Source organism: Opisthocomus hoazin, chromosome 2, assembly GCF_030867145.1.
Source record: "Opisthocomus hoazin isolate bOpiHoa1 chromosome 2, bOpiHoa1.hap1, whole genome shotgun sequence".
In the NCBI taxonomy this organism is placed as follows: Eukaryota; Metazoa; Chordata; class Aves; order Opisthocomiformes; family Opisthocomidae; genus Opisthocomus; species Opisthocomus hoazin.
The window spans coordinates 115,835,495-115,957,390 of record NC_134415.1 but is presented as its reverse complement, the minus strand read 5'-3'; the positions used below and the strand labels follow the sequence as shown (position 1 = coordinate 115,957,390).

At 43.0% G+C, this 121,896-nt stretch overlaps 1 long non-coding RNA gene across 2 annotated transcripts; it reads right to left on the bottom strand.

Moving 5' to 3' along the window:
• Window positions 1-650: 650 nt before the first annotated feature.
• On the bottom strand, window positions 651-107,997 carry LOC142358817 (uncharacterized). 2 transcript variants are annotated; one of them, XR_012761877.1, is made up of 5 exons: window positions 107,908-107,997; window positions 104,450-104,574; window positions 52,151-52,249; window positions 17,902-17,965; window positions 651-2,191 (listed from the first exon to the last, which is right to left on the bottom strand). It is a non-coding gene; the product is annotated as an uncharacterized LOC142358817 (long non-coding RNA). The 2 variants fall into 2 exon arrangements; XR_012761880.1 differs by lacking the exon at window positions 651-2,191 and adding an exon at window positions 17,068-17,270.
• Window positions 107,998-121,896: the final 13,899 nt, after the last annotated feature.

The window sequence follows — 121,896 nt, the reverse complement described above, 5'->3', positions numbered from 1 at the left end:
TATAGCTAGATGATTCACAAATGGAAAAAATAAATATAAAGCATAAATTATGCATTATAGTCATTTGTTCAGCTACAGTAATAATGTTTTTGTGGGCAGGGATAATTACTCTTACAACATGTACAAAAGAAAAAAATAGTACCCTGACAAAAACATGCCCAGGTCATTAATATATATTCAGATTATGACATTACTAGCCATTTTATGGAAACCTGGAAAACTTCTTATTCAGTAACATAATTCTTTTAGGAGTTAGTAATGCAATTTTTTTGCACTCAGAAGATATGTGGGATCTCTTTAAAAGCAACCCCAACATTACAAACCCTCCTGCAATCCCATCACAGGGCTGTGCATGCATAGCTCTCCTGCATTCCGTACTGTCTCACTAAACCATGGTCCTTTGCTGTTGCAGCAGACAGAACATCCCTATTAACACATTTTTCTTCTGTAGCAAGATGTTTTATTTTGTTCAGGGAAAATGAGAATAAAACCAAGATTCATTAATGAAAACACAGTGAGGAAATTTCAAAAACCGCTTCTGGGCATTTTTTTTCTTGGTTTTATTGTTGTTTTGAAAGAAAAAATGAAAGATGTCAAAGAAAATATTTGATAATAATGGGAAAATATTTATTTCTGCCACTAGTCTTTCTGTAGGCAAAACCCAGTAGTTTCCCTCATGTGTTGTCCGTAATATGCCCTGGGCTGGAGCTGGGTGAAAGAACGGCTCCCCGGCGTGCACCGGAGTGCTTCTGGTGGGGCCGGCGTCAGGCGTTTCCATCAGCGCAACGGTGGCAGAGCGGGACCCGGAGCGGGACCCATCACGGCACGGTGCAGCCCCCGTCCAGACGGCGATGCTGCCTTCCCCGGCAGCTCCTGTTCCACTCGGCATCACCCGTCTCAGCTCATGGTCACACAGTCAGCTTGTTCCTCAGTGTTTCCAGTTGCCAGAGTTGAGAAGAAAACATTTCCCTTCCATTGTAATGGGATAGTGGGCTTTTGCCAGTGTGTCCAAAGTGAGTAAGCATGTTAGGAGAGCAGACTGGCAATAAGTGAAGCCCTAAAATTTTGCAGCAAGGAATTAAATGCCATAACTGCCGTTACGCTGAGATCCCATTTGCTACGTCTGCTTATTAGCTCCTATCTGAGAAGGTAAATGGTGCCAGGATGAACGCTCTGTACGAAACTGGAACAGGATAGCCCTGTGTTTGGAGAGAAGGAGAGCCAGTTTTGGAGCACGAGAGTACAATAGCACAGCATGGCCTGGCCATGTCAGCGACATCATGCTCTCTGTGCTTCAAAACAGGGGCTGCATTGAAATGGAAGCTGAACCAAAACAGCCTGCTGGAAGTAACTCCTGGAGACTGCTCTGTGCCAGCCCCTGAACCCTTCCTAGGAATTACTTGGGGTGGAGGTAGGTGGCCTGGCCAAAACTGCACCTGGGACCCTCCTACCAAGGTGACCTTCCTACCTAACAACATTCCATTTACTAACCTGGCTGTGGCTGGTTTTGGCAGAGGAAGAGAAAAATAGCTGACAAAGGAGACAGTTGGTAGGGCTAAAGATGCATGAGAAGGCAGCAGTAGAGAAGAGGCAGAGGCTGCAGAAACTACATGAAAGGAACACAGTGAGAGGTTTTGCAAGGGGCTCTAGAGACAGTACAGGCTGCTGTTGATAAATGTGATGGATATCGAGGGAAACAGGAGATTTGTCATGCAGATGTCCTTGCGATCCAGAGGCAAATTTTTTTGGACTAGATATCAGCCAGTATTCCTTCCCTTTCACTTCCATCTCTGCCTCTTCCAGTTACACCAGTGATTTAACTCAATTGCAAACAATGTATGATGGATTAAATCCTAACACCAGTGTGGCACTGAGAGCTCTTTGCTGACCTTCAGATGAGAGGCTGCTGTGAAAAACTAACCTCCCTCTGAACCACCCAGGTTATGTCCGTACCAGTACACTAAAGAAGACACAATGTGGGGCAGCACTGGCACATGGCTGTCCATGATGTGGGATTGCTGGCACGTCCCTGGCACGGCCAGGTGAGCAGGGTCCGTCCCTCTAGGCAGGATGGGTGCTGGGGGTAGCAGAGTAGCTCTACGGGTGCAAGCCAAGCCATGCCATTCACTCTCTGAAGTAGACAATGTTCTGGGCACGGAATGGGTTATTCACTAATGTGCATGTAGCATACCTGGGAAAAAAAAAAATAAATTCATATTTTTGTGTATCACAACAACAATAGAAAGGCTAACTCTGTTTACAGAATGATTCATTTGCTGCCCATGAAAGCCGTGCTACAAAAAGCTAGTTGAAATACAGCATAAAACTGAGACTTGTTCTCTTTGGTCATTCTGTATTGCTTTTACCTGGGTGAAAAGAGTCCTTAAAAATCTATCTTCCCCCCCCCTTTTTTTCCCTTAGTTTCTTGTAATTAATAAAAATTCCCATAGAAATGCCATTCGTTGGAGATGGTATCTCAGTCAAATCCCTCCCTTGGGAAAAAAGCCCACAACAACCCACAAACAGAAAAACTTCACGGTATTTCTTCGAAAACTATTGTATACACACAAGTTGTTGTGTCCTGCTTTGTGCACTTATTCTTTTCCAAGAGGAGATACCATTTTCCATATATGGTTTTCTTCTTAAAAGAAGCTATAAATATTGACTGATCCTTCTTGTGACCTGAAAAATGTAGTAAAGTGTTTTTATTTTTCCCAGCAGCTCAGTGTTCACGATTTTCACAACGCTTATGATACTATTACCTTACAAAGGCTTTTTTATTCCGAGCACTTTGATCAGAAAAGCTACATCTTTATACATAAAGTTGCAAGAACTTTATGTGCGTCTGATGCTATTTCGCAAGTGGAACACATTATAAGATTACGTATTATATGATTATCCATTAAAAATGCAGTGCAATTCACTGTACTTAAAGGAACATTAATATCAAACAAAAACTGATTATTATAATCAAATTTGGTATCCATTTCACAAGGAAGAATTTCATGACCAAGAATTAATTATAAGCAGGAGATGAGAACATGCAGATAAACACAGATGTGACTGGGATACAATACTTGCAGCAGCTTGTCGCCTAGGCATGATAGTGGAAATTTGTATCCCAGCCCTAATCTCTTGGACTTCAATCCACATGTAGAATAAAAATTAGACAGGGCAACAGAACTTGAAATTAAGGATATCTTCCAGCTGGGAATTAAAGGGATGCTTCTGTACATGTGTGGCGATTACTCTTTTCCAGACAATATTGATGGGCTCATCAACACGGTGATGTAACTTCAACACCCTCAATGGGGATGAAATAGGGATGCTACACTGACCTGCTGCCCACTGGCATGCAGGGACATGTATAAAGTTCTACAGAAGAAGCACAAACATATTAGGTAATATACAGATTATCAGCAATGCACTGAGATCCTTTCTAGATCAGAATGCAAACTTACTCAATTAACACCTAAGGCATGCACTGAAACCTGTTGCTACACATGGAGAAGTGTTGGTCCACTTTGGTTGGTCATCTGTCATTTGATTTTTGCTGATTCATGACTGAGAACCCAAGCACCCTGCCTTCACATAAGCCAAATAACAGTGATCAGGAAACTATAATTTTTAGCTTCGCCTGGTAGTGGAATAAATACTTTGTGAACATGGGGAAGGGAAGGGACTACAGCTGGGGTGAAACAAATGTTTTCCACATTTTTCTTTTCTTCTTGGTGTTTATTGTGTGTAGGAGGAAAACACTCCCCAGTAAGCTGGAATGATCCTGACATAAATCACGAGACCATTTTTTCATGTAATTTGTTACAGCCAGTTCTCATTAGGACAATGTTAATTAGTTGACAAGGTCTAATGATCTGCATTTGTTTCTTTCATAGCTTACAAATTGCCACCTTGTGAGACTCTCACTTTAGAAATTGCGTCAGCTCAGTTCCTGGTGAATTTTTACCCTGCTGAGAATTGACCCACTGGAAGGTGTCCCCAGACCGGAGCCTAGGGAGGTGCTCTCCTAGGCTGTACCTACAGGAATGGCTGCTTGGGCAGGTCTTTGCACACAGGCCCTGTTACATCAAGGAGAAAGTACGCAAGGCAGCTATAGTGTCACTTAACTGTGAAAAAGGATGCCAGTGATACCTGTTGATATCACCTGGTATTGCCCTTGAGGACGCAGTGCTTATGGGTTCAGCTGGAGTCTGCTGGAAGCGTTCATCTGCCTGTTTCTTAGACTGTCATCTCAATTCTGTTTTACGAAATATAATTAATAAGCACTCCTTGTTTCCCTTCTGTGCAACTGGCTTTCTAGACTCCTGGTGTAGCTGCCCTCAGTCATGCCTTTTTCAGGCTGGAGAGTCCACGTCTATTTAATCTCTTTTATGAAGCTGTTTTGTACTTCTCATTCTGTTCCCTAGAACAGTCGCTCTCTGCCCACAGCGAAAGGTGGAGCACAGACCAATACATGCCCTCCTTTAGGCATTTGTGTAGCTGCGCGTCAGGACTGCTATTATTTCAGTCAGCCCCATCTATACAGAGGTGGGCTCGGTGGCACTCCCTGAGCACCTGGGGTGGGACACTGCAGCCACCAGCCCAAGAAGTCACTTCAACACAATGAAGTCTTCCTTCTGTGCTCCCCCTCCACTATAGAAAGCTTGATTCTAAATTTCAGCACAGAAAAGACAAAGAAAAAATTGTGAACTACTCCATATACAGTCAGAGCGGGACAATAGTCACATTTTTTAACCACCAGAAAGCTAACAGTTTGTGGCTGATCCAGTTAATCCATGTTGATCCATTACATATCTGTTAGGAGGGGTTTTAGCAGTGATGTCAGTCAATGCAGGATAGAATGTCATTACTATTTTAGCTACTTATGAAGCATCCAGATACTCAAATTACCAAGCTTAAAGTATCAAGAAGAGAATGAGAAGAAACAAATGGCAGATCCTGAGCTGGTATGAACTCTCTTGTCTCTACTCAACTGATCTCAGGGGACCCTTAAGCTAGGTGTGAGGTGGTCTGTATGGCCTCTGCTCCAAAAAGTTTCCAGCTCTGCTATGCATACCATATATCTTGCACAAAGACTGTAGTTTAAAGTGTAAGCAGGAGCAAAGGTTAAAGCCTCTGAGCATACTCTTTCTTTGCTGATGGCTCATCCACCACACAAGTTCCAGGTGTGTCTGTTTACTAGAAATATAGAAAAAACCTTGTGGGGAAAGGCCTTCCAGAAGAACAGAAGACTGTGACATATATAGTCCAGAATAATGAAGACTGGAAGAGGATAAATGTGTAAAGTAGGTGGCTATCATGAGCGCTAGAGGAGATTTCATAGAGTACTTTAAGTCATACCTCTCGACCCTGGTGCTGCAGAGTTAAAACATCTTTTTCTCTGGTTTAGATCATCCAACGCAGTAGTTTGTATTCTGATCTCTCTTCTTCTGGATGCTGTGCAAGCATCCAGAAGAAGCCCTGCCTCGCCCGCCCGCTGGAGCACTGGGGTGGGCTGGGCTGCCTTGCGCCATGGAGAAGAAAGCCAAGTTCATTTGCAGACAGTCCAGCAGACGCTACCTGTTTCTGTTGCCATGGATACAACAAAGAAATAACTTTATTCAGGATTAGCTATTTTTACTGTAATTACACAACAGACAATTATTAGACTATTCTTCCCTCCTGCTCACCCATAGTTTATTTATGTGAGGCTTCAGATGCCAGTACTGAGACCCCAAGTGTTCAATCGCTTGTGACCTGGGGCTGCTGCTCTGCCGGGGGCTGTGAGCGCTGATGGCATCGGGGGTCTGACGGCTCTGCTCAGTGGAGCAGGCAGCGGGCAGGAGCCCACCCAGCAGCACCACGCAGCTCTGCTGGAGCCCGGCGCCGCGGGACACTTGCAGTGGCCATGCTCTGTGAGCAAGGATTAGTATCAATAAATACATTTTTTGCTGCAGAATTAAGTGCACTGCGGAGTTAGCAGAGATTATGGTCAGATCTGCTTTGAATCACTCTCCAGGAGGGAGGTTGGGATTGCCCCCGAGTCGTGGGGCACTGGCTCCCAGAGGGGCAGGACATTTCACTGCCCACCGCCTGGTCAGGCATGGTGTGAGCACCCAGCTGCGGTTTGTGTCATCGATGGGTGGTTAAGCCTCTCCACAAGTGCCAGAGCTCCCCAGCTCTTGGCTCGTACGAAGCCATTGGAGCTGCAAAGGGTCCTCTTCTGAAATGTTGTTCGGGGGTGCTGCTGTGTGCAATGCTGCAGGGCTTCCTAAATCTTTCTCCAGCCACCATGGTACGTGGCTGAAGTATATCAGATCAGTGGTAGCTGATGAAAACAAGGACTTAACCCTGATTTTTGTAGTACTGTGATGCTGTGGGGTCCCCGGTCTAAGATATCTATGAGAAAAATCCTACAGAATTTAACAGAAAGTAAAATATCTATAGATTTCTGTAGATTTTTATTAACCCTGTAAGATTCAGCTATAGAATGTACAGAACAGCAAAGGAATCATTAAAAGTTAATGCATTTTTGCTTGCTTCTGTTAGGCTTTAGAAATGTTTTGCTTGGCTACTGCCTTTGTTTTTCCAGCAGTTGTGTAGCTGGTGGGTACAGCAGCTTGTGCCCATCTCTTCCTGCAGCACACAGAGGGTCAGGATCGCCAACAGTTCTGTGCGAAGGCAGGTCTATGAAAGCAGAGTGGAGGGGAAAACCTGTCAGGAAGCTGGCATGAGGAAGCGGGACTTTGCCAGTGTTGATGGACAGGCAAGTGAACGTACTGCATGATAACCAAATGCCAGAGAGATGCTCCGGCAGGGGAGTGGAGGAGCTTGCAGGCACCCAGGAGCTGGAGTTGTATCCAGCCCAGCTGTGGAAAAATGCATCAGGAAAATGAAGCCCAAACACTCCAAGCCTCATGATCTGCCCAGAGGAATCCAGCCTGGGTTAATCCATATGCCATCCTGTACCAAATGTAAGAGGGAAGAGTGTGATCATGCAAACCACAAGCAAATATCCTCTCACAGCTTGTGTCTCCTGTGACCCAGGTAGCTCTGTGCTGGACTCCACATCTACCTTAAAATTCATAAAGAGAAAAAAATCCTCAAAAAAGGACCGTAAGAAAAACCCCTTTAAAAAAAGAGCCTGGAACCCCCCCCCTCACTGGACATGCGGAAGTTTTATCATTGCACCTACCGCTGCTGCAGTTTGGAAGTGATGAGTTTATCAACCCCCGCAGCACAGATTAGTTTTGGCCATTTTTTAGCCATTAGTTATGCTGATATTTAATATAGAGAGGATGTTGACCAAGGATTTGAGAAACATGGATTAAATTACTGAGTTTGCGCTGGCCTCCGCGGGGCTGCGTCTGACGGTTTCTGCACCCTGTGCCACCCCACCTCCTCTCGGCGGCACAACCGGGGCCTGTCCGCAGCCCCTCAAATTACCTTTCCTTTCACCTCTGTGTTGTAGTTGGTCATGGTTCAGGGAGAAGACTGTATACTAAGCATGTCTGGTGTCACAAAAGGACATTTGAACCAAATAAAATTTTGGAGAACTGAGCACCTTATTTGATGCTTTTTACCAATGAAATTATTGGTCTAAATAATTTTTCAATTTGCCGAAAGTGATTTACCTTAATTTACCTAAACTTTCAGCCATCTTAAGATGTTCCAGGACTGCATTTTTCATAGCTGATGAGAAATAATAAATGTAAAAAGAAAATGGGATGAATGATTCAACGCAGAGCATTAGAAGCACCTCCAATTTCTGAGAAATAGGTCTTTAGAAATGAAATAAAGAAGAATGAAAGAAAAAACAGGTAATTCTCCTGTATGAGAGCCCTGCTCCAGCTGTTGCTAACTTGTAGGGAAAATTTCAGAGACTTCGTAATTACTCAGTAGTTTTACAGAGAAATACCACTAAAAATATGATAACTGTTGTATTGAAAATATTTTTCAGGTTGGTACTTGGAAATTCTTGGCTGTATATGAAGAAACAATGAAAGAAATAGGAAGGTGATTTAAAGAATAATAGAGGCATGTGCTAAATCATTACCTTCACCCACTGAGCTGTGTGAACCGTATCAGGTTATGGGAAACACAGAATAAGGTCTGTTGCCTTTACTCTGACTTCTTCATTGCCGTCAAATAGACCCACGTCTTTAATTTCATTGTTTAATATTAAAACCTATCTCCATGTCAGTAAGCATGACCTGCTCTTCTGATTTGCTGAGGACCAGTTCACTAAGCAGAACAGAGATGGAGATCCAGCTACATTTAGCTGGTTAAGTTTAGGCATCTCGTGTTTGGCATTTAGCTTTCATTTGGTCAGAATTATCTCACAGGGTGTGCTGTCTTGCTCTACTGAGGCACATGCCAGCATTCACCTTACTTCCATTAACACATCACTCTTAATCAAAGCCGGTGTTCAGACCTCTCTGCATCTTGTCAACTTGCCAATCGTTAATGTTCTATGTAGGAGTATATTTTTGCCCTACTTAGTATGCCAGTTAATTTTGCATGGGTCCTGCGAGACGCTAGTAGGACACATCCCTGCTTTCTGTCTGCTTGCTCAAATCTTCAGGACTGCAGTCCATTCGCACTCCTCTGCGAGACCAAGCACTGGTGGAAGTCTTAGCTTTAAGACAAAAGCAGACTTTTCATGACATTAACACTAGGATTGAGAAAGTAAGTAGTTAATGAAAGACCAGGCTTGACTGTGCCCTTAATCCAATTAAAATTATGTCTAAAATGCTATTGTTATTTTGGCTGAAGTGATTAAGCAGTGCTTGGACTCTTGCATTACGACAATCAATAAATAAATAATGATTAGGATGTGACAGAAAGATCTTAGGTTTATAAACAGTTAAGGCCTACAATCGATTAAGACCTATAAACCCAATTATCTCCAGGACCAGATTTCTTAATTTTCAAAAGACCAGTCCCATGGTTTAAGTTTCTTATCACTTCGTAGCAATGGATGTTAGTTGAACAACAGGAAGATTTTAATTAAAGTCAGAAGCTTATACATGAAGAGATTAAAATAAAGAAGGAAAAATGGGCTGTTTCATGTATTTTATTAGTTTGAAGGATTCTCTTGAAGCATTTCATCCCTTTTTCCTCGGGTCACTGTGTTTCCAGATTTTTCTAAATTGTTTCTTGATTTCTAGTTTTGGAAGCCAATCAGTTTTTTTTGGATACTCTTTTGATTTATATTTGTCAATACACAAAGCCACAGACCCATTGCTGACAACATTTTCCTAAGTTGGAAGTACATTTTAGTAACTGAACTCTACATACCCAATGGCAAAGAAGTTTGTGCAAATTCAGTTTTACTTGACAAGTATAACAAGATTATAACTATATGGAAATTACTTTAATGCACAGAGATTTGGTGGTTTTAGGCAGAAAGCTAATCTGGAGGAAATCTTGTTGGAGTTCAGTGGTGATAAAAAAATTATGTTGTAAAGCACAAGAACATCCATTTGCAGTTTCCCATATGAATTTAACCCTTCAAAGCTTTGGAATTTGCTCTATAGAAATTAGAAGGATTAAGCCTTTTAATACTATTAATTCAGCAAGGATTTCCTTTCATTCTCTGTTCCATGTAGCTCTGTCCCTACCTTGAAGATGCCATAGTACTTTGAGCTTTCAGGTCTTCAGATTTAGCTCTTCAGGTGTATGTCAGAGAGACTACCTTTCTCTCCCTTCATCTCATCTCCCAAAATTTATCATCAGCACCCCTTGCTTAATGGTCAGACTCACTTTTCATGTCAATTGAAGGACATTCCCATGGTTAGGGGTCTGTGGCAGTGCAGTTAGATCTTGGGCTGTGGAAGAGCCGTTGCAGGAAAACTCACTGTCTGTGTTAAGGTGCAGTTACCCCAGTCTAGAGCAGATCTAAGTGATATATGATCCAAATAGAGTGCCAGCTGTTGGCTTGGGTTGGTCTGGGTTTCTTCTAATTTTTCCTTCTCACAGAGTTGATTTTGGTCGCATTTATCCATATAAAAATAGTTACTACCATTGTTTGTCATCAGCAGTTGCTAAAAAAAAAAGTAAGTTCTTTTGCAGAAGACTGCAGATGGGAATGTAAGGTGTGGGAAGAAGATGTGGAGAACTAGAAGAGAACAAGGACAGAGTTGGGAAATGTGAGATAAAGAGTTTGGGAGGGCGAGAGGATGTCAGGACAGTGAGTAGCTGGGAAAAACTGCATGGAGTAAGGCCAGGGAAGAAGAAAATGTGAAACTGGAGGGACGCTTAGCAGGAACAGGAAGAAATACTGTGAGAAGAGAAGACAGTCTCGTGGATGCATTAAGAAGCAGACGTGATTTCCTTTGCATAAAGGAAAATATGTAGATGTGACTCACTGAAGGCACATTTGCAGGTAAATGTGACTCAGATCTGCAATCAAGTGAGTTGATTTTCCCCATGCTAAAGTTCTGCCAGCTGCAGCATCCAAGCATCCTTGACTTTGTCTATAAAGTATTTGAAAGGCATTTCTGAGGCTAGCTGCATTTACCTGCATTGTATCAGGCCAGCAATGTGCAGTGCCTAAGATCTCCATGTGGGCTCAGCCTGCCCTTGTGATCACGTTATGTGAGGCTGTTGGGTGGCTCATGATGTTGGGTGCCCACAGCCTGATTAGTGTTTTGTTCTGCAGCAGGTGGGATTCACAGCAATCCGGATTTGGCTCAGTTTGGAAGTACAGGTCAGTGGAGACCATGCTAGGCTTCACAACTCTCTCAGGGATGGCCAGGTCACATACAGCATAGACAAGGATCCTTCCTTTCCCTTTGCTGACCAGGAGAACACATGATGTCACTGCGTTTCCTCATGTCATACACCAGGCTGAAGGACTGAATTTCATAACATTTTTTGCATTCTTCTGTTATGGAGCCTTATTCTGGAATTTTGCAAGATTCCTTACCCTGGGACATTTCCCTACCATGCAAAGTAAAATGGAGTTCAACCCAGATTTCCTCACTGGGGCAACTGAAATAATTTTAGCCTTGGTTTCACCTGAAATCACTGTAGAAAAAGAATCACCTTCTAACAGTGCTTGAATCCTCTGTTATGGATAGTTAGGACTGGTAGGATACTCCCAGGTTGGACTTTGGGGATGATCTACGTCTGCTGAGGTTATGTAGAGAGAGGTGAGAAAGGCTGACCTCAAACTGGCTGCCTAATACAGACGAGATGCCCAACTACATGGTTAAAATTTGGTGAGATAAAGCTCAGTGCATAATACGCATACACATTTCTTTATGAATTAATTAGAAAGTTTATTTCGGTTTGTGGTAGGAACTGTATTAGGAAAAGATGTGGTTTAGTTCCCTATTGTGGCATCAGAAACAGATAGTCTAACTTATTAATGGAAATTGGTCTTACATTTAAATTTGCGAAAGATTAGATTGGGCCTTTTCCAGAGGTACAGTCGTTTCTTTAAATCTGCTTGGTACTTCTGAATTATCATTTTTGAAGATCAGCCACCTTCCGCCTTCACAATTTCTTTTCTTCCTGAAGGTATAACATGTATTAAATAAACCACATCATTTAGGGAAATATCTCTATATTATTCATATCAGATTGTTTGTGAATAGTAAGTAATTTTTCTACAAAAAGATTAATTGCTTATGGACCAGACTTTTGTAAGAACTTGCATTTCTTTATTCTTATTAGGAGTTCTATAAATAAGAAATGCTTCTTTGTATTGTTATCTGTTGTAGCAAACATGGGCCTCTTCTGAAAGCATTTTTTCCCACTAAGTATTAATTTAACAGACATTCCTCTCTTTTTGTTTTCAGCACCTTTTTTAAGATTTATGAAGGCAAACAACTGGTCCTTTTAGGCTTACTTAATAGTCAGTGGAGAAGAACAGGCACTTTCATGATGAAATTCAATTGCCCTGTTGTGGACATTTAGTTGAAATGAGATAAATCACACCCTGCCAGTGACTGTTTCTCTCCAAGGGAGTGTGTGCTACCAGATCATAGACATTTGGTTATGAGTCCACCCTTGTTTTGAAGATGTGTTACATTCACATACATATATCTATATATATGCTATGTGTGTGTATATACCGGCATATACCATATATATATGTTTTCTCTTAGTTTGAATATATACTGGAATTTTAGTCTTACTACTCCTGAAGTGTAATTTCTTGGTCATCTCCCAGACTTTTGCTTCCTTTTTCTACACAACAATATAGTGAAATCCTTTCTTTTCTTGGTGAGATGAAAAGCTCTCTTTTCATATGTCTTTGTGGAGGACCAGAAGTCACCCCAGGGCAGGGGGAGTGGAAAGTAGAGCAGGGAAGCTGCACAGTTGTGAAGCTGTGACCAGCACTGACTAGTGCCAGAGTTTGAGGGCTTTACTCAAGGCTTCCTATGGGCAGAGGGGAGACGAAAGTCCCTCAGGCTCAGAAAAACCAACAGCAGAATCAAGCACTTGGATTTTTTTCTTAAATGTACAAAGGACCTTCCATCCGAAAAGATGCCAGTATGTTTCTGAGCTGGTATGTCCTACCAAGAGTGCATGCTTGAAGTGAGATTTCAAATCAGTTTTGTCTTCTATCCTTAGCTTCTTAAGCAAGATTTGAAGTACTCAGCTGATGCTAGCTGCTTCTGAATTACTTTCAGACTCTTATGACTGGTACTGGATTTGGGCTATTCGCTGTTTATAAGTCGACAAATACTTGGTTCACTTTTTTGGGGGGATGTATGTTGTGTCTGTAGGTAAAGGGCAGGTGTCCAAGGGCACAGCATCTCCTCTCTGCTCAGGCTAGTTCATTCAGAGATGTAAGGAGAAGGGAAGCCAGAGTAGGTATTTGTTTTCATTATGGAGAAATCCATTACCCAGGCAATTAAATTAAATGCCTTGGCATGCTAATGAATCTTTTTTTCCCCTTCATTTTTTAAGATATTCTTCCTCTTTTTTCTCAGGTGTCCAAATGTGCAAATAATTAGTCTCCTCTGCTGAGGTTCATTAACCATTACTGGGCCGTAAATTGAGATTCAAGACCATGACTTCCTCAAGTCGGAGCAGGCTGAGTCATTAAAAAACGACTGAGTACACAATGTGGTGGGATGTAGCTTTCTGATCCTGTCACAGATAAGGACTCTTTTATAGCACTCATTAATGGCTCATGTTTATCTTTGATATCTGGAGGGTCTGTGGCTGTTTTGGTTACTGTTCCAAATATTATCAGTTGTGAGTGCTTACCTTCTGCTTGTTTAGCATCTTACTGAAATATCCTATATTCCTGGAAAGGAGACAAGCCTGGAGGACTGGAGTCTCTTCTCCATTGTTAAAAGCAGCTAATCCAGAAAGCCTCTGGTGGTGATCTTTCACTGCATCAGAAGCAGAAACTCTGCAACGAGTTCAACCTTTCCAGACAAGCACAAAACCAGGAAAAAGGTCTGCCGCATGCATGTCCCTAGATGCTTTTGCAGCACCCAAGCAGTCACTCGCTGGTGCTGTCTGCTTTTGCATTGAAATTAGTGGTTGTCCTCAGCAATAAATTTACAGATCCACCAAGCTTCGTGCACTGTACATGAGATTATCTGGCCGCCCCCACTCACCTTCTCTGTCATATTTCCATCTCACGTACTATGAGTGATGTCTTGCAACATCTCACTCTCTGTACCTATTTGCCACACACATCAGATCAGCATGTGTGTGATCTCCTATCGCTTCTATCCAGCACGTGACATTGTAGGGCCAGAGAGGCAATGCGGTAGCAAAGCCTGGAAGGAGTCTGTCTGGAAAAGCACCCTGAAGTTATGGAAAAGTAAATTTATACTTTTAAGCTCATTTACACAAATCAGGTTCTTCAGAGAAGGAAATTGCTATTGTAGAAATTTTCTTTGGCTTTTGTAAATAATGTGTTGTTGTCTAAAACACCCTTTTTTCTTTTTTTATTAGACTCTATGTGCTTTACACCTCTGTTTCCCTACCATCTGGAACACCAAGCCCCTGTTCACCTTCCCTTTGCTTATAAGCAGCCAGGTAATCAAAAAGAGGCGATAAAACCACAGAGAAATGGAAACTGTCCAGAAGAGAGAAAACCATAGGTTAGCGAAGGGAGCTGAAGAGACCAGGGAAAAGGAAAGTTGGAGGTAATCTTCTATATCCCCCTACTAAGTCCTTGAATCCTTAGTTCCTCATCTGTTTGGGGTAAGAGATGTAAAGTTGGTAACCTCATCAAACCCGACTGCTAGCAAGAAGTAACAGGGACAAGCAGACATCTCTCTGTGCCTTTAAGCCTCTAGGGTGAAAGGATGCATGGACGATCAGATGAAAAAAAACGTTAAATTTCTAAAAATGCCTTCCAGTAACTCTTGAGCCTCTCAGCTAACAAGAACAAGAGAAGGGACCTGAAAGGAGATTGAAACTGCTTCTGAAGAAACCATTATGGAAATGGAAATGCTCAGTGACTCCTCAGATATCACGCAGAATAACAGCTACTCCTTCTGACACCACCACAGCCATCCCAGCCCATTCATGCCACATATTTTCTGCCCTGCCCAGGCATCCTTTTACCTTGGGAGTTGGAAGTCTTAGTATGACACTGTGTTAAGGTATGAAGGCAGAAGCCCTTTGCACAGAAGCCTGAGGAACACAGAAACTTTGACTCAAGGAGCTGGTCTGACACCTGCGGAAAAATTTGGAGGAGTAAGAGCAAGCAAAATTTGGGGGAAAAATTCCTTCTTAGAAGTGGTCAGTGAGCTGTGAGTTAGACAGGGAACATCCTCCAAAGCCACACACCTCGCTTGTCCAGCTGCTTGTGCTCATCGCTGCGCTGAGGATGAGACATGAGTTCAGTTTTCCCCTGTGCTCCCGGCTCCTTTGAGCTGCAGGGACTGGGAGGAAAGAAAAGCGTTCAGCCTGTCCTGCAAAATGAGCCGCGTGGCAAAAGCAGATGTTTTGAAGGGGCTGTTCTGATGTCACTCAATTCCTCCCATGAAGTCACTGCTTAATGCTTGTTGCTATAACAACCTGTGAAGTCTTTTTTGCTATTACTCATGCAACACAAATGCCTACAGGTGTGTCACTGTTGTGAAGTTCACCTTTAAAATGTTCATTTAAAAATATCTCTCCTATGCAATACCTCACTGGGACAAAGCACACAGCTTTACAGGAATATTATTTCTGAAGAAAAGCCAGCTCCAACTCATCCTGTGCTGTCTGAAGAAAAAAACAAGTAAACTAGAGGAAAGAGCATTCTTTGAGTGAACCAGCATTTTAGCTGAATATTTTTCTCTTGTATATTCAGTATTTCCAAAAGCTTTTTCACGAGCTCATTTTAACCTCTTAGTTTCTGTTTTCAACAGTCTCATTCTGTGCAGAGGAGTTCAAACAAAGCACCTTTGACTATTGTGGTCAAGCCTGCAGCTTTCTATATCTGTGTTTTTTTCAGGAACAGTGACAAAAAAAACAAGTGCCCTAAAGAACAGTGTTTATCATTTTTTCTGGGTGCTATTAAGCTCATATGAAATACCTGTCTCTTTGCCTATGGTAAAGACTAGTAGGAAAGATTCTGGTACAACAGGTCATATTATGGAAGGGAAATCCCTTTCAGCGGTGTTTGAAATACCAGTGCTCATTCTGGACTAACAATTAACACCATGGAAGAAATGAATGACAGTAAGCCAGACAGATTTAACCATCTTCTTGGAAATACTTTCAAACATACCGGGGTGTAAACAAGCTCAGTGAAATATTTACGGTCCTGTGTTTGTCTCTTACTGTGGTGGAATAGACAGTTTGAGGGGACCCCATGACCATGATCAACCTCAGCATTTGGCACTCACATCCTGCTCCTTTCCCAGTCACATGCTCTGACAGCAAACACTGCATAGATTGGTAACAAAAACCTAAAAGAAATGATGCCAACAAGCAGGAGTAAGTCACTCGAAAATACCCCTCTCTCTCCATTGGCTGCAGGAGAACCCTATGGTGACAAGTCTCTGGTTTTGGGGCCAGCTGGAAGGGTGCAAAGCTAGACAGGATTGTCCTGGCCTTGGTGGTTTCTATCTGTGGTGTGGGAGCAGCTACGGCTGTCCTGCATTTGGGGCGTTATCCTTTAATGGTTGCAATATATATTGCCTGAGTGTCAGAAGTCTGAAGGATGAGCACTATAAAGTAACCACTTTCATGAAATATGCACAAGCTTTCAGATACAGTATTTTTTAAGGAATCATTTATTATTTTGGCTTAAATCTTTCTCTTTTTCTTTTCTTTTTTCCCAAAATTTAAAATATACAGTTTTCAAAGCTTTCGGAGATCAAGCTGATTTTATTTTACTTCACTTTTCTCTAAAGAGGAGTGATGAAGTGCTGGTAAAGTGGCATCAGTTTGTCCCAGTGAAGCTCTGTACGTATGTGAAATTCACTTGTATTGCACTGGGACTCCACTCTCCGCTAGCATCTGTGGCTGTGCAGATGACCTCTTGTTTTGGTTTGGCCTGGATAAATGCCAGGTGCCCACCAAAACCGCTCTATCACTCCCCTTCCTCAACTGGACAGGGGAGAGGAAATATGATGAAAGGCTCAAGGGTCGAGATAAGGACAGGGAGAGATCTCTCACCAGTGACTGTCACGGATAAAACAGACTGAACATGGGGAGAAAAGGGAGTTAAACTCATCACCAATCAAATCAGAGTAGGATAGTGAGAAATAAATCCAGATCTTCAAACACCGTCCCCCCACCCCTCCCTTCTTCCCGGGCTCAGCTTCACTCCCGTTTCTCTCCCTCCTCCCCCTGAGAGCGGCACAGGGTGTCGGGGAATGGGGGTTGTGGTCAGTTCATCACACGTTGTCTCTGCCGCTCCTTGTCCCTCAGGGGGAGGACTCCTCACACTCTTCCCCAGCTCCAGCATGAAGTCCCTCTCACAGGAGACAGTTGTCCACAAACTTCTCCAACTTGAGTCCTTCCCACGGGCTGCAGCTCTTCATGAACTGCCCCAGCGTGGGTCCTTCCCACGGGGTGCAGTCCTTCAGGAACAGGCTGCTCCAGCGTGGGTCCCCACGGGGTCACAAGCCCTGACAGCAAACCTGCTCCGGCGTGTGCTCCTCTCTCCATGGGTCTGCAGGTCCTGGCAGGAGCCTGCTCCAGTGCGAGCTCCCCACGGGGTCACAGCTTCCTTCAGGCATCCACCTGCTCCAGCATGGGGTCCCTTTCACAGGCTACAGGTGGAGATCTGCTCCACCGTGGACCTCCATGGGCTGCAGGGGCACAGCCTGCCTCAGCATGGTCTTCATCATGAGCTGCAAGGGAAGGTTCTCTGCTCTGGCATTTTGGGCACCTCCTCCCCCCTCCTTCTTCACTGACCTTGGTGTCTGCAGAGTTGTTTCTCTCACAATAGTCTCACTCCTCTCTCTCAACTGCCGTCTCACCGCAGTTTTTTGCTTCCCTGTGTTATCCCTTTCTTCCCTATGTTATCCCAGAGTCACTACCACTGTCGCTGGTTGGCTTGGCCTTGGCCAGCGGCGGGTCCGTCTTGAGAGCTGACTGGCACTGGCTTTATCAGACATGGGGGAAGTTTCTGGCAGCTTCTCACAGAAGCCACCCCTGTAGCCCCCCGCTACTAAAACCTTGCCACGCAATCCCATAACACTGCTCTGGTGACAGCCATACCTGGCAGGGGACAACTGACCCACAGGCAGCCCCTGTGTCCCAGCGCAGAGCACAGGGGTCTGCCTGGAGCTTTTTATGGGGTGATGTTCAGGTGAACACTGCCTCCAGCATCATTTGCTATTATGTCTCCAGCAACAGATTTGGCTCATGTCTTAACAAATATAAGTGTGCTGAACTCTCCACACAGGTTCTGGGAAGCATCATAAACAATGGAATTTATAACCTAGCTCTTCTGTCTCTCAGAAAAAAAAGTTTTCTCACCTCTGGATTTCATGGAAGCAGCTTTTGAAGTGGTACCCAAATTTCTGTTGTGTGAGGTTCATGCCTGGAAAAGAAATAAAAGTAAGGAGAAGAGGTACTTAAAGACAAGTCTTGTTTCAGAGGGGTAAAACTTCCATTAATGGCTTCATTCTTCCAGTTTTCAGTCAGACAATCTTACTTTACAGTTTAAAGATGGTGCTCCAATCAGGGACTTAGAAACTACGAATCCTTTCTTTTTTTTGTTACAGACAGATATTTCAGAAAAAGGGCCATGAAATCAGTCTAGAGAAACATATTCAACAAATGGAAATATCAAACAAATGCACAAAATATTCTCTTGTCTCAATTACAGAGTTCAGCTTGCGTCCCCATGCAGTTGTAGTCATGTAACACTAGTTTAGCTACAGGATTCATGAGTCAGTGTTTCTACTGTCAGGTTGCTAAATGTGGGCTGACAGCATTTAGCTTGGCCAGTAAAATTTCACAACATCCGGAATAAATGGTTGCTGAAATTTTCTCAGTCCTAGTTCAAGATCAGGGAAAGAAGCTGTGGGACTGCTGGTATTGCCTGATTGCCACTTCTGAGATAGTGACTTTTTAAATTCTTGCTTCCATGTCACTGTCACTTGAGTACACTGTTCTTGCTCTCCTCCATTTCTCTTCAGTTACATGATCTGACCTCAGTATTTCGAAACTATTGTTTTTAGCACTGTAACTTGCTTGGGAACCAGGGAGGATGGTGAGATTTGAATGGCAAGGGAGGAGAAGCAAAGTGTTCGTACTCAAGAACCCAAAGCAATACACATCAGTGATCTGAGCACAAAAATGATTGTCTGAGCTGGGCAAATCTGGGCGCACATTTTAGCCAAATACTTCCCCGCAGGTTGTACATCCCGCCCCAAAACTGGCCCCTACACCTCTGGCTTTCATTGACTCACTGAGTAGTCAGGGATTTGCAGTACTTCTTTGCTACTATGTTAGGAGGCAGCAGGAGGCTGCAAAATGCTGCAGTGGTCCCATTGCATCTTTGAAGCATTTTGCATCATTCTGGACTTGAGAGCTCACAGAGATATTAGGAGACTTCATGAACAGGGATTTTATTAAGTTAGGAGAGAGGAGGAAGGAGAGTGGATCCCAGCTGATGGCACAGCCCTGGCTATGTTGGCTTTGTGGGGTGGGCGGCAGGGGGGCTACAGAGAAATCAGGAGCCTTGCTTCACTGCCAGAGGGACATATGACAGGGAGGAAAGGAGCTGGTAAATGAGGATGCTGAGAAACTTCAAGGATAATGTCAGCCTCTGTTGTGGAGCTGATACAGGCTTACTACATTTTCAGTACACTTCAGTTCTAAAAATGAGGCAGATCTGTGTGGCATGAACCTGGAGCATTTAGAAGGGTGATGGTCAACCTCGTTCTGTGGTCCAAAGTGTATTCCCTGTTTTGGTGCATGAGAAGACTGTCAGAAGAGCCCTTAATTTGCAGGTGAATGTTAAAAGCTGTCTGTAGGGAAGGAGTGTCTGGGGAACAGTGTCCCTGGGTGATGGCTCTGTGTGCACCAAGCAGGCACATGTCCAGGGGCTGGCTGCAGCAGCCAGGCTTCTTGCTTAGGGCATCTCACTGGCTTTCTATGAATTACCAGGCAGCTTCTCCTTCTACAACAGATATCAAATTCTGCCCGAATCAGCTATGCATTACCTGAAACTCTAGTAAATTCAGCACTATCTTTGGGGCTTATTTCCATGACGTTTGGGTACCAGTACCTCTGTGAAACCTGAACTTCATGGTTTGGGAACACCCTCCACAAACACTCTTTTCTTTTCTGCTTGTAGGTCAGTCCTCACCAAGAAACACTGAAAGGAGCATGATGCCTCATCTCCAAGTATGTCCTTGTTAGACTATGAGCATATTACTGCTTTCTCTCTGAGTTCCCTTCCATGTATTTACAAGCATTGCTCCTCATTTGACGAATTTCTCAATTTGCTGTTCTCAGATTGTCAAAACAGGTTGTGACTCTCACAAATATATTGCAAGTAATTGCCAGATATTTTTTATGTGCTGTATTTGAGCTGCATCTTAATCATAGAAGATCATTGTGAAATTGTGATTAAACTTTATTTCGTAGTTTTAAAAAAGCCCTGCTTGGACTGGAAGCAGAAATCATGTGGTAGGTTATAGTTTACATTAACTTTCCCATTCCCATTCATATTAACAAGTACACTCAATAGTCTGTAATATTGAAATCATGAAAGCATAGAAACATTTAAGTTAGAAAACACCTTTAAGATCATCAAGTGCATCCATAAACCTAACCCTGCCAACTCCAGCACTAAGCCATGTCCTTAAGTGCCACATCTACCCGTCTTTTAAATAGCTCCAGGGATGGTGACTCAACAACTTCGCTGGGCAGCCTGTTCCAGTGCTTGACAGCCTTTTCAGTGTAGAAATTTTACCTAATGTCCAACGTGAACCTCCCCAACTGCAACTTATAAAATATTAAAAAATATAATAATTTTTATGATAATCTACCCGTCTTTTAAATAGCTCCAGGGATGGTGACTCAACAACTTCACTGGGCAGCCTGTTCCAGTGCTTGACAGCCTTTTCAGTGTAGAAATTTTACCTAATGTCCAACGTGAACCTCCCCAACTGCAACTTATAAAATATTAAAAAATATAATAATTTTTATGATAATCTGTGTCATATTGCTACAATGTGCTATCAGGTGACTTAGAACGTTAACAGGCCTCTAACGTGTATTATTTCTCCTGGACAGTGTGTGTTATGCATGAATATTTCATCAAAAAAGGGTGTCATGGTTAAACACACAAACATGCATTTGATGATTTGTTTTGGGATTTGCTGCATGGTAAAACTGTGATAAAAAGTAATCAGATTTGTATTGCTTGCTATGAAAGACATATTGATAGTTCTGATTTTACCTACAAAGGATGTTTCTTTCACAGTAAATGTCATGTACCCAGGAATAAATGCATGATAACAACTCTTGAAAACCAGAGGCAAAATTTGACGCTCCCAAGTCAGTAAGGATTCAGCCATGGATGTCACCAAGAGGAAGCACAGACTATAGGTTAGCGTGCTGCTAGGGATTTTGGAGGCAAAACTGAGAAGTGCTGGTACTTCAAGTAGAGAACCAGATCCAGCTCCTCATGTGCACACAACTACTTGGTTTCTTCCAGGTGGGGTGACTCTGACAGCCTAAAAGGACTTGATGCTGTTTTACATAATCTGTTTGAAATTAATCTCTCACACACAGAATCACACAGAATGTTCGGGGTTGGAAGGGACCTCTGCGGGTTGTCTAGTCCAACCCCCCTGCCGAAGCAGGGTCACCTGCAGCAGGCTGCACAGGACCGCGTCCAGGCGGGTCTTGAATATCTCCAGAGAAGGAGAATCCACAGTCTCCCTGGGCAACCTGTTCCAGTGCTCCGTCATCCTCAGAGGGAAGAAGTTCTTCCTCATATTCAGATGGAACTTCCTATGCCTCAGTTTGTGCCCATTGCCCCTTGTCCTGTCGCTGGGTACCGCTGAAAAGAGTCTGGCCCCATCCTCCTGACACCCACCCTTCAGATATTTATAAATGTTTATTAGGTCCCCTCGCAGCCTTCTCTTCTTGAGGCTGAATAGGCTCAGCTCCCTCAGCCTTTCCTCATAGAACAGATGTTCCAGTCCCCTCACCATCCTTGTAGCCCTCTGCTGGACTCTCTCTAGTAGCTCTTCATCTTTCCTGAACTGGGGAGCCCAGAACTGGACAGAGTACTCCCGATGGGGCCTCACTAGGGCAGTGTAGAGGGGAAGGAGAACCTCCCTCGACCTGCTGGCCACACTCCTCCTAATGCATCCCAGGATGCCATTGGGCTGCTTGGCAGCCAGGGCACGCTGCTGGCTCATGGTTAACCTGTCATCCACCAGAACACCCAGGTGCCTCTCCGCAGAGCTTCTCTGCAGCAGGTCCACCCTGAACCTGTACTGGTGCATGGGGTTGTTTCTCCTCAGGTGCAGGATCCTGCACTTGCCCTTGTTGAACCTCATCAGGTTCCTCTCTGCCCAACTTTCCAGCCTGTCGAGGTCTCACTGAATGGCAGCACAGCCTGCTAGTGTATCCACCACTCCTCCCAGTTTTGTGTCATCAGCAAACTTGCTGAGGGTACATTCTAACTCTTCATCCAGGTCATTGATGAAGAAGTTGAACAAGACTGGCACAAGTCTTGGACAAGATGGGCACAAACTGAGGCACAGGAAGTTCCGTCTGAACATGAGGAAGAACTTCTTCCCTCTGAGGGTGACGGAGCCCTGGAACAGGCTGCCCAGGGAGGTTGTGGAGTCTCCTTCTCTGGAGATATTCAAGACCCGCCTGGACAAGATCCTGTGCAGCCTACTGTAGGTGACCCTGCTTCAGCAGGGGGGTTGGACTAGATGACCCACAGAGGTCCCTTCCAACCCCTACTATTCTGTGATTCTGTGATTCTATGAAGACTGGGCCGAGTACTGACCCCTGGGGGACACCACTATTTACCAGCCTCCAACTAGACTCAGTGCCACTGATGACAACCTTCTGAGTTCTGCCATTCAGCCAGTTCTCAATCTGCTTCACCGACCACTCATCCAGCCCACACTTCCTGAACTTCCCTAGGTGGATGTTATGGGAGACAGTGTCGAAAGCCTTGCTGAAGTCGAGGTAGACAACATCCACAGCTCTCCCCTCATCTACCCAGCCAGTCACACCATTGTAGAAAGCTATCAGATTGGTCAGGCATGACTTTGCCTTGGTGAATCCATGCTGACTACTCCTGATAACTTTCTTTTCCTCTGCTTGCTTGATGATGACCTCCAGGATGAGCTGCTCCATTACCTTTCCTTGGGTGGAGGTGAGGCTGACCGGCCTGTAGTTCCCTGGGTCCTCCTTCTTGCCCTTTTTGAAGATTGGAGTGGCAATGGCCTTTCTCCAGTCCTCAGGCACCTCTCTTGTCCTCCAGGACCTTTCAAAGATGATGGAGAGTGGCTCAGCAATGACATCCGCCAGCTCCCTCAGCACTCGTGGGTGCATTCCATTGGGGCCCATGGATTTGTGGACGTCCAGATCACTTAAGCGATCCCTCACACAGTCCTCCTCGACCAAGGGAAAGTCATCCTCTCTGTAGGCTCTCTAAACTTTCTCGTCTTCAGATCAAAACATTGACAAATTTCCCAACCCACAAATGTTTCTTCTTCATCGCCAATTAACTTTCTTTGGCCCATGATACCGTGTTGTTAGTGTTCACTAAATACTCTACCAAATGGAGTTGTCCCAGAGGCAGGCAGCCTGTGGAGATGCTGCCCAGTGCCTAACTGGTACGAGAAAAGTTCCCTTTTGCAGGAACCTGCCTTTTGGTGGGCTGGTACCATTTCAAGCCATTGACTACACTCAGAAAGTATCCAAATGGCTGTGCTCTGACTAGTCTTGAGTTACGTGTACACAGTCATTGTGAAAGAATTTTTGCAGTGGTTGGAGGGTATCTGTAGAATACAGACACTTTTGCCCACTGATCACTAGCTCTATCATAAGTCCTTCTTTTCTATAGATCCCTACATTGTACATTAGAATATAGTAGCTTTCTACAGTTTTTTTTAGAAAACATATTTTAATAATTATGCTTCTCCTTGAGAATTTAAAGTAACTTGAAAATCTCTAAACTGGGATCCTAGGCATTTTTTTCAAGAGATAGCGTTCAATTCCCAGGGCTGCTACAACTATTCCTCCTTCCACAGTCTGTATAATGTCTTTCTCTTCTCTAAAGGAAAGGTGTTCCTGTTTTCCTCCTACACAGCAAGGTTCATTTTTCCACAATGTGTGATCACCCTGGCTGATGAATTTTCTCTAGCCCTTTAGACATATTAACCCACAGATACATTCCTCTCTGTGCTGGTGGCCAATGTTACTAGCCTCTAAGGCAATCCTTGCTCACTGATGAAAAACCACTCTAATCCCTGAATTTTGAGGGGAATTAAAGGTAATCAAAGAATGTGTCTGGCAAGCACATAACATACTGCTGGTGTGGTCAATCAAATTATCAAATTCCTCTAAGAGTAATCAACTGTCTTTAACAGATACAAGAAATCTTGTTGTATTATGAGAAAGGGTAACAATCCCAATTAACACAACTGTAAACAAAGTCACTAAAGAAAAGTAAAAAAACATAGTATGTTTTTGCTTCATGTTATGAATGTTTCATATGGTTGGGAACAACTAACAACCTTCACTCTCTTAGGCTTGATGTCCCTGGTGAGTTGTTAAAGTTACCCATCTGTGCTTCTGTTTTGCTGGAGCTGCTCTGCCTTGCCAAGCTCACCTCCTGGTCCTTCTCCAGTGGAAGTCAGTCTTATGAAGGGAGACAGGAGAGCCCTTTTCAGCTGGTCGTCTTATACACTTGCCCATGCCTGAGAGTTTTTGAATCAGGTTTCTTCCTTTCTCCTCGGTTCCTTGCACTGGAGTTTTCTCATCTCTTTCTATAAAGCCTTAATGATTTGAGGCAAGAGCCTATTGGGTGCTATGAATTAAGCATTCTGGGTTTTTCTGGAGGTGGATATATCACAACAGATGCAAGACTTCTTTCAAACTATCTAAATTATGCACTGAAAGCAGTATTCACTATATAAAATATTCATTATACATGGATCTTGCCAAGCTCATATTTTCTACTTTATTATACCCTCTTCTTAGAGATAGCATGTGACATAGCAACAATTTAAAATTTGACACTTAGACCACTTTCTAAGTTACTCTTTCCCTCTCTGTTTCTTTCCTTTATATCCAAAGGAACAGACAAGAAACATTGAAATAGGTAGACTAAGATAATCAGTTTCTAGGGAAGACTCCAGTAACTACTAAGCCCTGAAGCCTTCAGACAAAGCTAAATCACAGAAATATAGTTCACACAGTTCAAAAAGCCCATCAGCCCTTTCTTTCTAAGAATCCTTAAGGTACATCTCTCAAGAAATACAAGATCATTTGTCTGACATCATCTTTGCATCTCCATTGAAAGCATGACAATACTAAACAAGTTCTCAGGTGTCATAAATGCTATGACATTTGGACAGGAAGTTGCCTTTCGGTGTTATGAAGGAGAGTGCTAAAAATACTATTTAGCTTCTTTTAATATTCCCTTCTTTCTCTTTTCTTCCTGCTTTTCCTTTGTAATCTGTACAATTGGCATCTGGATTGCTTCCAGAGTGTGAAAACTAAGTAAATGGATGACCTGAGTTTATCAGTGAAAGAAATGTTTTACCACAAGGTTTGGATTTCCAGAAGAAGAAATTATCTGTTGCATCCAAAAGTAAATATTCACTAAGGAGCTGCCTTGCACAGTGCTTTCTTCTGGATTTGGGAGAGATTCACTTGCTGTGAATCATAGGATCATTCAGGTTGGAAAAGACCTCAGGAGGTCTCTAGTCCAGCCTCCTGCTTAACGCAAAATCAGCTACAACATCAGACAAGATTGATCAGGGTTTTAGTCAGTCAGGACTTTCTGAGAGTTTCCTTTTTCATGTTACATAGTGGTGTTGTTCTTCTCAAATATTGTATTCTAGCTGTTTGGAATAGAACAACCTGTAGTCCTAGTTTGTTATAGACTCCCTTTGCAGCATAAATGTCAGCTTGCACAAGTGCTCTGGGCATTGCTGGCGGTTCAGGGTGGCAGCCTGAAAGTTCAAACAGAACACCTCAGTTAAAGTTAAGTGATTACCATTGTAATAGTCAAAGGATGCAGGGAAGTAATGATTGTAAGTACAGTTAACACCTATATTTAACACCTTATTAGACCAAATAAAACAGCTGAATAAAGGGATCAAAGTTTTTAGTTGAGTCTCTTTGTCATCTTCACTTGAGAAGCACGAAAGAAAAAAACTTTTAAAACAGCATACTTAATATTTTGTTAATAGAAGAGCGTGGACTAAAGGAGCAAGGAGAGCATAATTTCCCTTGGCAGTGGAAAAGTGCTTTGAAATCCTACATCGAAGATACTGGAGAATGTAGGTTCCCTGCAGGATTTCTCAAACATCTTCGGTGTTTTAATCTCCTTTAACTCTGAGTAGCCCCACTGATTCTTCTGTAGAAAGATGAATACTAAAACACAGTGAAGTCAACAAGACATTGGGAAACCTTAGAGGGCTGGAAACAGTGAAGTGATGCCAGAGAAGAAATGGAATTCGATGATCTGTTTCCAATTTTGTATTTAATTTATTTAGAGTTTAATAAATCAAGGCTGTGTCAATCGGGAGAAAGAACATGAAATGACATCAAATTATACACAGTCAGGTCAAACTTATATATAAATACAAGAAGCTTCAAGTTGCAGTAACCCTACTCTTTTGCAGAATATGCAGATCTACTGCCTTCAAGTTGAAAACAAAGGTAAAACTATGAGAAGGATGAAAATTTTTAGTACTGAAGGTGGCCATTGTAAGCTGCTAGCAGAGAACACAAAGTTCTTCACACTCTTCAGTCTTTGATTTAGAAGAACATCCCTCTTGCATGTATGTTATAGAGCAACCACAAGCTTGAGTGTATGAAGAAATTATTAGATGGAGTTCTGTTTTCATCTAGGACCGTTCTAGCCTAGTAACTATCACAGGGGACTATGACAATGATAATTGTCCTGTGAAAGACTCATTCAAGCTTAATATCCACTCAATCAACACTGAAGTATACCTGTTGTGAAAATGCCAGCATAACCCATTACTACTGAGTGTATTGACAGGGAGGTCTCGCCTTAGGGGCAGTGAGGGCTGGCTGTTCCATGGGGACAGACAAGCATGATCCATTGCAAACACTGCCCTGGCCCACAGGCACACTTCCACAGGAGCTGATAATGGGGTCCAGCAGCCCCTGACATGGCAAACAATCAACCAGGGCCAGGATCCGTCCAAGGGTGTCATGAATCCTAATTTAGGATCCCTTAAAGAACCACTGTCAAAAGGTATTTACAAAAGTGGTTTTAATATGATGTTGTAAAAGTGCAACTTATCAAAGTTCAATAGCAAGGTTCACTCATGTTAATTACTACATGGAGGAAACATACAAAGGAAAATTGAGTTACACTTGAGTTAGATTGATTCACAGAGAGACCAGAGACAGCAAGGGTAAGGAAGACCCTCCCATTGAGTCACGAGGTTCAGAATGGATCCCCTTGCTTTCTAAACTCCTTCTCAGAGACGAGTCTAGGTGCGGCTGGATCCAGACTTAGCCCCAGACTTGATCAACTGTTTAAGTCTAAAGGTTTATATATGAATGTTTCATTAGCATCAATCCAGCATGCAATCAAAGATACCAAGGCAAAACCAAAGTTATCATACTACAGGGTTATGTGCAATACTGGTCACTTACCAAAGATCTGCTGTTGGTGAAGGATCTCTCCGCCTCCAGGAGCAACCTTGAGGGGTGTTGCAGCTCAAGGGGAGATCACTACCATGCAGCCACGTTGCCTGGCAGGGAGAGCTCAAAGAAGGCTCACTTAGGCTGTCATATTTACAGAATAAAGTGGTTGGCTTGTAGTCAAATTACATGCGCTGGGAAAGGTATACATAAGACTCCTTGTACCCACAAATTTTCTGTTCCTTGATAAATGAGTCTTGGAAAAGCCACCCGCTATTCAGGAATTAATCGTGTGATCACGTTCCAAGCTCATGTGCATTGATGCTCACTGTGTCACTCTGCTCCTTTGCGGGTTTTCAGAGAACAGATTGAAACTAGAGGAGCTCTTGGCCTGGCTACAGCTCAGGCCCTTGCCTTCTCCAGAGCCTGCACCAAACCACTACCAGTCTGGTCAAGGGGTCAAGCGCATCCGTCACGAAGGGCTCCAGCCAGAAGCAGAAGGAAACTGGGCCAGAGATGGGGCTGGGAAGAGGCTGCAATATGGTTCAAAAGCCCATCCATACAGGTAAACCTACAACATCACTGAGGCAGGGGTCGACAGCTGAAATGGGGATAATTAGGTGTCAAGTGCAATAGGAATTTTTTGCAGTTGAGCAAGGAGGACAAACACATCTTTATATCACAACAGTTAAGTGTTCGTTTTTGTCGGGTGTTCTTCCAATATCAAACAGCCCTTGTAAATAAACTACTGATATTGGGCTTTCATCATAAGGTCATTGCTTAATCCTATGTAGGCAGTGACAAATGACAAGCTGTTTCTGACTCAACCATTTCTGTCGCACTCTCTCATTATATGCATTTGGAATAAAACTGCTCTGTACCCTGCTGAGTAACCTTTACAAGGCATGCTGCGTGTTGGGTAGGGTTCAAGGAAAGGCAGAGCAATTCCGACTTTGCATGAACAGAAGCCAACTTATAACTGGATTGAATTTCCACAGTAAAGCTAATAATTTTGTTACTAAAATGCAAATAATTACTATTATAATTGTTTTCCAGCATCCGCAGGTGTGCTGGCTGCCTCTCAGCCTAAGTGAAAGGACCAGGACTCCTGATTTTAAAAGCTCACAATGTTCCTGCTTCTGCAAAGTTCACTGAAAGCCAGTGGGAATAATTTCCATAGGTGCATAAGACTCCTTATGAAAGGTCACAAACTTTATGTTCACTCCAGTGTCTGGGAAAATGTATTAAAGGTTAGAATTAAGTTACCAGGTGAAGAACATACTTGGTCTCTGTGAATGAGTTGGAATTTAATGCAGCCCTCCTGTGTCCCATATGAGCATGAAATGATCGTACTGGTTCAGAGCAAATCTCCACCTAGCCCAAAAGTGCCTGTAAGCAGATACCTAGGGAAGCATAAAAGCAGGAGAAGTCTGTGTGATATTTCTTCCTGCTACCTTATCCCACCTCCACCAGTTTAAGCTCAAAGGATTTCTCCTGCCTGACATGTGTTGTCTGTTGGAATTCCCAATTTTCCACTTGAAACCATTGTTTTCCTGATATTTCCTTTCATTTTCTTTGCTTTTTTGACTTCTACCAAACACTGAGCTGATGGTTTTAGGGAAGTAGCTGCCTTTTCCCAAGGCCTCGCTCCTGACAGTTGTGCTTGGCTCAGAAGCCAGAGTTTTATGTGTGAATCATTTGCCATCATGTACATCTTTTTACATTTATCTACATTATACTTCATCTGGTATCTTACCACCTTGTCACTCATTTTAATGAGTTTTTTCCTAATGCTGCTCTGTCTGCCTTTGACCTTACTAGTTTGAGCAGCTCTACATCAGCAGCAAACCCTTCCACTGCTCTGACCTGACTGGCTTTATGAATATGTGATGGAGTTTGTCTGGAGGGCTTCGGGGCTGGAAGCTTCTTAGGTGTGCTGCTTTTGTCATTCATTCAGGCTCTTCCTGCACACAGGGCTATCTTTTCCTTCAAGCATTGTCTGCTTAAAACATTTGTGAATTTTAAAAACAGAAATTTCTTTTAAATATTTTTTGGCTCTACTTTTCCCCAAACGGATTGGTATCTTGGCTTCTCTATGTTTATTTATAAATATGACATTCACTTTGCCCAGAAGGCAAATGGTATTACCTTCAGAAACTGAATGGTTTTTTGTGTCTTGAGCATGTGTACATATCTCTGTGTTCTCAAATATGTGTGTATGGAAATATTAAAATTAATATTTAATGTGAATGCATTTGACTCTAGTCTCAGAAGACAGCAGTCTTTTAATAATTGCTGTGCTTTCAAATGTGGCTAGTATCAGAAATGTAAAAGAGGATCTAAACTGTCAGCTCAACATTTTGCCTTCCCCATCATACTTTGTTGATTTTCACTTCATGGATGGAAGAGTGACTACAGGGATTAAACATGCCAAAGACAGAGGTTTCCCTTCATGAAGCTGCAGCATAATGGACAAATAAAGCATTAAATTGCTTCTGTTGTATTATCTACAGTTTTATTTTTTGGAAATGTGAGCAGATTAAGGCTCAAATTAACTTATCATTTATCAGTGCATGATTAGATTCAAAACAAGAGTCCATCCTGCTTCAAAATGCACCAATCCATGTATTCCACTTTGTGACCACTGCTCAGCTGCAGGCAGAAAGAAATTTTTCTCTAGGCAGATAAAAACCAAAACAAATTATCTTTCTTAAAAGCTCAATATATCCTAAAGCCTGGCGAACATTACTGATCTCCTTATGCTCAGCAATGTTTCTTGAGAAGGGACATAGATGCCATTATGTCTTTTTTTCAGTGGGAGGCTTAAGTTATTTCAACAAAGATAAAACAAGTTTGGATTAATAAACTGCAGTCACACTAATAAATATTAAGTCTGTTGTCATGAGTTAATTATGTCTTATGAAACAATTCTTATCCACAGAAGTTTCATGCAAAGACTATAAACTTTATTGTATTAATAAATTCGTTTTTACTCACGACCTCATGGAGTTGAAAATATTCCTTCTTAGACCTTCTGAACTAAGATTTGACTGCACTAGCAGCCATGATGCCTAGCTTGCAAATGGTCTCCTAATGTCTCTGACATCTGAAATCAGTGACTGCTACCATGTTCTGGCTAACTCTAATTTAGTAGTTTTAAAGCACATGTAAGTTAAAATCTTGGAAGCCATCACACTGATGTCCTGCTTCTTCAGACAACAAGCAAAAGGTGTTTCAAAATGAACAGGGCAGTGGTCCAGTGTAAAGATTGGAAACATATTAGCTGAAGACCAGGATTCAAATGTGAGCATCATCAACCACTATGCCTTTACTGTCTCCGTTCTACACCTGCCTGTGGTGAGAGCACCCCCAGTGTAGCCAGGGGAGTGGGTTTGGGGAAAACCAGCAGCAATGTGTCCTTCAATATCTGCTACATCATCGGCAGATGATGCTACATCTTTTGACATCCCATGTCAGCATTGCCAATAACAAGAAGTTGGTGTGAAGCTTCTCTCATGTGAGTTGTATTAGACTCGGAGATGACATAACTGGTAAATATTCAAGTACAAAACTCTATGAAAAGACCAAAGACAGTTCTGCATGCTAGACCAAATTCTTCCATGGCAGTCAGTGAGTTCAAGGGAAGCGTATGAATGAGAAGTTATAGTTGAAGAAAGATTGAATGTGGTAAGAGAAAACAAATTTAGACTATATAACGTAAATTATATGATATAACATACATAAAGATGATGTAACATAAGGTAGGATTAAGCATGGATTTCTCCTGCATTCACAGCTATAAATTATGCATGATTAGGTTATCAGAAAATTATCATATTTCTACCTTCTTGCTGGTTAATATGGGTCATCCTCTAGCGCTTTGGGCTGATATGGTATTTTGCCTTTTTGGGTAATTCTCCAGCTTCTGGATGGAAGTGGCAGCTTCAGGCATGGACAACGTGTTAGTGCTGTCTCTCAGGAGGGGAACGGGGAAGCTGGTGGGCAGCAGCCTGGCCGGATGAAAGCACATGCCTTGTATTTCGGCATGTCTCCAGAGCAGGCAGAAAGGACACCGGGGAAGAAAATGAGCAGGCAAAGGTAGAAGTGGTCATAAATTCAAACTGAACAGCCTCTAGGTACTCCACTCATCCCTATTTGGAAATGCCACTGAATCCTTCTCATTTCTGCACTGAGCCTCCAGAGCCAGAGAGTCTGCCCTGGGGAGTGTCTGAAACCACTGTTGTGATTTAAAATGGCTTTCTGAGACTGAAAAAGAAGACTAATAACCCCTCAGTTACAGTGCTCAAGCATTCCCTGCAGAAACAGGAGACCCCAGCTGGCCCAGGTGCTATTTGGGGTTGGCAGATCTCTCACAGACGACTCGTGCTTTCTTCCTGAAAGGTTGTTTTCTGAAGGAACAAGGTGAGGGAGCTTTTATGGGTGACACAGGCTTGGTTTGCAGTGCTGCTTAGGGGAAACTCTCCTCCCCACTCCCGCTGCTCCTAGCTCCGCAGGCAGCAGAAGGAGGGTGAGCATCCTCTGCGGGGCTGAAGGAATGGCTTCAGGAAGGTGGAGCCAACTGCAGGTGAAACCTCGGCTGGGGTGGGGAGGTCCAGCTGCACTGGACCATGCGTGCAGCCCAGGTTGCTCCAGGGGTCCAACCCATTCCACAGGCTGGACTTGCTGATTTCTAGGTGTTAGCAGGGAAGTTGGAAGGATTCAGTGGCATTTCTGGATTGAGGCGACTTCAGAGTATCTAAAGACTCTTCAGTCTATAGTGTGAAACACTGCAGTTTGCTCTGATTTCCTTTCCTTTCTGGCTGGAGTTAGTAATTTCCTGATGTCCCCCTTATGGTGCCAGCGCCCAATATAATCCAGAAAATAATTAAATGCCTCAGAAGTCCTTCAGTTCCCTCTTGTGTTAGCTTATCCTTCTGTAGGCTGGCTGTTTAAAAAAATCCCTTTTTTTGTGTTTCGTTAATAAATATTAGAGCAAAAACTTGCATTGGCCCATTTCAGATCTTTCCAGCTGGAAGCACCGTAGTTTTGCAAGGAGGCAGCAAAAATGGCAAGCAGAAACCTTGGACGTGGACCAGAGAGTGAACTCAAATTGATAAAAACAGCTAAAGGTAATTGCCAATTTACATTAGAAAATGATTATTCTCTTGGAAGGTACTTTACCCACAAACGCTGTAAGTACCTTCTGTCTAATGTGAGTGAGAAAAATCAAAGACTAAACATTTTTTTGGCTCTGTTATATTTCAACTTTGTGCACGGTCACTGCAATGCTGTGGTCAGTTTCTCCCATTCCTTCATTCAAATGTTTTTACATATGATACAGAGAAATCAAATCTAAACAGCTGGGGAGCTGCTCAGTATTATTTGATGCTTGCAGGCTTGCCCAGGGGTCCCACTTGGAGCTTCAGGCTCCTGTGACGCTAATTGTCATACGTGCATGCAAACAGTGATAAATTATTTTCTGCCCTGAGGAGCTTAGAGCTTGCTAAAAGCCAAATGAGAGCCTGTCTCCTAGTCGTGCATTTCCACATTACTGATCTCTCCAGTGTCTCATGCTGGGGAGAGGTTCCCACAAGCGGCTCTTGCCCCCCGGTCCCCCCGCGGCTACGCGCCGTGTCGCCCGTTTGCAGGGCTGCAGCCCAGCATCTCCGCTGTGGTCTGCCCGCCAGCGGTCGGTGGGATAAGGTGCAATGTGAGGTGCAGGAACGCTGCAGAGCCCTGCGGAGATCAGCAGGGTGCTGCCTGACGGAGACCTGCCCTCGAAGGAGGATGGGGTTGGAGGTGCGGCTCCGCAGGGCCAGCCCCTCCGTCAGGCTGCTGCCCACGCTGCCGTGGCGTGATCTGATGCAGAGGGCTGCTCGCACGGGAAGAGGAACGAATGGAGAGATGTCTGTGCAAGACTGTAGGATAGCAGATATCTTAAAAGATACAAAAGCCCACAAAGGTTGTTGGACCTTGAGGACAAAATGCTCTATGTGAAAGCACGTTTGTTTGTTTTAAAAAGTTACTGGGGCTGAATTGATACTTTAGGGACTGGACGTTACAATCACATGTGGATTATTGCTGCCTATCCTTACTTGCTTCATTAATGGTTACAAACTCCTTTGAAATCCCCAGATGACTCCTGAGGAATAAACAAGCAGATGTTATTCTGTATTGCAAAAACCTCCAGATTCTAAGACATCAGGTGTTTGCTACCAATCTGTGGCTGAGCCTGAGGCGAAGCTACCCAGGGCAGTCTGCCGACTGTCGGGGTGGACCTGCAGCCTGGCAGATCATTTTTTTGGTTTAGTTCAACCTATTTCCATTTTCTTGGCCAATTTCTATTTCAGTTGGCTCAGTCTTATGTCTGGGCTTGCAAGAGCCAGGGAGGGGGGTTGCCTATACTTGCCTCAACTATACTTGAAGGAAGATCTTTCCAGCTTTAGAGGAGAAGGAGTACTTGAGGCCATTGCATTAATGGATTTCAAAAGCAGGTTTAGGGGGAACTGGCAAAAAAGGAGGAACAGCATCCAGGAAATAGGTGTGATAAACTGGTTTCTGGAGGTGAAAATTCTCCCTTCTTCATTTCTGGCTGTCAGGGAGCAGCAAGGGCAGTCTGCTCTGCAGGGAAGGGGAGCCAGGAGCCCAGGGCAATGCAGGGCTGGCAGGGCAGCAGCCTCACCGACCATAGCAGGTAAGCAGGTGGAGTCAGATGAGAGTCCAGTGAGTACCCAGCAAGTCCTCAGCAGTAGGGCAGGTCCCAGTCAAGCCAGGGACCCAAGTTTGTAGGTCCAGATTAGGGAAGTGTGAGACTGGATGCAAACATACCTGTGATGGAGGAGTTGTCTAACTGTTAAGCACAAAGCGCAAGACCTTCAGCTTAAAAGAAGTGCACAAAGGTGGGGAGAGCATCTGCAGACACTTCCTCCAGCTCTTTCATTCAAGGCCACTGGCTGCCCTCTCTCATGTCACCCTGAGGCCAGGCAGCCAAACCCCTGGGAGGGCCCTCATGTTAACAGCCCAAATCCAAATGACTGTCCTTGACCTAGGGTTTTGCCAAGGGTCAGCAGAAATGCCTAAGTTCTGTCTCACAGCTGCCAAAGCTTGGTGGTAAACCCAGGCACCACAGATTTGGTGGTGAAAGCTGAAAGGGAGACAGATGATGGTAACCACCTCAAAAGCTCCTATAGCTTCTTATTGTTTCAATCACACAATTCAAATGCATGACTTCATTGTGTAAAATACACACCATTTAAGTGTGTTGACCAAATTTTTCCTTGGTGCAAAATATTGCTTCTCCCTGCATTCACTGGAATCACAATAGGTTGTGGAGATCTAGTTTATATACTGGTTGCAGGCTCTGCTGCAGCTACAGACAGACTTAACAGTATGAAGGTTGATCTGTAAAAAATGAAGAGATATCATCCCTGTGAAAAAAACAGCACTTCCAGAAAATATACTTAAGCAAAACTTGCTTGATCTGTACATATACAAAGAATAAATTAGTAAATAAAATGAGATGTCAGGAATGTCAACAAAAGGTTTTACCCCAAGTGATTTCATGACATTTTGTATTGACTAAATGGTGCCCTCTGGGGCTCTAATTCTAAAATATAATATAGATGCTCTCTGAAGTAAGGCATTTTTAGAAATCTGGATGGAGAGAAAATGCAGAGCTCTACAGACTACAGCACAGCTTTTGCCCCAGTCAGCCCAGCACCACTGATCTTGACATTTACTGTACTGCTTTTATCTGAAAGAAAAAGCGTCTTGTGGCAACGGCAAATAGGTCTAGTGAAATGCAGAAGATAACGCTTCTAAGGTGCAGAATTAATGCTTTGATGTGTACTTTTTAAACCATTATTTTGGACATATCTCTGCTTTCAGATTGAGAGTCCAGGTGTCTCTTTTGATTATGACAATCCTCTCTGCAATCTGTATATCCTTCTAGGCAGCTTTCACACACTATTTATGGAGTGCATACATTACTCGGGACCTCATCAGTAGTAAAGAATCCAACTACGTGAGCTGAAAATGTGAGAGTTTTTCCATTTCATTTGCAATGAGGCTGAGACACTCCTGCACTGTAAAGGGCATGAGTGAAACCTGACCATTGCTGAAGGCAATTAAAACTCAGTTTGAGGGAGAAACATCAAGAAGAGTGTGGCCAGCAGGACGAGGGAGGTTCTCCTTCCCCTCTACACTGCCCTGGTGAGGCCTCATCTGGAGTACTGTGTCCAGTTCTGGGCTCCCCAGTTCAAGAAGGATGAAGAGCTACTGGAGAGAGTCCAGCGGAGGGCTACAAGGATGGTGAGGGGACTGGAACATCTCTCCTACGAGGAGGGGCTGAGGGAGATGGGCTTGTTCAGCCTGAAGAAGAGAAGGCTGAGAGGGGACCTTATAAATGCCTACAAATATCTGAAGGGTGGGTGTCAGGAGGATGGGGCCAAGCTCTTTTCAGTGGTGCCCAGTGACAGGACAAGGGGCAATGGGCACAAACTGAAGCATAGGAAGTTCCGTCTGAACATGAGGAAGAACTTCTTCCCTCTGAGGGTGACGGAGCACTGGAACAGGCTGCCCAGGGAGGTTGTGGAGTCTCCTTCTCTGGAGATATTCAAGACCCGCCTGGACAAGATCCTGTGCAGCCTGCTGTAGGTGACCCTGCTTCGGCAGGGGGGTTGGACTTGATGACCCACAGAGGTCCCTTCCAACCCCTACTATTCTGTGATTCTGTGATTCTGTGATTCTGAGAAGCATGGCTGCTCTGCGTGAGGACCCAGGACCTCATTGCGGTGCAGCGGGAAGGTACAGGGCTGGCAGGCACAGAGCACCAGGCTGGGGTGTGAAAGTCTGGAGTAAGAAACTATGGCTTTTCCCTTGACCATTCTGGTTTCATCATTGCTCTCAGGACAACGGAGGGAAGAGAAAAAAAGTCATGAAGAGATAAGCCTGAAGACAAGACTTCTTGGTTGTACATACACCTTTCTCACATATACATTCCATGCAGAAGGCAGTGAAAGAAATTTTGTTGAATTATAAACGGAGACTGGAAATACCTTTACTCGAGTCAGAGGAGGGAGCAGCCCTACCCAGAGCCCTTGGAGAAGGTTGTCTGTGGGAGGAAAATGTCCCACTGGGGATGGATGCTCAAGCAGGCACGTGTCTGAAGTGGTGCTGTTTTCTGCACGAGTAACTAATCCCTGAGGGTCTTTCAAAATCATTGCTGGCTCAACTTCTCTCTCCAAATGCACAGTCATCCCCATCGCAGGGAAACTGCTGAAGAAAACACCCAGAAAAGGTACAATTAAGGATTCCCTTCTAAAAAGTTATTTAACGTCTTCTGGAGCCTCTCAGACACTCCTGGTTGTTCTTCCCCTATCAGGGTCTCTTTATTTCAGATAACCTCGGTGGTTTAACTGAGAAGACAGATCAACAGACCAGTGTGGTATAAAAGCCCCTTTACCATTTATTGTCATGGGAACTTTGGCATCGATAGGTAGCTGCAGGGCTTCTCGCAACACCAGCATCACACATTTATGCAGCAGCTCCAGTGCACCTCCAGGAGTTCTAGGATGTCTTCCTTGTAGGTGCTGCATGTGCTGCCAGTGGTGGCTGAGCCACCAGTGCTCCTGTGAGCAGCTGGCACACCAGCAGGGATGGATGCTCTCTTCCAGCCCTTCCCAAGCAGGTGGCCAGGACTTCAGCTAAGCATCCGGTGTGCAAGAAAGGATGGGAGTTCAGGGATGAGGACTGTGGACACTGGCAGTTATAGGCGTGTCCTCTGCATAAAATTCTCCTCTTTTGACAACTTCTTTCTAGTCTGTATGTGGCGTGTAGATCTGGAAGTTTCATGGACTTCAGCTCCACCTATTTTTCATGCCAAATCGCCACATCCTTTCTAATTTTATGTCCTTAATGGGACAAGCAGCTTGAGTTATGTCTTACCTGTGATGCCACACCCCACATTTCTGAGAAGCTTCTGTGAACTGTACAGGTTTACTTTGCCACTACACAGGGATATATAACTCTCACAGTTGGTATTAGCAGTGTGTAGGACTTCAACAGTTCTTTTTTCCTTCTACTCGTTTCTGTCCGCTTTTCCTTTTTTGTTTCCTTTGTGAGTGAGCTTTATTGTTCCCCTTTGTGCTTTGCAGCTGTACAAATAGAATAATTTGTCAGTGAAAAGGTGATGAAACCGTTAAACATTGTTACTATCTTTAATGGAACTATGAAGATAAAACTATACAAGCCTTATTATCTGGTATTGTGTTCACAGAATATAGAAGTGTGATGGTGGTGGACTATGGTTATTTCATGGAAAGGTTTCAGTGGAAATATTAATGGATTGAACAGTATAATAAAAAAAAAAGATGGAAATTTCATCACGTTAAAAATGAATATTTCATTTTTTTTTTAAGAGAAACTCATTTCTCTGAGCATGATTCTGGAAACATTTTAATTAAGCCTAGCAAGTTTTAACACCTGCCCTTTGCTGCACCCCTTTCAGACAACGCAAGGACGATTGTAATTACTGACAACTTTTGAGTCTAAAAGATCAAAAATGTGACATTTCTTATGGCAAAGACCATGAAATAAGATAATTTGGAGGAATATCTATATGTGTTCCTCTCGAGATGTAATTCTAGGAATTCTGCTGTTTTCTTTCAGGTAAATCTCCTTCTGGGAATGAATGGAGTGACTCTTGGGGAACGTATTATATGCCTGAAATTTGTGACTCTACATTGGCTCTGTATCATGCTCATTTCAACCTATCAGCCAGTGAGGGACCTTAAAATATTCCAGCAAATGATTACATGAAAAAACATTTTTCAATTTTCCTTTTTTCCTACCTCCTGACTCTTCTGGGATTTTAAAGATAGAGATTTATGATTACATTTTGAAATTAAATTTGTAAGCTTTAAACAAATTCTGGTTCTCACTTCCCCCTTCCCCAAATGTAACTGTTTATCCACAAGAGTGGGTTCCACTACTTGGCTGGGTAAGTCCCCGGCTAGTCTTGCTATGACCCTTTTTGTCACATGTAGTCATCAAAGATCTTCTGCAGAGGTAAGAGCAGTCTTTCCATTCTTCCTGTTGGAATATACATGATCTTTCTTCTAGGTGTGTGAACTCATCCGAGTGCTGGCTATGCCCCAGATGAAACTCCAGACAAGTTGCTGTGAATTATGATGCCTATATTCAAACATGTGATGGGTTACCAACTGAAAAGACTGCACTGATTTATGTAGGAACTCTTAAATACTTGGCTTTCTAATAGAGCCTCCTTTCCAATTACAGCGAGTACACTTCTGTCTTGTATTTACAGGTCTCAGAAATGTCAAAACAGTTGTGTCATACCTATAGATTTTGGATTACATCTGTCAAGGAACGTGCAAGTCCATCTACAATCTCAATGCAATGTCTCTAATTTTTCTGCTGTAGTATTTTCTTCCTGTGATGCAATTACTGCTGAAATGGCATTGTGGCATTTTTTGAATGCATGCTTTATAAACTGCTATGGTGTCTGTGCCATCACTGGCAACAATAAAATAAAAGTTGTGTTTGGAATTAAGTGATGACTCAGAGCACAACAATGATTTTCAATTTGCTAACTAATGACTTGCTCAGTTACAAAACTTTATCTGAAACTCACCTTCTACATCTGAGATACTTTTGTGCTCCCTAGATGAAACTAAAATTTTAAATGGTGTTTTTCAATTATAAAGCAATAAATATCTGTTATGAAAACAGCAGCATAGATTCAGTGAAGTGCCAAGTGTCATCCTACTTGGCTTTACAGAGGATGTTTGGGGCAGATTCTCTGCTTTGTGCTCGCACATGGTCTGTGAATAGCAACGGGAGTCATCTATCACAGTATTGGAAGAGGAACCCCTGTAATATAATTAATAAACAAGTGCTGTATTGAACTCAGAATAGCATTCACCAATGAAGGATTAAGAAGCAAGGTCAGAGAAAGAAAGAACACCAAGACTGAGAGGGGCATAGACAAAAATGTATCTTTTATGTTCTGCTAGGCAGAATTTGGGGATAATAACCTGATTTTGTGTGATAGCGAATACCTACTGTTATTTTCTCTCTGAGACTTGATTGTAAGCATGAATGGGAAGATTTATTTTAAGGGCTTTTGATTGATTGGGCTGGGGGTGGGAGGAGGTGCAACCTGTTTTAGAGAGTGAGAAACAAAATTGATACAGTTATTAATAAGCATTTGTGGTTGCATAAGCACAGAACAGTAGCTGCTGGCATGAAGACCCCTCTGCGCAAGGTGCCGTACAAACGTACAGGGACTGACAGCCCCTGCTTTGAAGAACTGACCTCAGAAATGAGGTGTCTGCTCCTTCCATTTCTCTACCCTGAGCCTGACTTTCCAGCTGGGTGCTGTCAGAGGTGTCTAACCCTGCTGTGCCCTGTTTACAGGACCCTGCATTAAGGACTCATACAGCTGTAAGGTCTCCAGTGGCAGGACATGGCCACACCGTGTGCGGGAGCCCTGTCAGAGCAGGGATTGTGCTTTTGTGTTGCTTGCCCCAGATTAGTTTCAGGATAACCGGTTGCGGTGTCTTGGCTTTGGGCTTTGGCCGTTGAGGTTGATCTGTGCAAGACAAGTGAGAGATGCTCCCTCCTGCTGCACAGGTCATTCCAGCACGTGGAGGGCCAGCATACTCTAACAGACCCTCCACACCACCTTTTGCAGAGGACAGTGTGGTCTGGTCCCTTGGGAGGGGTTGTGCAGAGCAGAGGACTTCTGCTCCTGGCCTTGGCACTACAGTTCCTGCAGCCTGGCTGAGTCTAAAGCACATCAACAGCTGAGAATGCTTTTTAAGGTTGAGCTCCTGGGAATCTGCTGGAAAATAGAGACTCCAAAATGAGCTTTTTAACCTTTTCACACACTATTTTTTAGCCTTACATCTATGACAATAAATCCTAGGGACACAAGTACGTTATGATGTACAAACTCAGGCTCTTAGCTCCGATAAGTCTATTCTTCCACTGCAGTGCAGTGCTGTGAAGTCAGAATATATTTCTTATTCTCAAAGCAATGCTCTTCTGTGCTGAAGCACCTCCTGCTTCCCAGCACTCTCTCTTCCTCCCTTGCTTTTGTTTTCAATTGACTGTCTTTTGACAGTCAGAAACAAATTGATGCCATTTAAGTAAAAAACCCCACAAAAACATCCTTCTGCCCTCCCACGATCCATAGCTGGTTGAGGCGAGATTCTTGCCACCTACAAAGAGCACTTTCTATTTTTCCTGAGACTTTGTGATAAAACACACTCTGAAGTTGTGCTCTAGTATTTTTTTCTTTTTTTTCAGCTTAACATGTCTTGAGGAGACTAAACAAAAGAGTATCCAGAAGTGAAATATCCAGTGTCAGTCACAGATAGAAGAACATCATTTGTCTCCAGTTAATCCCCTTAATCCTTCACAGGTTTATTCCTGCAGGTAGATTTTTCTCATTTTCATTTAGGATGCTGAAACAGAAGTTGATATTATCTTTGCATGTGAAACCTCGAGCCAGTACCTTTCTTTATCTCAGTCACAGTGAACTTCTAAGTTAAAAATATGAAAAAGTGTAAAACAATGAATGAGAAACAGCGCTGATGCTGTTGGGCAGGACTGAGGTGCTCTGCGGCTCATCCCTGTGCCTGGCTGAGAGTGTGGCTGTACTGGGCTTAATGGGAGGAGGCAGGGTGGTGTGAGCACGGCCATGGGCGCTGTGGGTGGACAGGGCGGCAGCCACCACTTCTTCCCCCAAAGGCTGGCAGCTGATACCTGTTCTGAATTCAGAGAGGAGGAGGGCTTGAAGATGAATTTTTCTTCAGGCCCTTCTGTAGGTAATGATGGTGTTTCGTTTCCTCATCTTGTCTTCTCTTTTTGCAGTCACTTTTGTCTTTTTCTGATTTCTCTTTCACTACTATTTCTGTATCTGATAGCTGTTTTCCAACTATTCTTGCTTTATCCTTTCTAATTTTGCTTCCTGCCATCCATCTCAAGATTTCCTCTAACTCCCTCTGTCTTTTTTACATCAATCTTTCTGCATTCCCTCCTTTAGTTTCTTCGTTATTCACTTTCCCAGATTCTATTCCCTCTGTGTCTTGCTCTATTCCTCCTTACTGAAGGCTGGGCATGGTGCTTCTGGCATGCATGATTGCTACGACAGCTCTGCACGGCCTCCACCTCCATCGGTTCCCTTTGCTGTCTTCTCATTTCTTCCAGTGAATGGCAGCTCGTACAGAGGAGGGACTGTATAGTTTATAGTTTATTTACTCTTCAAACTAAGCTTAGACTCTAAAAGCCAAGAAAGGAAGAAATAAGTTGAGCTGCACAATAGGAGCTGCGGAACTTCCCTGAATTAAATGCTCATGTTTCTGACAATGCCCTAAATCAGATTTGTAAGAAAAAATACAGGAGTAGGAGAAGCACATGTTATATTTCCTCCAAGAATTTCTAGCCTCCATCCTGCATTGTCAGAAACTTTTTGAGCCTGCATTGCCTTTAACTATTTCTCCTCAATGAATAGTATATGCCAGTTACTGTAAGGCTGAGAAGAACATGTTCTCTCCTAAACAAATCCCTGCACAGCTTAGCTCAGGCATTATGTTTTCTTGCACCTTTCTACAGCAGCTCACGGAGAGTGGCAAGGGCAGAGATCAATGCTCTCAGCCATTTCCCAGCTGGGGAGGGAGAACACGGTTTGAATCGCTTGCATGATCCTTCTACTTCCGTAAAGTTAATGTAAGCCTTCCAGTGCTAAATGTGGAAGGTAAATTGTTGCTACCTCTAATCTGTGATACTGCTTCGCTTGCCATTGCTAGAATTGGATAACCTTTACTTTTAACAACACAATTGTGAATGATTAGCCAGTCCCCACCTTTTAAATCACAACATGGCAGTGTGCCGGGATGCAGAAATTAGGCACTAGGCCCCTAATGCCTCTCATTTGCTTTCTGGCATCAATTTAGAGTCAATCTTTGCTGACATTTTATCAGGGGTTAGCAGAAAAATGTTAGAATCCAGGTTTTAAGTGGTTCCTTCTAAACATGTTTTTTTTCACTAAACTTTTTATTTGCTAAAGAGAAATACAGATTTATTCACCTCAAGACTATGCATGAATTTAATGAATTGTTTTGGGTTGAAAAGTATTTTTAAGCAATTAGATTGTCAATACTGGACCCTTGTGCTTCTGACCTTGGTTCTACCCATGTGTTTTCCCCTGTACTCATTAGAAAAAGAATAACTAGTCACCCAAAACGTACCAGATGTGGGTTCATTTTTTTCTCTTTGAATTGTCTTTCTCTCAAATACAGCTTCTGATCCAGTCGGTGAATCAGAGATATTGGTTTATAGGTGACTGAGTGCATCCCTGAATCCTACCTTTCCCTGGATGAAGCATTTAGATCATCTGCATGGCCCCACACTCCAAAGCCTGGATGTATTAGTTAGACCAGTTTGCTTGCTGGACACTTTGTCCTCTGTGGTTGTCGGTGCAGCCTTCACAAACAGACCACCATTCAGCCTAACACACATGAAGACTTTGTCCTGGATAATCCTAATGGATCTTTTTTCCAGAGTCTCGCTCCTCTGATGGTGGGATGATGGATGTGTTTGGTGCCGCCAAACTGCATACATGACCCACGTACTCCCAACGTAGTTTTTGTCAGCTCTGCCCTGTTCATTCTCCAGCTATGCTCGAGCAGTAAATATCTTGTTCCAGCCTTCATCATGCTTGGCTAAATAAGTCAGTCTGCTACGTTTCATCTATAAAAAAAAAAGCTCTTTAGCCGAGTGGTCTCAATTATCCTTTGTTCATCTCTTGGAATACACATGACTGGACTACTACATGATCTTCAGGATAAGGTACCGTTTCATTGCAGGAATCATTTTGTGTTGTTTGACACAAAAAAAACCTCCTAGCTTTTATTTCACTTTGAAAAAATTTTTGCTGTTGTTTTCTGTTTTCTTTTCTTTTCTTTTTTTTTTTTTTTTAAATTGAGTAGGCCTCTTCAGAAACTGCTTGTGTTTTATTTTGGCACCTGAATTGATAAAATAGTTATCCTGCAAGGTGCTTTCAGTTGTTGTTTGCTTGGTCAGTGCATTCACAAGTATTTTTAAAACCTTGAAGTGTTTCTGCTTTCTGCTGATCTAGCCTTCCCAGGGTGCTAAAATGCCAGTTAGGCCAGAATCCATGACCTATAAATCTAAATGGGAGAGACACCTCAATACCCATGAAGACCTAGGCCCTTGTCATGACTCCAGTTTTATCTCCTTGGAGTGTGTCTAAACGCAGTCAGCCCCGCAAACCCTCCTTATATTGGGCTAGCAGATGCCATTTGAAGTCTCACTCTAAAAACTGTTCTGTTGCAGCTTGCGAAAGCAGAAATAGGGAGGAAGAGCTCTGTCCTCTCGCACACTGGATTCAAAAGCTCTTTGGCTTTCATGCATTAGCAGCTGTTGCAGCTGTCAAAAGCACGGTTCCGAGAGCTATCCCCACCACTGTGGACGTAGTAGGGGATAATGCAGCTGAGCAGGAAACACCAGGAGGACAAGAGATCTTCAGACATGTTCTTTCAAAGCTCCAGAATTCATTACGCTTTTGGTCACAGTGTTTCTGCCACTGCAGGTGCTTGCAGATTTACACACAGGAATGCTTCCCCTTTCATGCTCTTCTCTCTCTCTCTGCGAGAGCCAGTAATGTGAATGCAAACAATCATTTTCATGGACACTGAAAAACAAGTAATTATGGAATAAAAGACCTTCTGCTTCTGCTGGCAATGGTTGAACTGACAGGAACATTAATTATGCTCGAATTCACAGTATTATAATAATCAGGAAGTGAGAAAATCATCAGGGCATGAAAAAAATGGTCTTGCATTTTTATGATATTGTGAAATTGTTCTGGACATGGGCCAAATCCACTTCTCAGTGATGCTGATGTAAACTAACAGAAACAGTGTTTACTTGCAGTGAAAACTTAACCTGCACGAGAGTGACAGGAAGCCAAGTTTGTCACACACCCCAGTGGGAAGGTAATTTTGACCAGCTGTCTAATTGCATGTAAAGCAATTGGACAAATTGTCCTCCGTATCTTTGAAATTTGAATTCAGCTGAACTGTAGTCTTAGCTTACCACTGAGAGAGGCCGCACAATGCCATAGAGAGATGCAGTCCCTGAATATCTTTGAACTGCAGGGGCTGAAGTCCGTAACCAAGCGCCATGACCTGAGTCTCCTTCGGTAGGAACAAAGGGAACTCAGCAATGCAACTAGGAATACAGCATGAAACTCAAATACAGTCAGGCAGCCAGTAACTATATCAAAGTGAGTTAGAGAGATGCTGATCAGAGAGTTCTGTCTAGGAAGCATACTTCAAACAGCTATTCATTTTTTTCTGATCTGCATATCTCTAGTTGCTTTCTAAATCATCGCGGCTTCTAAAAAAAAAATTGACACTTCTTTTTGAAGTGTGAATTGAAATTCACAGGGCAACATTTTCATCAGTGAGTGGTCTGCAAAGTTTGCAATTGTATCTGTCACGGTGTTTTCACTGGGTGGCTTTTAAAAGTGCAGATAATTGACCTCTGAATTGAAAAGCAAAAAGAAAAATGAAACGTGGTGGGATGGTCAGAGCTGGGGTCAGCTCCTGGGTGACATGAGCAAGCCACTTCAATCTGGTACAAGTACAGGAGTTTTTGTGGCTGGCAAGTACATGAGGTCAATTGATAAGAAATTATGAATTATTATAAAGTACGTTTATAAAAGTTTTGTTAAGTGACATGACCTGTGGAAGGCTAACCTATTTAAAATGTTCCTTACAGTATTACTGAATTAGAGCTATACCTTGCACTCCTGAACTTGTCGGCCAAATGTCTCATGGAATCACTTTGGAATTACTAAAAAGCTAGTTGTTTCAGCAATTGACTGATGCTGGAAAAATGTAAATTTTCAATATATCCAATGCTTTTTATTAATAGACATAATTTTAATCAGAACTGTTCCTAATTTCCTAGTTCACAAACTGAGATCCTGAAGTCAGCTGGAGAAATGCAAGTTACTTCTGTAAGAAAAAGACCAGATCTTTAAGATAAACTGTGAAAAATCTCGTCTCATTAATTTAAAGCACATTTTTTCTACTCATTTTTTTCCTGGTCTTACATTTTTTGCTTTCTTTGGGATCATAATTGGACTGAAAATGAAACTAATTGGAACTGTTTGTGCAAGGTGCTGGGAGTGCCTAGCTGACAGATCCACACATTTATTTATGAATGAAAACAAAGGAACAGAATATGTTTTTGACTTCAAAAGGTTAACAGTCTTTAAATATTAAATGTTTTCTCTATACAATGATATTGCCTCTGTTTTCAAACGGTTTTCTGAAAATTCCCTTTCAAACGCTCTGTATTCTATAAGAACTGGATAATGCGAGCTTATAGTAACAAAGCTGTTGATTCTGGCTGGGTGAAACATTTTAAGAAGGTTTCTAAAAATGGTTTTATCAAATGACCTTTGAAGAAGAGACAAAGATAAACTAGATGATATAAACAACCAAAAGAGCGAACTGAAGATGACAAAGAAAGCAAAAAAATCACTTGTCTGTCTTGTTAGTGTCTTTGCTGAAATATTTAAATGATCTGTCAATAACAAAATTTTATTTTTATTTTTTTTCCCCAGATGTGCATTTGAGCAGAATAATGCAGAAGTACTGAATGGTATAGAACTTAGCCTGTGCTTAGTTACCAGACAAGATGAAAGGACATCACTCTTTATGCTTTCCAAATGCCTTCTCTTTCTTGCATTATTTATTATCTGGAATAACCCTTTTAAAACCCTGAATGAGCCAGTGTTTCAATCACACACCAGCCTGTCTGTCGAAAGGTCATTCTCTCTAAAGGTCAGCCAGCTCTTCCTTTTGTATTTGTATTGAATTCGGTGATTTATCTGGTGTGTTTCCCAACAGATCTATCATTAGACAACTGGGTTGAAAAAAAAGGCAGTGAGCTGAAGAGAAGCTGAATAAGTGGTGGATGGGGGTACAGGATGATCTGGAAAAGAAGTGCAATTTTCTCAGCTCTAGGACATAGAAGTTATTTATTTTAGGACTCCACTGCTGCAGTTTCTGCATACCTTGGGTCACTAAATCCCAAGAGTACTATGTCAAACAGTAAGGTGCTGCGTCCTCCAGCTTGTATATGGTTAATGAAGCATAGACAAAGAGACCCCCTAAACCCACTAAAATCTGACAAATCTTAAGGAGGGAGTTGTCTTAGAAGACTTCTCCATCTGAGATTGTCATCTTTGGCTCCCCTTGCAGTCAATGAAAGGACAGGCACTTTGGGGGCATGGAGTCCTTATGTCTGTGTTTAAGATGAGAGGAACTGGATCTCAGATGCATCCTGTTCTAAAAACAACCATAAAAGGAAGGTAGGTGACTCACTGAGATGCAGATGTTTGCACTGGAGATCTCAGAGGGGTCTGCATCATGTCACAAGTGAGCTGTCTGGACACAGGAAGGTCCTATCACCCTGGGTTACCAAATTCTGACTCACACCCTGCCTGAAGGACTGTCCTTCGTTTCCTAACAGGCAAACAAGCAAAAAAGCCCCCAAGGAAGGGTGGGAATTTGTGCTTCAGAGTCAATGCAGCACTATGGCTTTGAAAGACAACTGCAATTCTGAGCGTCCAGAGTACAGAGATCTGGCATTTGCCGAGTGCTCAGAAATGCTGAAGGTACAGTGAAAAGTGAGCTGCATAATTCTATTACCCACACTGGGGATATGACTAAGGCTCACTTTTCTGAGAAACACCAAAATGACAGACAGTATTGAGTCACTTTAAAACATAGGTGCATGAATTAAGATCCTGTCCATTTAGGTACATGAATTCTGCTCAGCTCTTGGCATCTGATGGAGAATCCTTCCAAAAGTAAGTGAGGAAAGTCACTTTATAACTAACAGGGAAAAGTATAAGTGCCTTTGAGGACTTCCAGAGGGAAATCCAATCTGCTGAAATGAAGGCATCTAAATTAGTTGTCTGGCTCCCAACCTGCGTAAATAGCTGTTATATCCCTTTATTGCAGTAATATATCAAGCAGACAGTAAAAGGCAATGACACTGGCCCAGTTCAGTTGTCTCCACATATACATATAGTGCAACTATACTATAGACACTGTAGGGTGTTCTATCTAGACGTCAGCTGCTGCTAGAGAAGAGCATGGTTCTCCCATAGATCGAACCTCTTATCTGTACTATCACATAGACATCTCCAGTACCCTCTCCGATGGCACCGCATACCTGTGTGTGGCAATTGAATCATGCCCTAAGAAAGATTCATCTTGACTAAACTGAGATTTCTGCACAGTAGAGGTCTACATCATCACTAGTTATGCTCAACTGTCTTCATAGTCCCTGAGAGAAACTGGCACTTTGAGAGTGCAATTCATCAACCTATTTCAGAAATCTACATAAGGGTGCAATAAATTGCACTCTACAAGGGTCCTTTCTGTTCACTGAAAATAAAGGGAGTCTGAAGTTACCAGCTCAAATGTATATAATTTAAGTAAATGAATCATATGCTAAGTTACTGATTCAGTAGCAAATCAATAATATAAAAACAACTGGCTTTCTTATCATTAATACCCTGGATCAATCTGTTGACATTTTTCTCTTTAAGGAAACTTTATACTGAAAAATCAATAAAATATGAGTGTGGTTTAAATAATCCCATGCCATTCTGGAGTCATTTTGCCCTACTTAGCGATAAGAAAATAGTTACAAATATGTTCCCATACTCCCACTTATTCCTTTTATGTGCAACCGAAATTTATTATTCTATTTTTTTCTCCCTTTTATCTTTCAGCATATATTTTCTTTACAAGTATTAGAAATTCTAGGGTGGTGGGAGGGAATGAATATAGATGGCTGATGTGGAAGTTTTACACGATTTCTCTTTGTTTGCCATTCCAAAGACTTTTTTTTTGGTTGGTTTTAATAATTTGTACTAAATGATTTTAAATCTCTTTTGATTTTAATTTGTGAGAAGTGTCTTGTTGAATATTTATCATTCCCCACCAAATATATGATTACAATGCAGTTTTGTCCTCAGTCCTAAACAAATCATCCCATGAGTTTTTAAGATAAAGTCTAAAGGATTGTGAAATTACATTTAAACTGAAGAAGAAATATTAGTTTGCAGCTAAGTTTAACGTCACAGCCGCAGATTAGGTCAAAGGAGAGTTCCCATCTGACTCCTTTGACAGAGCACACAAGGGTACTTGTGCAGTCCTTCACTGTCAGAGGTCACAGGCTGCAGTCAATGAGTTCAGCTAATTAAAGATTGCTCTGGGTCTGTATGGCTCTTGTGTTGTCTCTATTATTCTTTAGCAGGTTTACTTGTCCTGCTCAGAAAACACACTTTAGCTACACAAAAATTTTCCTGATGTATTAGGATGAGAAGTCTTGATATGTACCCAGTTCAACCTCAAAATAGTTTGCTTTTTTCCCCTCCCACTATCCCTATAGGAAGGTTGTTCCACAGTCTTACTGCTTTAAGGAATAAGAAGTCTTTTCTGATATCTACCATTATTTTATGAAAAGACAGTTGAAGCCAGGTGTTGGATGCTCTGGTACCTGCTGAATGAAATTAGTATCCTGTCAGTTATGGTTTTGTCCATATTGCCCGTGCTAATCTCAGTCAGCAGCTGTTGCTGTCCCAAGAAGACTGTTTCAAGTCTGACACTCTGTATCAGTGCTTCTCCAAAGTAAAACAAAAACATCCTGATTTGCAAGAATTTTCTTTTGTAAACGCATTTGTTGTGTATGAAATGAAATTTCAAAACATTGCAATTTCTTTTTAAGTGGAAGCCCCAAGCTCTGTTCAGCGCTGTTCAACAGCTCAATAGCTATTATGAGGCAGACCAAGACTGAGCCAGAGAATTTGCTTTGACCATGTCCATGCTGTGTGTAAACACAGGTCTTTATGTGCCCAGAGTTAGAAATCTAGCAGTTTTCATGCATATTAAAGAACGATTCTCTTAAAGAGACAATGTCACAGATTAATGAATTGTTCCCACAAACCATCTGTTCTTCTCCTATGCTGAAAAAACCCCTCTGAATCCAATTCCATTGTTTTGATTAAAGGTTTCTTTGCAAATTATTGTTTCTGAACTTCAAGAAACAGAGAATGCCCTAGTGAAACTCTGGATTGGAAGAGAAATTCTTCCCCGTAAATTGTTAACAAATGGATGTTAGTTATCTGTGGGTTGTTGACAGTTTTAGAACCCAAACCTTTGTATTTTTGCTGTAAAAGAGTGAATCTTCTGTTTATATCCTTCCTGACAGAGTTCAAGAGAAAGGGAGTGAGAAAATCCCAGGCTACAGGATCTGCCACTTGTGAGAAGTTTCAGCACTACTTACAAAAAGATGCTTCTCTGATTTAGGAAAGGAACATGTTTTAAAAAGACATGGTTTTTGTGCCATACTTCACATGCTGTCTCAAAAAGCCTATCTAATTTTCTCATCTGGGAAATGCTCTGTGCAAGCCTCAAAGTTCACAAATGCAGGACCTAAGCCTTCCCTGCTCTTCCGACTGAAACCCAGCCTGAGCCAGGCAACAAATGTGGGAACCTTATTTCCTTAGTACCTGTCTTCTGTAGCCCTGACTTTTAAACACCTCAAAACCAAGATTCTTCGTACATATAATACATACAATACTCCTTGATTTTCCTCTGAGTTGGGCCCCAGAAGCAGTGCATCTTAAGGGACTGAGGTTGGCTTGCAGAGGAGAACCTCTAAGCCAACAGAGTACTTGCTATGGCAGACAAATTTCTGTACCTCTTACAGATTTAGCTTTCCTCCCTGCTCCCCCTTCATGTCTTCCATGAGTGAAGACACAGGTAAGAAGGACAGGTCGCCTCCTCAGCAGCATCCTTATATTATTCCTTTATCAAGTGCATAGTAGAAACTGGACATACCACAGGAGAAGGTGCAAGAGAAATACAGCAAGCTCCTGACTGTCTTGCACCTTGGCCTGTCTGATTAGGTCTACACAGCGGGTTATTGCAGAGCCTGCTCATGAGGTACCAAGACCTGTGAAGGACAGACATAATTTCATTCCTAAACTGTGTTACAACTGCTTATAACTACTCCTCTCCAAAAACGAGCTGAAACAGATGATATCCGCTGAGCCCATTATGTGAAAAGTTTGTTCATCTGCTAGTGCATAGATGAGTACATCAAATTACTATGATTGCTTGTGTTGATCTGAATTAGAACAAAGCGTTTCAGAATCATCAAAATAAAATGACTTGTGAATGAAGAAGAGGGAAGTTTCCCCTACAGTTACGAGATGGATGCATTCAATGCAGTAGACTGTATTTTCCACCCCCCCGTAATGACGAAAAAATTTGCCTGGATCCAGTTCTCAGGGATTCCCTGGGATTCTCAGTGGCCCAAATCACAAGGGAATACATCCCTGTTGAGAACAAGGAAGATTCAGAGTTATCAAATGGATGAGGGTTTCCGTATATTTGTAGATATCAAGATTACTTATCACACTCTATGGGCTTTCATTAGGGTCACAAAAGCAGCAAGATCGTAGACTTCCTGTAGGAAACACCTATCTGCCCAATACCATAACCACTCTCAGAGGACTACGGGATCTGTCGGGTGTACACAAGTTAACAGTGTCAAGAACATGACAGAATCTCCTTCAACGTCCTGTTTCCTTTCAGGCTTTCTTCTCTGGCTAATGTGCTTTTCAGGAAATGTGAACTCCATCATGTCTTTGGAGTGCTAACAAGTATGGTGTTACTCCTTTCCTAATGTCTGTTGCTGGAAGAACTGCCTCCATAACACTGTCTTTCAGCTTCTCTTTGAGGCTGGGTCATGGATCTATCTTAAAATGTACATTAACCTGGAATTATTTCTAATCATATGAAACTTAGTGATGGTAGAGCTTCTTACCCTTTTTATCCTTCCACAGCACCAAGGAGACCCACTAAAGGTCACCTCAGCAAGTGGCCACCTCGGGTGCTATGACCTCACAGCTCTTTCCCAGGTTGACCTTCAAAATCAAAAGAAGAAAACCTACAGTTTACCCAAGAAAAAGCATCAAGTTTGTAGTAAATATTTTGATTTCCAGGCCACAGAGAGCTTCTCTCTCACAAGACAGGTAAAATCCTACCATGGATCTGTCCTGAAACCTCCAAGCTCAACAGCTCCAGCAGTTGCATTCTTGGGAAAGAGGGTTACTGTAGAGGAAGTCTGACAGACTTCATGTACAACTTCATCTAGACTATGGACAATAGATTAAAAAGCTATACCATACTGGCCTCAACAAGACTTTCTTCCCCTGTGAAACCAGTAGGAACAGTTAGTCCAGCTGTGCAATGGAGGGCTCCTGTCTGCGCTGTCAGTTACTGATCATGGACACCACTACTCTGGATAACATCTGAACACATTTGGGCCCCTGAAGTCATGGGGCTCAGGATCATTTACTCAGCATGCAAAGCCTGTCTGTAGCCCAAGGGTCCTAACTGCAGGCGTGCACTTCATGCACTGAATAGAAGCAAAATTTGTATTGGGTGAGGAGTCGTGTTGTGCAGGTCCCCTGAGATGCACAAGTTTTTAAAAATGGCCACACAAATTAAACCAAGAGAGACTGGAAAACAGTCACTTTTCTTGTATAGTTAATGACATTCCTTCCAGCTTCCAAAAATATATTACTGGTTATGTACTTTGCTGTCAATAGCCTAGTTCCGTATTTTTTGTCTCCATGCTAGATCATGAAGCTGTTCATCCTTAGCTCTTTCTACATCATCCATATCCTTAGCTCTTTCTACATCACCCAAGGTACATAAAGAAAACAACATACCAGGCTGTCCCCTTGACAAAGCTGTCTTCTGAGTCCTGGTGAACACAGATTAGGATAATCTCCACTGAAGTCAGCAGTGACATATCAGCAAAACCAGCGCTGTGAAGACAAATTGAGAGGAGAGCAAAACAGTAGGGGCTGAACCAAAAGAAACTGTGAACATTGCTGAGAGCTTAATACCAACATTTCATAAACATCTCCTTTTTGGAAAAGGCTGGATTGCAGAGCTGGGGAAAGTAAGGCTGGGACAAAACCTCTGGCAGCATCTGTGCTAATAAGACAGACAAGACTGTGCTGCTAAGGCAGATGAGGAGTCTGTTCTCCAGCAATGACAGCCAGTGGCACAAAACTCCTTGTCTCCATAAAAATAAACTCCATCCTGTCCCAAATGTGACCTTGTCCATACTGCATAGAGGGATAAGTTTGTCCCATATTATCCACAAGTGTTCTCTAGGAGTGCACTCTGGGCACTGGAATAAACTATTCTAGCATGACTGATATCAGTTAAACTATGTGGATAATCTTTTAGATGTGCAGGTTCTTAGACCTTTGTTCCAGCACTATCTAGTTTACAAGCCCAGCTGCAACTTCATAAAGTCCCCAGGTCGACCCCCTGCCCTAGGACAAGATCAGCTCTACCACCCATGATATTTCTGAAAAACTGCTGTTTAACCTTTTATTTAAAAAAAGGTTGTACTGGCAACTCTACACCTGCTCTAGGCAACCAGGTCCAATGCTTCATAGACACATCAATAGAGATTTTTTCCTATGATCCCATCTAAGTCTCCCACTCCCTTGGTTTATGCTCGTTATTACTCATCCTGTCCGCTGAAAGTGCAGAGCCAAATATAGACAATTTGCAGCACATACATGATTCTGGCCCATCACTTGCTTACATTTAAGTGTGGCAATATGATGAAGTAATTCAAATATCATCATGAACATACATTCTCTTACATGCCAAGGGAAAGGAGCAAGTACTACATCATTTAATAAAGTCTAGTTCAAAATATCTTAATTTAAACAATTCATCTTAAGATAAATAAACTGTGAATGAAAACTCTCCGCAGCTCCACCTAGAAAAAAAGATCCAGCACTAGAGTGCAGGAATGGTCTTTACTTCTGTGAAGCTCAAATGTTTCTTTTTGCAACTTTGCTCATTTATAAAGTGCCTGTTGCTATAGCAGTTAAATGCTAGTAGTAAACATGGATAAACAGAAATTCTTGTTATCAAAACTGTATTGTAGTAGTTAATAGCTCATTTTATTCCTGTTTCCCAACTAAAGAGACATGCCATGATCTGATACATGTGAAAGCATTGGCCATTGGGAGTACAAAGGCTGTATGTAGGGACATTTTCATTTTATTTCTGTCATTTGCCTGAACTGATATATATAATCATGTGGAAGTTTCCACTGCCATTTAACACTTTAACAGAACAAATATCTGTAAGAATGTTTTGGAAATTTGTTATCTGGATATATAAAGCACTCAGCTCTTGGGGTGAAGGACTATGTACACTATTTGTACAGGATGACTACAGTCATGGCCTAATTTGGAAGTGGCGTGTTAAGAAATACAAGAGCATACACCAATGATCTAGAAGGCCTTCAGACTAGCATGAGCTTAGGCAAGCAAAATGTCGCAGAAATGTGTCCCATATCCAAAGCCCTCACGATGCCAGTTCTCTGAAACTGTACCCAGTCAGCGCAGTGGGCAGAAGCCGTTGCGGGCAGAGTATCCTTCGCCCTCCACCCTTGTGTGCGTTGAGCTCTGAGCTCCTTCGCAGGGCCACCTCTTTTTGCCAGACCCAGATGTGCCTCGCTGCAGTGGTGGGAGCACAACCCTGCATAGAAATTACTTTCGAGATGAGTTGCTCATCAGCACAGACAGCTTTGGAAAGAAAAACAAACAGCATTTTGCAACAAGAAGTGGTAATGAACATATCATTAAGGCATTCAGGGTACTATACGTCTGACTGACCTCTTCGTTTGACTATTTTGTTCCTCAAAATGACATTTGGGACACATTTGTCCAAAGCAAAGGCCTTGAGACCTCCTATGGCAGCTTTTTCAGGAAGCTGGTATCAGCTTCCAACAAAATCAATGTGAAAAAATGTCCAGTTTGTTCAGATACTGGATGCATAGCTGGAATTGAGCACAGGGTTGAAAGGTTATGCAGGCAAGGAGAGGAGCGTAGCAAGGCAGCAAACCCGGGAGGGGCCAGGGGATAGGACCAAGTGCCTGACGTCATTTTCCCTGTAAAATAGGTGGTATGAAGATTTCTGTCTTTTTCTGACTGTGATGGAAATGTAAGGTTGCTTACACAGCTGTGAGGTACCAGCTCGTGCCAGTCAGTCACCACACTCCTTCACAGGATATTTCTACCAACGCATTGGCTCACACAAGGCTTCCCTTCACCCTACAGTGTGACACAGGGCTCACAGTGCCGGCACCCAAGGACACAGGAGGCTGGTTGAAGCAAAGTCTGAACTCCAAGCCTGCACTCTCAGCTGTGCCTCACAGCCCAGGAGAAGAGCATCCTGTGAAGCACCCTGCTGCTGGGGTTAAAAGCCCATCTGTGAGTAGCAAAGGGCTTGCAGCTGGGCACGAAGTAGGTCTGTAGTGACAACACCCAGATGTGCTCATCAGGGGCATAACAAGGCAACTAATGGGTCTCCTGCTGAGCCTGGTGGCACAGCTATGCCCAAAAGGGATTTAGCTGCCCAACAGCGTAGCTGCAACCTTCTTGGGGGACTTTGCAGAGGAAACGCAGTTTCAAACAACTAAATGGAGAACCCGGTCTGAGAAGCAGACAGGGATGGGTAAGTCTGATGAGTTTTTAATCCTTATATACACAAAACAGCAAACTTCATTTATTCTTTTTGCCAGCTCTGTAATGACCCCAAATTCCTTTAGTAAGTCTTTGGTATATGGAGTTGCATTTCAAGAAGTGAAATGCCTGCTGATGGGGAGCACCAGTTTGTGCAGTGCTGGAGAAGGACAGTGGTGACAGCAGTGCCAAACATCTCTGCTGCAAGAGGGAAACAACCAGTGGGAGAAACAAAAAATACTCGAAGACCACAGAATGTATGAGGTGTATTTTCTGCTAGTTTTGTAGGTCATAGCAGACTTGCCATTACAGGAAAATACCCAAGCGTTTTCTCATCCTCAGAAAGATGTTATCAATGGTATTTACTGGAATAATCTGCTCCAAAATGCCTTTCATTGTGAGAAGTTCAGTTCCTCAGCTGGAGGCTACATCTGTAAATGAAACACAATTCCAGTGCAGCCCTGATCTCTCAAAGTCGTCACAGAGTCATGGCAGTACTTGGGCTTGCCGCAGGGGTCAGCCCCACCAGGTGGTTTGGATGGCTGTGCTGGTGAGAAGACTTTGCTTTGTGTCAGCTGGCCTGAGGACCAACGCATTTTGTGTCCAAGTCGAGCTGTAGCTGGAGAGGAGCTCCCAGAATGGAGCTGCCCTTCTCTGTGATTAGGGCTACAAGGATGATGAGGGGGCTGGAACATCTCCCCTACGAGGAGGGGCTGAGGGAGCTGGGCTTGTTCAGCCTGAAGAAGAGAAGGCTGAGAGGGGACCTAATAAATGCTTATAAATATCTGAAGGGTGGGTGTCAGGAGGATGGGGCCAACCTCTTTTCAGTGGTGCCCAGTGACAGGACAAGGGGCAATGAGCACAAACTGAGGCACAGGAAGTTCCGTCTGAACATGAGGAAGAACTTCTTCCCTCTGAGAGTGACGGAGCACTGGAACAGGCTGCCCAGGGAGGTTGTGGATTCTCCTTCTCTGGAGATATTCAAGACCTGCCTGGGTGCAGTCCTGTGCAGCCTGCTGTAGGTGACCCTGCTTTGGCAGGAGGGTTGGACTAGATGACCCACAGAGGTCCTTTCCAACCCCTACTATTCTCTGATTCTGTGATTCTGTGATGGAGACTTGAGTCCATCTCCCCTCACCCTTGGTCACCGCCTGACCTGGGCTCCTCTGTGCTGCCTCTTTGGGTGCGTTCACCTCCCGTCTATGGCATGGTGAGGCTTTACTGTGCCGGGGGATACCAGACAGCACACAGCCTGCAGAGTTTCCTGCCTTGCAACATCATGTGCTATCACCTCTAAGAAAATATTACTTTTACTGCATTCTCTTATCTGCAAAGAAGACTAAGGTCCTTGCTAAGTGACAAAAAACCTCTCACTTCCCTCTGCTGTGTAAAGCTTAAAATGTCGAGCTGGCATGGTACCCATGCTGGGGCACAGGGAGGGTCCCGGTTCGGCTGTCCCTCGCTGAGCAGAGATGTCCCATGCTGCTGCTCTTCTACAGCATCTGCTCCTTTCCCAGGGCTGGGGGCTGTGTCCCACTCACTCCCCTTCCCACAGCAGCTCTCTTCTGCCACCGCTGTCCTGAGAGCAATCCTGAGGCTTCTTCCCTCCCTGGCTGGCATGCACAGAGAGCACTGTCAAACTGCCCAGCCTCACTGTTCTCTGCCTGGCATTTTCCAAGCTAGAAAACCCATGGTGCTGAACCAAATCAAATGCTGCAGAGGGCTTCCAAAGCCGGACGCCAGCTTGGAGTACCCACAGGTAGCTCAAAGACACCCAACATCAACCTTTAGTGTCTGTATCCAAGCTTGTAAGCCCTAGGAGTTAGCAAAGTAGTCTGGATGTCACCACAGAAGAGCAGAGCAAGGAGCTTAAAGAGCAGGCTGTGATCTGTGGAGTTTTGCAAATCCTGGGAGTTTTACAAGGCCACAGGTTGTGTCCCTTAAGACCGAGCTCTAAAGGGGCATTTCAGCCTGTAAATCACAGATGCTGTTTCTGTGTCAGTATTTTTTAAATGTTTGAGAAAATGGGCAACATCTTCCTGGAGGAGTTCATTTCAAAGCGTTTAGGGAAAAAAACAAGTTCAAACTAAGAGTAGATAAGATTAAGGTGCCAGTTTCTGGAAAGGAAAGAACAGCAAGAAAGAGCAATGCTAGAGGAAAGGATGCAACACGTCATTAGAAAATCCACAGTGCTGGAAAACCCTTCTTTTCAGTGATTAATCAGAGGTATAACTTCAGTCTTTACTTTTAATTGGATGCTTGCCCCTTTTTTTTTTGCCTCATTTAAACACCTTCAAAGAAGTCTGAAGGGTTTTGAATAGTGTAGGTTTGCCCTCTTTTCTCCTTTCTTTCCCTTTGTGCACATCCCCCTTTTCGGTTTAGGTGCTAGGAACGTGAACCCTGATTGTTCCTGGGGCTGCCTGAGGTACTTTATAATGGTTATTGCAAATTACACACCCGGGGAGCTGAGGATGCTGAATTCATAGCACAGGTTTCTTTTGCTCTTCATTAATTACTAATAACCAAGCAGGCAAACCCAAAGGTTGAAGTTGATTAGGACCTTGTTTTCCCTCCTATTTTTAGTGATTTTGTATGTGCCAGTCATGAAAATACTTTCACTCGCACTTCTGATGTGAAAAGCAAGTAGGAGATATTTTGGACAAGTCTTTGGGCTGTCTTTGTTCAATTAGAAAGGTGAACATAGGCACCCCCCCAGACCCAAGCCACTTTCCCTTCCTTTTGCAACCCACAGTATTTGCTGTTCAGCTAAAGCGCAAAGGATGTGATCTTTTAACCATTGTAGGTAAGAAGGGTAAATTAAATCAGGGTGAGATTTGGTTATAATATTTTCCTCTGAGCTTTGAAATGATAAATGTCCTGATCATTTAGCCTACGTTAAAGTGGTAAAGCAAGTCCTTCAGCTGCATTCACGAGGAGTTTATGTAGATCAACAGAGGGGTAAATAACTACACAAGAGAGAACAATGGTGAGATCCATCAGCGTGAGAAGGGAGTGTTGTACTACTTCCAGAGGTTTTGCTCTCCATCTCCAGTGGCTGTCTGGCTGCTCTGGTATTTACATCAGCTAATTTCTATTCTCATTTGATGCTAATGTCATTCATCTTGATGTTTTCTGGGGATGAAATTTTTTGGGGAAGAGCTACAATATTTGTGAGAGATCCTGTGCTGACAGTGTAGGAAATCTTAAATTTTTACTCAAAAAACATGGAAGTGCTGCAGGACAGTGTTGGCCTCTGTCTGTTACTGTGGAGTGAACAGCATAGGAAAGATGGACATTCAGTCCTTGCGCTTGGGAATTGGACATTCAGTCCGGTTCACTTCTCAAGCTGCTAACTCTGAAAAACAGGTCAGTGAGTAAGATGGCTGGTTTTAAATTCCATGGGAAGATTACAGAGCAGATCTTCCTGGAAGTTATTCCGAAGCACCTGAAGGACAAGAAGGCTTTGGGGAGCAGCCAGTATGGAGCTCCCAAAGGCAAGCTGTACTCAACCAGGCTGATCTCCTTCTGGCATGATGTGGATGCTTCAGTGGATGAGGGACAGCAGTGAATGTTGTTTACCTTGACTTTAGGAAGGCCTTTGACATGGTCGCCCACAGTATCCTTGTAGCCAAATTGGTGGCATAAGGGGTGGATTAGTGGATGATGAGGTTGGCAGAAAATAGTCTGGACCACCTGGACTTGTGATCAGCAGGATAAAATCTACCTGAAGTATCCCTCAGGGGCCAGTGTTGGGCTTGAGACCATCCAACATCAGTATTAATGATCTGGAGGATGGAACAAGTCTGAGCATGATCAAAGTTGGTTAGTGGTTGATATACTGGAGGGTTTTGCTCACATTCAGCAAGACCTGGACAGGCTGGAGAAATGAGCTGGCAGAAACTTTCCAAAGTTCAGCAATGGCAAACACGGAGTTAAGCACCAGGGTTCAAGTATATTATCATTCTGTGATTATGAGTGAAAGACATATTAAAAATAAGTTTTAAAACATTTTCCAAAGCAAAAGCCTTTCTCTGAAAGATGTAAATTGCAGCAAGAGGACATCAATTATCTTGCCTGAAATTTTTGTCAGCTCTTCATGCATCTGGTTAATTGTAAGACTTGTTTGTTTTGTTTTGTTGTTAATCGGCTTGTTCTCTGGAAAAAAAAAGTAGAATGGCCAGTCTGGATTAACTGGGGTGCATGAAGGGTTTAGAAAGGTCATTAGAGAGTTATAGGCCCTGGGTGACCAGGGCCTGATGGTTTTTTTTAACAGGGCACATGACCTCTTCGTCAGACTAGACAACTTTTCTTCCCTGACTTAGAGATCCCACCACCAAAGCTGAGGAGAGTAATCCACTTTCAGGCCATAATCTTGAAAGTACATCATGTCTTTCATGGACATACAGGGAAAATCGCATGTCCTGAAAAAAAAAGAATTCAGATGATTTCCTCAAATTTTCCTAGGGTAACTGTGACAGCCATAACATTTCAGCATTTCTTTTTTAGAACTACTGGTTACAGCATATCCTTTTGGTCATCTGATGCAATTGTGGCTGTGTGATTATAGAAGAACCTTCAAATTGTCCAACATTTATCAGAAAACAATTTAGGCAGAGGTATCTGGCCTCAAAGCAGGGCCAACTTCTAAATCATGTCAGGTTCCTCCAGGCCTTTTTAACTCAACTTTTGAAAAATCTCTGCATTTGACACAGCTGGCCTTGGTTATAGTTTCAAAATATGAAGTCAGGACTGGGTTGGCAAAATCTAGTCACTGTTGACTGTGCAGAAATAGAGAACCGCAATGGTGCTCCAAGAACTGAACTTGCAAATGCAACTATTTTATATAAATTTCATTGTACTTCAAATATAAGAGAGAGTTCTGGGCATTTTTTTTAGGAATTCATATAACTTCTGCCTTTTGTGTGTTTTATATCCTGTTGAAAGAGTGCTTTTCACCACATGCCTGTGAATTTCATTATTTGAAGCCTATTAATAATTTATTTGTTCTTTCCTAATATAGTTATATGAAACTAGCTTGATTTCCTTTTTGGATAATTTTCCATACTTTACTGTTATTATTGCTGATGTAGTACCTACCATTTGCACTGGCACACTGCCCCTAACTTCTTGCAAGCAAAGAAGTACAAGGAATAAGCTGGTAAAGCGTTTACAACGTCCTGTCTTTCCAAGTGGCTGACAGGCTGCAACACTTCGAAGCAGCAGTTCCCAGCTAGACTCAGAACAAGTAGGTGTTTGCACTGGTAAATCCAGTTGTATTGTGTAGTTATAGTCCAGCATGTCATATAACTTTTTTTTGTGAAGGTGCAAGGCTTTTTGTTGTACACCTACAAGTTGCTGGAAGGGAAGATGGTCACTGCACGTGAGAGGTATTAGAGATAGTCCACAGTGAAGAGAAATGGAAAACTTATTTCAATCACAGAGCACCACATAAAGATGAGCAAATGCAGGACTGTGCTGGTAATCCACACAGTGCAGTCATGTGCAGCGACGCCAGCTCAGCCCCTTGGTTTGGGTTATTTGTCCAAGTGCTACTTCCAGTTCTGGACCTTTTTGGTCTTGCTAACTCTGATGTAGACACGGCCAGACCATCCTCATGGCATGAGATCAAGTACTTTTAATTTCTCTCTAAATGGAATAAAGTTCCCTACACACACATGTGTAACTATGCATACACCTATTACATGGTTTAAGAATACATGTAAGTACCTTGAAATGATTTTTTTTGAGAAAACTGCACTGGTGTTAGGGGTATCGGTGGCTCCCCAGATAGCTCTGGTGCTGTCAGGTGCTGGTCAGTGAGCTGCAGGCACCTGCAGGCAGTGGATCCAGCTGCCCAGGGCAGATTTATATATTCTGCCTCAGAGCAAGTCATAGCTGTCAGCCTGAGACATCACTGCAGAGCTATCACTAATGCCACAGAAGGTGTCCAGCTGATCTGGAACAAATGGCAGCTCCCAGACTGCTTCAGGGTGTGAGTAAGATACAGGATAACAGAAACAGAGGCACTTGTGTACCTCACCTTACCTGGAAGTGTTTGAATTACACCACAAAACCCTCTCAAGCCTCCTTGCAGTGTAATTAGCACACTATAGATTCAGCCAAGACAAGGAGAGGCAGTACTGCATTTATCTCTTGTGAGGTATCAGACGGAGGCCAGTCACCTCAGGAAAGAAAAGTTCCACCTTACTCTTTGCTTTGACTGTAGCAGCCAGTGTCAAAACTGATTTTTGCTCACGTACAAGCTATCACAGGCAAAAGCTTTGATAACAAAGCTCATTGATAATTTGTCAGGAAAGCACTTTGGAGCTGCTGTCTTGCTACATTTCAGCACAAGTATTGACAAGGCTGCTGAAGCAAGAAAACAACAATAAAATCATTATTCTTCTCTATAGGGCTTTCTCAGTCAATTTCTGGAACCCCTTGCTTACACGGGTCACCTCAGATATGATTTTCCATATTCAGGCTAAGGATATTGTAACCAGGCACCTTGCTGCACAGGTCCCAGGCAGCTGGATGTCCCTGTAACTCCCGCTCTCTCCGGAGCCAGCTGCGGCTGATGGTTATTGCATTTCTCACTGATTTGGTTATCTGCTTCCATGATTAATTCTTTCTTTCACTTCTGGGTGGATGACAGACTCCAGTCTACCCTTGAGAGTAAGATAAGCAGTTGCTTCGTGGCCTGGATAATACATCTTAGCTGGATGGCAGCAAAACCATAACCAGGCACAAAGTGTGCAGCGCTTTGGCAGCTCTAAGTAATGCAGAACACATTTCCTCACCTGTACAGCTATGGGGAGACCACCAGACCTTTCCTCCCTCACCTGAACTAGCTCCTCCCAGAAGTTTAAGGCAAGCTCACAATTTTCAGCCCCTACAGATGAAGGGCTTCTTGGCTCGAGGCTCAGGATACACAGAAGGCTGCTTACAGGCTCCTGCAGGTGTGTAGATGGCTGTTATCAGCACTGCTTCTCTGGCACACCACTTTTTACAATAACAAGGAAGTTTGTAAGAGAAGAATTCACCAAAAAATCCCTCTGAGACCACTGAAGAAACTCCCTAAGGTCCAGAGGTCCATCACAGACCTTGTTGCCTTCAAATCTAATGGAAAAGTTCCATTTTTCAGCTGCCTTTTCTGCCTCAGATACATCATAAATTTGTGTATTTTTAAAAAGTGTTTATAAACCACATAAAACACTCTTTCAAAATAAGTCACTCCACATCGTCCACTTTTCCCCCCAAAAGCTAAACCCTGTATATGAGAAAGGTAGTCATGCTGGTTAATGCACTATGGGAAAACCTTTAGGTAACACAGTGGTGACTGTGATTGGAATTTGCTATAGAATGAAACGTAAACCTCTTGTAACCAAATACTTAATGTGCACTGAAAATACTGTATATAATGCTTTGAATATTCAGGTAATTTCATAAACATAAGATTTTAAGAAGCACATTTTTCTCTGACAGAAGTTTCCTTACTTGGTCATCCATATATACAAGAGCACATGGGTACATTGTATGTATGTTTATTTTTATATCCAAAATGACTCACAAAACAGATCATTTGCAAGTACATAAATACTTTTTTTCTAAATGTTTCTATGCCTTTCTTACCAAGAGGCTTACCCTTCCCTCTGATTTCTTGTAGAGGGGAAAGGCAATCCCCATCTTCCTCCTGCTGCTTTGTTCCCTTTCATAAAATCAAAGATATCAAATGCTGCCACATAGAAGTAGACTAACTGTATTTTGGACCTCCAGAAGATAATCTTAGAAATACAGACATGCAAATATGTGTAGTTCTTACAGATTTGACTCACTAACCAGCTCACTCCAAAACTTATTTTTCAATAATCTTGTTAGCAGTGTTGCACAAAGGTGGGAGGTGGAGGGCACAAGCTCTGGATGGCAGACTAATGCAGGTGAAACCATTGGTAAATTTGTCCTGAAAAATCCATATTACTGGAGAGGCAGTTTGGTTGAGATGAATATTCGTTACCTGGAAAAGAGTTAGCTTCACCTTGTACTCTTTCTGTATTTGCTTTTTTATTTTATTATGTGAGTTCCTACACCAGTGTTTTTGCAGAGCTTAAAAAAAGTTTGGAACAGTGCTTTAAGAAGTTTTATATCCTGAGAAACAATCCTGAGCTATAACACATTAGAAAATACTGTCAACTGCCTCTGAGCACTGAGCTGGATGGGCTTCAGCAAGCAGTACAGAGAAAGCCTGTCCCAGCCTCTGATCCTCAGCAGGGAAGCCTCACAGAGAAGACAACTATTCTCCGCTATTCTGTGGCTCTTCTAATGCTGTCTATCATGTATCTTGTGAATAAGTCATTTTTTCAGTCTAAACTCATTGCTTGAAAAAAGCCATCAAGTATCCCAGGAGGAGAAAGATATCAGATTTCCTCTTGTTGCTTCTAACTTTCTTCAGGAGTGGATCAAAAATTCCTCACGGAAGGTCCCGCTGAGTGGCCAGAGAAGAGACTGGTTGGTTTACCCCAACAGACTGTCTTGGGTTACCCCAAGTTTGCTCCTGAGGGGTGCTGAGCACCTGCAGATGAAAATGAAACTATGGGTTCTTAATTTCAGTGCTTGTCCTTTTATTTACCAGCAACCTGGTGCTTCAAACCTATCTAGAGTAGCTGGAGAGGGAGAGCTGCGCTGCGGTGTCTGCAGGGAACGCCCTTCCCCTGGAAGGCAGGAGTGGAAGGGGAGGCAGATGCTCCAGGCTGCTGCCTGCTTACAGCCCCTGTCTGCAGAGGGGCAGGATCAGCTGACGCAGGTGATGGTGCATCGCATTTCTCCACTGCCAGCAAGGTCAGTAAGTTTGGTGCTTGCTATATGAATGCCTCAGACAAGCGCTGTAAGTAAATATATCTTAAAAAAACTGCATCTGTCCTATGAGGAAAGGCTGAGGGGTCTGCACTTGTTTAGCCTTAAGAAGAGAAGGCTGAGAGGAGACCTTAGAAATGCTTATAAATATCTTAAGGGTGGGTGTCAGGAGGACGGGGCCGGACTCATTTCAGTGGTGCCCAGCGACAGGACAAGGGGCAATGGGCACAAACTGAGGCACAGGAAGTTCCATCTGAACATGAGGAAGAACTTCTTCCCTCTGAGAGTGACGGAGCACTGGAACAGGCTGCCCAGGGAGGTTGTGGATTCTCCTTCTCTGGAGATATTCAAGACCCTCCTGGACACGGTCCTGTGCAGCCTGCTGTAGGTGAGCCTGCTTCGGCAGGAGGGTTGGACTAGATGACCCACAGAGGCCCCTTCCAACCCCTACCGTTCTGTGATTCCTTTCTCTCTGTCTGGATGCTGCAACCTTTAATCTTCCTCTTGTTTCACTCCTTCATGAGTTGTAGAAGTTAACAACGTCCCCCAGGGTGGACGTGCAGCTGAGATGGGATTCCCTCCAGCCCCTCTGAAACCTTAACTGCTGAGTAGGTAAACTGAGATTCATGTATGAGTTAGAGCAATAAGAGGCTGATGAAACCTCTCTTCTGGGACGTAGGGAATCCTAGATCCTGGTCCTTGTCCCATCAAATGGCTTCTGTATATGATCATCGTGTTGGTGTATGCCCATAGGAGAGGGTCTTCTAGCATTCTAAGCTGAGGGTGCGTAAAACCAGGCTCTGTCTGAGCAACTGGCTCTGTGATATTGGCACACATGATGGGAGAGGCTCAAAGCTGGTGTCCCTCCTCCACCCTATGCACTGTGTTGGCAGACAAGATCAGTCCATGTGACCTTCCCTGTGCTGGAAGAGAGCTGAATCCTGAGTGCTCCTCATCCCCACTTCTGCTCCTCGCTGAAAAGCAGATGATGTCCCCAGCTTCTCTGGCTCTGGTGTTTGAGTGCAAACAGCTCTAATGTATGGTGGGTCATCTGCAGCACATGAAACACCCCACAGTCTAAGCATGACTGTGGCACTGGCCACTGGGGAACCTGGGGTTGAAACACTTCATTTGTGAGTCCCAAATGGACGGGGCATGGGCAGCTGCTGAGCTGGTGGGATCAACCCAGGCAGTGCTGTGAGGGCTCCAGCACACTTCAAGGTCCCACCACCTTCCACTGTGTCAGAAGCTCCTCCAGGTTCCAAGGGCTGGGGAAAGGAGGAGGCTATGTGGATGTTGGCAGCAATAGTGCACCTCTTTGGTTGTTGCAAGAAGAAAAATCTTGCTGCTTCTGAGGTACTTTGTGGTTCCCAACTCAGTGGCTCACAGTACTGACACAAGGAAAGCCAAGAGTGCAGCTGTTTCTTTGTGCAAATGGAAATACAGTTACTAAACCCTTCTGTTTCTAAATACACTGCCTTTCCCCCATGACGCTGCCATTGCTGGTTCACTCTCTGCATCCTACATAGTACCACCTAGCAGACGCTATGTGTCCTGGAGATAAATATAGTCCTTGAGAGTTTTAAGCAGCTGGAGATTCAAAATAGATGATGGGTTAAAAAGGCTGAATGTATCCAGCTTTTTTTTTTTTAAACTTCCAGATCAGTTAGCTGGGCAAAATCCGCTGCTACTATGAGTTGCTGGCTTATGCAGTGCAGAATATATTCCGCTACAAACTGTCAAAGTGATTCTTCAGGAAACCTCAAGGAAACAGCTGTATTCAATGGTTATTTATTAGTTCTGTGAAGTGAAACAATGAAGTGCATAGAAACTCGGAATAAAAACCTGAAACTCAACTGTGTCTTCAATTTTATCATTATTATTATTAACCTTAAATTAATTGGTGTGGAAGCAAACAAATTGTGTAAACCTTCTTCTGGGCTGATTTACCAGTGGGGGTGTTCACAACTGTACAATTGCACATAAATCCAAGAAGAACTAGAAAGGCAGGCTGGCCCCAGGCTGAGAGCTGGTTTATAGGCACTTTTGAGTTTTAATGACTGTTGTTATTGCAGCGTTTAAACGGTTTATGAGATAAATGGCTGAGATAAAATCCAGATATCACTGTTTCTTAGAGCTGTGGGTGTACTTATATACCTGGATAGCAACTTCTTACAGATCGTTTGTGGAAGGTGCTTGTTCTTCAAAACTCAGGGTATCAGATCCTCTGTCTCTGACCCCATTCACCCGACAAGGGGCAACAGCAGTTTGGTGCCCTGAATAAAACACTACTCCTACTTCATGCCCTCTCTCTCATGCCAGCTGACTTCTGAAAGAGCTTCTGAAAGGTACCATGGAGAACATAATTCATCAAACTTTTCCTCCCTCTGTACCCCCTGTAATAAAAGGAAAATGTTGCAATGGAAACTTTTTGTGATGTTTCTTTTGGAAGAAATGGTATAATGAGTAACAGGAGTTTGCCTCTTGCAATCTCTGTCTAAGATCAGTGCTATCTTTGAAGCTTGGCTTGGAGAGATGCCAAAGCACTGAAAGAGGCAACTGCTGTTGTGCTGTCTGCTTTCAAATCTGTGAGGTACAAACAGGATAAAAATCCTTTTATGACTTTTATCAATGACTTTTCTTCAAGAGAAAAACCAAGTCCAAGGTCTATGAATCTTATAGGATTTTGCATGATGGAATTTGCCCAGGGGTGATATCTGAGACAAGAATGACTAGAACGGGGGCTAAGAGCTAGGTGCAGATAAGTGCTATTTAATTAAACTACACTCTGACCCCTGCCTGGGTCTTTGTTCTTTATTCTGCTCACTTGTGAGACTGATCCTTGCTATTGGTTTGGTCACACCAGCTACCTCCCTCCAATAGATCTCCCAGTCATGGTTTCCAAAATAAGAGATATTTTCCAAGTACCAGGCAAATGGAGAGAATGAGAAGACTTGGACTATGAGCCTATGAAAGCTGTCGTTCAGAATTTTTTCCTGGTGCTGGGGACCTGGTGCAGGACTAGGGGTTCATCTTTCCTATGGGAAGATGTATATCAAAGAGACTTTTATGTCGGTCATAGTGGGTTTTTTCAGGCTTCCACTTCTAGCTGTCCAGCTGGGCATCAGACAAAACAGTTGCTAAGGAACCATTTAAGAGGGACAACTCTTGTTTGAGGAAAACGAAATGACAGCAAAGGGTGTGTCTGAGAATCAGCCTGATGCAGGGCTAGTTAGTGAGGCAGATGTTGGTTGAAAGAGGAGGTGTAAAGCAGCCATGAAAAAGATGCTCTAAAAGTCCAGAGGTACTCTTCTCCTAAGCGTACAGCAGCAAAGCAGGGTAATATTGCAGGGTGATGGCAATTTCTGCGCAATGGACAGAGCGTTCCTTGCACTAATGTGCACTTAATGGGAAAATATCTTCCATCAACCTAAAAGATGGATAGGTGATTTTGAAGAAGAAAGAAAGAAGAAGATTAATAGTGATATAGCAAAGCTATAAAAGGTTATTGAACGGTGCAAAGTTACAGTCTTTGGTTTGTGTCACTGAAAACTGCTCTCTGAGGGATTTTCTCAAGCAATGCACAGGAACATGAATGCTGATGAGAGCAGCTGAGGGCAGAGAATGATGCTTTCAAAAGTAGCTATTTTACTTTGATGAGACACATACCTGTAAGTGGCTTGGACACTTCCAGAAATAGTGTCTGCTTTAATGCAGACATGCTAACTCACGGTACTCAGGATGAGCAAATACCCTGCAGTGTTTAAAATGTGATTCATCTGGGCATCTGTTCTGCTCTGCCACTTGAGAGGGTATCCTCTTCCCTAAAGTACTTTTGCAGCATGCCCAGAAGGTCAGCAGCTCGGGATGGATTTGGACTGGTTGTGGTAGGAATGATTTTTCAATTATCATTAATTTTTCCAACTTCTTCCAAAACACTGTGCTAGAAGCCCCATTTAGCTGTTACAAAATGAGCATAGTTTCTCCAGTAGCTGCTGCTGTAACAGTATTACGTCTCCTATGGCGTCCTGTACTGTACTAAAAAGCTGTTAGTTAAAGATGGAAATGGTTCATGTTCTCTGGATCTGAAGCTGCAGCTGATAAGGATCAAGAGGCTGTGGTGATGAAACTAAATAGGCCAGTTATTCAAAGGCAGCATTCCTGAAATAAAGTGTGCAAATGCTTTCATGTGTAACTGATGCATTTCAAATGTCACTTGCGCAGGGAAGGAGTGTTAGTGTCGGACCCAAAATCTTGTCAGGAGGATGATGGGGACGGAGCTCTTCAAAGAGTGCCGCTGACCTAGAATGGGTGGGATATAAAACTCTTACAAACTCTTTTCTTACTTTTCTTTTCTTTGAGTAAGATTTTGTTCAGATAATAGGTGAACAATAAGAGCCAACACAAACAGTTTCTGGCTACAACAAATGATCTGCTTCTGGTGGGTTATCAACATTGCAAATTACCCACGGAAAATTCAGACTGCAAGTAAAATTAGTGAGTATACAACAACTGTTTCTGAAGTTGTTCCAAATAACCATCATTCCTGTGTAGTTTCTTTCAGCCCAGGTTTTAAAACGTTTTGCACACATCAATCACTTCCACCTACCATGTGGCAGGACAAGCGAAGAGATGATGGTGCAAGGAAAAGTGAGAACAGTATGAGATGGTCCATGTGACTGTTAGAAGACACCCTGGCCAGGCTGAGGTCTGCCCCTAATGCTTTGTGGCCTTCAGTGAAACGATGCCAACTTCCAATTATTTTCAGCTGGATTCCTCAAATGATATCGACCTCAATGGCACTTTATAAATGAATGAGACAAGTGCAGGAAACAGGGAGTTCAAAAGAGATGTAATAAAGAACAGTTTTTCTGTTGGAAAATCTATCAGCTCTAGGCCCGCTTACAGACAGCTACTTAGCAAATGTTTAAATGCTTCACCTAGATGGGAACCATAGGTCTGAGTAGCCCTAATTACTCTTCATTGCCCCCACTCCTGATCATATATTTACTTTTTAAAAGTCATTTATCTGCTCAAGTGTCTTCTCATTCCTAAAATCCCCCATCTGTTAGTGAGTGAAGGGAGAGAAAGGAATATCCCTTTTTAGAAAGCAAATATGGCCAGAGTTTCAGTACTGGCGTTAACTAAGGCTGTCAGGCATCAGAGAAGCTGCTTTACACTCCTGCCTAAAGACAAAGTAACACCATGTGCCAGGAGCATTGTCTTGGTCCAGTTTCTTCCTAACCCCGAGTAACAGGGACTGTACAGATTCCACTGTGCAACCTGCTGCCATCTGGACTAATTTCTCACTCCAGAAAGTTTTTAGCTATTGAAATCCCCCTTGGTGCAGTTAAAGCCCGTTAAACTAAGTTTTCTGCACTGAGCATGGGGAAGAACGTGTTCCCTTATGTACATGAGCACTGGTATCTCTCCCCTTGGGCTGCAAGGTGATGGTAAGTTTTCTTTGACAGCAAAGCTGGCTAAGAGCAGTTCTGCTCTCCTTGCTGCTCTAGTGTAGTCCCCTCTTCTCTTGCTTGTGCCAACCCCTGTCTGCCTGAGGCTCTGCTGGGAGTACAGCACAGTGACTAAGAGCTTCTTCTCTGTTTCTTTTAGTGGGGGTTATCTAAAGATAACCTCAGATATCTAAAAAGGTTATCTAAAGATAACCTCAGACCTGGAGCCCAGCCTAGTCCTTGAGTTACTGAGATCACGCTCCCATGGAGAAACCACTTTCAGGGGGTTTGCACCTGGGGAAAACACTACACTGTTCATACTCTGTCTTCTCCAGCTTTAACAGCCCAGCTGTGGACTCTTTCCAGCTGTGTATTCCTTGAAGCACAAAGCGCAAAGCAGTATACAATTTGTCAGTCCCCGTAACTCCTCACTGGAGTGGAGATTTTTTCCATGCATATTAAAATATAGCACATCTCTTCATATTTCCTAGCATGTCCCTAGATAGGTCTTTGTCTTCCATAAAGGCAGTATAGACTTATTCACATTCAGCTTGTGACCTACAGTGTTTAGAAAGATGGATCTTGACTATGTCCTTGTGTTGAGTCTGAGTGCTCTGGAGTATACGAAGTGTAGTTCTTTTTCTCATATGCTCCGTATAACAGGTTTGTTTCTGCCTGAAATGAAACCTGTGTACAAGATCCCACTATAGGGAAAGAAATGTCCTAAAGAAAGCCTGTTTGCTTTTTAAATAAGTTTTTTAAATATCAGGGCATGTGTGAATGCTCTACTGGAAGCCCTGAATCAATGTGATGTTTTTTTTTAAATATGGGACAGCGTTTGACTTGGCTTGTTAGACTGCTGAACTATCAGGCATGTAATCCACCAACATCACTCTGTGAAGTAAGTGCAGTCCTGCAGAGCACGCTTCTGGAGCTGTGCGGAGCTACGTGGAGACACGCTCAAAGCAGCTGGCACAGATGTCGGTCCCCTCGTCTGCCCCGGGGTGAGTGCTGCTAGCGATGCTGTGTCACTGGCAGGAGGTACTACTGTCCCTGGGGTGGACAGTGCTGTACATAAACACTGCTGCCCTCTGAAATGTCGCTGGCCTGGGGCTTACTGCGCTCTTGCATCTTACAGCAAAACTTAAGAAGGGATGCTCATGTTCTTGGGGAAATGGAAGGCAGCTACTGTAGTAATGTCAACCTTACCTTTTGGAGATGTGGTATGAAAGAGGAAAAGAAAATCAAAAGCTCTTCTCATATATCTGTCAACCTGCATTCTTTTTCCCAGCAAGAGTTTTAGGAGATCCAAGAGCTTGTTGTGGTGTTGATGGTGACTTTATACCTTTTTTCCCCCCCAAACTATATTTGACAGGAGCAGAACAATCAATAAATATCACTTTTTAGAGAAGTGGACAGATATTCTTCTGTTTCTGAGAAAACACCTACTTGTTGCTTGTCAAGACCAAAATACTTCCAGGAATCATAAATCCTTTATCAGGGAAAACTCAAAGCATATGGGTACCTGTGACTGATAGCCTGCCTTACCAAATAAAGTAGAATCACAGAAAGGAGCTTGCTCATATTCTGTGTTGTTGCCAATGCTGAAATCACTCCAAACTGAATTAAGATGTACTTCGCTTGTGCTTATACCATCAGCAAAGGGCTTGTGTGTGCAGGCTGGAATATGAGTAAACCTGAGCTTTTAATCCAGGCCTGTTTTTGAGGAGCATGTATATAAAACCTACTTACTCTGGAGTACCTGAAATTTGATACTTCATTGCTTTGCCCTCTATGCCCTTACACATGTACGAAGGTGAATAAAAGCCATCTTTTCAGTAGAGAGGATGTTTTGCTTGTAAGCCTAGTTCTCACTTCCAATGGCCTGTGTGCTCAGTGGTCCCTTCTACTTTTGTTTTATGCAAAGGAATAAAGACTTAAATATTTTCAAAATAGTTGAATCATTCTCCCTAAGTCGCTTAAGGAGTCTGACAAAGATATTTATAAACATTTAACCTATTTTCCTTCTGAAACTTACCATCTCCGAGTGTTCATAAGATGCTTTGAAACTGTAAGGTACTAGTAACTTACACTGGCAATGAAGAACTAATTCTTCACAACAGTACCATGGGAATGTATGTGTCCACATGTTTTTGTATCTATATCACACGGGAGGTTTGGTGTTGTAAGGACTTGCGTGGGAAGCATTTATTTAAATGAGCTGGCTCACATAAGGCTTGTATGGATTCCAGTATATCAACGTTACTAAATATGGGCTGAACTGCAATTTTTTGATACAACGTGAGGGTATATATTTGGACTTTGAGATCTATCTTATTGTTTTAATTTTAGTAACACAGATATGAGCATAACAATTCTTGCAGTTTGCTCAATTCACACTATAAAGGTAGCCAAGTATTTAAATAGATCTACTATTCTTTCTACTCTTGTATAAAGAACTATCCTCAGTTCATGGAAGATTAGAAGTGAAACAAAGGACCTAATTTCACAGGTGGATACAGCAGGGTTCCATCTCCCAGATCATTCAGCAATTTCTGGTCTTCACAGCTGACCTACAGCAGTCTTCCTCTGTCAGTCCATTAAACAATTTCTGATACGTATTGTTGTGAGACCAGAACCGAGATGGGCACATACAGCATTCTGTCAAAGGATGGAACCAGGCAGGACTTCAACAGAAATGGGGGTGTTCTTCATTAGTGGAAAACAATCTGAATGAGCCTGATATGTTAAATAATTTTAATTGTTTATCTCTTCAATGAGACCTCATATTTTGAAGGCTAGTAAGATTAAAATAGAGGCTCATAAAGAATTGTTGCCTATAAAACTTCGAGAATGCATGTGAAACAGAGCAAAGAAACTGTCCCTTTTCCCTTTTGAGGAACAACAAGCTGATGGAAGATGGTGGCATAAACTTCATACTTTGGATTCAGGATGGAATATTTTATATAGTATAAAACATAACATTTAATTATGTTCATTCAGGAAAATTCTTAAATATGTTTCTTAGTAGACTAGTTTATGACCATCTCAAGTTCAAAAATATAGAGAAGGTAATAGATCACATCAGATACCCATTCAAAGGCATAAATCAATCAAGGCAATGTTGAGACGTGTGGGAAGGATCAGTGGTTATAATAAGCACTAATCACTAATAGGGGGGCAGTCATGCTCTCTTGACCTGAAACTAGAAGCAGTGAAATAAGAAAAACTTGTGAGGTATCCATCATTGTACTGCTTGGCAAAATCTCCTTAAGCTGGTAGAAGAGACAGTGAGTACAGCCACCACTGGCTCTTCAGTAGTTCACTCCCATGTCCTTCCTGCCTGCCCTTTCCCTTGTCCATAAAGGGAATTATAGTAGATAAAATATCCCAAATTTTGCAGTTTCATGTGTGAGTGACCTTGGTCATGCAGTTAGACTACGTCAGTTGTTGAAGTTGTTGGCTTGACAGAAGAGAAAGGCAAAACATGGGCTTAAACCTACACCCTTCTTCCCCTCGCCCACCATTTCTAAAAGACTTTCTCCAGGAACTCCTAGTAAGTTTGAGGGTAATTCTTCCACTTTCTTTTTCTTAGCTCCATCAATAAGGTCAACAAAGCTAAAATGTTTGTATGAGTAAGAGCTGAGAGGTCCATCCAGGCATCCCTTGTCACCAGCATCCTGGGTAGCAAGAAGGAAGGTCAATTATCGTGTTCAAGCCTGTGCTTTGAATTAGACACACAATCCAGAAATACCCCCTGTGCTGACAGCCCAGCTATTCAGCACCCCAGCTCACCAGCCGCCCCTGCGCTAAGTGTTAGCTTGGTTTGGGCAGGATAGACCATCTTGAACCCCACTGAAGCAGGACTGCAAAAGCCATGTCTGGTGTGAGAACTGCAGCACTTTAGTATTGGAGGGCTAAGCTGCTCTGACATGTTGTGTCCCTCAATTGCTCTTACAGCAGCTCTGTGTGGTCTAAGTTCCTGTTTCCCATGCTGAGAAATCAAGCAGGTTTTTTTACAAGACCGAGGTTCCCAAGACACTTAAGTCCTGTGGCTGTTACATGAAATGGGCTAAGAAATAAGTCTGCTTCTTCTGCCTTTTGAAAAGATTTGGAGTGTTGTTGGCTTGTGAGTGGGATAAGGAGTAGTGGGTGCTTAGTACCTGGTGGGATTCAGCTCATCAGTGAAATCTGACTGAAATAAGGGATAAAAAACTGATTGAGATTTGGTCAGAATGGCTGAAAGTGCAGTGCAGGCCCTTAACATCCTACCTGGTCTGCTGTATTTCTCTTACATTTCTCTTACACCTTTGAACAGTGCTTGATGGGGAAATAGAGTTGACTTTTGGAGACTATCCAGAAAATTCCTGGGTATTTACAAATTTGAAGTTTAATTCTTAACTGTAGTACTTGGTATTCTTTTCTGTATCTACTGAATTTCTATGAAACAGTCATATTGAAAGTTTTTAGATCAGAAGGTAATACATGTGCAGAATATTACACAAAAAACAATTCCTAGGCTTTCTGTAATGGTGCTGCTGCATGTGGGGTACTGTGAAAGCTTGCTTTTGTGAAGGAAGAAGAAAGAAACCTCTTTTCTCTTTTCAGAGGACTGGAAGTTGAGCAGTGTGTGAAATTCAATTTACAATTTGCTGTCATAATTACTGAAATTTAACTTGTAGAAACAATGAACTTTTGTTAATATTGCTGAAAAACCTCTCAGATATGAACTTTTGTCTTTTAGCATTTGAATTTGGACTGTCTTGCAACCTTCAGACATGATCATTAGCCTGAAAGCAGCCAAGTTTCAAATCGTTGTATGTCTCCTGTGGCAAACTAGCACTTCTATGAATTTATTCATTTGTCTTGCAGAATCCCAAAGAGACTGTTAGGCTGTTCCTGTTTTGAGTAAAACCATGCTTCTGTGAACTAAAAGTTACCGAAGCTTAGATGTACCTTTTGAAAATCTGCAGTGTGGGAACATATTTATTTATTTTGTTAAGCTCAGGAGTCTGGTGGAAATGACTTAATTGTGTGTTTGCAACTAAATTTCTGAAGTAGGAATAAGATTATGTCTTTGCATTACTTGCCAGTGTAAAGTTATCATCAAACTGCCCTGTAGCAATCAGAAAACCTTTTGAAAATATTTAAATTCTGATAATAACTTAACAGGAGTTTATTCTCTGTTTGGATGCTTAAGCAAGGCTTATTTTGATTAAGTTCACAGAATCACAGAATTATAGAATGGTTTGGGTTGGAAGGGACCTTACAGACCATCTAGTTCCAAGCCCCCTGCCATGGGCAGGGACACCTTCTACTAGACCAGGTTGCTCGGAGCTCCGTCCAACCTGGCCTTGAACACTCCCAGGGAGGGGGCAGCTACAGCTTCTCTAGGCAACCTGTTCCAGTGCCTTACCACCCTCATAGTGAAGAATTTATTTCTTATATCTAATCTAAATCTATCCTCTCTAAGTTTAGTTCTTGGAAGCCTGTTTAACCTGTTTGTTCCGTTAACCAAACTTCCCATTTTCAGCTCCACTGTGAGCTGGACTTAACCCTCCCACGTACTCTGCTGCCCTGTTACCTGTGATCTCATAGCCTCAAGGGAAAGGATTCTTTTTAAAAAAAAAGCTAAAGAGAGATAATAAGGAACAGCATGTGGAAAGATGAGAGGTGCACACTCTGGGAAGTGTAGAATGGTGAATAATGAAAGATTAAACTATAGCCAAGTCCCATTTGATCATGATGGTGGGACTTCTTGAGCCGCTTGATGGATTGAGATGTCTTGAGAGAAAAACGGTGTACTTGGTTAACCCCAGCCAGCAGGTGACCACCTACACAATCACTTGCTCATTCCCCTTCCAGGTGGAATGGAGAGAGAAGAAGAGCAAAAGTGAGAAAATTTGTGGGTCAAGGTTATGAGTTTAATAAATGAAGGAAAGAGGAAAAAGAAATCAAATGATGCAAAGACAATTATGCATCACCTCCTACAAGTGGACGCGTGTACCAAGCAATGGCTGCCTTGGAAGACAGAATTCCAAATCTTGTTATTGCTGAGCACACTGTCATATGGTGTGGAGCACCCCTTCGAACAATTTGGGTCAGCTGTCTTGATTGTGTTTCCTTTCAACTTCTTACCCGCTCCTGACCTATTCACTGGTGGGGCACAGAGTGAGAAACAGAGAAGATCTTGATGCTGTGCAAAAACTTTTTAGCACTGGCCAAAATACTGGTCTGTTATCAACACTATTGTGGTCACAAATCCAAAGCACAGCACCATATGGGCTGCTGTGAACAAAATTAACTCCATCCCATCCAGTGCCAGTACAACAGCAAATTGGGGACTGTGTATCTGATAGAATAACTTCAGTGAGGAAGCCAGTGGCAGGTGGATTTTATTTTTTCATTTTCGTCATTTCCAGCAAGCAATAGATTTTGCACAAACTGAAGCATGCTAGCTCAGCACCATGCCTTGTAGAAGACAGAATATACAGAATTGCTAGAAAAAATGAGCAAAATCCTATTTTTCTCTGGAAAACTAACCTTTCAAATTGCTTTCCTTTTTTTTGAGAAAAAAATAGGATTTCTCACACATCTTACTATATACCTTTAAAATTTATTCTTGATTTAAACTCTATCCTACCTCATTTATACAAGCATGCCCTCAAAATTCCCATGTGCTCCATATAAAGTACTAATGGACTCGCAAGGTAAATAGAATTTGAGTTTTCTATCTGTTGGGGTGAACGTGAAGGGATCATAATACTTTCATTTAGGAACAGAGATAAAGTCCCCATCCCTTGGATAATTTGCATTCCTGTTAGTTGCCCTTTGTGGATTGCTGGTTTAATGCAGTGATGTAGTGAAATGTGATTATATTTATTGAAATTACAGTGCTGGCCTCCAGCCCTTTCTGTAAACCCTGGTGCAAGGAGACTTCCAATTACTACTTCTTGCCAAGTAGTAATGAAATTAGTCCATAATGTGACGCTCTACAGCAGTTGGCTCCACAAAGCCTTTTGGCTAATCTAACGTAATAAAAAATGAAAGCTGTTCTGTATTTAAAAGTGAATTTGGAAAGCTGTTCCCCTTGAGGCAATTGCCCACTGATTAGAGATGGTCTGAAGTTCAGAACCTGAGGAAGGGACATTCCTGGGGTGTTGGAGGGCTCTCCCTGCTCCCTAAAAGCCAAAGAGGTTTCAGTAGGTTTTAAAGAAGAAACTAAAGGGGAAACTAGCTGTCCATGGTTTGGATGGGTGTAGTCTTCACTGGATAAAGAACTGGCTGAATGGACGAGCACAGAGAGTGGTAGTGAATGGAGTTAAATCCAGCTGGTGGCCGGTCACAAGTGGTGCTCCCCAGGGCTCAGCAGTGGGGCCAGTCTTGTTTAACATCTTTATCAATGATCTGGATGAGGGGATTGAGTGCTCCCTCAGTGAGTTTGCAGATGACACCAAGATGGGCGGGAGTGTCGATCTGCTTGAGGGTAGGAAGGCTCTGCAGAGGAATCTGGACAGACTGGATTGATGGGCCAAGGCCAAATACTGGGTCCTGCACTTGGGTCACAACAACCCCATGCAACGCTACAGGCTTGGGGAGGAGTGGCTGGAAAGCTGCCTGGCGGAAAAGGACCTGGGGGTGTTGGTTGACAGCCGGCTGATCATGACCCAGGAGTGTGCCCAGGTGGCCAAGGCAGCCAACGGCATCCTGGAATGTATCAGGAATAGTGAGCCCAGCAGGAGTAGGGAGGTGATTGTGCCCCTGTACTCGGCACTGGTGAGGCTGCACCTGGAGTCCTGTGTTCAGTTTTGGGCCCCTCACTACAAGAAGGACATGGAGGTGCTGGATTGTGTCCAGAGAAGGGCAACGAGGCTGGTGAGGGGTCTAGAACACAAGTCTTATGAGGAGCGACTGAGGGAGCTGGGGCTGTTTAGTCTGGAGAAGAGGAGGCTGAGGGGGGACCTTATTGCTCTCCACAACTACCTGAAAGGAGGTTGTAGTGAGGTAGATGTTGGTCTCTTCTTCCAGGTAACTAGCAATAGTACGAGAGGCAATGGCCTCAAGTTGCATCAGGGGAGATTTAGGTTGGATATTAGGAAAAATTCCTTTACTGAAAGGAATTTTCTACCTAACAAACCTCTACTTGCTAATCAAGGGCATGTGAGCCCTACCCGCCATGTCAGACAACTTCCAGCTCATTTTAAAAGTATCCTTGGAATAACTATCAGCCAAAAATGACTTGCAGACATTGAAACAGGCTGCCCAGGGAGATGGTTGAGTCACCATCCCTGGAGGAGTTTAAAGAATGTGTAGATATGGCACTTCGGAATAAGGTTTAGTAGGTGTGGTATTGTTAGGTGGATGGTTGGTCTTGATGATCTTAGAGGTCTTTTCCAGCCTACGATTCTATGATTCTATAATTAAAGGTCAGTGTAATATCCAGCCTCACTGCTGTCTCCAGTGCAAAGGACACAGCTTGGACTGAAGTTGCAGGCCTAGAGGAACACACCAAGCGACTGAGGAGATGGAAGTTTAATAGGTTTTACACAGTTTTTGTTTCATGGATGAGTGCCCAGTACTCAATGAAAGCTTGGTTCTTAAAACCTACAGCTTAAAATCCACAGCCACTACACAGGCTTGCCCACAGCCTGCAAACTGAGAGAGGCTAACTCAATAGCTCGTAAGGTCCCTTTGGATGACTTGTCTTCCTTGTTGTCACCTGGTGTCTACTCATTTGTATTGTTGTAGATCTCCTGCAGTGCTGTGGGCAGCTGCATGGAGTTTCTGCCCAGGCAAGAACTTCTACTGGTGCTACAGAAGGTCTGGGAAAATAGAGAGACTGGAAAGCATTTATCTTCAGTTCGGAAGCATTGGAACCCTCCCTTAATGGTGTACACAAATAAAAGTCAAATAAACTTTGAATCTGAGCACCTCACTGTCCTTTTGTCACCTCCAAAATTTGAATACCTCTGACAGGGTTGCCACTTCCTTGTGGACTTGCCTAAGCTCTGGGAATTCAGCACCCCTGCAATTAAATTAAAATAATTTCTTGGGAGTGTAATTCAGAGTTCAACACAACCCACTCCTGAAGCTGGGTCTTGAGACACGTGTACATGCTCTCTCTGTGAATATTGCGTGGAGTGACTGAAAAAGACATTACTGACTTGCCAATGCTACATTATTCCACCATAGAGGGAAATTTCTGGGAGACAAGGAAGAAGTATATTGGATCATTATTCCTGCCGTCTTTGGAAGAGTGAACTGTCCTCTGAGTTACTGCTTAAAAGAGGTACTTGTGAGTAACTCTGCACTTTGTAGAAAAGGTTTTCATAATTCTTTTTTGTATTGTCTTGGAAGCAGTGGACTTTACATGCCTCATGGCAGGAACAAAGCAGAGTTTAAGACATGACAGTTGTCTCAGCATCCAGTGAAAACTGCTAGTTGAGAGTGCCTATTGCTCAAATGCTGCAGAAGTACTTACCTTGTGAGAAGTGTGATATCCAAGGATGACTTACACACAGCAACATTTCATTGTCAGTTGTTTGATGGAATTTGGGCTCCAGGTCGAATGCTTGTCTCCTTGACAGCACTGTCATTAGGCCAGTGTCCAAATGGCTAGACAAAACCCAGCCATCAACTGTGTCAGTAGCTATGTTCCTCTAGCAAATATCTTGGTCATCATTTGCTGCTGAACCATGCTTTGTTCTTGCCTTTTCTTCTGTTTGAGTGAGAGTAAGTGGAGGTGTAATTGTAAAAACTTTCAAGAAGAGTATGCTTTTCCTACATGTAATTCCTTTGAAGGTTCAAGTTCAGGGGAGTCCTTGGTTCTGCAAGTCATTTTTGGCTGATAGTTATTCCAAGGATACTTTTAAAATGAGCTGAAAGTTGTCTGACATGGCGGGTAGGGCTCACATGCCCTGGATTAGTAAGTAGAGGTTTGTCAGGTAGAACCCTAACACTTCTGATGGGAGACCAAATCTAGATTAAGTCCCCTAAATACAAGCAAATACATATAAAATGTCTAAGCTCCCATTACCATTAATGAAGATCTAGTAAAAGCAATCAATGAATGATTCAGCTGACCAGCCACTAGGTACCTACTTCATGGTGAGCTGAATTGCTCTTCAGGCTCCAATGACTATAATGGGAGCTTAGAAACCTAGCGCACCCAAAAGTACCTAAATTTAGGTTCATTTGTCGGACTGATTCCTGTACCCAATGTTCCCTAGTTAATGAAGAGCAACACGCAATTTTAGAGACTGCCTAGTTTGACCTATCTTGGAAGTCTACCTTAGGGAATGCATTCATTTCCTCTTATCTAACAGGAAAGTAAGGCTACACCTTGAAGACAGCTATAAAGTTAAGCAATCCTAAAACTCTCCAGTTGATTCAATCCCCATACTTTTATGGCCAGAAACTAAACTAAGGTATAGTTCTTGATATAAATTACCTATTTCATCAAAAAAGACCTGGAAAAAAAATGCACATGTATAGCTTCAGGCTCAGTTGAGGGCAGAAAAATCTTACTGTTTTTCTTCTACATCTATCTTTAAAATGCAACTTTTTTTCATAAAATACATAATCAGTGTATGTTGTCCAATCTAAAAGTTTAGCAGAACACAAATGGCTGGGTTTCGAAGTGTCCTGTACATGTAGATTTAAAAATGTATGTCTCACTTCCATATTATTAATCAGAACTGACATCTTTAGTTGTAATATCTGTTTAATTCCTAGTAGGAAAGCAAGTCATTACACAAATTAAAGATGTGAGACCTGCATAGTACTCTGAATGGCAGCTATTAGAAGATGAAAGACTGACAGGTTCTGTGGCTCTGACCCAGCTGGCAATTCACCTTTGAATGAGAAACACTTTCTTTTATGTATGGGCATGGAACATTCTGACGTCTCCATTTTTTGTATAAATTTAACATCACTTTCATTATTCCCTTTGACACAGGTAGTCTTCAAGATCACAGAATCACAGAATTACAGAATGGTAGGGGCTGGAAGGGACCTCTGGAGGTCACCAGGTCCAGCCCCCCTACTAAAGCAGGTTCATCTAGAGCAGGCCGCACAGGACCTTGTCCAGGCGGGTTTTGAATATCTCCAGAGAAGGAGAATCCACAACCTCCCTGGGCAGCCTGTTCCAGTGCTCCATCACCCTCAGAGGGAAAAAGTTCTTCCTCATGTTCAGACGGAACTTCCTATGCCTCAGTTTGTGCCCATTGCCCCTTGTCCTGTCACTGGGCACCACTGAAAAGAGTCTGACCCCATCCTCCTGACACCCACTCTTAAGATATTTTTAGGCATTTATTAGGTCCCCTCTCAGCCTTCTCTTCTTCAGGCTGAACAAGCCCAGGTCCCTCAGCCTCTCCTCCTAGGAAAGATGCTCCAGTCCCCTCACCATCCTTGTAGCCCTCCGCTGGACTCTCTCCAGTAGCTCTTCATCTTTCTTGAACTGGGGAGCCCAAAACTGGACTGAGTACTCCAGATGGGGAGTCACTAGGGCAGAGTACTGTAAAACGCCAGAATACTGGCCTCTTTTTTGTAACTCTGAAACAAACCTCATTCTTCTGAAATCATGAACGCTTGAGCAAAATGTGTGTGATCAATAGGACTTGTGCAGGCAGTCAATATAAATGAAACAGTTTTGCATTTAATGTAAAACCTGTGTCTATATCAAATGATGTAATGGAAATCAGACTTCCTAGAGGAGTAGAAACTCTTCACAGTAGATCTCCAGTGTTCACACGCAGGACTTCAGTCACTAATGAAATGATGCTGAAGAATCCTTTTAAGCTCTAATTATCAACATTCACTTGACATTAATACTTCCTTATTATCTAATAAATGCATGATTAATTTTACTGCTAGGCATTTGCTTTTCCTTATAGTTTAACTGCTTCTTCTGGAATGCACATCAGAAATAATCAGCCAGTGCTGGAAAACAAACTAATGACCTTTATAGGAGCTTAGATTTAGGGGAGCAAAAGTCAGGTCCTCTGGTAGCTGTTTCCCACTTAAGGTGCAAAATTTTGCCAAACTAAAGTGGGTAACTGAACTAGAGATGCTCAATTATTTCTTTAAAGAAATTTCCCTGGTCTGACAGAGCTCCCAAAACTGATCAGCTGCAGAAACCCTGCTGTCTAATCTCTACTGCAAACTGCCAAAGGAAATAACCAAGCTCTATTCAAGAGGAAAATAAGTCTTGGTTACCTTCCAAAAACATTGTTTTACATTATATTCTTCTGTAGATCATCTTTCTGGTCACCTTGTGACCAGTGACATGATGTGGACACCTAAATCTTGAAGGTTTGAGGCACTCCCCAAGGGCTGCAGACGTACAACTTGTTCTGTCTTAATCTTCATCTTTTATAACACCCTCCTAAATATAAATTCTGACATTTTAAAATGACACCTTATTTTACTCATGACTTTCCCACATTTAAGATCTCTTAAACATCATTATTTTGGCTTCATGTCAGGAATGGCAGACTTTGTTCTTAAACAAATACCTCAACAATCTCACCTATCCCTTTTTGTCCTAACAAAAGGGAAGTATTGGCAAGAGAGCGCACTTTGGTGCTTGGGTTTGTTTTTTTTTTCACTACTGATTCAGTTTATCAAGACTTGCATGTTTATATGTTAAGCATGCACACACATACAAATCTATTTTGCAATGAAAGCAAGTCCCTGATAAACATTTTTAAATGCTTATTTTTAGCGAAGATTCTATTTATATAGCAATGACAATGCAAAGATAAGCCTCAAAGACAAAATGAGACTTCCAGCAGAATAATTAGTTTCCTTGGAACAGCAGGCCTCAGTAAGAGGGAGTAAAACGGCTGTAAACTACAGGCCTGCAAAAATAAAATAAGATACCCTTCTGGCTAAACTGGTGAGGCAATGCACTCCCGTTCCACTTGTAATTTGAGTGACTCATCAGGACTTTGCAGTACCTCTACGTATTTGTCTACCATTACTTCATAGCTCTTCCATTATGCAGGACTTCTTGGATTCCAAAATCTGCTTTAGGAGGGATGTGATTGCAGGATCTTTTTATAGACCTGAGTTTGCAGTGAGCAATCTGTATTGTCAGCTGGAGACCTTCTTGGTGCTTGTGCTTCTCAGGTGGGCAGTGTCACCAGCACTGAGCTGCACCATCACATGTTTTCAGAAGTGGAGAATCATACCAAGACAAGTTTCATATGATGTGGGATTGAAAGAGTATGGAGAACTTTGTGTCAGTATGTGCGTGTGCGCTTAAATTCCGTTGAACGAGTTCAGAGTTGGTAAACATGGAAAGAATAAATCTCTGTGTAAGCTTGGATGTGATAATGCTGCATGATGCTATTGTACACTAGGTTAACTCCACTGGCTTGCAGTGATTTTTAATTTGAGGTTAAGACTGGAAAACAGGAAGGAAGAACTCAGCTCTGTGCTTTGGCATCATTGCCTGTACGCTTCTGTCAGTGATTATCCAAATAATTGCTCAAGTGCAATGAAATATTTTAGAATAGTTCTGCTCTAATTATTAATAGTGTATTTTGTCTCAGCAAATGTGCTAAAGATCAGTGCCAAAATTTCAGAAGTTAACTTACAGCCAGTGAACAAGCACTGATTAAAGAAATTCTTTCATCTGCTTACTAGAAAGAATGCATGGATTTTTATGGTGTGGAAAGTCTAAAATTTTATTCCCCTGATTATAATCTTACACCTACCCTAACTTCTGGATTTATAGGCTGGATGTAGCAAATCAACTTTTGCTCACAAAAAAAAAAAATAATCTACTCATGAAAGGCCAATCTGCTGCCCCATCTTGTTCTGTCAGAATGGGACACGATGTCTGGTCTCTGTCAGATGGCATCTTAACAGTCACACACGAAGCAGGAGAGCTGATGGCTGTGTTTCTTTACACCTGCTAGGAGAAGCAAGTCTGCCTGGAGTCACAGTGTTTCAGGTACAGAGTGGCTAGAAGTAATTCTTATTGATGAAACTGCTGAGAGCTCTGCAGCCAGACCTCACCGTGAGTATTATTTCAGCATCTTAATTTCAGCAATAAAAGGACATTTCTTTTGCAAAATTACCTTTTCCTTGCTGCAAGGAGCTCTGTATCTAGTGATTGTTTAGTGTTTTCATTTATGAGGTGTGTTACTATGGGCACACAAGTCTCTGTGCATTGAAGCCTAAGCTCGAGTCAGTTTTCCATATATACAACTCGGAGTAATCCGATGTGGAGAAAAAAACCTGCAACTCCTATTCACACCAATAATGGAACTGAATGCAATAACACCAGCCTGCTAAGCTCAGGGAGAAAAGGAACCTAAACACCACCCAGCTGTAACTTCACTTGGCTGCAGCTCCTGCTGTTTATCACCCAGGGACCCTGGGAGGAGTGGAGCAGCCCTTCCCATGTGCCACCTCCAAGGGTCCACATGGCTGTGCAGTGAAGAGGCAGCAGCTGGTGCTGTCCCACTGGCACCTTGCTTTGGGTTGGCACACAGCCGGCCAAACCGCTGTCAGCTCCAGGAACTGAGCGGAGCCAGGCAGAAAGGGCCTGGGGAGATGGGAGTCACCAGCTGCTTTAGGGATGGGGGCAGCTCAAGCTGGCTTGAAGGTTTAAATCAAGTTTTTGGACAGCAGCCTGAGGTGATGGCTCTAAGAACAGTACTCTTCCTTCTCTGGTTCTCTGGACGCCAGAATGCAAACAGGGGCAGGGAGCAGGGGGGCAGGAGGTGTGTTTGCACATCTTCAGGGATCATACACTCATAGAATGGTTTGGTTTGGAAGGGACCTTTAAAGATCATCCACTCCAACTCCCCTGAAATGAGCAGGGACATCTGGAGCTAGACCAGGTTGCTCAGAGCTCCTTCCAACCTGGCCTTGAAGGTTTCCAGGGATGGGGCATCTACCACCTCTCTGGGCAACGTCTTCCAGTGTTTCACTGCCCTCACAGTAAAAAAAATCTTCTTATATCTAATCTAAATCTACCATCTTTTATTTTAAAACCATTACCACTTGTCCTATCACAATAGGCCCTGTTAAAAAGCCTGCCCCCATCTTTCTTGTAAATCCTCTTTAAGTACTAGAAGGCCACAATAAGGTCTCCTGGAAGCCTTTGCTTCTCCAGGCTGAACCGCCCCAACTCTCTCACCCTTTCATTACAGGAGACGTGTTCCAGCCCTCTGAACATTTTTATGACCTTCTCTGGACCCGCTCCAACAGCTCCACGTCTGTCCTGTGCTGAGGGCTCCAGAGCTGGACGGAGGACTCCAGGTGGGGTCTCACCAGCACAGAGCAGAGGGGTAGAATCACCTCCCTCAACCTGCTGGCCACGCTTCTCTTGATGCAGCCCAGGATGCAGTTGGCCTTCTGAGCTCTGAGAACACGTTTGTGGCTCATGTCAAGCTTTTCATCCACCAGTACCCCCAAGTCCTTCTCCTCAGGGCTGGTCTCAATCTCTTCATCCCACAGCCTGTATTGGTACTGGGGGAGTTACCCTGACCAATGTGCAGGACCTTGTGCTTGGCCATGTTGAAACTCGTGAGGTTCACACAGGCCCACTTGTTGAGCTCGTCCAGGTCCCTCTGGATGGCATCCCGTCCCTCAGGCATGTTGACCGCACCACTCAGCTTGGTGTCATTGGCAAACTTGCTGAGGGTGCACTCGATCCCACTGTCTAGGTCACTGATGAAGAGATTAAACCGTACTTGTCCCAGTACGGACCCCTGATCGACACTACTTGCCACTGATCCCCATCTGGACATTGAGCCATTGACCACTACCCTCTGCATGCAACCATCCAATCAATTCCTCATCCACCAAACAGTCCACCCATCAAATCCATATCTCTCTGGTTTAGAGAGAAGGATGTTGTAGGAGACAGCGTCAAAGGCCTTGCAGAAGCCCAGATGGATGACGTATGTAGCTCTTTCCTTAGTCCACTGATGTAGTCACTCAATCATAGAAGGCTACTAGCTTGATCAGGCAGGACTTGCCCTTGGTGAAGCCATGCTGACTGTCTCGATTCACACCCCTGTCCTCCATATGCCTTAGCATAGCTTCTAGGAGAATCTGTTCCATGATCTTCCCAGGCCAGAGGTGAGGCTGACATGTCCGTAGTTCCCAGATCTGCAGCACAACTGGGCTGGCACAGCTGCTGCATCGCCTGGCATTACCTAAAGCTTCAGAAATGCATACTCATGGACTATGTCCCTGGCTGAGCATGAACTGCCTGTGGGCAAGGAGAAAACATGATTGTTGGCAAATCCTGCTCCCTTCCACGGGCTCTAGAGAGATGATAGGTTCATGGAAGTAGCACCCTGGTGACCCCTGCCCAAGGAGCAGCACCCAGGGAACAGCACGTTTCTCATGAATTCTGAGTTTCTGCAAAGTCTTCTCTGCTTTGCAGGAGAGTTGTGCTTCGAAAGCACTGGAACAACTTCCTGACTGTGACTTTGGGACCCGGTGGCAGAGCATGGTGAAGAAAGGCTGCACCTGTAACAGCTGCTGGAGCTGGCCTCTGCCTTTGATGGCGTTTTTCCGGCTCAGACCATCCTCGGTCACAAACATAGCACTACGTCTGGCCGTTGCTGCTGGCGTTGCTGGCAGCCCCAAGATGAAGCGGTGTGGAGATGCTGCAGGCAGTGCATGCTTTGCTAGATGACGTCTGCTTGCCACAAAGCAGGGGCAAGAGCCTGTGAATTATAGTGAACAGCACAGCGCTGCAGCTGGTTTGGGATGAATCCAAAGCCCATGAAAGGCAATGGAAAGAGTAAATTTTTCCACTGTGTTTTAGAAACTATTGTCCATTACTTCTGTCAGGAGTCTTGTTTCACAGTAGATGGCACGCACTGTCGCAAATCCCTCTGAAGAAGCATCAAGTACTTACTTAATATAGGATATCTAGATGTGCATATTCAAATGTGTCATATCTGGCCAAAGAACGTGATCTGAAAAGGCTATTTCTGGATAAAGTTTTCTGCAGACTACGGCTCTGTGTTACTCAACAGTTTACAGCCTTTCCTTCTGAAGTTAAAATCTCAGACTTCTGGCTTACTGGCACTCTGAAAAATGTCTGTTATGCTATATATATATATCTTCTAACAAAGCAATGACCAGAGTGCTGGAAAATAACTTTCATTTAAAGGTATTTGAAGCAGGACACAAGTTAATCAAACAAGTTGTGACTCTCAAGTGTGCGAGTTGTTGCTGTGAGTTACCTCTCAGCTAACAAACAGCACAGATATGTGGATTTTTAAGTTGAATAAAGCTGCTTGTTGATACATGTCTAATCCCCAAAGAGGAAGATGAGCCTAGCCCTGTGCATACTAACCGAGTCCCTTCCAGCTGCCCATTAAAACTTTCTGTATTATAAAGGTGCAAGTACTACTTGTAAAAGTGATTGTTCTTTTGGGTGTCTTCAGGTCATATTGAGTAGGTGATAGAAAACTCCAGCTACCTCAAACACCATCTATTGTGGAACAGAAAGCTAATATTAATCAACCCAACAGATGATACTTTTAGCTAGAAGAGCGTATATAAAGCACGAGCACTAAGAGATGGAGGCTGGTAACTAGTGGTGTCCCTCAGGGGTCAGTAGTGGGCCCAGCCTTGTTTAACTTCTTCATCAACGACCTGGATGAAGAGTTAGAATGTACCCTCAGCAAGTTTGCTGATGACACCAAACTGGGAGGTGTGGTAGATGCACCAGAAGGCTGTGCTGCCATTCAGCGAGACCTGGACAGGCTGGAAAGTTGGGCAGAGAGGAACCTGGTGAAGTTCAACAAAGGCAAATGCAGGGTCTTGCACCTGGGGAGGAACAACCCCATGCACTAGTACAGGCTTGGGATGGACTTACTGGAGAGCAGCTCTGCGGAGAGGGACCTGGGTGTCCTGGTGGACGACAGGTTAACCATGAGCCAGCAGTGTGCCCTGGCTGCCAAGAAGGCCAATGGCATTCTGGGGTGCATTAGGAAGAGTGTGGCCAGCAGGTCGAGGGAGGTTCTCCTTCCCCTCTACACTGTCCTAGTGAGGACCCATCTGGGGTACTCTGTCCAGTTTTGGGCTTCCCAGTTCAAAAAAGATGAGGAACTACTGGGGAGAGTCCAGCGGAGGGCTACGAGGATGGTGAGGGGACTGGAGCATCTCCACTACGAGGAGAGGCTGAGGGAGCTGAGCTTGTTCAGCCTGAAGAAGAGAAGGCTGCAAGGGGACCTTAGAAATGCTTCTAAATATCTTAAGGGTAGGTGTCAGGAGGATCGGGCCAGACTCTTTTCAGTGATGCCCAGCGACAGGACAAGGGGCAATGGGCACAAACTGAGGCACAGGAAGTTCCATCTGAACTTGAGGAAGAACTTCTTCCCTCTGAGGGTGACGGAGCACTGGAACATGCTGCCCAGGGAGGTTGTGGATTCTGCTTCTCTGGAGATATTCAAGACCCGCCTGGACAAGGTCCTCTACAGCCTACTGTAGGTGTCCCTGCTTCGGCAGGAGGGTTGGACTAGGTGATCCCCAGAGGTCCCTTCCAACCCTACCATTCTGTGATTCTGTGTTTCTGTGAACTGTCCCTGCTGCAGTGAGCTGTGTGATCTCCAGGTGGCCTGTTTGCCATGTGAGGGGAGGCAATGTCCTTGTATCTTGGTATAAATCCCCAAAATCATCTATTTGCCCAGTTCTCTGTCTAAGTGGAAATATTCCATCGTGCCAATTGCTCATTTGAAATTCAACAAGAGAGACCCTCTTCTTTAAGCAGGTAGTGCGCCGGTGCTCATTCAGGTTTGTGTCTCTTTCACACATTCTGTTACGGTTCCTCTCAGAGAAAACAACTCTGTTAAGTGATAATCCTGTTGGCTTTCTTCGGAGAGCAGGAAGGACAGCTCTTCCTCCGCACCACAGGCAGTCACTTTGCTCTCAGTCAGGATGAAGATTAATGAAGAGGGACAGCTGAGGATGCTTTGCCAATAGCAGAGGAAAAAATGTACCTGCTATTTCAGCCAGTGAGACTACCGTCAGGACCAGGATCCCTTTCAGCCCAAAACCAACTCACTGTTTGGCCTCCACATGCTGGCATCTGCTGCTGGGTACCCACATGCCCTCTGGAGATGCCACTTTCTCTCACTATAGATGAGGGAAAAAAATATTGGCACAAAATTGGGCAGAGAAAGGGAGAAAAAGAAAACACAAAAGCTGCAAGGGAAGGAAGGATTCCCTGGGGCTGGCCAAAAATCTTGCAAAGTCAATGGCCTCCTGCTGCTTTTCGACAGTGGGCACAAAAGAAGGGTACTGACCCAATTTGCTCCGTAAGTCCATGCTGGGTCTCCCCATCAGAGAAGATGTCATTACTCAAGTAAAAAAGTATGTCAGACTGCAGGATCAGACCTAAGACTGGCCCAGAGTGATGACCATTCAGGGTGTATGAAGTGAATGAAGTCCTCTGAGCATCTTTCTCTAAGTCTGTAACCTGTATGTGACATGTTCTTACCTGTTAATCATAGTGGAGACACAAAGCCTTATTCACATAGCAAGCTCATATAATCCAGAAAGACATTTTTGAACAATTTGCTTCTGTATCTTAGGCTAATAATTTCATTTCTGGTTTCCCACAACACAAATGTAGAGAAGATAGAAGACCTTTGTAACAATGGCTGTAATAAGTATAGGCTTTACTTTTTCCTCGTGAAACGATGTGGTTTGGGCTTCATTTTTCTGCATAGTCCCTCTGGCTTTCTCGCACACACTAAGAACCCCTCCTCCTTCCCATTCAGACATGAAACCAGAAGGTCTGCGTGAGGTCAAGTAGATTAGTTCAAGTTAAATGAAATCAAGTTCAGAAATGAAGAATCATCACTCTTCAAAGCAGGCTTGTGACAGAAGAAAAGCATTTCTCTTCATTGTTTGATTTTTATAATTAAATACACTCAAAATGTTAGTCTTCAAAAAAAATCAATCACCTAGAAATCAAGTGAAGTTTCTGCCACTATTTTGTTAAATGTACTTGCATGGGCAAGATGCAAGTGGCTATGAGTCTTTACTTAACCGCATCAGCTGCAGCAGCGGGTAGGGGTTGCAGAGTCTCGTAGTGATAGCAGACAGGACTCCAGGGGATGGAGAGCTGGCACAGGTGCTTTGTGATACCTTCTGAAAGAGTGGTGACCGGCACAGAACTCTGCCTTTGAACTGGGGCCTGTTTCCACATGTCTCCTTTCCTCTGAGGGACTTAGTTGATGCCTTTTGCAACCCCCAGAAGTGAAATAAATACAAACAAGTGATCACCCCTGGGATTCGTGCTTCTCCCTGTACAGAAGGAAGAGGCAGTAGCTCCCAGCCATCCTGATGCAGGAGCCGTGGGATTTACCCGGCCTGGCTATTGACCTTCTTTGTAAACCTTAGCTGGGGAACTATCTTGACCCAAAAAATTACAGTTTTAAAACAACAAGGCAAGATTGACAGGAAAAAAAGCAAAATGTTAGAAAACTCATTTTTGTTCTTACCCTAGGCAAAGGTTTGCTTTCACATTTTTCAGACCTGTGACTTATTATATAACTTTAATTATTTGATAAGTCAGAGGTATTTCTTGTACCAAGAAGCTTACAAATTAATGACAGAACAGAAAATAATTAGAGGCTAAGGCCTAGAGAGATTAACTGGTAAGGACCTACAGGTCTTCATTTAGCTGAAACTTGATGTGAAGAAGCCCTATTCACTGCTGTAAACTCCGCTCCTGTGTGCAGAAGGGAGCTTTGAGGAGGCTGGTAGAAAGAGACCTGGACTTTTGCTTGCACAGGTATTATATGTGCAGACAGTTTGCAGTTGTGAGTAAAATGTCTCTGCTGTCGGATTTCGATATAATTATATGTAATTTTCTCATCTGCTAAAACCCTTGGTGTTGGAAATCCATAGTCTTGTTATTTTGAAATTTGGGGGTTTGTGAGCCATATCATCGTACTGCCACAGAATAGACCTGCCATTGTGCTGTAAATGCAGAACACATGCAGAAGAAAATATGTGTATTTGAAACAATTTATTTGTGTTTTATGACAAGCTGTATATTCTTACGCACAATATAAAGCTTTTTCAAATGTAAAAATGTAAAGCCAGAAGAAGTAAATGCAAAAAGGACAAACCAGAACAAGTAGCCCTGCTTCAAAAAGATCAGTTCATTGCCTTTCTGCCCACCAGAAAACCTGAACAGGGAAAGAACATCCTCAAAACCAGATGCAAAACTGTACAGAGTAAATGTGCTGCAGCGACCATGAAATGGTGGAGTTCAAGACCCTTGGGGCAGCGAGGACAGCACACAGCAAATTCACTACAGTGGACTTCAGGAGAGCAGAGTTTGGCCTCTTCAGGTACCTGCTTGGTATAGTGCCACGGCGTCAAGCCCTAGAGGTAAGAGGTGCCCAAGAAAGTTGGTAAATATTCAAGGATCACCTCCTCCAAGCTCAGGAGCGATGCATCCCAACAAAGAAGAAGTCAGGCAAAAAGGATAAAAAGGAAGATCTGGGGAGCTACAGGGCGGTCAGTCCCACCTCTGTGCCCAGCCAGATCATGGAGCAGATCCTCCTGGAAACTGTGCTAAGGCACATGGAAAATAAGGAGGTGACTAGTGACAGTCAGCATGGCTTCACTAAGGGCAAATTGTCCCTGACAAATGTGGTGGCCTTCTACAACAATGACAGAGTGTCACCATCAAGAGCAGGGTGGCATAAACTCAGTGGCAGACACTCCATGTTAACCCCCGTCCTCCCACCAGGGGAAGGGAAAAGCAGGGAAAGGGAGAGAGACCTACAAATTGGAAATTAACACAGTCTTACTAATAACACTGCTACTGCTAATAATAATATTAATAGGAGAAATAAAACAAAATACACAAAACTGATGCTGAGTTTCCCGGAGCTGCGGGCCAAAGGATCTGGAATCCTGCCAGAGGCTGCCAGGCAACAGCAGGAAGTCTCGGACTGGACTCAGCAGTGGATGGAACTGGATTCAGGAAAGCGCAAATCGGAATCTGGACCAGGATGGCAGGCAGGACAAGGAGCAGGGTCCTCTTCAGAAACCGGCCATGGACAAAGAAAATGAGACCCTCGTGATCCCCCAGCTTTAAACTGAGTATGATATGTATGGCATCGAATACATTGTTGGTCAGTAGTGGGTCACCTGTCCTGTCCACCCCTCCCTATAGGTACAACCTTTTACAATTCCTCGCTTGCAGGACCTAAAAAGTCTATCAGTGACCTCGGCTGCTATAGTAATAATCATAAACAGGGGCCTTTTTCTGCATTCCATTCCTACCGTTAGCTCAGTAAAACTACAAACATTAGATGTTATCAACTCTGGAGCGAACGCTGTCAGTAAAATATGCAACCAGCTTCAGAAAAATGCAGTTAGTTAGAAGAACTTAGCTGTAAGGAAGATTCACTAAAAGAGAATCAGTTCTGTGCTAACCAAAACCAGGACACAGGGTTACAGCATTGCTGGATAAAGGGAGAGCAACTGACATCCTATATCTGGATTTGTGCGAAGCATTTGACACTGTCTTGCAGAACATCCTTGTCTCTAAATCAGAGAGACATGGATTTGATGGATGGACCACTTGGTGGATAAGAAACTGTCTGGATGGTCACACTCAAAGGGTTGCGGTCAATGGCTAGATGTCCCAGTGGAGACCAGTGATGAGTGGTGTTCCTCACAGGTCAATATTGGGCCCGGCGCTGTTTAACATCTTCATTGGTGACATGGACAGTGGGATAGTGTGAACCCTCAGCAAGTTTGCCAGTGACACCAAGTTGTTTGATGAGGTTGACACACTGGAGGGAAGGGATGCCATCCAGAGGGACCTGGACAGGCTTGAGAAGTGAGCCAGTGCAAACCTCATGAGGTTCAACAAGGTCAAGTGTAGGGTCCTGCACATGGGTTGGGGCAATCCCAAGCACAAATACAGGCTGGGCTGAGAATGGATTGAGAGCAGCCCTGAGGAGAAGGACTTAGGTGTGCTGATTGATGAGAAGCTCAGCATGACCCAGTAATGTGTGCTCACAGTCCAGAAAGCCAACCATATCCTGGACTGCATCAAAAGCAGCTTGGCCAGGAGGTCGAGTAAGGGGATTCTGCTCCTCTGCTCCGCTCTGGTGAGAGCCCACCTGGAGTCCTGCAGCCCTCAGCACAGGACAGACATGGACCTGTTGGAGCGGGTACAGAGGAGGCCACAAAAATGTTGAGAGGGTTGAAACACCTCTCCTCTGGGCAAAGGCTGAGAGACTTGGGGCTGTTCAGCCTGGAAGAGAGCAGGCTCCAGGGAGACCTTATTGTGGCCTTTCAGTACATAAAGGGGGCTTATGATGAAGCTGGAAACCTGTAGTGATAGGATAAGGACTAATGGCTTTAAACTGAAAGAGGGTAGATTTAAACTGAATGTAATGAAGAAATTCTTCACTATGAGGGTGGTGAGGCACTGGAACAGGTTTCCCAGAGAAGTTGTGGATGCCCCCTTCCTGGAAGTGTTCAAGGCCAGGTTGGACGGAGCTCCGAGCAACCTGGTCTAGTGGAAGATGTCCCTGCCTATGGCAGGGGGGTTGGAACTAGATGATCTGTAAGGTCCCTTCCAACCCAAACCGTTCCATGATTCTATGATTCTATGATTCTATGATTCTATGAAATCTGCAAAGCTTTCGGCAGTAGAGAAAGGAAATTTGCAGTCCCAGTAAGAGGTGGGGTTGCAAGAACCTGTTACTGTGCAACCCCATTCCTGGCATATAAACTTTCAGTCCAGAGAGATCCTGCACTGCAAGGGATGGTAGCTCAGTTGTCATTTGTATTGCTCTTCTATATGCAAGTCAAAGCTGCTTTTGCTACTCACAGCCTGGTGCTAAAGTTGGTTAATGAGGAAGCCCATTGATCTGTAGCCTTTTCTTTTAAGAGTTTAAAAGCAAAAGAGAACTCTGAATGAAGTGATCGCTCTTCTCTCCTTTAACATGACAGCTTTCTCATCTTTTCTCCCCTGCTTACCCTATTATTCTGTCGCTCCTGGTACAGTGCACTCTGGAGACTGCAAACATGAAGTGGGAGAAGCTCCACTTTTGTTCACTCCAGTTGTAAATATCCACTTTTACCTTTCTAAGCATGCAACTAATTATGCAAAATTAATTATCTGATATGATTGAAATTTCTTACTATCTCTTGAAACTAAAATTTGATTTCTGTATTTCAGTAGAAAATTGAAAATCTTGCCTGTGGGACTCTGGCAAGCTGCAAACTGCTTAGAGAAGAATCTTTCTGTAACCAGCAGTGATTCTCACTGTATTGCAATATTAATGATTTTATTGGATCTATTGCTAATCTTGGTAAGACTTAAGAGAAGGGCCCTAACTCTGCCTGCCTTTGCACCAGCCTGGGAAGGGTACAGTCCCCACTGCTGCTGGTGCTGCTGCCCTGCTCTAGAGCTGCCTGTTGTGAAGGAATGAGTGGTAGCAAAGAGAGGAGTTGCTGCTGTTCAACATTCTAACTATATAAACTTTATATTGGGGATTTCAACTGAAAAAATTTTCATAACAAAAAGGAAGCATGAGAAATATTCACTTCATTAACCATTAGATCAATAACACTGATTTTTCATTAGAGTTGCAGAAAATATATTGAGATGTAGAACTGATTACTTCTATTTAACCAATTTTGCATTTTGTATTTTTTACATTTGCAAAACATGAAGGATAAAATTCTCTACTGGAAGGCCACCGGAATGCAAGTGTTTTCCTAGTTTAAGAGACAAATTTTATTTATCCTTTTTATATATGAAATAAAGTTGTGTTGATCCAAACAGCAAAAGAAGAATTGACTACTAGGTCTAGTTCTACTCTTTCACTGTGAGCAGAAGGGGGAAAGCAGCCCAAAAGTTCCTACTTTCACTGCAGTGTGTGCATACAAGTGACAGGGGCAAAACAAGATAGTCAAAAGCCACCAGATTCAATCTCCTGTTTAGGAAGTAGATTATTATACGATACTTGGACTATAGATCGCTCAAAACTGTCATCTGCAATCTGGAATAAGGGTGACTTCCCCCACCCCACTCCCCAAAGCATCAGCACTTTGGGAACACTGTCTAAGTGTAACTCCCATTGTCTTCAGGACAAGCAGGACGTGGCTTGGCAAAAGGCATCTTGTCCAAATACTCCCTTTCCCTAGCACTGACAATCTCTCTGCTATGATCTTTGGGAAGCCACTCTAACTTTACTACCTCTTCATAGAAGTCAACAGTTCATATGCCGTGGATTAGAAGGGCCTGCCCTTGGTTGTAGTCAGCAAGCAGTTCACAGTGGTTCCTAAAGACCGGGAATGCAATGTGTTGCTATAGTACTGCTCATCCTCTTTGATGTATTATTATTATTAGGTGTTATTTCAACATGTATTATTAGATGTTCTTCATTGTGCCAATTTTATTGTCAGTAATTTTGCCATCTGTCCTCCTAGCCTTCACAGTTTCCTTTTGATTTGTTGCTAAATGATGGGAGTTCGGGCATTTAATATGGACTTGTCACCTTGTCATTATCAACTCAATGATCTGTTTAGGTTTAACTGCAACTTTTTAATATGTGAGTCTACTCCTGAAAGGACTCTCGGGTGGAGATCCTGAGCCCCTTTTTGTGCCCGTCACTACTCTGGCACATTCTCTTTCTCCAGGGCATCACCCGTTTGAAGTAATGTGTATCTTACTTTGTGGCTGGAAGGTGAGGTTCCCTGGCACTGCAGGAACTCACCTAAAGGAATATTTTTTTTAATATTAAGAATTGGTTTTGCCGTTGAACTAGATGATCATTGTAGGTCCCTTCCAACTGAAATGGTCTATTCTATTCTACAATTTCAAATTTTCCCTAGGCTGTATTAAAGACAAAGTTTTTCTCAATATTTATTTGTTTACTGCTAATAGTTGATCTTGAGCCTCTGCTTTCACGTTCTCTAGTCTCACTTCATTCTGAGTTATCAAACTTCAGGGGGTAGAATTTTTCCCTTTCTCAAGTCCTCTGTGCCAACACTCATGGGTGCTTTGGTGCCAGTAGCATGAAGCTGCCAAACCACACAGAAAACTGTATCCTCTGAGCGTTCTCAAGCAGTGAAGCTTTGGTCTCAATGATGCCAAGCGACATATTGCTTATTAAAGATAATATCTTGCCAGCTCCCGTCCCTCACTCCCTTTTTCTTTGTGAAGATGCAGAGCTAATGAAACCAAGCTTGCCTGTCAGCTAGTCAGTCTTTTTTTTTTTTAATCTGTTTAGTTGTACGTCAGAAAATTTCAGGGTGCAGTTACATTGCATCAGGGGAGCAGGCCAGTCAGTTCCGCGGGCTATGGACATGCCAGTAAAAACAGTAGCAAGACCTGGATGCAGATGCTGGACCACGACTGCCTTTGTGGTTAAACTGCTGGAGCGGTCCATGGCATTTGGGACCATTTTGAAAAGGTCGTTTGGATGCAGCCATCCTATGTTCAAAGCTAAGCATGTTCAGTTGCACGGAGGTGGCCAGACTGTGGCACCTGGCCACAGGGAAGTGTAGAAGTAGCCTCTGAGTAGGCAGGGGTGACAGATCTCTTGCTCAGCCTTTGGTAACTCCTTAGGGCTGAGCACAAGGTTAGTCTGGTGGGTGGGACCCTCTCAGAGGTGAGGGATGCAGCTGAGCAGAACTGATTCATTGTGAAGCCTGCCCGGTAATAACACCTGCTTTCCCATACTGGCATCAGGAAGTCGACGACCTGGGTTCAGTTTCTACCTCTTCCTGAACTGGAGGAGATCCACATGCCCTTCCCCACTTCCAGCTAAACACCCTGCCCACCAGCCATGTATGCCAGCAAACACCTTCCTTGCTTCTGAAGCAAAGTGCCTATTCATCGATCGCAGCAGGAGAACCTAATGAGATGGAGGTGACATCACACCATAGTGCTTCAGAGCACTAGGCTGGTGGTGTGGAGAGCAGGGAGAGCTGAAATGTGCTCTCCAGGCTCACCTTCCAGGAAGGAAGCCACCCATAATGGCTGCGGTCTTTTTGGGCTGGGGCTTAGGCTGTCAGTGTGCAGTCTCTGGGGGTTAAGCAAAGTTAAAGCCACTCCTTTTCCAGATTGCACTGAAAATTACACCCAAGTTCTGTCTAAAGCGTCAAAGTGGATAGTCTGAATTTTGCCAGGAAGTAGACGGAAATTGTGTGTGACTTGCTCAAAAAAACAAATGTGGAAATAATTGGCACAAAGAAGCCCAAATGGGACACTAAATGTCAACAAAGCGAACAGTCCTGGAACCCACGTTATTCATATCCCATGCAGGTCTCTGGCTGCTTCCAACATGAATGTATTTGCAGTAAAATATTGGGCTGCTGTTATGATACGCTTTTTTTTTTTTTAATTTAGGTTTGTGAAAGACTTATTGGCAGCTACTTCTACTGCCTGTTGTTGACATTTTGAAATAGAGGAATGCATTATTAACTTGGGTCATTTTTATTAGTTCAGCAGCTTACTTATGAAAGACATTACTGAGTGTACAAAACGGAGCTGCGCAAAAGTTATTTGGGAATTGAGCTAGTAAACTAAAATAGATCCTAACAAAACAAATTGAATAATGCAGAAAATGTTTGTCAAAGCTGAAAGTCAGGCCTTAATATTACATGCTGCCAAAATTACTGAACATATTTATGCAGTTGATTCATTGAGAAATACTAGGGAAGAGTTGAAAAGACAATGACAAATAACACATTTTGAAGGTTTTTTACTCCTCAAATATCAAAATACAAAAAGGCAAAATATGAAGAATTGATGCAGACAGCAGGAACAGAAGTTAATTGTAATTTTCAATATATGGGCCTGAGTCACGATAAACACTCAGAAACTTGATTATCAGATGGAAATCTTTTGATGACGATCTCCAGTGAAATAGAACAGCTGTTTTTTCCCTGTATGCCTCCTGACATAATGGGAGTGCACCAGCACAACGTACAGCTCCTTGTCGCAGTCTTTAAGGTACTTATTCAAACTTCCAGTGTCAGGAGAGGGAAAACCAGGGTCTGTGGCATGATAGTGTCAAAGCACCACGGGCAACAGCAATGATAACAAACAAGTGCTCAGTGCCTGAAGTTACTCCTCACATAGAATCACAGAATGGTAGGGGTTGGAAGGGACCTCTGTGGGTCATCTAGTCCAACCCTCCTGCCGAAGCAGGGTCACCTACAACAGGCTGCACAGGACCTTGTCCAGGCGGGTTTTGAATATCTCCAGAGAAGGAGACTCCACAACCTCCCTGGGCAGCATGTTCCAGTGCTCCATCACCCTCAGAGGGAAGAAGTTCTTCCTCATGTTCAGACGGAACTTCCTGTGCCTCAGTTTGTGCCCATTGCCCCTTGTCCTGTCACTGGGCACCACTGAAAAGAGTTTGGCCCCATCCTCCTGACACCCACCCTTAAGATATTTATAGGCATTTATAAGGTCCCCTCGCAGCTTTCTCTTCTTCAGGCTGAACAAGCTCAGCTCCCTCAGCCTCTCCTCGTAGGACAGATGTTCCAGTCCCCTCACCATCCTCGTAGCCCTCTGCTGGACTCTCTCCAGTAGCTCTTTATCTTTCTTGAAGTGGGGAACCCAGAACTGGACAGAGTACTCCAGATGAGGCCTCACTAAGGCAGTGTAGAGGGGAAGGAGAACCTCCCTCGTCCTGCTGGCCACACTCTTCTTGATGAACCCCAGAATGCCATTGGCCTTCTTGGCAGCCAGGGCACACTGCTGGCTCATGGTTAACCTGTCGTCCACCAGGACACCCAGGTCCCTCTCCGCAGAGCTGCTCTCCAGCAGGTCCACCCCAAGCCTGTACTGATTCATGGGGTTGTTCCTCCCCAGGTGCAGGACCCTCCATTTGCCTTTGTTGAACTTCACCAGGTTCCTCTCTGCCCAACTTTCCAGCCTATCCAGGTCACGCTGAATGGCAGCACAGCCTTCCGGTGTGTGTACCACTCCTCCCAGTTTGGTGTCATCAGCAAACTTGCTGAGGGTACATTCTAACTCTTCATCCAGGTCGTTGATGAAGAAGTTAAACAAGGCTGGGCCCACTACTGACCCCTGAGGGACACCACTAGTTACCAGCCTCCAACTAGACTCAGCGCTGCTGATGACAACCCTCTGAGTTCTGCCATTCAGCCAGTTCTCAATCCACTTCACCGACCACTCATCCAGCCCACACTTCCTCAGCTTCCCTAGGAGGATATCATGGGAGACTGTGTCGAAAGCCTTGCTGAAGTCGAGGTAGACAACATCCACAGCTCTCCCTTCGTCTACCCAGCCAGTCATGTCATCGTAGAAAGCTATTAGATTGGTCAGGCATGATTTCCCCTTGGTGAATCCATGCTGACTACTCCTGATAACCTTCTTTTCTTCCACTTGCTTGATGATGGCCTCCAGGATAAGCTGCTCCATCACCTTTCCCGGGATGGAGGTGAGGCTGACCAGCCTGTAGTTCCCTGGGTCCTCCTTCTTGCCCTTTTTGAAGATTGGAGTGACATTGGCCTTTCTCCAGTCCTTGGGCACCTCTCCTGTCCTCCAGGACCTCTCAAAGATGATGGAGAGTGGCTCAGCAATGACATCTGCCAGCTCCCTCAGCACTCGTGGGTGCATTTTATGCATATTCCTGAACATCTCAAATGCTTTGGATAGTAAATCAACATCTTTTATAACTTTAAAAAATTTTACTTTTTCTTTGTTTTTACAGCAGAGGATATCTGACCTCATATTTGTATCCTTCTAGTCAAGATGAACAAACCCTTTGTTTCCAAAAGAAATTGTTGCACAGCTAGTTAGGGTTGTAGAGGGAGAGCCAGCAGGGTAGCAAGGATGGCACTGTATGTCAGCTTGAGACACTGCCCACTCCAGGGGGGCTCAGGGAGGACTTGGGGGATGTCTAAGAGCTCCTCAGGCTCCTCATGCCAGGAAGTGGCTCTAAGGGGCAATAGGGCTGCCAGGATTTGTGTGTGTAAGTAAGTCTTGCCCATGTTCTCCTCCTTGCCAGGACACCTTCCTTAAGGCAGGCCCTAGAAGAAATGTAATGCGATAGCTGTCCTCGCACACCATGTGAAGAGCTCCCTCTAGTATGGGAATCTTTTCAGGATGATATAACCAGCCTCCACATAATTTTGATTAAGGAAAATCCAGCCTTGGTGAGCCTGGCTGCCCAAGCCCATGTGTTAACCCTGGAAGCAGGTCCACACCAGGCAGCAGAAAAGAAGTAATGTACCAGGTTCCTTTGGTGTAATTTCTCACATTTACTTCAGGAGGAATAGCACTGACCTTCAGCCTCTCTCCGTGCATTTAGCACCAGTAGCACCAGTAAGCGTGAACCCATTGAGCAGAGGGGATTACACTGTACTTGTCTCACTGTCCCTTTCCGTCCTCCTCCAGCCCTGTGAACTTCTAAATAACCTAAAGCATTGGAAAACGTGCAAACAACAGTTCTGGTCAGTTCTGTCTAGATTGTCTTTCCTTGTCAGAAATGTAAGCTCTGATACTGTAAATATCTCTATTCCTGATGAAGACCAGGAAAAAACTTCTGTGAAAGATGCTACATGTTTTCCATTAATGAAGAATGTTTTTAAAACATGAACGAAAAAAAAAACAGGAAAAAGAAAGGCAGACTGTCCCGGAGAATGAAGTCCAAAATGAACAGGGTTGCTTATAATTCCTGAGAAACTGAATTCTGATTTAAGAATCTAGCATGAGAAAAGCTGTATCTGATGAATGATAGAGGGAAAAGGGAGACCTGGATATGTGCAGAATGGGCCTTCATTCTCGGAGAAATTTTCAGTGGCACCTAGAGATTTCAGGTACATACCTAGAGAATTTGTACATAGCAAAGTGCACTTCTAAATCTTACAGGGTATATAGAACGTTTTTCCCTTTCACTCCTTATTGTTTGCAGATCAATGAAAAGCTTTTTCCTTTCATTGTGAAGACTTACCCTAGGGATTGTAGGAAAATGTGGGAAGTCCAGTCTCTCTGTCAGTCTTGCAGATTGACAGATCTCTTGTGAGGGAAAAAATAATAATAGTAACAAATTAAAAAAAGATACTTTTCCAAAACATTCCAGTTAAAAAAGCCCACTGTCCTGGAAAAAATACGTGTAATGTATGAAATATTTAAGGAATCTTATGCTTTCTTATGTGAATTTTTGATCATCTGTACTGACTAAGGAAAGATATAAGCCTTTATAAGTATCAGCTACCTATCTGCCAGCTGTCTACCATGAAGCTGCATTTAACACCTGTGACTTGTTTGATTTCCCTTCATAAAGGGCGCTTAGATGGCTTTTTAGAGGGTTGATGAGAAAAATAGCTTCATGCTTGCACTCTGGAGACTGTGAAAGTAAACAACTCCGATGTTAAGTGCTTTCCTTTTTAAGAGCTTTGTCGTCATGAAGGTGGTTCCCTAACTGATTTACAGGTGAGGAAGCTGGGACATCTTTTGTCTCTTCTGCAGTATATGTGACTGCTCTTCTGTTTGCATGGCCATTCACTGCTATAACTCTGTAGTGTTAAATTTAGCTATAATTATATTTTTATGGGGGTGGGACCATTGCTCATATAAGAGAACAGAGAGACTTCCACTGACTCCAGTTGGTGTTAGACTGCCCTCCTCACAGATCATAGCGTGAAAAATTTGCTTTAGCTAATTTGGGCTGAAGTGACAGTGCAACCCAAAATCTACTCTCTTAGTCATAACTAACTGTCAGCTGTTTACTGGATATTGGCAATGACATTTTCATTAGTTCAATGAACAAGTTGTTTATAGCATGTCACTGCAATGATAATTACAAAATTGCAGCATAAATATAAAAATAATTTCAGCTAATTGAATTTTCAAATGTCTAACGGGTCAACTGGGAAATAATGAGAAATATATCATGGCCTCATGGGAACGGGAAGGAACGCTACCATGCGCTAAGTACAGGAAATAATAAAATAGAGAAAAGGGCATTTGCAGGCTAGCAGGATAAGCAGCAAACTGTTGAGGTTGTTGCCGTGGATTGTTAGTTTACTTCCAGCTAGGATGGGCCTCAAGAAGCTCTAAAGTCTTTCTGTGGGCTGAAAGAATAAGAAGGTAATGCCTTTGTGCTAGTCCTGCTGAACAAGTTGCCACAACAAGGGATTAGGTTGGAAGGAAAGAGCTGTGGCACCATGGGTGTTGTGGGAAGCTCAGCACCAGTCCCTTGCTGATGATGCACCGTGCTACGGCCACCTTAAATCCTCTCTGTGCTATGAGTGTACATTGTGCATTGCGACCTGCCCCAGTGCCAGTATTGGTCCTTGTATTGGACCTTGTATTGGTCGCATTTACCATCTTCATGTCCTGGAAAAATGGGACCAGTTTGCAACACATACTAAATAAGGAAACACTGCAATCCTCTTGAGAACAGAGCGATAAGGTAAGATGATGGATGTCAGTGCTACAGGTAGAAAATTAATTAGCAATGTTGCACTTGGAAAATGCAAGTCAATATGTTGGGGAAATGTTTGTCTTCAATAGGATAGCAGAACCTAGAAATAGTAAACACTCATTTATATATAAGTGTGCAAGTAAAAGCTGAGAATGTGCTGATAATAAATACGTGAGACTGGGCATGACGGTGGTGACAAACCTAGTCTTGAATTTGCAAAGCTATCTTGGGCTGCGTTGCCATGGTGGGACAGGAGCAAACAGGGCTCAGAGACCAAAGGCTGGGTGTACACCCTCTGCCTCCTGTGCTGTGTGAGGAGGTACGAGCCACCCACCACCTGCTCCAGGCTGCAGCGAGACCCAGCACGGGAGCACTGATGGGGCTGAGATCCCTCTTCATTAGTACAGCTACAATCAACAGCGCCAGACTCTTTCGGGAGCTTAACTGGTATCTCTGCTGCAAGCAGTGCATCCAGAGCAAACCTTGCGAAATCTGCTCTGTTTTCCACTCTGGAGTGGGGACACATTACAGTCGTAGCCCACAGAAACTCAAGCCAAGAGTGCCTGTTCATGTCTATGCGGTGCTAGGATGTGGCTGCTAATCATGCGATGCTAGGAAGTGGGTGGTAATTAAAATAAATTTAAAAGATAGCGGAGGTACAGAAAGGAAAGAAAAAGATTATTGACAGAAAACTGAGCCATGGTTATGTAGTGTGGAGCAGATGAGTTGGGGTTAAGGGACAATGGAGACCACATGATGGCAAGCACTTGAGAAACTGCAGCAACGGAAAGTCACGGTTTGTGTAGGATGACATTGGGGTAGGGAAAGATTTGAGGAATATTCCCCAGAAGACTTGGTGAGAATCTCATTATGTGAATCTGAAAAACTAGAGAGAACAAAGCTCTTCAACGTATTTCTGAGGGAAAAATGCTATCCAGATGGAAAGATGTACCTGGAGACAGGACATTTTTCTTCCGTTTCTAGATATGGCTACTATAACCTTCACAGCTGCAGCGAAACTTACGGCACATCAGGCTCTTGCCTTTTGGAAATGAAGTGATATAAGTTATAATGAAAGGATATCAGGATACTTTTGACAATGACATGTTCAGGGCTTGATTAAATAACTGAATGTACAAAAACCAGTGAAGACCGATTAGAAAGGACCCTGCAATCATGCAATAGGTAAAAAAGAGAGGTTTATTCAGGTGGTTTTCACATGTGAATATGAAATGTGACTGTGTAATGTGAATCATTACACATGACTCACCTGGGAAATCCACATGTGATCATTTACTGCAAATATAACCAAACATAACCATAAGTGTGATTAGGACTGGTGGCCTATAAGGTCTTTTTTCAGACTGCTAAAGCAATTGATTACAACTGAATTGAAAGGAAACTTCAAATGAAGCTGTGGAAGATGTTGCTTGGGTAGTACATGTAAGTGAATTTAAGCTATATAGACAGGGAAATTGCACTGTCATCTCCTCTGGTCTGAATTCATTTAAAATTACAAAAAACCAACAGAGAACACATCGCAAGCAGGCTCAGTTCAAGACTGAGACTCACTTCAGTGTCCATCTGTGAGTACCTTCAGGCATTTGCAGCTCCGGTCCGGTGACCAGAGAAGGTGTCTGGAGTCTTCTGAGATACTCTAGAGTACCTGAAACAGCCGTGTAAGCTTCATAGGTATGACAACAGAAAATGTGAGGGGCTTGTGGGGTGTCCTAGGACACCTTAAATGGCTCTAGGCACTTGTGTTTAAGGACCTGAATCACAGTCTGGATCTGTGTTGTCTGTAACAGAAATTTGGAAGCATACACAAACACCTACACACTGACGACTCAGTTTAGGTGTCTTGAACTGTAACCTGCTCATTTCACCACACTTCTCTATCACTCTGCAAAAGACAAAAACATTCAACATTTTATGTTTACATGAACCGTTCACCATGCTGCTTCTCCTGTGCCTGTCGCTATGGTACTGACCTCCTTGCTTGGACACTCTCCTTTGAGTGATCCCCTAAAGTGGTGGCACAGTCTGGAGCACACAGTCACTTTGGTCAGAAATATGAAGTAACTTTTGACGGGTGAGCCCACACAGCATAACCTGATAGAGAAAATCCCCTTCTTCAGAGAGAGAGAACTAGTTGCACAAGAAGGAAGCAAATATTTGAAATGTTGAGGTTTGGGCTGGTTCCAGGACCATTTCCTAGTGTGGCCAGCCTGGTTTACACAGTGCTTGTTACTTGCCTCAGGGAAGCTGATATTAGATCGCTGCTGACAGAGGGCACCTTAAATTTAATTCAGCTCTATTATTAACTAGTAGTAGCATAAATGATGTTTATCTAAGATAAGAGAGAAGCAGGAATAGTTGAGTACAGAGACCAATCTACATCTCAGCCATCATGTTACTGTAGAATTCTAAATGGCAAAAATTAAAGGTGATTCTAATACACTTTCTGAGACAAGAGAGATGCAAAATCAGTTTATCCAAAGAAGTATACAGGACAGACAAGGAAATATATTCAGGGCAAGTCACAGGAGACATCTAATTACTCCTGGAATTGAAAACAAGTATTGCAGGCTGCATGGCAAATTACTGAGACAGTTACAGTGTGATGAGGTCTCCTAAAAGGTGCTTTCTTAATTATGCCAGAAAAACATGTTTAAATCATCAGCATACTAACATGTCTGGTGGATGCTGGGAACACTTACTTGACTTTCTGTGATGAACATGTGTAGCCAGTTGACCCGTTATTCATAAAGAGTCTCCTATCCAAATTCCAGCCCTGCTCACTTCCAAGGGATGGGGGAAGTCTCTGTTCCATTTACATGGCACTCTGGAAAAAGTACAGAGCCAAACATTACATTCAAAAGCTCTGAAAAGACAGGCTTTTTGCTGTTTACTGTAATCGTTCCTCTTTGACTTGAACTAGGGTTATGGAAGCACTGGACAAAGGAAATACTTTCTATGGGATGAAGTCACAAGATAAAATTAACCAAGGTAAATACTTTGTTTCTTTGGTTTCCTATGTGCTTAAATTTGTAAGGAACTTGGAAAACAATGGAATATGCAATGTGGAAAAAAAATCCCTCATCATTCTGTGGAAATGTAGGAGTGACAGTAAAAAGGGACTGCTCCTTTCACAGGGGATTTGAATAATTTGTTTTCTCACTCACTTAGCTTTCGTATGTTTCACTTTGCAAAAATGTTGAAAGGAACTGAGCATCCTTCTGTGTTTTGCATTTACACAGGCAAAATACTCCAGAGAAACAAAGACAAATTGTCAAAATTATATCAGGTAAGAGTGAAAGCTGACTGAAAACAGAATTACGGATCCTGGTTAAGAGATGCTTTCCAGCAGTTGTACTCACTGCTTTGTAACTGATTTTAACTTGTTGATTGTAAATGCAAAACTTCCTAAAATAGCATGACCTGCAGGTGATACAATAGCTTTTCCTTTGGTGAAAGCAGAAAAACTGCGCAAAGCCTTTTGCTGTGGAAGTGGCACAGATTTAGCCAGGGCCCTGTTCACCGTGATGCCACCACCCCAGGCTGCTCACTGAAGCTGCAGAGGCGAGAGCACATGTTGAGCAAAGCTTATTTGCCAATAAGCAGGTTCAGTGGAGAATTTCCCTGCAAATTTTGAGAACACCATTTTTCCAGCGGGTGACGGGCAATTTAGGATTTTCTGTTTCACCCTTCTGTAGAGAAGTAACTAGGCCCGAGAAAGAGGACAACCTTGTTAAACTGCATTAATTTCCACAGATCTGGAGGGATTGCTATAGGGTATTTAAGGATAAAAGGGAAAGTTTCCAAAAAACTTAAAAGACAGCAGTGATTTTTCTTTCTGTCTTCCTTGCCAGTTACAAAAAGAGAAGCCCACAAAAGACTATTAAAATTCTCCTCCAGCATCAAAGCCAGCTTCTATGAAAGGATAATTGACTTCTCTATCGAAGTTACTTTGCACTGGAGAACTTTCTGAGTTGTGTTTTCTCTGGTTTGTTGGTGAAGGTTCCTGAAGAAACCTGTCCCATTTCCAGCCCGTGATGGAACAACACAGCTTCCCCCCATTCCTTGTTAGGACAGGTTTCGTTCTTGTGTTTGTGCCTGAATCTATCACGTGGTTCAGCTCCTCCCCTCCTTTCTAGAAACCTCCTGGTTAATATTTCTGTGCCACATCACAAGTAGTACATCTGGCTTCAGGCAACTTGTTGTTTTTTTCAGCCATCTGAAAGCACAGTTGTGTAACTTTTAGACACAGTGTATTGAGAAAAATTGTAATAACAGATTATATAATATTTTGTTTGTCATGAAGATTGTTCTGGTTTGGCTGCGGCCAGTGACAAAAGCGCCACGCGGCCACCCCTCCCCCCGCCGCGGTGCGGAGGAGAATGGAAAGAAACAGGCAGAAACCCGTGGGTCGGGATAAGGGCAGTTTAACAGAACAGCAAACAAAGGGAACAGCAACAACAACGATACAGATAAGGAGAAAACACAACACAAATGGCACAACCCACAGAGCCGCTCTCCAGGACCTGACTGGCACCGCGCGCTCCTGAGCCGCTAGTGAGTTCCTGCCGCGCCGCCCCCCCCACTGGAACCCAGCGTGACGGCACATGGTATGGAATACCCTGCTCTGTTTGGCCAGGTTGGGGTTGGGTCAGCCCACCCATCTGTGCCCCTTCCTGGATTCTGGTGAAAATTAACCCTGTCCTGGCCGAACCCAGGACAAGATTGAAAAAAATTACAAAAAACATAATAAAAACATAAGATGATGAGAGTGTCAAAGTTGTGGAAACCCCATTCATCTTGTTAAACTTAGGAGAACCTGATGGCAGTAGATCACAGCTTGTTCTACCCAGGAGCAAGGAAGACGGTCTGAAAATTGTGGGTCAGCAATAAAACTCCTTGGGCAGTACAGTTAAAACATGTAATCCATTATGAAGCTGTGTATAGAGCCACAGTTTAATGTTTGGAAAAGATTATTTTTTGTTATTATTATTTACTGTGCTAGCAGAGAAAACCTGGTTTGCCCTCTACTACACAGCGCAGGTCCCACATCCAACCTATATATGCAGAAGATATCCTGTACTCACATTTATATACAGAATATAATAACAACAGTACGTAGATTTTTTTCCCCATTTCACCATTTCCATTTTTTATTGTAACTTCTGGTGTATTTGCCCTCTGTTTGGGGACCCATTTCATTTTAATGAGGAAGTGCAATGACAAAGAGCCTCAGCTGAGCAGCTCGTGGGACAGGTCATTAACCTTGTCTTGTAGCTAACATTTTTCTCATGTCATCTCACACTGTCACCTTCTGGCTGTAATTTACTCTTTAATTTGAAGAAGTTTCTGAGAGAGGGACAGAGAGACACTAAGGTCTACCAAAACTAATAGCTCACTTTGGCACACGGCTGCTGCCAAGTGGCACTTGGTACCTCTTCGCTAGCAGCGTATCTGCCTCTCTGGTCACACCATCTCTGATGATGATGCCTCTCCCCAGAAGGCTGGGCTGAGACACTGGGAAAGCAAAGCAGAAATGAGGGCATCGTCCAATGGAAGGACAAGTCACAGTGTTTTGTGTTCTACTTTAATAATGGCAGACAAATCCATTTGAAAGCCTTGTGTAATTTTGTCTGAGTGTTTGTGGGATTCCTTCTCTCTTTCCAGAGATTCTCCACTGAGGCTTTTGCATTTGAGATTTCAGTACAAATTTATTTTTTCAGCATGAACGCTTGCTACAACAGCAGGAGTGGAGGATTACAGGAGCTGATTTACAGTCAGAGGATGTGAAAATTATTGCAAGGGAAGTGGAAAAGGCTGGACATGGAAAACAAAACAGCTGTATGGTTTCCTGATCCAATAAAGGCGGCTAAAGGAATGGACTATGGAAATGATGTCCACCCACAAGAGAACCTGGTTCCTGAGTCAGAGTAGACGTGGAAAGAAATTGGATGGTATATAATAAGAAGCTATGGAAATATGACCATAGAATTTGGCTGGAGGAAGGGACGAAAAAAGCTTGATTTGACATGGGCAAGAGTCAGACTGGATTTGCTGTGGCAATTTAGCAGCTGCAAAATGTCAGTGACTGTTCAGAAAATTATTTTGATGACATCTTCAATTACAGTGTCAGGATGATTAAGAATGAGGAATTACTAACCATCTCTTGAATTCTGCAGGATCATTCTGACTTTTTTGACCTTTGCTAGGTCCTGCTCTTGTGCGTCAGGGAATATTTTGGAAATTGGTGTTTGACCTGTAGAAGAGACAGCAATAAGAATACTATGGAAAGGCAAAGTCAGATAAAATGAGTTTCTATTTTTCACTCTGCTGATTACATTGAAACTTTTGACAGTTCCTTTAATTTGTCTTTTATGTGACATACATAGGTAGGACTGGAAAAGTAGAGCTTTTCTCAGGAATACTTTCCATGTGAAATTACAATTTTTTCCGTTAGCAAATGATGAAAACATGAAAGAGGGCTTTTTCTTTTCCCACATTCACAAACTTTCACTCTCTTCTAGCTTTTGTAATGCTGAGATATAGTAAGAGAATGTGAAGAAGAGGAGAAGAATATATTTCATTTTTAAAAGTAACACCTTCCCTTTTACATGCTTGACAACAATTTCCAAACACACAACACTTCCTCTTGAAAAGTAGCACATATAATCCTTTCCCACCATTTCACAGCTGGTAAGGCTACAGGTAAAACCCACATGGAAAGTGCACACACTTCTCAATTTTTCAACAGGATACTTTGGCAAAAATCTTCCTGACACTTCTTTTTTTTTTTTTTTTCATTTTTATATTCTATACCTCTGTCTGACAAGCAGCTTCTCCATTAAAACAGGTTTTTGGTCCAGTTATACTTGCAGATGAAAAGCATGTTGGAAGAATGTCAGCTGTCTTTCATCGTGGGTGTGACAACGTTACCCGAGGGCTCCTATAAGAGGCTTATTGCTTCTAAACGACTCCTCCACCCTGTGGGAGAAGAATTAACCTCAGAAGCCCATTAACCACAGGAGCAGAGAGTCAAATTAGTGAACCAATAGAAAGTACTGAAGATCAAAAGCTAAGACTCAGGGTACAGTACAGGATTTTGTACATGGGCCCTTGGTGCATCATAGACACAACTTAGATGCCAGCATTCAGGACAGCAGTCCAGCTCCAAGTCTTGAGCCTGATTAGATCACAAGAAGCTTTACAAGAAGCTTTTTTTTTTTTTTTTTGACAAGTCCTTTAAGTAAACAATGTTCTTCAGCTGGATTTGCCCAACGGTGCTTCTGACTGACTGGCCTGGTTGTAGAGGCATGTATCACCTGCCTAAAATGGTGTGTCGTCCCCAGCCAGAGCTGTTCGATGCCTGTATTGCCAAAGGGCCATGCTGGGCTGTGCATGATGTTCCTATGCGTAATCACTGGACTGTTGTCTGCTCTGAAGCTGGCAGGTGGTATCAACCACCTGATTTTCACAGAATCACAGAATGGTAGGGGTTGGAAGGGACCTCTGTGGGTCCTGCCATGATGCTTCCAGCTGGAGTAATGCTTCCCATTGAAACAAAAAGCACACTCACAGAATCACAGAATGTTAGGGGTTGGAAGGGACCTCTGTGGGTCATCTAGTCCAACCCTCCTGCCGAAGCAGGGTCACCTACAGTAGGTTGCATGTTCCCTGTGAGTCTGGGACTGTGCATGATGCATGTAGATGTGCGAACATGCGGGCTGACCTGCGCCTGCACCTGGACACAGCAGGGATGCCTGTGGCCTTCCTCAATCCTGTAGCCCTCTCCTAACCAGGGTAATAATGTGTGTGTCTCCTTATTAAATCTAACATTGTGATTGAATATGTGAAGTTAACACCTGCAAATGCTGATTTAAATTTCCTACACCATATATCGATAGAGCATTTTGGCTGTGGCCAAGCGGTTTGGCTAAATTAATATGTTAGAAAAAATGCCTCCTTTTGTGTATCTAGATAATGCAGAGCTGGCAAGTGAGTATCTTCTAGGCTAGGTTTTACATAATCATTTCAATATTCCATTTTAATATGCCCGTGTATCTATGGATGAATCTTGATTGTTCTCAAGTGAAATATTATGAATCAAATCATGATGACAGTATCTTGACTATTTAATTAATGTGTTAGCATGGATCTGTAATGCTTGATTCCTACAAACGACCAAATTAGCAACTTCATTTAACTATGTTGTTCTCAGTGGAAAAGAGCACACTTAAATGCATCATGGTGCTATTTACACCTGCTTAATTACTTGTATTTGCAAATTGTCTAAATTACCTTGCCATAGAGGAGGATGGGGACCACAGACCATGAATAAAATTAAAACTTCAGACTTCAAATGGCAGTGCAGTATGCTGCCTTTGTCAGAGGTGATTCAGAGTCTATTCGTACAAGAAATAAGCAACGGCTGTTTACACATCTTCCTGTCTTGGACCCACAGACACCGCAGTTTAGATCAAAATTGTCATTTTATATCATGTCAGTAGAGAAAGGGAGAGTGTTGTTATTAATATTATTCTTTTTTATGGGAATGAGCAAAAGGCGTTGGAAATGTGGGTCCTCTGTCATCTTTGGACTTCGCACACGTGTTCCACAGTAAAATCACTCTTGTCCGTCCATTTCCAAACCCAATGCTGAAACGTGTAAACAAGTAACCTGTTCTACTTGTCAGAGTGAGTGCTTATATTTAGATAAGGACTTAATCTGAATACATTTCTGACCTGGATTTTAAGTTCCTGAGTGACTCCCACCCATTTAATGGACCAAACCAAACTGTAGCTCTATGCGGTTGAACACCATGTTGGCATCCAAACTCCATGGCTAAGTTTGTGACCCGGTGGCTCTGCTGGGAAGCCCTGATCCCCCTTCTGTACCAGCTACCAGGATTGGGTCCTATTTATTGCGCATGGAAATCTGGACTCACAGACTCATGGCCTTTGAAATCCAGCAAGTTCCTATTTGTCCTAGAGAGGGCAGCAGTTTTAAATGAGGTGCTTTGTGTAACTCACACTTCAACTTCATGGCACATTTTAAAAAAAGGCTGAAGTCACCAGTGATATTTGGAAGGAGAACTAACACCTGGGAAATTATTTCAATGGGAAAAAATGAAAAGCATATGTCAGTATTCAATGGATTTTTTCATGTGATACATTGATTTTGGAATTGGGCTATAGGAATACAAGGGATAGACCAAATACAATGCAGGCTAAAAATAAAGCAATGATGTATACATACAGAAAGTAAAAGTAAATTAGTAAATCTCTAGACAATTTGGTATCATTTGTCCCATTAAGTACCCCAAATCTTCTGTTTCGTTCTTCTTTCTTTTGGTAATTCTCAACTGTTTCTTAATACCCTGTTTGTAAAAGAGTGGGGAACAATGAACAAACATGGTTCAATCATCTTCATGACAGCCAGAGAAGTTCTTTAAAGTCAGAAGCAGAAGAATAGCTGTCCTTTTATGCCCTCTTCTTGGAAATTATATACTGAAAATTACAACTCCTCTTCATGGTTCATTAAGAGCAATTATAATTCTGTAAATGTATTCCAAGACAAAATTTAATTTCACACATGTTTTAAAAATTCGATTGAGTCATATATGAGAATAATGTTTTATTGATTGAAATCCTCACAGACATGGAAATCAATTTATCAGTCTCATTAAAAGAACAAATGATTTTCTAAAAATATTTTTTATTTATCAAAACAGAATGCAGGTAAATGTAATCAAATCACATGAAAAAGGAAATGTAGAAGTCTCAATAAAAATCCTGTGCTTTATTAGATTTTTTTTTTTAGGAGTTCATAGATATGTTTGGTGTAGGCTGTACAGCTTTCCATTTTTTCTCATCTGGTGAACAATCACAACTACAATATCTTCTGTGCAAACTGAAAAAATTAGTAGAATAACCAATTCTGAGATGAATAAATGAAATTTCTTCAGATGAAACAAACATGAAAAACACAACTTTATTCTCTGAAAATAGATAACCAACAGATGATAAGTTTATAAAATGGTGCAAGTGATTAGTGTATTAGCCTGCAAACTCCACTGCTGGAGGCGGCTCCTCCTGCACTGTACTCCTCCATCCAGGACTCTGACCTACAGGAGGCAGAAAATTCTTTGCTCAGTGCAAGTTTCTGGGTGCATGTTAAACAGTTAATAACAGTGTTAGTGATACTTAGAGCTTATGTAAGGTGATGAAGTATTCAGAGCCTTTTCTGTCCCTTCATTCATCTTTCCAACAACCCTTGCAGGAGACAGGGAAGTGTTACTGTCTTCATTTTTCAGCCAAGAAAATGAGAAAGCTGGATATTGAGGTGTAAGTGCAGGTGACCCTGGGGGAGAGAGGAGGTGCCAGCCCGGTGAGACAGCCCTGTCATCCCTCTGAGCAGTCTCTGCACCCAGCATGAAGCTGCCCTAGTCAGGGTGCAAGAATTTAGCACTCAGGCATTTTTAGCAGCTGGTGTCAGCAGGGCAGAGCCAAATCTCCATGGTCATCTCTATCAATTTTTCTTCCTCTCCCCTGTATAGACCCTTATCTAGAGCTTGTGGTCTCAGTAGGTAAGGCAGGTGAAGGAAGTATGATGTTCCTAATTTTGCTTTATGAAGGCGGTCAGGAAGTTAAAGAAAGTCTTCCACTTTTATTAAAAAATATTACTACGCATCTTGCTTCCTTGTGTGCACCTAAACTCCCCAATTCTATTCTCTTTCATTTATTGAGGAAAGACTTTCCCTGTGGAAGAGCGTATGAAGCAATAATTAGTTTTTGAGGTTGGTGAAGTGCCAAGATTCTGTCAAAAATAATCACGTTTCTTCTTAAAAACAGTTTAACAATGATCAAACTACTTTAGACCAGCTATTAAGCATATTTTAAACAGCTTTTTAAAAGTTATAAATAACCTAAAGCCAGCCTAGTAAGTGCAGAAAATGGGAGCAGAAATCAGAAGACCATTGTCTTTCACTTATCATTGTGGCAGAGTCAAGCTGCAACTGTTTAAATTTACATCCTAAATTCAAGCATGACAGGCTTCCTTAGCTTCACTGTTTTCTAGTAACTTTAAATAACGTTAGCTTTTTTGATTAAGTTAAATTCAAACCAACTATTTAATTTTTTACCAAGTGTATTTTATTAAAATGCAAAAATATAGAGGAAGACCAAACTGCTAAATACCGATTGTCTGTCTGAATTTTAAAACTTTTGTCACCAATTCCTACTCAACAGCAAGATGATTTTAGCCCCATTCAGGTGATATAAAATGGTGCCTGCGCTCACATATGATTAAAAACTGCTATTGCTGTTACTACCATACACTGTTGTTTTCATATCGGTGACTCCTCCTACATAGTAAAGACACACGCTGTATACACTGTGACATGGAAACAGCACACTTCCAGGAGTGAGCTGCAGACCAACTCTGCAATCCTTTGACAAACCTCGAGTCATCATTTTCCAGTGCCAGTCCCTAACTTACATTTTTTTGAGAAGTTGGATGTGTCTGGCCCCTTAATGTTAGCATGACATTTTAGTAACAGGTATCATTTCACTAGTTATGGGTATAATTAGCTACAGCTGGGGTTATCTGAAGACACAGAGTAAGCCTTGCACCTGAGATAGCCTGAGACGTAGAATCATAGAACCACTGAATAGTTTGTTGGAAGGCACCTTTAGAGGTCATCTAGTCCAATGCCTCTGCGATGAGCAGGGACATCTGCAACTAGATCAGACTGCTCAGAGCCCTGTCCAACCTGACCGTGAACATCTCCAGGGATGGGACTGATATGGCTGGTAATAAGTTTAAAAACAAACAAAAGAGGTTTGATAGAAGACACTGCTTGAGGCAGTATTATATTATGATTTGTCTCCTTCTTTTTTTAAATAATTCTGTTGATAGATTTTTACAGACCCTTTGATTTGCTGTACTGTTAAATTTCCTATTTCCAAAACTAACTGATTTCTCTAGTTACTGCTCTATAAAACAAACAAGAGAAGTTTTCCACCTGTACATGCTCTTATAAAAAATATTTTTGTCTCAGAGAAGCTTCTAATGCCTTCTTCTGTGTTGTAATTACCACAAGTATAGAGCAGTGATATTTGCATGAAGCAGCAATTGCACCGGGATTACCCAACTATTCACCCCATCCATTGAAAAGGTGAAACGAAACAAAAGCAAGTTGTTCTCCTGATTTGAAGTCATAACACAATTAAAATGACCGGCAATGGTTACAGTGCATGAGAACAAGTGGGCAGTAAATGAAGGACTCGTGCCAAAAGGAGTGGGTGTGCTCACCCATGCCTAGGTCCAGGTAAGCCACTGGGACACAGCAGAGATGGATTTGGCACAGAGGCTGCCAGAGGGACCTCCATCTTCACACTCTCCTGCCATCCTGGAGGGAAGCAACACCACCCCAGACTTTCTAAACTCTTGTCCACAGACGCAGTGTGTCCCCAGATGCTCCCAGATTCTGTGTGTCCCCAGATGCTTCCAGATCCTCCATATTCTGTTGCTGGAGGTTCAACACACGCTCTCAGCTGTGGTGAGGATCAATTCCCCAATCAGCTCATGGCTTACTCTGTCAGGCATCAGTACACCGGCGTGCAAACACTGCAGTAATAGCTCTATTAAGAGCACTTTAATAGATATGCACTAGTATTAACAATGTCATTGACATAATAACAGCTGCAGAGCCTTCTGCAAACATTGGAGGAAGTTGGCCACAATTCACTTTATTTATCCTATACTTTCTCCTTGCATTGTTTTTTTCCAGGATTGACTGGTTGTCAACCACTTGCTGAACATCAGCTGGGTTTATTTTAGTGACCAAATAGTTTTTCACTATTCCTTAAGACCTACCATGCTGTGAAATTGTGTGACTCTCCGTAAGGTCTTCAGACTTTCAAGCTAAAAGAGAAGATCCTGCCACCAGGCCTCACCTGGACTTCACTGGATGGATCTGGAACACCACTTGATGGTTTTAGAAAAAGTGAAATTTTTGGCTGGAGAGAAAGGGTGGGAATCATCCAGTTGTGCTCTGTTTCCTGTCAGGTCATGCAGCCAGCCTACTTCCTGGCTTTTTATTAAATAATTTATTGCCACAAGTAAAGACAAGTAGCAGGAAGGGAAATTTTAACTCAGTTGTAGGAACAGAGTTGTGTAAGAGGCTATTTCAGTGGGGGGAGGGAAAAATGCTTTTTATTCACTCCCCAGGCATGGATTGTTGAAAAAATTATTAAAATTGAGACTCATCTGAGAAATACCAGTTTGTAAATTCTGCTCTGCCAGCTCAGTTCTGACTGAGCCATTGGCGATGCCCAGCCCTGCCCTGACTCTGCTGCGCCTTCCTCTAAGCTGCCTGCTACCTCCTCGCTCTGTGCATGGGCTGTGGGCAAGTGGGCTGAGCACCAGCAATGTTCGGTGGTTGGACCAGGAAGGCTTCAGCACCCTGGCAAAGGCAGACACTTGGACCTGACTTTGCATCACACAAGGGGGCTGTGTCTCCTTCAAACTTTCAGGCTCTTCAAAGAGCCCTTCACTTGGTATTACAACTGCAAATGATATCAATCCTCAGCCAGGAACACACAGAGAAAAATTCTCCCTTTCTTTTAGAATTACCGCAAAGTAATCTTTTTACCTTCTGCATTTAGCGCAGTAGAGGCTGCAGATGAGAACATTTTTAAAAAAGACACTTCCCAGCACTGTGAACTCGGCTTCAGAGCTCACTTGGCACTTCATGTCTGCACATGATTTGCAGCTTCAGACGTACTTAAAAAGGAATAAGATTTAAAATAATTGATACTGAAGCATTTTTTTCTCTACCAACTTATTCTCACTTGGCAGATGAGCTGGTCACCTGGAGCACACCTACATGAGAAGATGCTCACAAACCACTGCTTCATCCCCTTCACCAAGCACAGGGACAGCAATGTGGCCATTCTCAGCCAGGCAAGTTCTTCTTTTTTCCACATTCACATGATACTTTCTGCATTCAGAAAATATTTAGTTCATAGTCTGTTCTGAATAACTTAGAAGGTCAAATCATGAAATATTTTTGTGTAGCTTGAAGGTGCTGATGTACTGCACTTATTTAGGCTGGTCCAGCTCTACTGAAGTCTCAGGAAAGAAATTTATTTCTGTTGTCGGACTTCATCTTGTCATCAAGGCATTATTTTGCTGCCATGTGATCTGCCAGCTAAGCAAAGAGAAATATCGGGTGCATAATCCCTGCCAAATAACTCCCCAGCTCACTACCGGGTCCTGTTCCCTGATTCTCTACACTGTGTGACTGGTATTTCAGTTCAGGGCTCTGCTTTTGGGTGGGTTTCTACATTCACTACTACCATGTGAAACAAAGATGGGGATGGTGTGGGGGCCGTTCACAATGGCTGAGCCCAAATATGGTCTTCCCATGCTGTCCTGACAGGCCTTGTATCTTCATGCACCCCAAATCTCTACCAGGCTCTGCCTTACTCCGTGTACCACATACTCTCAGCATCACAGCATGAAGTGCTCCAATTTCCAAAGCTGTGATAACACCCTCACATTTTTTCAAATTCTTGGAATTAAAAAATCACAGAAAGTCACAGTAATGTTTTAAGGACTTCTGCCCACAGAGGAGATTCAGGGTGGATGCTCTGCTATGTGGATAGGGTCATCTGCTGTATGAAGGGGTTGCCCTGAAGGTGAAAGGTTGTTTCTTGAGCTGGTGTAGATAACGCAGATGTTCAATGGCTATTGAACCAGCTGCACTTCTCATTAAAATGAGGAATGGTAAATGCTGAAAGGATGACCTGGACAGAGCACAAGGGATTAAATATTGCTTATTGCCACTGTAAGACAATTGATGGGTCAGGACTTCTGTGGAATCCTTTTCATAATTTTAATATTAATAAATTATGTTTGTCTTCATGCTACATCTGAAATAAATGATATACAGAAAGTGATGCACTTCTTACCAAGCAGATAATTAATTGTGACATGAAGCGTAAATAGTTGTTTAATGACAATGCTTTTTTCCTGGCTATTTAAAGCATTATATCATTATCTGGGATATACTGAGAAGTGAGAGATACAGTTCACTCTGTAACCACATAAAGTAGGATGTTTTTTAAAAAGCAAGTATATTGTATGGCTTGGTGACAACAAGAAGACAGAGGCTCAGTGCCAAGTAATTTCAAATTTCCTGTCACGTTCTGTGTTGAATTGTGTAAAACACAGCTTGAAAGCTTATTCGTAGTTTATTTTATTCATAAGCTTAACAAGGGGAAAAGAAACCCAAGAAGCGAGAATAGCGGGAGCTTGGACCAAGAGTACAGTATAGTGCAAACCCAAAATACTTGATTTTAACCTATAATTAAGCGATGTAGTTCAGAATTATACTACACACAGCATTGTTCTTTATAAAAAAGAGAAGCTGGAAAGAAGCATTTGCTGAATCATGCTGACTTTGTTGGTGGCTCATAAATCCAGTTTGTTGCTGAATGCCACGAGGAGCTTTCCAGATACCTCGGAATTGTGAAGGAGGAGTGTTGGTGTTATTGCACAGCACAAGCAAAACACAGCACTAAACAGACTTTGAGCCTCTTTAAACTTTATCATCATCATCACTTGCAATTCCAGAACCTGGAGTCAGAGGCTGTATGAGGTGATTAACCCTGAGCCTGGGTTATATTGTGTGTGCTTGCCCAATTGTTATTCTTCCCTCTATGTTCTTATGTATAGTTCTCTGTGTACACAACTTTGCCCTAGCATCGGTATATGGATGTTAGAAAATAGATTTCTAATCTCCACTGTTGCACAGATTATATCATGAAACGGTGTCTCGTGCACTTGTAAACCGCAGGTCAGCACAGAAAGAATTTCATTACCTTTTAAATCTTACAGAGAAGGCAGTTCTCCTGAAGTTTTAAAGATAGATGCATGTGTTTAGTGCTTGAGCTATTCAGTTCTTGATGTCTTAGGACAGTTCCAGGCAATTCAGATTTTAAACTAATTTTTTAAGGCACTTTCGCTCTGGAAATTGCATTGAGTTTGTGGTCTGTATGTCGCTTCCATTCCCACTTACAGAAGGAGACTTAGCAGACCTTGAGACCTGCTTTCCACACAAGGGTCACCCCACAGGGTGATGGTGCTCTCAGTTTTGCCTTGGTACAGAAATAAGGCACATGAATAATAAGCCATATTTTTTCCACCTGCACATGAAACGCTTATGTTCTCGCGCCCAATGCACACAGTTGGCCAAGTATTCAGAAAAGTATAGCAAATGGGTAGCTCCTAACACTGGAGATGTTATCAAGAAGTTAGAACTCCATAAACAGTGACTTCTCCTTGTATTCTTGTCTCTCAGATGTTTGGTACCCTGGTTAGGACTGTACTGAACAAGCAGGATGATGACTCCAAGCAGCTCACATTGGTGTACCCACACTGTTACGGCCCTGGATCTTCTCAGTCGTTCTAATTACTGGGAATAGTTGTTACTCTCCTGTGGATCTGGGGGCTCAAAAATGTCACAAATCATGTGATGCCTCTACTGTGGCACACCTGAGGGGTATTTTCGTAGAAGGAAGATCAGGCAGAGTTGCACACCCTGCGATGTGATATGATGGCATGCAGTCTGCAAAGTGCATAAAGATGGTGCTGGAAGACTTTTGGAGGAGGGAGGTCTGTTCCATACTGTGCAGGAAGGACTGGGTTTGCTTAGGTGAAGACTGCGAGTGAGGGAGTTGGCACAGGTGAGGACCAGGCCAGGGAGTGGGTAATTCTGAGGCAGCAGGAGTCACGCACAAGGGCTTATGTCACTCCTTGGGCCCATTTGCATAGAATCATAGTAACATTTAGGTTGGAAAATACCTTGAAGATCATCGATTCCAACCGTTCACACTGACAAGTCCACCACTAAACTATGTCCTTAAGTGCCAAGTCTATACATCTTTTAAATACTTTCAGGGTTGGTGACTCAACCACTTCCCTGGGAAGCCTGTTCCAGTGCTTGATAACCCTTTCAGAGAATAAATTTTTCCTAATATCCAGAATAAACTTCCCTGGCACAACCTGAGGCTGTTTCCTCTTGTCCTATTACTTCTTACTTGGGAGAAGAAACCGACACTCATGAAGACTTACGTGCCCTTATGGAGCCTTTCAGTGTTGACTGTAATTCATCACCGTTACATTCTCCTCCATTCTGTGCCTCTTTCAGGGAGTCCCACCGCTCGGTCCTTAACTGATCATAGAATCATAGAATCATAGAATGGTAGGGGTTGGAAGGGACCTTAAAGATCATCTAGTTCCAACCCCCCTGCCATGAGCAGGGACATCTTCCACTGAACCAGGTTGCTCAGAGCTCCATCCAACCTGGCCTTGAACACTGCCAGGGAGGGGGCAGCCACTACTTCTCTGGGCAACCTGTGCTAGTGTTTTGCCACCCTCCTGGTGAAGAATTTCTTCCTAATATCTAATCTAAATCTGCCCTCTTTTAGTTTAGAGCCATTCCCCCTTGTCCTATCACTACACACCCTTGTGAAAAGTCCCTCTCCAGTCTTCCTGTAGGCCCCTGCAGGTACTGGAAGGCTGTTACAAGGTCACCCCGGAGCCTTCTCCAGGCTGAACAGACCCAGCTCTCTTAGCTTGTCCTCATAGGAGAGGTTCTCCAGCCCTCGGATCATCTTCGTGGCCCTCCTCTGGACCCGCTCCAACACATCCATGTCCTTCTTATGTTGGGGGCTCCAGAGCTGGATGCAGGACTCCAGGTAGGCTCTCATGAGAGCAAAGGGGCAGAATCACCTCCCTCGACCTGCTGGCCATGCTTCTATTGATGCAGCCCAGGATACAGTTGGCTTTCTGGCTGCAAGCGCACATTGCCAGCTCACATTGAGCTTCTCATCCACCAGTACCCCCAAGTCCTTGTCCTCAGGGCTGCTCTCGAGCCACTCTCTGCCCAACCTGTACTTGTGTTTGGGATTGCCCCTACCCATGTGCAGGACCTTGCACTTGGCCTTGTTGAACTTCATGATGGTGTTGAACTTCACTGATGGCCCAGGATTGCCATCGTCCAGGCAGTGGCAAGGAGGAAGCTGGCAGAGTTCTCCAGGAGCTATGGTTGCATCTCTTCCAGGGAACCAGACAGGACCAGAGCCTGAGTTGGGACACCAGCAAGAGACTATTTTGTGCCAGTGAACACTTAGCACATCTTCAGAATGGCTTGGACCTGTAGTCCTTATCTTGGTTCAGTTGTGGCCATGTCCTATGCCAGGGAGCAATGATGAAGGGCATTGAAACCTAGACTACCAGACAGCCTGAGGGCCAGATAATTGTCTCTGACCCAGTGTATTTACAGGTATAGATGTATCTTTCTTTAAAGACTTTCTCTTTTACTCTATACAAGCCACATTGTGTTGTAGAATGTTTGCCTAGTCTGCCGAGACACTTCATGGGCACAAGTTGTGCTGCTGATGCAAATATCTGTTCCCACAGCCATTCTGATTGCTATTTGTGAAACATCAAGTCAAGTTAGATCAGTTAAATTACACATATCCTGTGTTTTTGGCCCATACCTACTTGTAACTGCCCAAGCTTGTCCCTACTCACTGGCAACTGCCTCAGTGTTCAGCTTTGCACACAAGAGTAATGAAGTCACCTGCACAGATCCCTTCTTCCAAGGATTTTAACTGATATGTACATCTACTGCTGAAAGTATAGCAACTTCATGGCAACTTTTTTCTCCACATCCAGCTGTCATCCAAATGTATCTCTGTAATTCACAGTGTCATATCCCTACTGATGTCCTGTCACTCTCTGATCCAAAGGTGAAAGAGGCAGAGATCACTAGCTTAGTACCAAACCCTCTTCTTCCTAATATGTCTTCTCAAAGTAATCCCCACAATGTATTGCCTCTGCTCAATATTAATGATAAACACTATAGATTTATGGCTGTATAGTACTGTTTCCAAAAGGAATTTAAGATCATTTTGTTGACTTTACTGTGTAGCTACTCACAAGTGATCATACAGTGATCATTTCATCTGTTAACAGAGCGCACCCATTTCTGGGAGAGAATACAGGAGATCACATTATGTACAACAAAGCAATTTGAGACAGGAAATAGACTGTGCCTAACTGAAATTATAAAGATATTTAGTGAGGAAGAATGTAATTACCTAAGACAGAATTTTGCCATGAGATGAAAGCTAACCTTATTCTACCCAGTGACTACTTAACCTCAGATCTTTATAGAGAGATATATAAAGAAATATGAAACATTTATGAAAAATAGCATATTATTCCACCCCTCCCCACATACACACACACACAATTTACTGTTTGATATAAGGATTTGCTTTTTTTTACTTTGCAAAGTTGATTTGTAAGGTAAGATTAGGAAATTTGCAAATACAAAGTATGTAGTGGATACACTATCAAAGACTGCAGAGGCTGAAGAAAGAGCAAAATGCAGGAGACAGACAGTGCAGAACTGTGCTGCAGTCTGGTGGAGCTATTAATCACTGAATCCTCTGCTAGAAAAAAGGTTACAGCTCTTCACCGTTTCCTCATTTCCACAAAAATCTTTCCGCACCTCCTGACCTCTTGAATTTTTACAGACACTTTCCCAAGACGGTTGAGTTTACCAGCTTAGAACAACTCATCTACGTACAAGTTACCACTTGGCAGGAGACAGGACTCCTCCTCTTACCATGGACATGGACATGGTCTTCCTTCCATTAAGGCAGCTAAGGCACTAGTCCAGCTTTGCTCACATGAAACCTGCTTGTATTTCGTTTATGATTAAATATTGCTTTCCCAAATGATTTAGGGCTTCTTTGAAATTTTGCTCCCCTCTATAGCACTGAGTCCCTCAGCTTCCTTACAGGGTGGGACAATAATATATACATACATGTTAAAGCGCAATTCTAGATGTTAGCCTTTAATTTTTAAAGTTTTGCTACAGTACAACTCCAACTGAGTTTTCAGAAAAGAAGTTCTTTTTGCAATTGTCAAATAAACTTGCACAGGAAAACTCTCATATGTAAGGAATTTTCTTTATTTCATGGTTCTTGACTTCACAGCAGCCAGAATTAGGGTAATGAAAAGGATTAGACATCACACAAAAGTATTTCCAGCCACAGCTAATACCAGCTGT